The sequence below is a fragment of the Zingiber officinale genome, chromosome 4B (assembly GCF_018446385.1).
Source record: "Zingiber officinale cultivar Zhangliang chromosome 4B, Zo_v1.1, whole genome shotgun sequence".
NCBI classification, from domain to species: domain Eukaryota; kingdom Viridiplantae; phylum Streptophyta; class Magnoliopsida; order Zingiberales; family Zingiberaceae; genus Zingiber; species Zingiber officinale.
In genome coordinates, this window is record NC_055993.1 from 134,589,921 (window position 1) to 134,734,099 (window position 144,179).

At 37.8% G+C, this 144,179-nt stretch overlaps 5 protein-coding genes across 9 annotated transcripts; 2 read left to right on the forward strand and 3 right to left on the reverse strand.

Moving 5' to 3' along the window:
- The first annotated feature begins 40,606 nt into the window (after positions 1–40,606).
- LOC121976879 (sodium/calcium exchanger NCL1-like) lies at positions 40,607–46,592 on the forward strand. 4 transcript variants are annotated; one of them, XM_042529274.1, is made up of 8 exons: positions 40,607–41,193; positions 43,615–43,803; positions 44,502–44,683; positions 44,998–45,143; positions 45,214–45,481; positions 45,566–45,640; positions 45,714–45,868; positions 46,127–46,265. In XM_042529274.1, exons 1-8 carry the CDS (start codon positions 40,755–40,757, stop codon positions 46,155–46,157), a joined length of 1,485 nt encoding a protein of 494 aa, XP_042385208.1. In that variant the 5' UTR covers positions 40,607–40,754; the 3' UTR covers positions 46,158–46,265. The 4 variants fall into 4 exon arrangements, with proteins under 4 accessions (XP_042385208.1, XP_042385209.1, XP_042385207.1 ...); XM_042529275.1 differs by having other exon boundaries at positions 40,609–41,193; positions 46,224–46,592; XM_042529273.1 differs by having other exon boundaries at positions 40,609–41,193; positions 45,566–45,868.
- Positions 46,593–51,371: 4,779 nt separating this feature from the next.
- Positions 51,372–53,962, forward strand: LOC121976881. Its single transcript, XM_042529276.1, has one exon. It carries the CDS (start codon positions 51,444–51,446, stop codon positions 53,637–53,639), a length of 2,196 nt encoding a protein of 731 aa, XP_042385210.1. The 5' UTR covers positions 51,372–51,443; the 3' UTR covers positions 53,640–53,962.
- A 229-nt stretch (positions 53,963–54,191) lies between these two features.
- On the reverse strand, positions 54,192–96,625 carry LOC121976882 (probable pre-mRNA-splicing factor ATP-dependent RNA helicase DEAH9). Of its 2 annotated transcripts, none has more exons than XM_042529278.1 (23): positions 96,494–96,625; positions 96,254–96,398; positions 95,255–95,329; positions 94,056–94,145; positions 93,872–93,951; positions 93,572–93,641; positions 93,401–93,486; positions 77,310–77,379; positions 77,084–77,179; positions 76,645–76,750; positions 72,674–72,720; positions 72,484–72,567; positions 72,365–72,418; positions 66,660–66,760; positions 65,058–65,148; positions 64,341–64,505; positions 64,172–64,261; positions 64,032–64,103; positions 60,730–60,828; positions 60,518–60,601; positions 56,760–56,813; positions 56,289–56,368; positions 54,192–54,735 (listed from the first exon to the last, which is right to left on the reverse strand). In XM_042529278.1, exons 1-23 carry the CDS (start codon positions 96,601–96,603, stop codon positions 54,588–54,590), a joined length of 2,097 nt encoding a protein of 698 aa, XP_042385212.1. In that variant the 5' UTR covers positions 96,604–96,625; the 3' UTR covers positions 54,192–54,587. The 2 variants fall into 2 exon arrangements, with proteins under 2 accessions (XP_042385212.1, XP_042385211.1); XM_042529277.1 differs by having other exon boundaries at positions 60,518–60,604.
- A 1,182-nt stretch (positions 96,626–97,807) lies between these two features.
- Positions 97,808–111,040, reverse strand: LOC121976883 (dihydrofolate synthetase-like). Its single transcript, XM_042529280.1, has 10 exons — positions 110,667–111,040; positions 110,385–110,482; positions 110,069–110,219; positions 109,455–109,517; positions 109,163–109,324; positions 105,032–105,223; positions 104,817–104,916; positions 100,137–100,268; positions 99,928–100,059; positions 97,808–98,286 (listed from the first exon to the last, which is right to left on the reverse strand). The coding sequence occupies exons 1-10, from the start codon at positions 110,997–110,999 to the stop codon at positions 97,949–97,951; spliced, it is 1,701 nt and encodes a 566-aa protein (XP_042385214.1). The 5' UTR covers positions 111,000–111,040; the 3' UTR covers positions 97,808–97,948.
- Positions 111,041–115,120: 4,080 nt separating this feature from the next.
- LOC121978003 (aluminum-activated malate transporter 9-like) lies at positions 115,121–117,517 on the reverse strand. The gene is made up of 7 exons (XM_042530397.1): positions 117,464–117,517; positions 117,066–117,385; positions 116,844–116,984; positions 116,484–116,753; positions 116,271–116,410; positions 116,035–116,181; positions 115,121–115,785 (listed from the first exon to the last, which is right to left on the reverse strand). Exons 2-7 carry the CDS (start codon positions 117,376–117,378, stop codon positions 115,162–115,164), a joined length of 1,635 nt encoding a protein of 544 aa, XP_042386331.1. The 5' UTR covers positions 117,379–117,385; positions 117,464–117,517; the 3' UTR covers positions 115,121–115,161.
- Positions 117,518–144,179: the final 26,662 nt, after the last annotated feature.

Below are 144,179 nucleotides of genomic sequence, written 5' to 3' on the forward strand. Positions count from 1 at the left end.
CCCGAGACACATCAATGATCCCTATGATCGATCGAGTGAGGAAGCCGCTTAGCTGATACTCTTCCGCTCGGTCGGCCTCGGCTATTCTTCCTTGTGGTGATTGAGTATAGTAGCTTGTCTCCCTCCGCTTGGACAAGCATTTCGGCAACTTTAGTTTTCTGCCGATCCGCACTCAGTGTCTGACGATCTTGCCCTATTACGCCAAGTTGGACGGGAGTCGGCTCGGACAAGTCTCTTGCCGATCAGACACTGCCCACATCGATCTGCCATTGTAGTCGACTTCTGCTCGACTAACATAGGTGAGCCCTTTGACATCCTGGCATTGACCACCTTGGTGTTGCCCACCTTGACTCTAACCTCCACATCGGCTCCTCTCTCCGTCCTTTGACTGGCACTTAGTGGGCCCCCTTTATCACCACATCATATGTCTTCCTCTCAAGTCTAGTCAAAGGAGGCTACCAGTCCGATTGACTAGACGAGTAGTGCCTCATGTGACCTCCGCCGATCGGACACTCATTATACTATGCATATCGGTCGACACATATCCCCTAATCTCCGTTTGGATGTAATGAATATGTAGAAGTGTATCACTAACTCGAAGGTCTAATTAGTCGACTGACCACCATTCTTTATTCTCGAGTCCCTGATCGGATCACCTAATCGTTGTCGTTCTATTTCTTTTACTGACTTGGATGTGTAGCTACCGTGACGATTATCCCTTATAAGACTGAAGGTGGATCTACCGCTCGGTTGTCTGATGGTAAGACATTTGTGCCGATCAGGACGATTGATGACAATACTTAGGAAAATTTTTCCCTTTCTCCACGCTTTCTTGGATGCACGCCCTTTTATAGTGGCTGACGTCGTCTAAATTTCTGGAAGACTATGCAAATCCTCGATCATTATGGCTAAGCATGCGGCCATGCCTTTTAATTAAGTCTCATTAATGCTTTGTTATAACTGACTGCCACGTGTTTCTATCGCCGCACGCTCGACGTGACAGGAGGATATGCACTATGATGTGACAGACACCTTTTCAAATTCTACGGCCAGACCTTCTTCTAATTTTTCGCAACTCTTGATCGGACGGCTTGGGACGATCAGCCATGAGGTTTATAAACCTTATTTCTCTTCGTGGTCGTCTTCATTCCTCGCATTTTCGTCTTCGAGCACGCTCTATGGCGTTTCTCCTTCTCATCTTTGCCAGTGATCTTTCTCAGTAAGGTTCTTCTTTCTTCCCTTCGTTGTTGCGTCGTCTCGATTTCTTTATTTTCGATGGCTAGTTCTTCACAACCTCCTGTGCCCGTCCTTGGACTCTGGTATACTTCCACCGAGTCCACGTTTAACGGGGAGGATATAGAACAACTTAAATCTACATACCATTTTCCATTTAATTATCAAATTGCCATTCCTTCTGCTTATGATCGGTCACACAAACTGCCTTCGACTTTTTAACCTTCTTTAAGGACCAGTTTTGTGCATGCCTTTATTTTTTTGTTCATCCCTTCATTTTCGTCATATGTAAATATTTTCACATCTCCCCACATCAATTAGTGTCGAACTCCTTTAGGTTGCTATGCGAGGTAGTAGTATTATTCCTTCTGCATGACATCCCTTTGACGCCTCAGGTCTTCCATTACATTTATTATCCTAAGTTAGCCGAGCCCAACACCTTTTTATTCCAAGCCCGCGTGGGCTCAGTCTTCTTTGACAAATGCTGACCTCCAATACACATTGGAGGGAATACTATTTCTTTGTTAGTTTTCTTGAGCAGTCCGACTTCTCGATCGGTTGGTAGATGGAAGTGATACAACCTCTGTCGCTCGGGAGGTAACGAAGCCGATCAGACTATCTCCAAGCGGCGTCTAGTTTGACCAGTCAGAAGTATCACATCCACCGACTGCTCTTGGAGGGTGTCCTGTATGTATTCAACCTGATCTCGATCCAAACGCAGCTTCCGACCATCCTAGGTATGCTCTTTCTTCTATTCATTTTTGAATCTAACTGATTTTTCTTCCTTTTTTACATCCCACATCATGCTGAGGGTGCGTCTAGCCGACAAAAGCAGGCTCACAGACGCAGAGATCAATGCAACAACCGTGGCTGAGTTGGAGAGCTGCGGCCTATCTCCGATCACCCACTCTGAGAATCCGCTCGGCGAAGCTGGAGGGGCAGACGCGCTGGCCAGTGAGGGTGGAGGGAGTCAGATAGGGGCTAGCGGAATTGCGACTGCTACAACAGACCTTCCTCCTGAACGACCTTAAACACTGTCGATCGTGGTGGCCTCAGAGTCTGCTACCTCCAGTGAGCCTCTAATACAACTCAAGAGGCACCACGAGGAAGCTTCCTCCCGCTCCACCACTTCCACTCTACAAGCCCCCACCCACCCTGGTTCTCGACCATCATCCGAGCAGGGTGAGACATCGACACCCACTCTTTCGGAGCAGGGAGCCGCAACACTCCATACTTCACTATCCTCCGACTGGACACCTTCGCTATTCGGACTGCCATCGGGGACTATCTGTGCGTTGCCGATCGCCTTCATGCCACTACAATCCTTGCCGACCACACAAGTATCCATCATCCGCCCATCCCCGACGCCTAAGTCTACGGGGAGAGTGACTTTTGAGCCTTCCGGTTTGAACGACCAAAGGCAAATAATGGCCATCTGAGCCTTTTGGCTGGCAAAAGTAGGCTTGCGGATGCAGAAATCAACGCCGAGGGAGTGTCTGAGTTGAAGAGTAACGAACTATAGCCAGTCACCCACTCTGACGACCCGCTCGGTGGGGCGCAAGAGACACATGCGTCGACCAGCGAGGGTGGAGGGAGTTAGATAGCAGCTAGTGGAGTTGCGGTTGCTACAGGTAACCTTCCTCCCGAATAGCCTTCAATGCTGCCGATCATTATGGTTTCAGAGTCGGCCACCTCCGGTCTGACACAACGCAAGGGACACCGCACGAAAGCTTCCTACCGCTCTGCCACTTCTTCCGTACAAACCCCTGCAAGTACCGCTTCTTGCTCATCATCTGAACGGGGTGAGACATCGACACCTGTTCTTCCTGAGCAGGGAGCCGCAGCGTTCCATACGCCTCTATCTTCTGACCGGATGCCTTCGCTATCCAGGCTGCCATCGAGGACTATATGTGCATTGCCGATCGCCTTGATGCCACCACAATCCTCGTCGGCTGCACAAGTATCTATCATCCAGTCGCCCCTGATGTCCAAGTCTAATGGGAGAGCGACTTTTGAGCCTTCCGGTCCGAGCGGCCAGAGGCAAACAACAACCATCATCCATTTGCCCACTGATGAATGGCGCAACCCAGACAACACATCATCCCGTACCCCTGAGCACCAAATTCATATTCAAGGGCCACTAGCACAAGTATGAGCCGATGGTTGGGCCCGCGTGGCAGCCATCTCACCGAGAGAGCATACCCAGATGACCACTGGGGTACGTATGTTTCTTTTATATTTACTTGCTTGCATCCGTTCGACACTTACAATCTTATTGTTACCGTAGTATTAGGCCAAGAATTTGGCCATATGCCAAATGCTAGCCTTTCTCGAGTATGATGTCCAACAGCTACGCGCTTCGAGCGGCCATTCAGAGGCCACTCAAGCATGCATGGAGTGTTGGTCCCTTTGGAGGCCGGCAAGAGGGGAGAGGTGAATTGCCCTACAAAAATAAATCTAACCTTTCTCGGATATATCGACTAATTAACAAACACTTGTAATAAAAAAGAGACGAGACTAATTAAAAGAGATTAGACACAGAGGGTTTACTTGACTTGCAATCAGAGGATTGTTAATCCAAGGAAAAGAAGGCGCAGTATCTGATGATCTCCTCTGGGCGGAGTAGCCTCTTACAGCGTTGAGAGCACAGACAGAAAAGTAAAGTATTAAGAAACTGATTACAAGTGAGTTGAATCATCTGTGCAAATCAGTACTATATTTATAGCACTGATCGGGCCGCCCTGAAGGGTCCGGGCGCCCTGGGGGGATAAAATTTTATCCCCCAAAGTTCAAATCGAGTCAAAACTCGATCTGGTCAAAATCCACTTCCGGGCGCCCGGACCACTTAAGTCAACCCAGTTGACTTTTTATGGTCCGGTTCCACTGCTCCGGTTTAGCTCGTCTCGGTCCGGGTCTTCTGTTCCGGCTCCGCTAGCTTGGGTTATCTCGGCCATCCGAAATAGGGCTCACCCGAACCCAAGTTCCGACCTTCTCCTCGAGCAGTCTTCCTTCTCGGTTTCTCGTCCCTCGAACGCCGCACACGTTCTTCTCGTCAACCGGTGTACTCTTTCGCGGTCACCTCGTCCCTCGGACGCACCGAGCCCGTCGGTTCTCTCCCCGTGCTGTCCTTCTCGTTAGCCGCGTTGTCCGCTCGACTTCCTGTGTTCCTAAGCTCCTGCATACTTAGACACAAGGGTTAGACAAAATATGACCTAACTTAACTTGTTTGATCACATCAAAACACCTTGGGGTTCCAACATGGAGTAGCTGATTATTGAGGCGACCCAATTAAAGGCCAATCTGAATAAGAGCCCGAGCTGTTACAAGTGGAGAAGGCTAAGAGTGTTGAGCAAGCTTCGCAACTAGCGAGGCTCAATAAGCAGGCCAGCTTATTTGAAGCCAAGATCAATTCCGTCAATGCCCTGAAGCTTTGAGCCATTGAGGACCTCGATATCAAGAATAAGGATGCCCGGTGTTGGAACCCCAAGGTGATTTTGATGTGATCAACTAAGTTAGGTTAGGTCCTGTTGTGTTTAACCCTATGTCTAAGTGTGCAAGAGCTTAGGAGCACAGGAAGTCAAGCAAAAGATGTGGCTAACGAGAAGGAGGGTACGAGAGAGAACCGACGAGCTCGGTGCATCTGAGGGACGAGGTGCTGCAGAAGAGTACACCGACGGATGAGAAGGGAGCGTGCGGTGTTTCTGAGGGACGAGAAGCTAAGAGCGGAAGATTGCTCGATGAGCAAAAGACGCAGCTAGCAAGAAGGTCAGCACGGGAGAAAGCCGACGGACTCGGTGCGACCGAGGGACGAAAATATGTTGAAGAGTACGCTGGCAGACGAGAAGGAAGTACGCGGCGATTCCGAAGGACGAGATGTCAGAGTGGAAGCTTGCTCGAGGAGAAGGCCGGAAGTTGGGTTCGGGTGAGCCCTATTCCAGATGGCCGAAATCACCCAAGCAAGCGGAACCAAAGTGGAGCCGGAGCAGAAGACCCGGACTAGAAAAAGTCAACATGGTTGACTTTCCTAGTCTGAGCACTCTGAATGGACTTTTATCCGGATCGCGTTTGACTGCGATCTATTACGAAGGGGATAAAGTTTTATCCCCTTCCAGGTGCCTGGAACCCTTCAAAGCGCCCCGACCAAGGCTATAAATATAACCTTGGTCCAAGAAGCTAAAAAGAACAAACAATTACTGAAACAACACTTGTGCGCTTTCCTTTCTAGTTTAGCTTCATCTTTCTGTGCGTAAATTAATGTAAAGAGGTTTTTCCGCCTGAAGGAGAATTTAGTGTGTTTCACTTCCTTGGATTAACAACCTCCCTAGTTGTAATCAAGTAAATTCTGGAGCCTCTTTCTGTTGGAACCCCAAGGTGTTTTGATGTGATCAAACAAGCTAAGTTAGGTCTTGCGTTTGTTTAACCCTTGTGTCTAAGTGTGCAGGAGCTTAGGAACACAGGAAGTCGAGCGGAAGACGCGGCTAGCGAGAAGGACGGCACGGGAGAGAGTCAACGGGCTCGGTGCGTCTAAGGGACGAGGTGTCCGCGGAAGAGTACACCGGTGGACGAGAAGAGCGTGCACGGCGCTCGAGGGACGAGAAACCGGGAAGGAAGGCTGCTCGAGGAGAAGGCCGGAACATGGGTTCGGGTGAGCCCTATTCCGGAAGGCCGAGATCACCCAAGCTAGCGGAGCCGGAGCGAACAGACCCGGACCGAGACTGGGACTTAACGGAGAAGTGATCCCGGACAAAAAGTCAACCGCAGTTGACTTTTTGCTCCGGGGCGCCCGGAGCATGATTTTGACTAGAATCATGATTTTCGTAATCTGACCGTTGGGGGATAAAGTTTATCCCCCCGGGGGCGCTCGGAACCACTTTCAGGCGCCCGGACCAGTACTATAAATAAAGTACTGATCCGTTCATTAAAAGCAACTACTGGTAATTCAGTGCCTTCATTTGTGTTATTTCCTTCTGTGCTTTCAACGCTGTAAGAGGCTATTCCGCCCAGAGGAGAATCAATTAGTGCGCCTTCTTTGCCTTGGATTAGCAATCCTCTGATTGCAAACCAAGTAATTCCTCTGTGTCTATTTTCTGTTTTAATTAGTCTCTGCCTTTTTAATTACAAGTTCTTTAAGTTAGTTGAATATCCGAGAAGGGTTTTTTTTTTGTTTTATTTTGTAGGGCAATTCACCCCTCCCCTCTTGCCGGCCTCTAAAGGGACCAACAAGTGGTATCAGAGCAAGGCGCTTCAGGAGGACTAACCGCCGATCGAAGCAACAAAGATGGCCGGACCAAGCATTGTTCCACCAAAATTCGAGGGAAACTTGGCAGACTGGAAGCGTCGTATGGAGGTATTCCTAAAAATAGATTTTAAAATTCGGTTTATCATGAAATATGGTTTTGTAGCTCCAATAGATAAAGATGGAAAAGAAAAAGAAGAGAGCGATTGGACAAAGAAGGAGCAGAATGAGTCAGTAGCAAACAGTCGTGCGGAACATCACCTGCTGAGCGTGTTACCGCCTCAAGAGGTCAACCGCATCGGAAACTATTCATCTGCTAAAGAACTTTGGGAGAAGTTCTTGGAACTCCACGAAGGCACGTCCGAAGCAAAGCTCGCTAGAAGGGACATCCTCCGCAACAAACTGATGAACATCCGTCTGGAGAAAGGTGAGAAAGTAGCTGGTTTACACGCAAAGGTAAAAGAACTAGTTACTGGTCTCGAGAACCTCGGTGAAACGGTAACAAACCGGGACACTATACGCTACGCGCTCAACGCGTTTCCAAGAACTCCGGAATGGACATCAATCGTCGACGCCTACTACATCTCAAAAGACCTGGAGGTAAGCACTTTAGAAGAGTTGTTTTCTACTCTTGAATTGCATGAAACCAGGTATGCAGGAACGACAAAGGATACAACTCAGACTATGGCGTTGAACGCAATCCAGAAGGATGAACTCGAGTCAGACTCCGAAGACGATCAAGAAGCATACATGGTAAGAAATTTTAAAAAGTTTTTTAGATCTAATAAATTTAAAATGCAGAATAAAAGGAATCAAAAAGGTGGAAGAAAGGTGCGGTGCTACCAGTGTCAGAAGGAGGGACACCTAAGAGAAGACTGCCCAGAACTCAAAAAGGCCAAAAGGAAGTCTCCCAAGAAACACAACCTAAAAGCAACTTGGGACGACACTTCTTCATCCGAATCAGAAGCTCAAGAATATGTTGGGATAGCACTAATGGCAAGCTACGATAGACAAAGTATATCAGAACCTAGCATCGATGAAGGGGGAGCGACCTCGGATGAAAGCAGTGAAGCAGGGGGAGATTCAGGCTTCAAGTCCGACATGGTAAGTGAGGTATGCCTCTTAACCCCTGATCAGCTTTACTCTGGTATCAAAACGATGACTAAATCCATGTATAAATTAGAAAATAAAAATGACAAATTAGAAAATGAAATTTTAGAAACGAAGAGAATTTTGGCAAAATCATGTCTTATAGAGGATTTTGAAAAATTGAAAACTGAAAATGAAAAACTAAAAGAAGAAATAGAAAGATTGAAAAATCTAATGGTTCAAATATTCCTACTTTTAGAAATTTAAATTGATATTATAGATTTCATCAAAGTCAAATTAGAAATATATCAAAAATCTATATACCTAGGAAATACTTGGTTAATCCTGTAGGTAGGAACCTTTACTGGATTCCAAAAACCTGTTTAACTTAAAATTAAAGTCAGACTTAGCATTTTCAGCAAGGAAATTAAACAACTAATTTCTTTATGAGACATTGTCTAAGGAAGTGGTTGTTGCTCCAATAACCAAGAAGGCCTAGTGCCTCGCCACGACATGGAAGCCAACTATCGAAATAAAAAGTTTAATTGACTAACTGAAAAAACATTAATTTAAATTACTTAATGCTTTAAAAGAGTTATTCGATTTGTGTTAGAAAATATTTAAAAACTTTCTAACTTAACTTAGAAATTTTTTATTATCTTAGAAATTTTCATGAAAATTGACTTAGAATTTTTTTTTAAAGTTAACTTAGATTTTTTTTTAAAATTACCTTATCATTTTAAAAAAAAAAATTGACTTAGAATTGTTTCTTATGAATATTCACTTAGAATTTTTTTAAAAAATTTGAAATTTTTTTTTTTGGGAATGCTGAGATAAGTTTTAAACTTAAATTTTTTTAATACTTATGACTGTTCTTATCTGAAAAATATTTTTGTTTGAATTTACCTTAGACTTGTTTATAACCCCAATTTTTATGTGATCAAAGGGGGAGAAGTATGTTAAGTCTAGGGGGAGGTACTATAATTTTTCAATTGAAAAATATTTGGGCTTATTTTAATATAAATTGTTTTTATTGCATATGGTTACCCTAACTTAACTTGGGTTACTCACATCAAAAAGGGGGAGATTGTTGGAACCCCAAGGTGTTTTGATGTGATCAAACAAGCTAAGTTAGGTCCTGCGTTTGTTTAACCCTTGTGTCTAAGTGTGCAGGAGCTTAGGAACACAGGAAGTCGAGCGGAAGACGCGGCTAGCGAGAAGGACGACACAGGAGAGAGCCGACGGGCTCGGTGCGTCTGAGGGACGAGGTGTCCGCGGAAGAGTACACCGGTGGATGAGAAGAGCGTGCGCAGCGCTCGAGGGACGAGAAACCGGGAAGGAAGGCTGCTCGAGGAGAAGGCCGGAAGGCCGAGATCACCCAAGCTAGCGGAGCCGGAGCGAACAGACCCGGACCGAGACTGGGACTTGACGGAGAAGTGATCCCGGACAAAAAGTCAACCGCAGTTGACTTTTTGCTCCGGGGCGCCCGGAATGCTTCCGGGCGCCCGGAGCTGTCCGGGGCGCCCGGAATGAATCTGACCGTTGGGGGATAAAGTTTATCCCCCCGGGGCGCCCGGAACCACTTTCAGGCGCCCGGACCAGTACTATAAATAAAGTACTGATCCGTACATTAAAAGCAACTACTGGTAATTCAGTGCTTTCATTTGTGTTATTTCCTTCTATGCTTTCAACGCTGTAAGAGGCTACTCCGCCCAGAGGAGAATCAATTAGTGCGCCTTCTTTGCCTTGGATTAGCAATCCTCTGATTGCAAACAAAGTAATTCCTCTGTGTCTATTTTCTGTTTTAATTAGTCTCTGCCTTTTTAATTACAAGTTCTTTTAAGTTAGTTGAATATCCGAGAAGGATTTTTTTTTGGTTTTATTTTGTAGGGCAATTCACCCCTCCCCTCTTGCCGGCCTCCAAAGGGACCAACACTTTCTTTTTAGTTCATTTATTTGTTCTATGTTTATGTAAGTGTTTAATTAAGTTATAAGTCTAAGAAGGGTTCATTTGTTTTGATTTTGTGCAGGGCTATTCAACCCCCCTCTAGTCGGCCAACGGTCCTAACACCCGGGTATTGGCTCAAAATATTAAGGATGCTGAGGCTGTGCTAAGTGCCGAGCCAGAGAGTCGATCGGCAGAGCAAGCTGTGGCGAAGGTCCATCTCGCCGCCAAGGATACTGACTTGGAATCGTTGAAGGCCGAACTGGAGGTGTCCTGATCGGCCCTCCAAATTTACCAAGACGCCAAGCCTGGTTGGTTTGAAGTCCTCAAGCGGGATTATCTTTGCTCAAACACCTTTAATGACCGGTTCACAGACCGAGCGCTCCACCTCTTCAATTTCAGAATTGATGGGACTCTTGACCAGCTGAAGGACGGTGACTATCTTCCGTCCGCACTGACCAACAAGGTAATTAACCAGGAGAAGTTGACCGAGTCGCTGCCAGAAGACGTGCTGGATTACTTAGAGTGACCCCCATCTCTGCTCCGCAAGCCTCCTTTTGTAATGTCTCCATGATGTGGTGTAAAAAACTTCTAAGTGTCAATGCATGATCGCCCGTTCGCCGTATCTTTCTTTTATTAATTTTTACTAGCATTCCTTCATGCCTCGCCGTTCAGTTCTGATGAGGTTTTGTACCACTGAGCGTTTCTTGAAATTTTTCTAGTATAACTCACTGCTTTCCCAATCATTAATATAACTAGTCTCAGAGACGTCCGAATGCTTATTCAAGCAATAGCCGAATGACTATATCATAGTGATGCGTCTCTGCTTTGGTCACTACTTGACCTTTTAACTTAATTTAGGGCTTTATGTAAGTCACTCGGCCTCATTCATCGCTGACTCGATTTTAGAGCCGTCGCTCGACTATTATTCATCATAGACTCGAGTTTATAGCCGTCATTCGGCTATTATTCATTGTAGACTCGAGTTTATAGCCGTCGCTCGACTGTTAAAGGTGTAGACAAGGGTTTATAGTCGTCACTCGACTGTTGATGCAGACTATGATTTATAGTTACTGCTCGACTGTTGACGTAGATTAGAGTTTATAGTCGCCGCTCAACTATTGAAGTAGACAAGAGTTTATAGTCGCCGCTTGACTGTTGACATAGACTAAGGTTTATAATCGCCGCTCGACTGTTGATGAAGACAAGGGTTTATAGTCGCCGCTCGATTGTTGACGAAGACAAGGGTTTATAGTTGTCGCTCGACTGTTGACGAAGACAAGGGTTTATAGTTGTCGCTTGACTGTTGACGAAGACAAGGGTTTATAATCGTCGCTCAACTATTGACGTAGACTAGGGTTTATAGTTGCCGCTTGACTGTTGATGAAGACAGGGGTTTATAGTCGCCGCTCGACTGTTGACGAAGACAAGGGTTTATAGTCGCCGCTTGACTGTTGACAAAAACACAGATTTATAGTCCCCGCTCGACTTTTAACTTGATCGATCGACGTAAGAGTCTTGGACACTTGTGAATTTTATTCATAGTTCACCTGTATTTACAAGACACACATTGATATAATTTTATCTGGAGTTAACCACACAACTCTTTCCCAACCCTATAGGGTTGGACATGATTCGTACTCCAAGGTTATTCGAGCCTTCTCCCATCCTTGTCTTGCAGGTAGTAGGCTCCCGAGTGGAGCTTCTGAACGACTTTGAAAAGTCCTCCCCAAGGAGCCTCTAACTTGGTGACGTTGTTGATCGTCTTTATTCGTTTCCACACCAGGTCGCTGACCTAGAATGACTTTGAGATCACCCGACGGTTGTAGTTTTGCTTCATTCGTTGCCTGTATGTCATCATCCGGACGACTGCCTTATCCCACGCTTTGTCCACCAAGTCAAGCTACATGAGTCTCCGCTCGGTGTTTCCCTCGTCATAAAGCTGCACTCGATCGGACTCTACTCCGACCTCCATTGGAACTACCGCTTCTCCATACACCAGATGAAATGGTGTGATGCCGATCGGAGTAGTGCTTAGGCAGAGGGTCGTCCAAGATTCCATGAGAGAACTGTTGATTAATTCGCTCGGGTGAATATAATCATCATTCCTTGGTGCTTTTCCTTTACGCGTGTCCTGAACGGATGCGTCATCCGAGGAGGATCCTTGTTCCTTATCTACTCAGCCTAGCTTCTCTGATGGAGTATGGAACAATGCTCGATGGAAGGGGATCGGTGCATTGGGTGCGTCTCCGTATGTACCGATCGACTTCTTACTCTATCCCCGAACAAGTACATGATCCACTAGATCTCTATATCTGGCTTGATGACCTGCTATTGAGGTCGTGGGCTCTTGAACCTAGCGATCAACCATCGCTAGTTGCTGTTGTTGCTCCACTATTTTTGCCGCTCGGGCTTGTATCAACATATCTAGCTCCTCCTTTGTTAAAGTAACTGTGGCGGGTCGTCCAACGTCCTTCATCTTCATGTTTCGGATTCAAGCTATGTTCTCACAGACATCGCCAATATGATCCTGTCTGAAAATTGTGGAGATGGCAAGCTAGGGATGTGACTACCGTGTTAACTGGATGTAGACTCTGCTGAGCTTTGCAATACAAGAAACGTCAATGTCGAGCCAGGTAAGGAGTCATCGGCGTTAGCCCTTCGACGCTCAAGTCAGTCACCGGAAAGAGGAAAAAGGTGGAGCAACAGTAGATACAGACATGAATAGTGAATAATGCGTACTTTCGTCGACGTGTGGACACCCATTATATAGTGTCCTGGTGTGCGACGTGCACACTTCTCTCGAGACATGGGCACGTTCTCCAACTGGTCGTGAGCACATTCTCCAATTTGTCAGGAAAGTCCCTCTGATACCATACCTTAACATGACATACATATTCCTGACAAAACAGTAGAAGTTTTCATCGTATGATCCGCCAGTTATACTCTGTGTCAACGACACTATCTCCCAAAAGTATATCCTGAGACACGTTAATGATCCCTCTAATCGACCGAGTGAGGAAACCGCTCAGCTAATACTCTTCCGCTCGGTTGGCCTCAGTTGTTCTTTCTTGTGGTGATTGGGTATAGTAGCTTGTCTCCCTATGCTTGGACAAGCGTTTCAGTGACTTTAGTTTTCTGTCGATCCGCATTGAGTGTCTAGCGATCTTGCCCTATTACGCCAAGTTGGACGGGATTCGACTCGGACAAGTCTTTTGCCGATCGGACACTACCCACACCGATCGGCCATTGTAGTCAACCTCCGTTCGGGCAATATAGGTGAGCCCTTTGATATATTGGCATTGATCATCTTGGCGTTGCCCATCTTGACTCTGACTTCCACGTTGATTGCTCTTTTCATCCTTTAACCCGTACTTAGTGGGCCCCTTTTTATCACCATATTAGTCTTGATTCAAGATTATTGTTATTAAAATAATATTTGTAAAATATAAACTTATAAAAATATATATATAAAGAATAGTTTGTACTTACTTAAGCTGACGTTGCATCCTTTATGACTTTATAAGTGTATCCTAAATCGTCGTCATTAAAAATTATTTAAAATAAAATAAAAATCTCTTCTCCTCTCTCACAACTATTAAACTGGGAATTACGTTTACTTCTTCCATCTAGATTTTAATAGTACAAACAAACTATTACATATTTGAGAAATTATTTTTTTACACTCTTATTTTTTCCTTTAACTATTAAGAATAATAATATATTAATTATTAAATAATTAATTAACATATAAAAATATCAATATGTCTTGGATGTTGACAGAGTCACCGAACTTCAAGGAAGAATAGGGAGGAGAAGGTTGAATCAGTTGGAGCCCCTTAAAACCTGAGAGGAAAAATAAGAGTTAAAATTGCGGTCAAAGGTGCTCGACTCAGCCACTTCGACGCTCAACGAGGGAGAGGGAGAAAGAGAAGATGAATAGAAAGGAGAAGAAGCAACGATTATGTGTGCATGTTTTTGCATAACTAGACCGTAGGAGCGGACTCCCTTTTATAATCCAGCTGAAGAAGGAACAGTGCCACTTTCCTCATTAATTGGACATAATAAGGAAAATGTCATGTCATATTATTATCGTATCATTCAGTCATGTCTCTCACGTTTTGTATTTATGGAAGATCTTACGGGGTCATGTTACGACGACCATACTACCTAATGTGTTCTAACAACCCACGTGTTATATTCTCGCATGATGCGTCATCCTATGTGCTAAGTTTGTTCACATAATACTGAGATAGTTGAGTTAAATGACATAACCTGTTAGGTAAAGGAATGTCGAATTGAGAGGGCAGAGAGGATCAAGGCATCGATGAAACTGAGCGAATAGAGGCTAGACATCTGGCCGGCGAGGCCAAGTGGATAGAGACAAGCCAAGTGTTGTTGGCCTGGCGAATTAGGGGAGCTGAGCTAGTAGGGCAGTGGAGATGAGCCAAATGGTGTTGGCCTAGCAGATTAAGGGAGCAAAGTTGAGAAAGACAATGGAGGTGAGCTAAATGATGTTGGCCTTGCAGATCGAGGGAGTTGAGCCTAGCTGGGACAGTGGAGATGAGTCGAATGGCATTGGCCTTGCAGGTAGAGGGAGCTGAGCCGAACAAGGTAGTGGAGATAAGTCAAATGACCATAGCCTGACAGATCGAGGGAGCTGAATTGAGCAGGGCAGTGGAGATAAGTTAAATGGAGTTGGCCTGGTAGATCGGGGGAGTTGAGCTGAGTAGGGTAGTGAAAACGAGCCAAATGGTGTTGGCCTGGCAGATCTGTTGGAGAAGGAAGGTGAGAAGGTGCTTCTTCCCCTTCCTCTTCCAATCCAATCACCTTCCTCCATAAATGAAGGAAGGGGAAGAGACCTTCTACACCTATATATAAGGTCGTCCAAGCAACCTAAAGGGAGATGAACACAAGAGAGAAAGGAAGAGGGGACTTGCTATGTGCGAGTTTTTGGGCAAAGTCAAAGAGAATGGATTTGTCCCATATGAAAGGTCTCTGTGCAAGGTTCATCCATATGCACAAGATTGAAAGAGGCATGAAGAACATTCAAGATTGGTTTGTCCAATCTCGCAAGAGGGATTTGGTTTGTGAACCATGAAGAGATTTTTGATTCTGTGATCGTTCTTCCGTCAGCAAGTCTTACCGGCACCAATTGCAGATCTGCAAAAGATCAATGTAAGTGTTTACAATTTTCGTGTTTACTGTTTTTCATGCTTAGAACTGTCAACAATGGTATCAGAGCAATGCCTAAATATGAAATAATCTCTTCGTCGAAATTAAAATCTCTCTGTCGCCGTCGCTAGGCAAGATCACGACTGGGTTACGATCTGTCGTAATTGTCGAGCCCCGAGAAGTTGCTGACTCTCGGCATCCGTGGCTGGAGAGTACCGGCGACTACGTCGGGAGGTTGACAATCGAATGTAACGACAACCGCGTTCGTTGCGGCAGAAGAAGAGAGTGTCGCGATCGCGATAGAGAAGAGAAGAAGCTGTGCAATCGATTAAACTAACGAAACACAGTGAATCTGTGTAACCGATTGGAGTAATCGATTCAAATAGTTTTTTTAATCGATTGAGATAATCGATTAAATGAAGATGAACAATATTAATTACTGTTCATCCGTCAACACTATTTGAAAATGATTGTTTTAATCGATTAAAATTTCATGCATGAACAATATATTATGCTAATCATGCGTGAACCGATTGCTCACTATTTAATCAATTGAAATTGATTAATCAAAGTTTGATTAATTGAAAATTGAACTATACCAGCTTGATCCTAGATCTGGTTCAAATCATTGGTTGGTTTAACCAGACCAGTTTAATTCAATAATACCTAGATCGAGCTCAAATCATTCGTTGGTTTAACCAGTTTGATTTATTATTAAATTAATTGGGATGATTTTGATTACATAAGTTGGTTTAACCAAAATGATTAAATTTATTCTAATAGGTCAGACTTAATCCAATAAGCATTGGATTGATCAAATGGATTTGAGTTTGATCAACAAGTCTGAAATTGACTTAAATGAGCTTAGATTAAAAGAACATAGGTAAGAAATTCCAGTCCAGTTAGATTAGTTCTAATGTGGACATTGGACAGAGCTCAGGATCTGGATTCTCAATCAACCGATCAAATGGATCAGTCGATTTAGACTCATGTAAATCAAGAAGATTTGTTGTTCTTGATTAATAATGTTGGTTCCATATCTATATAAATTAAATAAAGCCGGTTTTATACTGGTTAGTTGGTTTTGTACTAACTTATTTAATTTCAATTTAAAGTGGGCACGGATGATTACCAATCCTGGAAACTCGAATAAGAAGAGTTTCCAATCCTGGATAATTACAGGATCTGGGCGTTGATTCGTTCACTGCCGAAGAATCCTAAGGTGGTAGCACACCAGATATGGAGGCTCTCCGAAGGGAGAACCTTATATACACAGTGGTGTGTGGAGCTACTTCACCATGAGTTCCTAGAGGAGGATCCTGAAGAATCTAAAGAGGATTCTGAAGAAATTTCAATGATAGATCAAATTGAAAATCTTGAAATTGTTCTATCTGAGATTGCCTCAAATGAGTCCAGATTGAAGGGCATTATGTTGCCCACTGCACTAGTATTTGTCCTAGCGGGAGTGGTGTCAGCCTATCTCGTTTATAAGAGTTCTGTTATTGTTAGTGTCATTATGTATGAACAGTATTAGTCCATTTAGTTCATGTCCATTTGTTATATGTTAACATATATGGCATGTTTATATGAATGATATGTTCATTCATATGCTAATTATTTTATGATATATGAAAAATGATTAGTTCATTTTATTAAATGATTAGTTCATTTAATTAAAGAAATCATGATAGAACGATGATTAGTTCATATGTTGGGATGTATGTAATAGTATTGATCAATGTTGATTTGATTGAACCATACAAATGATCAGTGGAAACGTAGTTATCACTTGATTTTGTAAACCAATTCAAATTTATATTGAGTCAATCATAAATTGCATGCATGTGAATTGCATTGAATACTAAATAATATGTTTATTTATGTTAGATCATGACAAATAAGAACTGTTAGAGTGTATACTAAAAGCCTAGCTTTTGGTATAAACATTAATCTAGAAATAAGAATCGCATTGGTCAAATGTCTACATTTATGATAAATGTAGTTGCTCAATTAATTTATATTATAGATAACATGGTGTGTGGTGTCACATACAGAAGATCATGTTATCAATTCCTTATAAATTATAAACAGTAGCTCACGACCAAGATGGAAAGGAACAAACCATTGGAAGGTCGTAATGTAATTAGGTATTAGTTTATCTTAACTATATGATTACACTAGTACACTTAGAGTGTATTGAGTAGGACCATTTGAGGTCGTTCCTTTTATACTGACTTTATAAAAGAATAAAGACCTCGGTTATTATGGAAGTGTGTGCTCTTAATCCTAATATAATAACAAGCACATATATTTGATATTTATTTCTTTAATTTATCAATGGGTGAGATTTAGTTCGATAAATCAATAAACCCGATAAGTTGGGAAATGGTATCACTTATAGTGTGTGTTGTTGATTATAGAAGGAAACTGTGTCCTAGAGATACTAGGTTGATAATGTCCTCAAGAGGAGCTCATAAGAATTGTCATGTTAAACCCTGCAGGTGGACTTAGTCCGACATGATAATAAGGTTGAGTGGTACTACTCTTAGACTTAGATATTAATTAAATGAGTTGTCAGTAACTCACTTAATTAGTGGACATTCGATATCTTAAACACAGGGAGACTAACACGCTCATAATAAGAAGGAGCCCAAAATGTAATTTGGGATTGGTGCGGTAGTTCAATAATAGTTCTTTAGTGGAATGAATTATTATTGATGAAATTAAGTTGTGTGTTCGGGGCGAACACGGGATGCTTAATTTCATCGGGAGACCAAAATCAATTCCTCCTCTCGGTCCCTATCGTAGCCTCTAGTATATAGAGATTTATACCCACCGCATACCCACCTTCTTACCAATTCAATGGGGCAGGCCAAGCTAGCTTGGAACCCAAGCTAGGGCCGCCAAGACCAAGTGGATGAGTCAAGTGGTGGTCGCCAAAGCTTGGGTCCCAAGCTTAGGTGGCCGGCCACTAGAATATTAAAAGGATTTTATTAAAATTATTTCTTATGTGGATATCATGATTTTAAAGAGAGTTTAAAAATTAAAAATTTCCTTTTATAGTTTTCTACAAAGATTAAGAGAAGAGATTAATCTCTTTCCTTATTTGTAGTTTAAAAGGATGGTTTTAATTTTTGGTAAAACTTTCCTTATTTGTAAATCATCTACATGTTTAAAGAGAGTTTAAAATTTGAAATCTTTCCTTATTTGTTGATTAAAGGAGGATTTTAAATTTTAAGAAAACTTTCCTTTTTAACCATGTTCATGATTTAAAGAAAAGTTTAAAATTAATAATTCTCTTTTATTAGTTTCTACAAAAGATTGAGAAAAGATTTGATATCTTTCCTTATTTGTAGATTAAAAGAGATTTTAATTTTTAGAGATAACTTTCTTTTTATCCACATGTTTAAAAGAAAGATTTTAATTTATTAAATTTCCTTTTTATAAACCAATCATGAAGGGATTAAATTATTGGAAAAATTTTATAAATTTCTGGAGACAAATTAGGAAGTTTTAATTAATTAAAACTCTCCTTGTTTGTAGCTTTGGTGTGGCCGGCCATGTAAATTGAGAAAAGGAAAATTGCTTTTAATTAAATAAATTTTTCCTTTTCATGACAAAAGAATTAAGGAAGTTTTTAATTAAATTTCCTTATTTGCCAAGACCAAGGATTATAAAAGAGGGGGTAGAGAAGGCTTCATGGTGAACAACCTCTATTATTTCTCTCCCTCTTTTCCTTAGTGTTGTGGCCGGTCAACCCCTCTTCCTCTCTTCCTCTTGGTGGTGGCCGAACCTTCTCTATTTGCTTGGAGCTCTTGTGGTGGCCGGATACTACTTGGAGAAGAAGAAGAAGAAGAAGGAGAGAAAGCTTGTATCCCTTGGAGCTTGGTTGGTGGAAAAAGATCTTCATCTTTTGGAAGCTTTGTGCTTGGCCGAAACTTGAAGAAAGGAGAAGAAGGTGCTTTGGTGGATTCTCATCTCGGAAGATCGTTGCCCACACAACGTCCGAGGTTGGAAGAGGAATACGGTAGAAGATCAAGAGGTCTTTCTAAAAGGTATAACTAGTATTTTTTCTTTCCGCATCATACTAGTTATTTTTGGAAATAATACCAAATACAAGAGGCTTACGATTCTAGTATTTCGAATATATTTTTCGAAGTTGTGTTCTTTTGTTTTATTTTTCCTTGTGATTTGATTGTTCTTTTCGGTTAACCTAAAGTTATTTTAGGAAATTAAATATTAGATTTCTATAAAAGGTTTTGTCTAGTCGGTGGTGGTTGCTCCCATATCCAAGAAGGCCATGTGCCTCGCCACGTCAGTACTGGGAACCAATTATGGAAATTAATATTTAATGGAATTAATAACTTAAGGTGATTTGGGTCGAACGTGTTAAGTTCCGCAGGAGATCTAAGTCAAAACCTAAAAGAACAAATAGATTAAGTTTTGGATCAAACGTGTTAAGTTCCGCAGGCGATCCAAAATTTAATTTAAAAGAACACATGGTAGCTAGGAAAAGGTTCAGACCTTTGTACAAAATTTTTGTACAGTGGAACCTCTAGGCTTTCCGAGTAGCAACCAACAAGAACATCATAGCCAAACTCAATAATAGAGAGAAATTATATGACTACAAAATCTGGCAACTCAAGATACAATATGTTCTTGAGGAAAAAGAAGTTCTTGAGACTATAAAATAAGTTATGGAAGACTTGTAGATCCCACTACACAGAACAGACGAGATCTCAATGCCTATAGGGCATGGAAAAGAAATGACTCCATTGCTAAGAGAATATTGATTAATCCAATGATGGATGACCTAGTATTTGAGTATGAGCCATTACCATTGGCTCATGCTGTCTGGGTAGCCCTTAGAGAAAAGTACAGTGGAGGAAGTCTGAGCAAGCTTCTATAGCTAACGATTAAGTTTGACAGCTACATTAAGCGTCCGAATCTTTCAATGGTTCAACACCTTAGGGAGATGTCGAACATGATTTAGAAGATTAAAACTACTGGTCATGAGTTGACCGATGAACAACAGGGTCAAGCAGTTATTCATTTCCTTCCAGATTCTTGAGAGACCATGAAGCAGATCCTAACTCACAGTGAGAGTATTAAGACTTTCATTGACATCTCACATCATGTAGAATTGGAGGCAGAGAGAGTTGAATCCGCAAGGATTTTTGGACTAGCCTATGTGGCTATTGGTTCTGTTGGATCATCAGGATCCAAGAAAAAGAAATGGTTCAAGAAGGGAAAGGGAAAGAAGAAAGAAGTTACTGCTGTGGGACAAAACCCAATCAAGAAGAAAGGAAAGAAGACCAGATTGAAACTGTTGGAGTGTATACTAAAAGCCTAAGCTTTTGTAAACATTTATTTCGAATAAAGAATCACATTTGGTCAAATTATCTACATTTGTTGTAGTTGTTCAATTAATTTATATTGTAGATAACATAGTATGTGGTGTCACATACAGAAGATGATGTTATCAATACCTTATAAATTATAAACAGTAGCTCATGACCAAAATGGAAAGGAACAAACCATTGGAAGGTCATAGTGTAATTAGGAATTAGTTTATCTTGACTATATAATTACACTAGTACACTTAAAGTGTATTGAGTAGGACCATTTGAGGTCGTTTCTTTTATACTGACTTTATAAAGGAACAAATACCTCAGTTATTATGGAAGTGTGTGCTCTTAATCCTAATATAATAACAAGCACATATATTTGATATTTATTTCTTTAATTTATCAATGGGTGAGATTTAGTTCGATGAATCAATAAGCTCGATAAGTTGAGAAATGATATCACTTATAGTGTGTGTTGTTGATTATAGAAGCAAACTGTGTCCTAGTAATCTAGGTTGATAATGTCCCCAAGATGAGCTCATAAAGATTATCATGTTAAATCCTGCAGGTGGACTTAGTCCGACATGACGATAAGGTTGAGTGGTACTATTCTTGGATTAAGATATTAATTAAATGAGTTGTCAGTAACTCACTTAATTAGTGGACATTCGACATCTTAAATATAGGGAGACTAACACACTCATAATAAGAAGGAGCCCAAAAATGTAATTTGGGATTGGTGTGGTAGTTCAATAATAGTTCTCTAGTGGAATGAATTATTATTGATAAAATTAAGTTGTGTGTTCGGGGCGAACACGGGATGCTTAATTTTATCGGGAGACCAAAACCAATTCCTCCTCTCGGTCCCTATCGTAGCCTCTTATTTATAGAGTACTATACCCACCTATACCCACCTTCTATACCCACCTAAAGGGGGCCGGCCAAGCTAGCTTGGGAACCAAGCTAGGGCCGGCCTAGGTATAAATTTGGGTGGCCGTCCCTAGCTTGAACCCAAGTTAGAGGGGTCGACCAAATTAAATTAAAAAAGAATTTTAATTTTAATTTTTATTATGTGGAAGATATAATTTATTAAAGAGAATTAAAATTAAATTATCTCTCTTGTAAAAGATCTACAAAAGATTAAAGAAAGAGATTAAATCTCTTTCCTTATTTGTAGATGGGTGAGATATTTTATTTTCTCTTTAAAAATTATTCACATATTGTAAAATTAAAATTATGAAAATTTCTTTTTATCAACCATGAAGAGATTTTGAAGAGAAATTTTAATTTTTAAAATTTTCGGAAATAAATTAGGAAGTTTTAATTGTTGATTGAAACTTGTCTAATTTGATTTCATGATGTGGCCGGCCATTAGAATTTAATTGGGAAAATTTTATTTTATTTTTCTCAATTAAATCATGTCAAGGAAATTAAGGAAATTTTATTGTAATTAAATTTCCTAATTTGCTTAGGCCAAGGAATATAAAAGAAGGGGTGAGGGTGTCTTCATGAGACACAACATCTATTGTTTCTCTCCCTCTTTTGTTCCTTGGTGTGGCCGGCCATCATCATCATCCTCTCCCTCTCTTCCTCTTGTGGTGGCCGAACCTCTCTCTCCCCTTGGAGCTCTTGCGGTGGCCGGATACTACTTGGAGAAGAAGGAGAAGAAGAAGAAGAAGGAGAGAAAGCTTGCATCTCTTGGAGCTTGGTTGGTGTTTTGTTCTTCATACTTGGTAAAGCTTCTTTGTGGCCGAACCTAGCTAGGAGGAGAAGAAGGTGGTTGGTGGTTTCTCATCTCGGAAGATCGTTGCCCACACAACGTCCGAGGTTAGAAGAGGAATACGGTAGAAGATCAAGAGATTTTTCTAAAAGGTATAACTAGTAATTTTTCTTTCCGCATCATACTAGTTATTTTTGGAAATAATATCAAATACAAGAGGCTTACGATTCTAGTATTTCGAATATGATTTTCGATGTTGTGTTCTTTTGTTTTATTTTTTCTTGTGATTTGATTGTTCTTTTCGGTTAACCTAAAGTTATTTTAGGAAATTAAATATTAACTTTCTATAAAAGGTTTTGTCTAGTCGGTGGTGGTTGCTCCCATATCCAAGAAGGCCATGTGTCTTGCCACGTCAGTACTGGGAACCAATTATGGAAATTAATATTTAATGGAATTAATAACTTAAGGTGACTTGGGTCGAACGTGTTAAGTTCCGCAGGAGATCCAAGTCAAAACCTAAAAGAACAAATAGATTAAGTTTTGGATCAAACGTGTTAAGTTCCGCAGGCGATCCAAAATTTAATTTAAAAGAACACATGGTAGCTAAGAAAAGGTTCAGATCTTTGTACAAAATTTTTATACAGTGGAACCTCTAGGTTTTCCGAGTAGCAACCAACAGAAACAATGCAAGTGTGTCTTCTTTTCTTGAGCATTTTGTTGCTAGTCCAGTTTTGTTAGCTAATTCTTATCCTTTGTGAATTATAGATTCAGAAGCAACCAACCATGTATCTCAGGAGTGAGTTACATTTGTGGAGTACCGTTGGATACCAGCTGGCAACAAATGGATATATGTAGGAAATAATGCAAGAATTGAAGTCAAATAAATTGACACTTGCAAACTCAACCTACGTGGTGGGCGTACCCTGTTTCTACATGATGTCCTGTATGCTCCTGAGATTCGATGGAATCTGGTTTCCGTCATTTATCTTCTTGATTTAGGTTATTGTGTAAATTTTTATAGTCGTTGTGTGGAACTTTGAATTAACTCTGTGTTAATTGAGCATGGTTATGTAACAAATGGTTTTATAGTTCTTGATGTAGAACCAAATGATAATGATGGTTGTTTTTCAAACATTGCTCTTGCTAGTAATGCTGATGTTAATGATGAAATTTGGCATGATAGATTAGGACATATAGGACAAGAACGAATGAATAGATTAGCTAAGGAGGGCCTTTTAGGCACTCATGCTAAGATTAACTTGTCTATATGTGGGCATTGTCTTACTGGAAAGACGACTAGGAAACCATTTGATAAGACTATTAGGGTTGAATCATCATTGCAATTAATTCATTTGGATATTTGTGGTATAATGAATATGAAAGCTAGAAATGAGAGTTCTTATTTCATTACATTTATTGATGACTTCACACGTTTTGGTCATTTGTATTTGATTTCTCATAAATCTGAAGCATTAGATTGCTTTATTCGTTAATTAAACGAACTTGAGAATCAATTGGAAAGTAAGGTTAAAACTTTACACATTGACCGTGGAGGTGAATATTTATCTGATCAGTTTAAGACAATATGTAGTAAGAAAGGGATTATTGTTAGGACCTTCGGACGCGGCTAGAGAGGGGGGGTGTGAATAGCCGACCCCAAATTCATGTTTCTTCCTACAATTTTAGTTAGCGCAGCGGAAATAAAAGATAGAAACGAAACGGGAGAATATCAAACCTCAAACGCGACGATATAACGAGGTTCGGAGATGATACTCCTACTCCTCGGCGTGTCCGTAAGGTGGACGAATCCTATCAATCCGTCGGTGGATGAGACCCCGAAAAATCGGCTAATAAAAACTCCTTCTAGGTGGAGAAACCTCGCCACAATCTCTCTTGCAACAGCAAGATCGGAGTACAAAGATAAAGCAAGAAGCCAAGAACAATATGAATGTAAAAACACTAGTTTGCTTGCCTTCTCGTCGACTGGTGATGAAGCAACCACTTCACGGATGCCAACAACAGCAGCAACTGATCAGTTGGAGTCCAACCGAGGGAAGCTCACACGAAGCTTCAGCAGTGGAGAGCTCAACAAAGCTCAGATCGCAGGAGCAAAAAGAAGTCTACTTCTAGAGGCCCTCCACCTCTTGATTTATATGAACCTGCGAAGAAGAAGACACAGAAATCTAGCCGTTGTGACTCAACGGCTGAACTGACGATCGGCTCCACCACGATCGATCCGGACGGATCTGATCGGTCGTGGGACCGATCAGGTCACCTGGATCGGTCCCAGACCGATCCCAACTCTCACGGAGAGTTGGTTGCGATCCCTGATCGATCTGTGGACCGATCAGCCCTACCGATCGGTCCCCGGACCGATCCCAACTCTCACGAAAGTTAGTTGCGAGCCACGATCGGTGCGTGGGACCGATCGATCCATATGGATCGGCCCGGATCGATCCTCCTATTCATTCTCCCAATCTGTTTGGTTACTGATCGGTCAGGAGTAGATCACCCACGTCAAGTATCATGATGCATCCTTGGATCGGTCATCGATGACCTATGGAATTCAGGTTGATGATCCAATTTCCCACCTTAAACCCTAAAGCCTTCACGATCTAGAGCACGAGCTCGAGCCCTCTCCGACTTCCACGTCCGGTCCGGAGAACACCGAGCCCCCTCTGGCCTAGTCCGGAGAACGAGTGCCGAGCCCTCTCCGACTTCGTCGGTCCGGAGAGCGAGCTCTGAGCCCTCTCGGCCTGGTCCGGAGAACGAGTGCCGAGCCTTCTCGACTTCCACGTCCGGGTCAAAGAGCGAGCTACCGAGCCCTCTCGACCTAGTGCGGAGCGAGCTCCGAGCCCTCTCGGCCTGAGTCAGGAGGCAGCTACGAGCCCTCTCCGACTCCATCCAGTCCAGAGAACGAGCTACCGAGCCCTCTCTGACCTCCCATGCCAAGCTTCCATACTTGGACTTTTCCCGTGCCAAGCTCCCTGCTTGGACTTTTCCCGTGCCAAGCTCCCTGCTTGGACTTTTCCGTGCCAAGTCTCCATACTTGGACTTTTCCCGAATCAGGTCAACTCAAGTCGGGTCAACCAGGTCAACCTTGACCAAAGGTTGCACCCACAATCCCCCAAGTTCCTATTCTTGTCAAACATCAAAATATAACTTCTCTATTCTTGTCAAACATCAAAATATACCTCGAGTCAGGTCAACTCGAGTCGGGTCACCCAGGTCAACCTTGACCTAAGGTTGCACCAACAATCTCCCCCTTTTTGATGTTTGACAAAAACCATAATCAAGTTAGGTTAACCCGATAACCTAACTTAGGTTTTCCAATAGTTCTCCAATGTTCTTCCTTGAACATTCTCCCCAAACTCCAATGTTCTTCCTTGAACATTCTCTAGACATTCTCCCCCTTTTTGACACACATTAAAAAGAGTGAATCAAGGTCAAGAGTTTCTTCCTAATGAAAGTCCCATACCTTTCATTGAAACCCTTAATTTCCCCCTTGATACTAAAATCAACAATCAACTTAGTGATAATCACTTATCAAAAAAAACTTGACGAGCAAAAATTCCCCCTAAAAGTCAACTCCCCCTTGACCATTAGGTAAAACTCCCCCTAAAGTTCAACTCCTCCTTGACCATTGCACCAACAATGTCTTGGAGAGTTTCAACCCTTTAGAAATCTAAAGCACCAACTTCCATTTTGGCACGCTCTGATCGGTCACCAGACCGATCAGGACTCCATTGGATTGGTCACCAGACTGATCCACACTGTCCTGGATCGGTCTAGTGACCGATCCAGACTTCCCTGGACCAATCAGAATCTTCTCTGATCGGTCCACAATTCTCTGATAAGAATTTCTGATTTTTCTCCCGAAATTCAGAAACCCCAAAAAAAATTACAGAAAATTCCAAAAATTATAAAATTTTGAGGATACATTCCTCATAACATATATTATTATGGAAAAATAGTTTTCTATGAAAATAACTCCCATTTTTTTAATCTTGATATAAAGTTTGAAAGACTTTGAAATAGGTCAAGGTTAATCCATCTTTGTATCAACTTGCTCAATGATGAATGCTATCACTAGAAAAGCTTCATCAAGGTTTTTCAAATCAATTTTGAAATGATCTTAAACCATTCAATTTAGGACCACAATCTTAGGGCTAAATGTACATGTCTTGCACACAAGTTTTGCCTATGATCCTCAAATTCGAATTAGGCTCATCTAGGTACAAGAACTATGCACCTTGATCCTAACTCATAATCCTAATATCTCACATACATCTAAGGTGTATCAAACACATCCAAGTCAATTTTGATGTGAGATATGGGTTTAGGTCATCTTAAGCTAAGTTCTCATGCATTTTCTAAACAACAATTTGATCTCCATATCAAATTGTGTTTATATCCTTAAATCAAATTAATTGATCATAAATGCAAGAGATGATGACATGACATGAAATAATATCATAAGTGGAAACATGTGCCAATGTCATGATGCCATGTCATCAAGTATGAAACTTAAATAAGGTATGACATATAACTAACCTAAGCATTATCATGGCATTTCAAATGATAATAAAATAAATATGATGTTATGACATGGCATATGACAAACAATGTATGGCAAATAACATATAAAGGTATAGAAAATACCTAATTCTAGCCTTAGTTGCCATTTTTGATAATTTTGATCATTTTACCATAAATTCAATATTCCTAAGTGTAATAGACCTAAAATCATATACTAAAGATTTTTAGATCACTATGTGCCAATTAGATTGATCCTAGAAAACTCCTCAAATGTGGTTGACACATCCTAATCACCTTAGGAATAATTTTTAATTTCATTTTCAAGGCTTGAACACACCTTGAAAATTCCTAAAATGCCACCTTTTGTCATGAGTAGGTTAACTACCTATCCAATTAAGGTTGACACACTCTAAACCATCTAGCGTGAAGGAATCATGCTCCTAGGAACCCAATACCTATTTGAGCTCATTGGGTTCACTAAATATTCACTAGGGATGACTTCCCTAGCAACCCTCCTAATGACCCTCCTAGGCTTTAAAGCCTTGATCATTTGGGACTCATCAAGATCAACTCTAGGGGTGACTCCCCTTGTGACCTTGGTGATGGTCTTCTTAGCCCTAGGTCTTGTTCCATAATCGAATGGAACATTATGATAAGCGGGCTTGACAACTTGAGACTTAGGTTTGTGACCCGAACCTCTCATGTCCTTGGGCTTTGATTTTTTACCCTTAGACCCTAGAGTTGACTTCTCCAAATTCTTAAGAGCCTTTTCTAAAGTGTCAAGTCTTGACCTCAAGACTTGATTTTCCTTCTTTAATACCTCAAGCTTTAATTTTCCATTTTTCTTTGAGGTATTCCTAGGCATATGTCTAGTTGTTTTGGAATTTCTATCTAGGTTTTCCTTAACCTTAGATGAGTTAACTCTAGGGTTGGCATTTCTAGCATTGTCCTTATCTAGGCTAACATGTTTGGCACCTAAGCACATGCATCGGTTTCTATGGTTATCATGCTTATCATTATTGACAATTGCAATAAAACTACTAGCATGTGTCTTATTAGAATTGCAAGAATGTGCCTTAAAGGATACCTTAGGGTTTGCCTTAGCTCCCCCCATAGATGTGCTTGGTCTCTTGTCCTTGTGAGGTTGCCTCCCCCTTGGACATTGACTCCTATAATGTCCCCTTTGCTTGCATTGGAAGCACACCACGTGCTCCTTGCCCTTGCGTATCGGGACTCCGGCTTCCTTGACTTTTGGTGCCGGTGGAGTCTTCCTAATCCTCTTTGGACATTTACTTTTGTAATGCCCATATTCCCTACACTCAAAGCACATTATATGTAATTTACTTGAAATTAAATTGCTTGAGTTACCTAGGGTTGAGGATGGATATAAGCTCTCTCCTTCATCCCTTCCGGAGGTAGAGGCTTCTTCTTCTTGCTCCAGTCTTGAAGAAGAACTCTCCTCCTCTTCTTCCTTAGATGTTGAGTAGCCCTCAACTTCTAATTCCATACCTCCATGATGTGAGCTACTTGGCTCACTTGACTCCTCTTCATGACTTAAATTGGAGCTCTCCTCATGGAACTTAGCCAAGTTGTTCCACAACTCCTTGGCATTGTTGTATCCACCTATCTTACACAAGATATCATTAGGTAATGAAAATTCAAAGATTTTTGTTACCTCGTCGTTGATTATGGATTGGTGGATTTGTTCCTTCGTCCACTTCTTCTTCTCGAGACGTTCTCCTTCTTTATCCACCGGAGGAATAAAACCTACTTGTACACAATTCTAATTTACTAGGTTAGTCATAAGAAAATACTTCATTCTTACCTTCCAATACGCGAAGTCGTCGCGATTATAGAAGGGTGGAATCGTGACGTCTTCTCCAAGTTGATCCATTCTCTAGCTCGTGCTCCCCCGGGTGTTAATCCGACGAAGAGCAACCTGGCTCTGATACCACTTGTTAGGACCTTCGAACGCGGCTAGAGAGGGGGGTGTGAATAGCCGACCCCAAATTCACGTTTCTTCCTACAATTTTAGTTAGCGCAGCGGAAATAAAAGAGAAACGAAACGGGAGAATATCAAACCTCAAACGCGACGATATAACGAGGTTCGGAGATGATACTCCTACTCCTCGGCATGTCCGTAAGGTGGACGAATCCTATCAATCCGTCGGTGGATGAGACCCCGAAAAACCGGCTAATAAAAACTCCTTCTGGGTGGAGAAACCTGCCACAATCTCTCTTGCAACAGCAAGATCGGAGTACAAAGATAAAGCAAGAAGCCAAGAACAATATGAATGTAAAAACACTAGTTTGCTTGCCTTTTCGTTGACTGGTGATGAAGCAACCACTTCACGGATGCCAACAACAGCAGCAACTGATCAGTTGGAGTCCAGCCGAGGGAAGCTCACACGAAGCTTCAGCAGTGGAGAGCTCAACAAAGCTCAGATCGCAGGAGCAAGAAGAAGTCTACTTCTAGAGGCCCTCCACCTCTTGATTTATATGAACCTGCGAAAAAGAAGACACAGAAATCTAGCCGTTGTGACTCAACGGCTAGACCTGGACCGATCAGGCTCCACCCTGATCGATCCAGGACGGATCTGATCGGTCAGGGGACCGATCAGGCCCTAGGCTGATCGGTCCCCAGACCGATCCCAACTCTCACAGAGAGTTGGTTGCAGAACCCTGATCGGCCTGTGGACTGATCAGGCCCTAGGCTGATCGGTCCCCAGACCGATCCCAACTCTCACAGAAAGTTGGTTGCAGAGCCCTGATCGATCCACAGACCGATCCCTCCTATTCCTTCTCCCAATCTGTTTGGTTACTGATCGGTCACCAGACCGATCAGATGACCCACAGTGAGAATCAGTGCATCACTGGATCGGTCAGCAGACCGATCCAGATACCCATAGTATCACTGGATCGGTCAGCAGACCGATCCAATTTCCCAGCCTTAAACCCTAAAGCCTTCCTGATCTAGAGAACGAGCTACCGAGCCCTCTCCGACTTCCACGTCCGGTCCAGAGAACGAGCTACCGAGCCCTCTCTGACCTAGTCCGGAGAACGAGCTGCCGAGCCCTCTCCGACTTCGTCCGGTCCAGAGAACGAGCTACCGAGCCCTCTCTGACCTAGTCCGGAGAACGAGCTGCCGAGCCCTCTCCGACTTCCACGTCCGGGTCAGAGAACGAGCTACCGAGCCCTCTCTGACCTAGTCTGGAGAACGAGCTATCGAGTCCTCTCCGACTCCATCCAGTCCAGAGAACGAGCTACCGAGCCCTCTCTGACCTAGTCCGGAGAACGAGCTACCGAGCCCTCTCCGACTCATCCAGTCCAGAGAACGAACTACCGAGCCCTCTCCGACCTCCCATGCTAAGCTTCCATACCTGGACTTTTCCCCGTGCCCAGCTCCCTGCTTGGACTTTTCCCGTGCCAAGCTCCCTGCTTGGACTTTTCCGTGCCAAGTCTCCATACTTGGACTTTTCCCGAATCAGGTCAACTCAAGTCGGGTCAACCAGGTCAACCTTGACCAAAGGTTGCACCCACAATCCCCCAAGTTCCTATTCTTGTCAAACATCAAAATATAACTTCTCCATTCTTGTCAAACATCAAAATATACCTCGAGTCAGGTCAACTCGAGTCGGGTCACCCATGTCAACCTTGACCTAAGGTTGCACCAACAATTATTAGATAGCTAACTATCCCTAGAACTCCACAGCAAAATGAGGTTGCTGAAAGAAGAAATATGACTCTTCTTGAAATGGTTAGGTCTATGATGGCATAGGCTAATTTGTCAATCTCTTATTGGGGAGATGCATTTTTAGTTGCAGCCCATATACTTAACAAAGTACCTTCAAAGTCAGTTCCATCTATCCCACATGAACGTTGGACAGGCAGAAAGTCAGATTTGAGTAATCTGAGACCTTGGGGTCAGCTGCCTACGTTCATGATAAGATTCACGAACATAAAAAATTAAGACCTAGAGGTAAGAAGTGTATCTTTATAAAGTATTATGAGACTTCTAAGGGTTATGTTTTTATTGGTGAGCGACAAAATGGAACTATCTCTGAAATAGAGTCAAGAGATGCTACTTTTCTTAAAACTGAGTTTCCAACACGAGGTAAAGTTCATAAGATAATTCCTCTATATGAGATAGAGGAGGAGGATAATGTTCCTTTATCAACAAATCAGGAGATGTCTGAATCTAGTCAACCTAGTGTTAGGGTCGAAATGTAGCTAGAAGGGGAGGGGGTGAATAGCTCGTCGCGCGCTTGTAGCTTGCTTCTTGGTGATGATATGTAGCGGAATGTACAAGAAATAAAAATATAACGCTAACACAAGAATTTACTTGGTATCCACCTCAAAATGAGGTGACTAAATCAAGGATCCACACACACAAGCACACTCTACTAATGAAAAACCCTCCTTTACGGTAACTACCGAAGGCGGAGAAGTCTTATACAAACTCTCAATACAAGAAGAAAGAAAGGGAATCAAATACAAGTAAAACTTACAAGGTTTACAACAGGAAACCCTAACCCTAGCTTCTCCTTCTTGTTTGGATCGCCTCTTGATGCTTGGGAATGCAACTGCACTTCACTCCAAGACCCTTCAAGAACTGGCGTGTGACACTAGGCTCGGTGGAGAAGATCGCTGTGTATTCGTTGAAGAATCGCATGAAGAAGAAAGCCGTAGAAGATGTTTGAAGAAAATGCTCGCAACGGCTTTATCCAGCACCAACGGTTGGATCCCAATCGATTGGATTGCTCTCAATCGATTGGGGAGGCTTTGGATCGATCGGCTGATCGATCCAGAGCGCCTCTGTGCTATGTAGAAATCACCTGGATCGATTGTCTGATCGATCCAAGACCTATCGCGTAAAGTCCCAGCTCCCAATCGATTACCCGATCCATTGGAAGCTCCCAATCAATCGGTCGATCGATTGGGAGGCTTCCTGTGCGATCGACGATTCTTCCCAATCGATCCACTGATCGATTGGGGAAGCTTTTTGCCCCGAGACTCACCCAATCGATTAACCGATCGATTGAGCATGAGCCAATCGATTGGTTGATCGATTCAACCCACATTTACTTGCCAAAAACAAGTCCAAAGTCCCCTAAAACCAACGTCCGGTCAACCACTTTGACCCACTTGGACTTTTCTTCTTGTGCCAAGTATCCGGTCAAATCTTTGACCTACTTGGACTTCTCAATACCAAGTATCCGTTCAACCTTGACCCACCTGAATTTCCACGTGTCTGGCTTCACTCACCAAGACTTCCCTTCTGCCTAGCTTCACTCACTAGGACTTCCCATCTGCCTGGCTTCACTCACCAGGACTTTCACCTAGCTTCACTCACTAGGGTTTCCCATCTGCCTGACTTCACTCACCAGGACTTTCACCTAACTTCACTCACTAGGATTTTCATACTGCCTAGCTTCACTCACCAGGACTTTTCAGTCAAATATCCAGTCAGTCTTGACCTACATGACTCCTCTTCACATCTAACTGGCCAACTTTGACCAACGGAGAATTGTACCATCAATCTTCCCAAATGAACGATTACACCTGCAATCTCCATATATTATCAAACATCGAAACTCAAACATCAAAACTCAAGTTTGAGCCAACCTAAACCTTGCCATGATTGTTTGCCCATTATATGTCATAACATCATGATTATTGTTGCACTCATGCCTTATTATGAAAACATAAAAATACCATGTCATGACATACATACATCATGTAGTTATAGGAATCCTTCTTTTGAAAACTATTTCATTTTGAGGTATGCCATAACATTATCATGCATTATTTTTAATTCCTTAAAATTAAGGACAAATGACATTTATCAACAAGTACCAACAAGTGGTACCAACAAGTGGTAACAATTGGTACAAGTGTATCAACAAGTGACATCCTAGGTGGATGTCCAATATCTACAAAATGTCTAGATAAATATGCATGATCCCTAGATTAGAGCAAAACCAAACTTTACATCTCACAAAGACCTATAAGATGACTTGTATGTGTTTTTGTGCACTTTAGATACAAGTGAGATGTTAGGATGATGAACAAAACTCAATATGTTGATTTAGTGCATTCTTTTGAGTTTTGAGTTCATCAAAACACATAGTTATGTGTTTTCCCATCATTGGGAAAGCTAATGTACAAGTCATGTGCATTAAGCCCAAGGAACCTGATGGGATATTGGTTTTGAAAAGGTTTTTAAAATGATTTTGGGAAACCTTGGTGAAGGCTATCTTTTGATAGTAATCACCATTGAATAGTTGAGCATAAACTTGAAGAAAACACTAAAGTTTTTACAAGTTTTCAAGTTTGTGTCAATCTTTGAAAATATGATGTATTTTCTTAGAAAACTATTTTTCCATGATAATATATACCCTAAATAATGTCTACACAAACTTTCACGATTTTTTGAATTTTGTAGAATTTTCTAGGGGTTTCTGAAATTGGCTGAAATTGAATTTCAGCAATTTCAGGCCTTCAATCGATCAGTGGATCGATTGGAGTGCCTCAATCGATCAATGGATCGATTGAGAAGGCATTTCTCACGAGCAGAAGCTCACTGGATCGATCAGCTGATCGATCCAAGAAGACTGAATCGATCAATGGATCGATTCAGCAGGGTTCAATCGATTGGAACCCAACTCCAATCGATCGAAGATGCTGATTTTGGCTGGGAAAGCTTATTTTCAGCATTTTGAACCTATTTTAGTCTAGGTAACCATTCCTAACCCCTCAAAATACATGTGTATACATAAAAAGGGTGTTTTCATGTTGAAAACAAGGATGTATTGGTTAAGGAAGACTAAATTGAAGTTTAGGTCGATGTTTGTTTCAATATTGAATTTTTGAACCTCAAAACTTCTAAATTTGGATTTCCTAAAGGTTTAGGGATTCCAAGTCATTGTTGGTGCAATGACAGAAGTTACCACCATGTCTTTAGGGGGAGGGACTCTTTAAAGACATGAAAACTATTTTTTCATGAACCTTGGAAGGTGGTTAACCTTCTTTTCAGAACATGCTCAAAGTTGAGCGTTTGAACTTTAATGGGGAGTGGATATCCTCATTGTTCAAGTGGTTTAAGGTAAAAAAGCTCACGGATGGGCGTTTGACTACATTAATGGGAGAATGTAGGGTTAAGGATAATGAAGGGTATGAGACTTTCATTATCGTGTTGATCACAACGAGTGAAGTTGTGAACAACGATGAGCAACTCTTCAGGGGGAGAGTCTCAAAGGGGGAGAGTTTTCAACAAGTGAATTTGTTGATGTGTGCCCAAGGATGGAGCATGTTGTTGATGTGTGCCAGTAGGGGGAGAATAAAGGGTTTAAGTTAGGACTTCATTATCTAGAGGGAGTTTGCCCTCTTAGGAGGAGAATGAAGGGTTTAACTTATGTCTTCATTACCTAGTGGCATGAAGGAGGTTGAGGCTATGGGATTAGCCTAACTTAAATGTGGTATTGTCAAACATCAAAAAGGGGGAGATTGTTGGTGCAATATCCCTCAGGTCAAGGCTGACCTGGTTGACCAAGCTTGAGTCTTGGTTTGGGTTTCGATATTTGACAGTGCAGTTGTTCATTTGGGGAGATTGTTTGGTGCAATTCCCATCTGATCAGGGTCTGATCAGGTTGGTTGAAGAAGAGTTAAGTAGGTCAAGGTTGACCGGATACTTGACTGGGAAGTCCTAACTGGGATGTTAGGCAGTAAGGAAATCCTGGTGAGTGAAGCCAGGTGAAAGACCTGGTGAGTGAAGCCAGGCAGAGGAAAGTCTTAGTGAGTAAAGCTAGGCAGTTGGAAGTCCTGGTGAGTGAAGCCAGGCAGATGAGAAAATCCTGGTGAGTGAAGCCAGGTGAAAGTCCTAGTGAGTGAAGCTAGGCAGTTGGAAGTCCTGGTGAGTGAAGCCAAGCAGATGAGAAAATCCTGGTGAGTGAAGCTAGGTGAAAGTCCTAGTGAGTGAAGCTAGGCAGTTGTAAGTCCTGGTGAGTGAAGCCAGGCACGGGGAAAATCCAGATGGATCAAGAATGATCGGACATCTGGTGTTGGGAAGTCCAAGTAGGTCAAAGGATTAACTGGATGCTTGGCATTGGGAAATCCAGATGGGTCAAGGTTGACCAGACATCTGGTGAAAGTCCAAGTAGGTCAAAGGGATTGACCAGATACTTGGCAAGAGGAGAAAAGTCCAAGTGGGTCAAAGGGATTAACCAGACACTTGGTGAGAGAGTCCTAGCTGGTCAAGGGTGACCGGATGCTAGGTGTTATGTACCAACAAGTCATGGTAGACTGGATGTTGGTTTAGGGGGCTTTGGACTTGCTTTTGGGCAAAAACCAAGATCTGGATTAATCAGCCGATTGATCCAGCAGATTTGGATCGATCAGCCGATCGATTGGATCATGCCCAATCGATCAGTTGATCGATTGGGTGAGTCCCCACGAACAGAACCCCTTTGGATCGATCCAAAGGGGTTCTGTTCGTGGGGACTCACCCAATCGATCAACTGATCGATTGGGCATGATCCAATCGATCAGAACTCTTAGAAGCTCTTCCGATCTTCACCAGCGACTCCACAGAGCTCTCCACGCCAGTTCTTGAAGGATCTTGGAGTTTCTTCCAAGTCAAGAGGCGGCTCTATTGCAAGAAGAAGAAATCTAGGGTTAGGGTTTTTACTGCATTTCTTATAAGCTTTTGCTTATTCTTTACTACCCTTTCGTTCTTCTTGTATTGAGAGTCTTGTAGGGCTTCTCCGCCTTCGGTAGTTACCGAAAAAGAGTGTTTACATAGTGGAGGGTGTGTAAGTATGTGGATCCTTGGACTAGTCACCTCTTGTGAGGTGGATACCAAGTAAATCTACCTTGTTAGCGTTGTATACATTTGTTTCTTGTATTTCCGCTGCACATCATCGCAAGAGGCAAGCAACGACGAGCACGGGATAGCGCCGAGCTATTCCCCCCCCCCCCCCCCCCCCTCCTCTAGCTACTTTTCGGTCCCAACACCTATGACTATGGATGATTCGGTCTATGGAACATAACAAAAAGCGACTGATTGAAATGAATAGATTCAAGCTAAAAAGGAAGATTAAATAAATTTACATCTTTTGATATTATTCACTGGTCGACCCATTTTTGTTATGTATAGAAATGAATGTGAATATTCAATATGGAACATGCTCTTGACATAATGTTCATTGTAAGAGATTAGAGATGTTCATATTGATGTAAATGAAGATTATTTAATCTGGGTAAAAAGTAAGACATGGAAATCTCCAAGATAATGGTTGTGTGCCACTGGGAGATTGGATGTTTTCTGAATAACGGATATGTTCCTCCAAAAGAGAGACTATGTGACATTACGAGAGTGTCTCTAATTCATTTGGAAGAGCGGCTAAGTAAAGTATAACAACTTTGTTAGCAGTGATCGCTCAGAGAGCAGCTATGTAAGGTGTAACAATCTTCTTAGCAATAAATGCTCAGTGTGTTTGCTATCGCACGAACCATTTTCCCTAAAGTATGAATTGGTCTTTGTGACTAATTAGTATTTTGCTCTAGCCTTCATATAGTTTATGTGACTTATTTGATCTTTGTGACCAATTAATGTTTGGCTCTGGTCCTGTGACATGATCATTTTGTAGTCTATGTGACTGACATGATCTATGTGCCAGATAACCTTTATGGATTGACTTAAACGAGTGAGATATGTTAGAGAAGGAAGGTGAGAAGGTGTCTCTTCCCCTTCCTCTTCCAATCTAATCACCTTCCTCTATAAATGAAGGGGAAGAGACCTTCTACACCTATATATAAGGTCGCCCAAGCAACCTAAAGGGAGATGAACACAAGAGAGAAAGGAAGAGGGGACTTGCTATGTGCGAGTTTTTGGACAAAGTCAAAGAGAATGGGTTCGTCCCATATGAAAAGTCTTTGTACAAGGTTCATCCATATGCACAAGATTGAAAGAGGCATGAAGAGCATTCAAGATTGGTTTGTCCAATCTCACAAGAGGGATTTGGTTTGTGAACCATGAAGAGTTTTCCGATTTTATGATCGTTCTTCCGTTAATAAATTTTACCTACGTCAATTATAGATCTACATAAGATCGCTATAAGTATTTATAATTTTCATATTTATTATTTTTCATACTTAAAATTATCAACAAAATTGAGAGAACTGAGCTCGAAGAGTTAGGTAGACGACACTAAAGAAATCGAGAGTTGAGCTCAAGAAGTCGGGTGTCACACTTTGAGTACTTCAACTCTATTTGACCTTTGACTAGCAGGCATGGACGTCGCCACATGTAGACCTCTGCTACCATCCACATCATGCACCTTACTCTTGTGCGGTTGTCCTTTTCATCTTTGTTCGTAGCGCACATGTGCCAACCTTCACCCTTGTCCTGAGTGGTCATATTTTATCATATTAGCGTTGTCTCGTCCTTACGCCCATGGTTTGTGCCAACGAGCTCCAGCCTAACCGACCAACGTGTAAATCTACCCAAGTCAAGACATAAGTGATGAAGTCGATTGGTAGTGAGCATTAAGCACAATAATTGATTGAGGTGGGGAAGAGTTGATGCCAAAGAGGACAAGGAGGTGGTGAAGGCGAGAAAAATAATTTGAAAAATATGAAACACGAGATTGAAGGTTACGTTAATAGGATATAATCCATCTTGTAATATAATTAATTAAGATTATATTATAAAATTGGTTATAATATAATTAAGATTACATTATAAAATTAATTATTTTATTTGGTATAATTTTAAAGCTATAGTATAATATAATCTGATTATAAAAGGTAATGAAAATTTATAATCTGATTTATAAAGTAAACATCATATAATCCGATTACATTACGAAATCATTGTTTAACTAAAATTTAAATGTCAAATATATTCCTAATTCATTTTCGGCATCAACCGATCATCGACGGTCCCTTCCGTCGTCTGTCGTCGATCGTCGATCAGTTGCCGCCGCCGATCGCCTACCGGCCGCCCAGACCACCTCCAGGCACCACCGTCAGCCACGACCGCCGACCCCCGACCAACCGCCTCCGGTAGAGGTCACAGGATATTTTTGTCATTTTATAATAATACGAATTACATTCCTTATAAAAAATATTGGACACCAAACAAAAGTATGTAATCACCCTTATAATCAAAGATTACATATATTACATTACCAAATGTAGTAATATAATCAAGATTATATTATATTACATTACAAGCTTGATTACATTACTCCCAACCAAACGTAACCTAAATGTATTATTGTTAAATTGCTTAGAAGAGTTGAAGGTGTAGAAACTAATAGATAGAGCAAAAGAAATAGGATAGAGAATAAATCTTTTGATCATGATATAACTAAAGTCAATAGACTTCTTTATACAAGTTATTCAAACAATAATGAAAAGATTAAATATGACATACAATCGTAATAATTATAAATATAATAATATAATATATTTGGAAATATTATTTATGTTATTTGTTTCATGTTGGTTTTGATTGTGATGTTAAATATAATAAATCTCAATTGATTAAAATCAATTAGAGATTATTTTTTATTATTGTCATTACCCTCGACAAACTCAACGGGAGTGCATGAACGTTGAGTTTGAGTGCTAACTTGGTAGAACATTGTCTAGATAATGGCTTGGTAAATATATCAACAATTTGATCTTCTGTAGAGATGTAAGAAATTGAAAGTTGTCTAGTCACCACACGCTCGCGAACAAAATAAAAATCAATCTATACATACTTGGTATGAGCATGAAAAACAGGATTTGTCACAAGATAAGTTACACCAATATTATCACATCAGATTTTGGGCGTAGCAGTCGGGGAAAAGTGTAATTCCGAAAGAAGCGATTGTAGCCAAATAATTTCTGATGTCGCGTTAGCTGTAGCTTTATATTCAGCTTCAGTGCTTTAGTGAGAGACTGTAGGTTGCTTCTTTGAAAGTCAAGAAATAAGATTTTGCTCAAGAAAGATGGCATATCCACTAGTAGAACATTTATCTTTAGGAGATCCAGCCTAATCTACATCACTGTAGGCAATCAGCTCTCGTGAGAATTGATGATATAAAAGAAGTCCATGTAGAATAGTGTCTTTGAGATATCAAAGAATTCGCTTAACATTTTTCCAATGGTGTTCAGTAGGAGCATGCATAAATTGATAGACACGATTAACAGCGAAAGTAATATCAGGTCGTGTAATGGTGACATATTTTAGGGCACCAACAATACTTCGGTAGATTTGGGAGTCAGCCATTGAAGAGGAGAATGAAGGTACAGTGAAACTACCTTCAATGATTGGCGTGGATATAGAACGTGAACCATCCATCTTAGCTCGTTGTAGAAGTCCAACAATATATTTGTTCTGAGAGAGAATACAACCTTCAGAATGTGAAAGAAACTCTATACCAAGGAAAAAAACGAGCGTTCTCAAGATCCCGAATAAGAAATTCTTGATGAAGAAGATAGAGTAAAGTAGTAATACCGTTTTGATCACTACCGATTATTAAGATATCATCCATATAAATCAGAATAAATATTAATTAAAAAATCCTCAGTACATTTGTAGAATAGGGAAGAATAAGTTTTTGAGCCAGAAAATCTCTAAGTATGAAGCCAGGTAGATAGACGATGAAACCATACACGAGGTGCTTGCCGAAGATCATATATAGATTTCTGAAGTTGACACATGTGTTGGAAGTTGTGGATGGATGAACCTAGGTGGTTGCTTTATAAAAACAGTTTCTTCAAGGTGTCCATGAAGGAAAGTATTGGAAACATCTAATTGTCGTATTGACCAATTGGAGCTAACAATTATAGATAGTAGCAATCTGATAGTTGTAATTTTGACGACTAGAACATGTAGAAACTAATAGATAGAGAGAGAAAAAAATAAAATAGAGAATAAATCTTTTGATCATGATATTATTAAAGCCAATATGTTTATTTATACAAGTTGTCCAAATAATAATAGAAAGATTAAATATGGCATACCATCATAATAATTATAAATATAGTAATATAATATATTTGGAAATATTATTTTTGTTATTTGTTTCATGTTAATCTTGATTGTGATGTCATAAATCTCAATTGATTGAAATCAATTAAAGATGATTTTCTATTATTGTCATTAAAAGGTTGTTATACGGATAAAATACTTAAAAGAATAAATTTAAAAAATCAGAATCTTCTAATCAATGGGGGTGGCCCCACACGGCCGATCCTACGATCATTTATGAAGAGGTAAATTGGAAAGTTATAGTTGATCAATGCAGAGGACTTTTTTTTCTCGGTTTTGCCAAGATTTGAACTCTTACCCTATAGTAGTAACTCTTTCCCATACTAACCAACTCAATCCTGCTCCGGGGTCAGAATCTTCTAATCGAGAATATTTTAGAGGTGATCTTTAAATGTAAATAACTAAAAGGTCTTTGAATTACTATAGATTATAGCCGTCCATTTAGATTGGATCCATCAAATTGGTCCGCTCCGTCAAATAATTTATATGAGTTGGATTAAAATTTTATCAACTCATTTAAAAATGACTCGAGGCGGGCTAGCCCGCGACCCACTTGTGTCGGTCACAAGTTGAGAAAATGTTGAAACAACCGCTCATACACATTGAATAGTGGTTGAGATCCTTGGTGCTTCTCTCCCGTTCATCAAAACTAAAAGTACACTTGTTGCTCTTTTAGTGTGCATTGATATAATTTGGGTTATTAGATTGATTTATAAGCATTTTTATGATAAACTTCTATTTTTCTAAATAATATGTGTCAAATTCATTTTGCTATATGAACATTTTCTCTTAATTGGATGACGGACTAATTAATCCAAACAACCACAAATTAATTTTATTTTATTCTTTGATAGACCTATGGGTTGATTCGTTTAATCCACAACACGACGAATCAGCGTGCTCAAATGAGGACAAATCTCCTGGTTAAAAAAAAAATAGATCAAGGGATGAATCATTTGTAATTGTGATCGAATCGTGATCACGATCCGACTATAATTAATTACAATTCTTTCTTAGATTTACTAGCTCCATATTAAAATTTAGATGGAAATGGAGGATCGAAAGCCACCTAAAAATTATCCTCCTGTCAAACTATCTAACTACTTGTCCACTGTCAGCAGCCTTATAACGGCCTCCAATCACATGTCATAATCCAAAATATAATATGAAAGGAAGGTGAATCAAAAAAAAAAAAATTACAATCATGATCTAACTGTATTTATAAATGGTCCATTTCTTATTTCATTGTTTTCAGAATCACAGGATCAGCCCTCCGCTCAAATGGCCGGCCCGCCCGCCCAGACACGGGTCGGCACGTCACGGTCTCGTTTGACAGCTCTATAAAAGACCCGAAGTACAGCGCGGCAAAGCTCTCTGCCCCCCATCGCTTGCTCCTTCTTCGACTACCTCGCCTTAGCACTTCAATGGCACCGAGCCTCGCGTTGATGCTGCCTCGGCTCCTCCTCCCCTTCCTATTCCTCGCCCTCTTCCCTCTCATCTCAATTGGCCGCCCCATCTCGACGCCGGCTGACGAGGCGCTCGCCGATCTGCTGCTCTCGGACGGAATCACTCCCGGCTCGACCTCAGATTCCCAAACCCTACTCCTACCCTTCCTCCGCCGTCTGACCATCTCCCAGATTTTCGACGCGGATCAGTGCGAGCAGACGTATGGATTCCTCCCCTGCACCACTACGGTGGTCGGGAACATGTTCCTCATCGTCGTGTACGGGTTCCTGATGTACAAGGCCGCGACGTACCTCTCCTCCGGGAGCGAGCTCCTCCTCAAAATCATGGGGCCGGGTATTGTTGGTGGACTCTTCCTCCCGATTCTTGGGGCTCTCCCTGACGCAATGCTAATTTTGGGTATGTCTATCTCTTCAACTAGTATAAATTTTACTTTTATTATCTCGAACTCGCTGATCTCCCTGACGAAAAGGGAATTGAACTTTCCTTCTACAGTGTAAGGATTGGTTGATCGCGACCTGACCTAATGCAATTTGTGTTAGTTTATTTTTTAGAGTTTGCAAAATTTGTGCCTTCTTTTCGTAGTCCGTCGACAAATTCGGAGGGAATTTCGGCTTTTTTTTTGTGGTTTTTCAGAAATTGAAATCCAGACGCCGATCTTGGTTTTACTCTTTGGATTTATCGAGAAGATCAGTTTTAGCAAGTTTTTTTTTTTGTTTTTGATATGGAAGGATTGAAAGATGATGGATATTGTTTTCTTTCACAGCTGACATAATGTTGGCGTGCTTTCACGCGAAGCTTGCGCGTGTCTTGATCTCATTTTAGTGTATTTAATGCCGCGGTGCCATCAACTTGCTCTGAATTTTACTTCTGTACGCTCCCGAGCAAATAGCTTACAATTTTGCAGATATCATAGCAAATATCTTATTCAACTGAAAGTATCTCCGTAAGTAACAAGCCGCTTAGGCCGTCAAACGTTGATTCTCAATCTTAACCCTTGAAAACTTCCAACTTTTTGTGTTGTTTTGTTTTATTGCAGTAGTATGAAAGATAGGTACGCATGTGCTTAGGGCCACCTCTTTGCTGATACTCCAAACACACTTTTTATTTTTTTTTTCAGTATTAAGGATTTTGGATATTTTTATAAAATATGAATCACTTAGGTAGTCGTGTACGTTACTTGTGCCTGTTGGGCCACAAATTAATAAAAATAATAATACAAAAGTTAGAAAATATTAAAAATTCAATAAAATAGAAAAAAAATCCAAAATCAGAAACTATAAAAAAAAAAACCAAAATAGAAAGAAAAAAAAAACTTTCTGTGTGCAAGGCTTGCCATTATGGAGATTGAAATGATTAAGCGTGCATATAGTTTATGGATCGAGTTTGAAGCCATGAGGATCTTCAAACTCCTTGATGGTGAACTTAGGAATTTGAATAGAGCTATTGGGGCTTCATTTGAAAATTTATTTAGTGGATCTTTTGGTAACAACATCGAAGACATTTTTAATTTTCCTCTAAATACCAGTGAAAAAAGGAACACCAAGGAACTTCAAATCCAAAAGGCAAGCTTTCATCCTTAAATGTATAGGTTCCGTGCATAACACTCTTCTCATTTAGGGTTATATATCTTTTATCTTTAGAGTGAGTTTAAGGTTTTTGAGAGTTTGTTTGCTTTTAAAGGGTTACCTTAGTAGGTTTAGTGGTGTTGTTGGGTAGACATTATCTATCTAAAGACTTTTTTTTAAAAAAAAAAAATCTAGGGGAGAGTTTAGGTCACAGGTTTGCTTAATAAGAGTGTCTAGTTGAGGATTACAAAGAGCTCCGTTAGATTGACCTAGGATGCTTGCTTGATCAATTTAGGTGTCTCAATAGAGTCTTTAGGGATTCATTTAGAGATTTATTTGGTGTATCTTTCGGATCCAATGCTTTAAATTCTTCATCATACATAAATGCCAAAAGGGATCAGGTTAGCATGGGAAACAATAATAGTAATGGGGTGAGCTGACGATGTCACTTGTGTTGCATGTACAATCAAGCTTGGTAAAGAAGAATAAGGGGGTGTGATTTTCCTGTTGGTTTAAGTGGTTGATTTGATCACGTGGTGGATGGCTTGAGGAAGAAAACAATGACACAACGAAGACACAAGGACACAGGTGACACGCCTAGGGATCTAGCCGAGGCATCAGGTGTCAAAGGAAGCTTGATAGGATGGAGAACAAAGGGGTAATTAGTACCGAGATTGAATCACTGAACTTTGGCATCAATTTACACAACACCAAAATTTAACTGTGAACCAAAAGTCCAAAACCATCAGAAATTTACACAAAATTGATAAAGCGAAGAACACAGAGAAATCACCTCATAGAGATTGAAAAGTGGAATATATCATCAAAAGTTGAATATTACTTGTACACAAAACTACTTTATAGACTTGATTCTAAAAATATAGAAAATAAATAGTGTAAAGCAAGACATAATTATCCCATGGTTTAAACTCCTACCAAAGAAAGATACTAAATGCCACCAAACTTAAAGATATGCTTGCAAAAGAAAAATAAAATCCAAATTAAATGATACCCAAAATGAATAATTGCCAAAGGTTTAATTAAAAAATTAAAATTCATTTGATTCCTTTCCCTCTTTGCATTACCAATTGTGTTTAATTGATTTTGCATCTATGTGGTAAGCAAGTCAATTTTTCCTTAGGAAATTATGTAATTCAATTTACAAAATCAAAAAAAATCAATGATGTTTTTTTTAGCATCTCTTAGTTATCTTGATGTCCATTCTAACCATAAATTTAATAATTTGCTGTAGTATCTGGGATTTCTGGGAGTAAAGAAACTGCTCAAAATCAAGTGTCGATTGGAATGGGTTTACTTGCTGGATCAACAGTGATGTTGCTTACTACTCTATGGGGTTCTTGTATTATTGTGGGAAAATCTGACCTTTCGGATAATTCAACCTCAATTGATCCACAAGATACACAAATCTTCAGTCTGTTTGGTGAGCATCATCTTATCTTTTTTGGACTACCACATAAAGCTTTTATTGGCTCTAGTAAAGCTTAACTGTTAATATTTTACTTAGATCCTTCTCTTTATATGATTACAAAATGCAACCTATTTAATTAGTTCATCCTTTCACTTGTGAATTCTACAGAGTTTAATTTTCATCACTTCTTCCTCGGTGAAATTTGGCCAAAATTTTCATATGAAGATTTGCTGCTTTAATTACTCTTGTAGGACTATGAAGCTTAATCACCTTGCCTTTTTCTTTCCATGACAGTTGCAATTTTTTAGATGGAAAATTCTGCTTCTAGTTGATATGTTACATCTAATGCGTGAGTGAATACACTTTATTGTTTTATTGAATCAAATTATTTGTGGTTCAATCTATCTGTTATGACCAATATTCCTGTTGGACCTTTCTCTTTGTGAGAATCTCCGTGTCCTTTGTAGCAAAACAGACATTATAAGAACCTGATTTAGACATCCTTTTTCTTGTTAAAGAATACTGTTATCTTGTCCTATTTCCCTTCAGTAAGATATTGTAAATAAATTTTCTACTATAGAACTGTACTAATCTAATGTTGAATTTATGTTAAAAAAATGAGTTATATTCATACATGATTTACTTTTGACAATCAGTTAACTACCAAGTCCACTCTTCCTGAAGAATGATTGTCCTTCTCCTATTTGAAGGTTCTGGTGTTTCAACTGATGTTGAAACAAGCTATGCAGCGAGAATTATGGTGATATCCATCATCCCATTTGTGATAGTGCAACTGCCACAAGTTTTCAATTTTCCCTCTGGACAACGTCTAGCAGTTTTGCTCTCTCTTATCGTTGCAGTTGCACTCTTGGTTTCTTATTGTGTTTATCAGGTAAATATTTGATATGAACTAATATTTAAGATACAACTGATTTTGTTTGACCTTACCTGATTAAGTGTCCATGATATCCTTTTACCTACCATCGGAATGAAAGACACAAAGTACAAAATCATTTCCATTTTTGTTCCATGTTGTTCCTATATCTCAAACATAGAAAATAATAATTCCTTTCTGATATACTTATTTCCAATAAATAATCAAATTAGGCCTAGAGTTAGTTACAATAGTCGATTTTTCCATAGTGATTTCAGCTACCATATGATGAAAAAGAATCTTAACTTTGATTTTTTTGTATTATGGGTCAGGTATTTCAACCTTGGATTCAGAGGCGAAGATTAGCTTATGTGAAGCACAAACATGTAATATCAGGAATTCTCAAACATGCTCAGATGCAAGCCCTTGGACGACTCGTGGATAATGAGGGAACACCCAATGTAGATGTCCTTAAAAGGTAGGCATTTTTATTTTTCTTGATTAATTGTAAGATGTTTACTTGTTTTAGCTAATATGTTTGTTCACAGATTGTTCCGTTCACTAGATATGGATTCAGATAGATCACTATCACGTGCCGAGTTGAGAGCTCTGATCATAGGTCTCCAAGTTGATGAAATAGATTTGGATATGGACGATACTGTTGATAAAATCATGGATGAGTTTGATACATCACGAAATTCAACAATCGAAGAACATGAGTTTATTGCGGGAATATCAAATTGGCTTACCGAGGCCAAACGTGATGTTGGAAATGCTTCATCTTACTCAAAAAATTTCATGGATGATTTTCACACGGTAAACTTGTGTTTTATATCCACCTGAAGTTATAATGAGACTATGCAAACTGGCAGGCCAAATATGACCCTATAATTTGTGCAGAAAGCAAGGGGGGAACATGACAGGCTGATCTATCAAAATGATGAAGTTGTAGAAAGGATTGATAATCCTGGTCAGGTAGTTTCCAATGCTATTTTACTTTTGCTACTTGGAACCGTCCTTGCTGCTATTTTTGCTGACCCGCTCGTAGATGCTGTTGACAACTTTTCTCTTGCTACAAGCATACCTTCATTCTTCATATCATTCATTGCAATGCCTTTGGCTACCAATGCCAGTGAGGCTGTCTCATCAATTATCTTTGCCAGCCGAAAAAAACAAAGAACTTCGTCACTCACTTTCTCAGAGGTTTGTTTTTACGAATCAAATTATGTGATTTATTCTTCGTTTGTTTTCCCCATAAGTAGGATCTTATCATTGGTAGAGTCTGGCTCTAGGTTTATTTTTGTGCATCTAGTTTTGCAACCGCTGGGCATTGCCTTATCATTACATGCCTCAATGCTAAGTGTCAGAGACTAAAAATCATAGGATAATGAATCCAGTTATCAAGTTTCTATGCGTTTGAAGCCATGATTGCATGGTACATTTTTATATTATCTATTTCAGCTCAATTTGGGACACTGAAGAGACAAAATAAAGAAAAGGTCGGTCAATCTGGATACTCAATTATGAGCAGTTTATAACCCAAAATGTGCTCGTGCAGATCTATGGAGGGGTAACCATGAACAACACCCTTTGCTTGGCTGTCTTCTTGGCTCTGGTTTACTTGAGACACCTGACATGGGACTTCTCAGCTGAAGTTTTGATCATTTTGATCGTCTGCGTGGTGATGGGCCTCTTCACTAGTTTCCGGACGACTTTCCCTCTGTGGACTTGCTTTCTTGCCTTCTTGTTCTACCCCTTGTCGCTCATACTTGTCTATGTGCTCGACTTTGTCTTTGGGTGGTCATAGAGTGAGAAATTGCTGCAAGAATTAAGCTACTCTTCTGGATGATGCAGCGTATGAGATTCTCCTACCCTGTTGTTCATGGTGTATAGACAAATCTAAATCGATTCATTTCCAAAGCTTTCAGAATTGTGGGATCGTATAATTTGTATGCTTTGATTTGAAGGATATGCCGTCAATTGCAAGTTTGTAACTCATTTCTTCCTAATAAAGTGGTGGTTATGACAAATCAGTTGGTTACCTGCCACACTGGATCAAATAACACATCAGGTACATTCTCCTTCCCTTCAACTTTTCCTCAGTTCTCTCTTTTTAAGCCATGGTTTTGATGGAATTGAACGGCAAAGAATGTTCACTGTGGTTAATTTACTTAACATTCATGTCCCAAATCGTCGTCAAAGTTATATTCCTGGGCGACTTCCTCTTCGGTCGCATGCTCGGTTCTATCATATGATTATTCTTAAGACAAGATTTCATGGTTATTTTGTTTTACCATTGTATTCTTTATGATTGTGTGGGATCAGAGAAAATTCAAGTAATGGCTGGACTTTCAGCATGCTGCTTGCTTTTCACACATTAAAATTATGACATTTTCTTAATTAATCTAATTATTGACAATAATTAGATTGTCAATAATTAAGTAAATTATTGACAACAGGATCGGGTCATCGCCCTATCATGACTTTGTATACTTAGGCCGATGCCCTTTGCAACAACAGGGTTCCATCAAGCTATGATCTATACCTGTGTGGTCATTGTGGTTTCGGGATGACGAGGGATCATAGTCGAGTGGGTTATTTCTATCCAACCTATGACAGTCCTTAACACAAGTGAAGTGACGTCGGGCTAATGTCTACACAACACTAGGAATACGGACCAACGGTTGTCGCCCCTGTGCAATGGATGACGCCTCACTCATGCAATCATCCACGCAGTCTACCTATATGTAGACCTTCTTTCTCTGTGGCTATAAAAGGTATGATTTTATTCTCTCACGTTCTATCTTTTTTCAAACTCTTTCATTCTCTAGTGTAGTTATACAAGCTTCTCACTTTTATCCATCGCTAATTTGACCGTCAGAGGAGTCATGCTGACAACGTCGGCCTTCGACTGACGTGCTTAAATTCACAGAACTCCGACAGTAAAGACATCGAAGGACCCACGCCATAGCAACTCGAGAGGAAGAGGAAAAGCTGAAGCCCGAGCGGATGAAAATGAGACTATCACATACATTGATAGTTAATAATTAATTAACATTATTATTAAGATATGAAATTATTTAATGCTAAGAAAAATAACTGGAATTGTAGAAATTAAAAATTATGATAATTATATTACTTATGTTGGTTTACTTTAAAATTCCACCAAAGGCTAAATGACTCAACTAGATCAAAATTTGTTGTACTCGGTTCAACTAGGACTCAACCAATAAGTTTGATTTGAGCCTAGTTCGAGCTCAAAGCGTACCGTATCAATTTAGTCTGGTTTAGCACTAAATATATAATTAGCCTGGACAAATTTAATCCTAATAAACCTTTAGGGCTTTAATAATAACATTGGTAAAAAAACTGGACAAAGATTGAGCGGTATTCCTTTTTTTATTTATTATCAAAAGAGCTCGGGATATGTCATCAGGACCGATATGACCCTCAATGGTTAGATCCATAAATTTGACATATATATATATATATCTTAAAACAAAAAAAAAGGAAGGAATGCAAACCGTTTATTCCTTATACAATTTTTTTTATAATTTATTTATAGAAATCAAAAGACTTTGAAGAATGAAGTCTGAATTTTGAATGATCCGGTGGTAAGGACGGGATACTCATGTCAGTGGTGGTCAATGACACGTGGAGGTCAAAGGTCAATAGGGGCGGCCCCAAGGTCCTACCGAGCAGACAGAACATCTGATCGGTCGGCCGGATGTCCTCCAGGCCAATCGGAATATAGCTCGACCACATGTCGAGCTTCTGACGCTTAAGGTAAAGGAGCTTATGGGCCGAGCGGACAGGCCGCTAGGTTGAAGCACAGATCACTGAGGTGCGATCCCATCCGAGTACAGGACCGAGGATCTTCCCGCTCGATCCAATACATACACGTACCCGAGTACTAGAAGCGTCGAGCGACAAGACCGCCTGGCCCTGGAATAGACAAGAGACGCAAAAGGACGAAAGGGACAGCTGGTAAACATCATCCTCGAGACACCTGCCGCTGACAAGCAGCATGGTCGACGGCCGGACCGGACAGAGTATCGTACGATGAAAGTTTTCACCGTCACGTCAGGGATATGCTCAGACGATTGCGGAAGGATGTCAGACATGCTTTTCTGACACACTCATTTGGAGGTATGTTTGGGGAAGTATGCACGTATCGAGAAGCGTGCCCACGCCTCCCCGGGGTGCTATATAAGGACCCCAAACTTCGACGGAGGTATGCAGAATTCTCATCACCGTAGCCACAGTTACTCTGCCTCCTTTCTTTTTCGTTGCCTGACTTGAACGTCGGAGGGTCGTCGCCGGGAACCCCTTCCCGGCTCAGCTTCTTTGCAGGTTTGCCAGAGATCCATATCATCAGTCGGAGACAGCGAAGAGTACCACACCCACAGTATCGGTCGACTCAGCACTCGGACAGGATCATTGAACATCAATTTTCTCACTTTTTCTTCATTGAATCTGTTCTAATTAAAGCTTATTCTTCAAAAATTTAATTTTATCAATATTATTATTTATCAAATATATTTTATATAGAGTTTATAATATTTTAAATAAAATATATTGATTTTAAGTTTTATATTAAACTCTATTTAAATTGTATGTTAGTAAAAATAATTTTATAGGTCCCTTTTTCTCTTTTTTATCAAGAGTCCTCAAAAACTAAGAGTCGGCCCATTTTTATTTCTTAACATTGATATAGTAATTATTAGTTCAAAACTGCTACCTAATTATAATAGTTATCATTCCACAACTTTTATAAAATTATAGCAATTGTTATAACATTAATAGTATTAATCATAAATAAAAAATTTATATTATAACAGTTATTAATAGTAATTGTTATAAGATGATGTTAACATGGGTTGACTAATGCTCTCATGCTCTCAATATTATAAAAGTTATGAACTACAGTTATTGTTAGTGTCAGAATCGAATACATCAGATTTGAAGTGCATATATTATATATTTTTTAAAAAATATATTTATATTATAATAATTATGAACTATAATTCCTATGATATAATTTATTCACGTCTCCTCAGAATAGTATCATAAGTATTCATCCGGTGATGATCTGGGAGGGTCCACCGTCGAGGAGGTTCAACGTTTGGCTTGGCGTCAAAGTCGAAAGGCGGTCAGCTAAGAGACTAGTCGAGTCAAAGTTCCCATAGGCCGAGCGGCAGGAAGAGTTTGTGGCAGTGAGGCCGAGCCCACAACCCGATCAACCTAAAGAGTTCAAAGAAATCGGGCTGAATCTAAGACGGACCGAGGAAAGAGATACTCAAGCCGATCGGAATAGATATACCCGTAGAAAACCAAAGAGTTGGCCGGCCGGATAGACCAATGGAAGGGTCATCAAATTAGCGACCGACATTTAAGAAGGGAAATATGTCTTAACATCCTTTTGGGAGTCAATGCCGCCGGCTGACGGCGCGAATGGACAGGAAATGGTACGGAAGAAGATTGCGCCGCCTTGACAGAAATGCGTCCGCCCCGTTATGGTAAGGTGTCAGGGACCCTTTCTCGATATTAGCTATTGAGGAAAGCTTGGGAAATCGCGTCCGCCCGGGAAGTGTGTAGGCAACCCGTCGAAGCTCTATATAAGAAGAGAAGTGGCCACCCGTGGAGGTACGCGCAGATACGTCTTTGAGCATCACCATTCACTTCTTCATTTCCTTCATTTTTCTTCCTACGGTTGTGTGACTTGAGCGTCGGAGGGTCGTCACCGGGAACCCCTTCCCAGCTTGGTACTAACGACTTGTGATTGCAAGAGCGAGGCGTTTCCACCGCACACGGAGATCCACATCAGCGTTATTTTCCGACAATCGTCCACTCAGCTTCAGGGCAGGATCAAGTATTATTATCATGTGAGAAATTTTGAAGTTGAAACTCAACGTATTTCTTTATATCGCCATATGTATTAATGACTAGTAATTATCTATGATTTTTCATCTCTTTATTATATATTTTTATTATTCCAATAAAATTACACGCTTTAGAAATTTTTTTCCAAAAAAAAAGTGATTATTATCTATAAAATATGAGTAAAGGGAGTAACACATTACACATTTAAATTAGTTGAATGTTTTATTCTTAATTATATAGAGTTACGTTATTGCCTCATTTAAAATGAAAATTAAATGTTACTGGTGGAAGTGGAACTAGCACATTATAAGCTGTTATTTCTTATATTATATTAAAAAAAAATGATTACTGATTTATCCTATTATAATAAGTCTATCCCCTTAGTCAGGACCTTGTTTATTCTTTATATAATCTTAAATAGTTAAATTTTTTTCCTGAAATTATAGTGTATAAAACATCCAAATTGTAGGTTATTTCTTTAATTTGCCCTCCTCTTCTAAATTTATAGCTTTCAGCCTTTCACGATAGCTTTATCAATATTACCCACCAAATAAAAAACTTGCTCGAGACGGTTTAATTCTCCGAAACTTTTTTCTCCTAAGAGTCAGTACACAAAGAATTTTTAAGGTCATTTTTTTAATTTACCCTCCTCTTCTAAAAAAGTGGACCATATCCGCAATTTACGGACTAAGAATCCGTCCTCATTTAAATAGTTCGCTTTTGCTTAATAACAAAAAATGTTTGTCGAAATTTGTTTATGTTTTTTTTTATATTATAAAAAAATATTTTAAAATAATTTTTATTTATGACACAATAATACTTTTGGTGAAGCGACGGAGACGCAGAAGACAAACCCTGGCAGCTCCTACTGCCTGCCTCATCTCCTCCTTCAACGATGGCGGACGCCGAGCCTCAACTGCCCAACCTCATCCACCTCCCCGATCTCCCTCTCGACCTTCCCGATTCGTCCCAGCAAGACCTACCCGATCCGCCTCCACCGCCAAACTCCGAGGCGGCGACGGAACCGGCGCGCGATCCTCAAGCCACCTCAGAAGAAGATGCCACCATTCCCCGAACCCCCGACGTCGTCGTCCCCGATCCCCAGGCGGAGGCAGCAGCACCGGCACCGGCACCCTCCCTACGCTCGCCCAAGCTCCGCCGAAAGACCTCTTTCAAGCGCAAAAAGCCTCTTTCCTTCAAGCAGCGAGCCGCGGCCAAGAAGAAGCTCGCGCTTCTGACCGACGCCTTCCGCCCCGTCCCTTTCTCCCCTGGACAAGCTCTGGCCAACCTCAATCTCGCCGCCCACGAGGCTCTCTTCCACGCCCTCGGCCTTTGGGACTTCGCTCATCTCCCGTTCGATCAGAACGTCCGTTCCGACCTGCTCATACCCCTCATCGCCAACTACCACCCCGCCAAGCGCTGCAGCTTCGTCTGCGACCTACGCGTCTCAGTTAGCCGTCCGGATCTGGCGCGTGCCCTGATGCTCCCCGTCAAGAAGGACAAATCTGGCCTCCCTGAGCCTGGCGCTGCGGGCAACAACCAGGACTTGTTCTCCATGGAGGAGTCGATTTCCGCCATTATGGACTTCATGTCGGCCTTCCTCCTTTTCCAATTCCAGGATGATGCGTGCATACTGCCCACTGAGGTCGTGACAGCGCACCGGATGGTGAAGGAAGGACTGCCGCACAAGGTCGATTGGGCTGGGTTGTTGTGGATGTTGGTGGAGAAGGAGTTGCTGGAGGCCCCCAACTCAGGGTTTTGCCACTACGCCTCGCATCTCCAGTGCTTGATAAAATACCAGCAACCCAGATTGCTCGTAGAATCTGAATCCAAGCTCGAGCCTGTTCCTGAAGTTGAGGTTGAAGTTGAAAACTCCGCGGATGAAGGAATGGAAGAAGAAGATGATAATGATGATGATGCTGAAGATGTCACTGAGGATGCTGCTGCAAGGGTTAGAAGCTCAGATCATTTTGGGGCTGTCGGTGAAGAAAAGTGTGGACCTGGGTTATCTCTAGGACTGGGTGGGGATTCCTCCACCGTGGAGGGGTTTGAAGAGTTCAAGGAAGGAAAGGAGCAACAGATAGAGGGGGAAAATCATGGCGGAACAGAGCATTGCTTGAGGCTTTGCAATTCAGCCAGCGCAGGAAGTATGGAGTTCGAAAATTTATGTAATGGAGATGAGGAAGGAAGGAGAGAAGAGGGGGCTGGTGAAGATTTCTCAGCAAAATATGATTACCTGGATAGGTTGGGTTCTTTTGATAGGCTAACATCAACAGATCTCCTTCAAGTTGTTGATCCCGTTGGTGAATTCTTGACAATGAGGAGCGATGGGCATAAGAACATGCCTCTAAACCACGATAACGATAGGCCTTACTTTTCTGTTGATAATGGCAAAAGAAAAATTAGTGAGATAGATGACGACGAGGAAGATGAGGAGGAAGACACTCAGACATTCACGCAGAGTAATCAGCAAAAAAGGGCGAGGAGCGGCATAATGTGGGAGAGCCCCCCATCAGAAGTTGATTCTGTACTGGAGCAAATCCAATTGTATGCGGGAAAAGCTAGACTTCTTGCTGCAGAAAAAGAGCAAGCATCCATCAATGCCCATTTACAGTTGCAGTATTTGAATGAGATGCTTCAGCAGAAGGATAGGGTTATCCAATCCTTGGAGAAAACAAGGGTGGAAGAGCAACAAAAGTGGCATATGGAGGCTTGCCGTTACGAGCACGAGCTCAATTTGTTAGGTAACTTAGTGATCGGTTACAAGAGGGCATTGAATGAAACACGCAGAGCCTTTGTGGAATATAGAAAGAAGTACCCTCAGGGCGATGAGCCTCTCTACAAGGATGTTGCTGCATCCGGTGGTTTGGTTCTGAGCACCAATGAGTTGGAGAGGGAACGTTTGGGGAGGGAAAATGAACTTCGGTGTGTCGCGGCAAACTTAGTTGATAGTTTTGAGAAGGAATGGATGCTTAAGCTCGAACATTCTGCCTCATCACTTTCCATTCTGTTCGGGAGGATGATGGAACTTGAAGGAAAGATCAAGCTGTTGAAGGAAAGGTTCGCGAAACCTGTGACATCAGATGCTTAAGTACTCGGAGAAGCACAACCCTTGATGACCCTTCCATCAAACTGCCTCAATTTAGTGGTGTTATTACTATGAATATTGCTTTAGTAGTTCTGTAGCCATTTTGACTGTTGATTGTGTGATTCTAAATTAATCTGATGATTATATGTGCGAACCAAGCGACAGCTTCTTTGTACATGTATTTATGAACTTCTGCTGTACTAGTTAATCCAACTTTTGCCTAGGTCTAAAAAATCCATGTAGTATCAGGATAAACACGATTTTTGTGTATCAACGTCTGTTGCTTTACTTGAGCATTTTAGCATGCCTGTTAATGTGACAAGCTAGATGTCTTTCTGTTACCATACAGATGTTTAATCATTTAATCTGCAATATATAAAGGGTTTATGCTATTATTATTATTATTATTATTATTATTATTAAGAATAATACAACAAAGCAGTATCCCACATACTGATGTGGGTGACTCTTCTGTGAGTACTTTTAGGTAGCTAAGATAATCCATGTGTTGCTCGGCTTCATCATGTTTCTTCAACATTCTCAAATTTAAAAATATTTTACAAAATAGGAGACAATAAATTTAAGATTTCAAATGTATTACAAGAAAATTCACGGTGACAACTAGTTATATTCAAATGTGAAAAAAGGCATCTAAATAAAAAAAACCGTCAAATATACATGCAAAATATACTTGTATGTATAAAAGTTATCAATATGTATCTTCTCTCTCTCTTCTTTCTTTTCATTCTGTGGGGAGATGACTTCGCTTTCTCATGGTACACAATTTTAGCTAAGCCTTCATTTCCTTGATAGAGTGGTATCATTGAAACTACAGTTGGAACTTTAAACAACTAATGCCCCAAAGATTTCTGATTGGTTTCATCGCATGTCTCTCATGTCTGTTTGTTGCATCTCGGCTTCACAAGATCCAAAAAGCTTATCGTCTTACTATCAGTAAAGGGCAAGGTTTGGTGAACGCGTCTGGTAGAAATGTGGTGCAGCTTCAATAAGCCAGGATGGATCAATTGCAATAACATTGCGCATATAATGCTTGTCGGTTGACACAAGGGAATGATAGACCACCCACTTAGGGTTAACCCTGTAAATGAAAAACATCAAGATAAAAATGTTTGGTATCTTGAAGAAAAGGGGCAAGTGAAAAAAGAAAAAAAAGAACAATATAGAACACTGAAAGCATATTTATTCTTTGCCATAAAAATTTGAAATATTAAAGGTTGAAAGAAGAAACATTCCAAAAAATTATGGTGTTTGCAAAGATAGCACACGGTTCATAATGGGGTGGACAAAATTAAACTGATATTCGACCAACAAGTATGTTTTCTTAACAGTTTCTGTACCTAGAATGAGAATTAAACAGCTGCATTGCAGTCGAGCTTCTCAATAAAAATATAACACGCATAATCTAGGATTAACTTGATAATCACAAGAGAATGTCCACCATACATGGCAAGTATCATTTCATCCCAGAATTTTGAACTATAGGAGTGATCAGTAAATATGCATTTCAACTTTCCAGAACCAAAAAAAAAAACAATCATATAAAACTGGACATTACCAGCGAGAAGAACAGACTTAACTACTGTATTATTAATAAATTAATATCAATTACAATAATACATAAGTTATGTTTATTTTCTAAACAAACTATAAGTTATCCTATAGAGGAGAGAAACACTATTTCCTTATTTCTTGAGAACAAAATATCAAAAATACTGATATCTAAAATCTCAACATTTGAGAAAACATTTCTCTAAGAAAAAAGCTAATTTGGAATATTTTCTATGCAGCATTAGTCATAGAAGCATTGTTTAAAAAAATAATCTATGTGCATAACTGCATATACATTCACATTGCATTGCTTCACTGCATTGTATATGTCTGCAAATACATATGTAATCATTCACATATTTGATTAATCATAAAATTAGCTCACCTAATTATTTGATTAGAGATTTCAAGAAAATATGAAAGAAAGAGATACCTGGATTGAAATGAATATGATATGTAGAAATATAAATGACCTAGAATTAATAAAATGAGTCACTTAAATTTGGTTTGGCATACATCTAAGTACTTAATTTGTGAAGCTAATGAGGAACCTTAATGAAGGACTCAAAACTACTCTATACATTGTAATAGAAAATACAAACAAAAGAATCACAACTTGGTTCAGACAATAGAAATTTGGCTGCTAGGAGGAATTCAAAGAGATTAAATTTACTTGAAGAAAGATTAAACAATTTGCATATTAAATCTTCTAACATCTTCATAGGTACTATATATTTTGCTGGTTTATAATCTCAGAACTTAGACTTTGTATACATTTTTTTATTCTTTGAAATGAGCCAATAAACACATAAATAGGGGAAATGAACCCAGTAACTGTGGCAAAATAGCCAGCCTCTACCACCTTGGAGGTGGTGGGCATTTACATTTTGTTATTTTCTAGGAGGTAGATCTATGCTATTTTTACAAAAAAAATTTACTTTTAGTATGTTAAATAATTTTTAAATAATTTCTGCATAAAGATCTGCATAATTTTCATACAACATAAGTAGTATGCTGTAGTCACATATAGCTGCAGAAAACATATGCAAAATTTAGCAGTTTAAGATAATTTGACCCACTAACCTGAACAGTACAGAGGAAGGATGAATGTATACTTCTTGAGAACTTCTAATTGTCTTGTACAATCCATTGTGGCTGTATTCCTACAAGAGAAAATCAAGTTACTGAAATATGATGTTGCAAACAAGTGCTCGATGATGAAGGAAAACTCTTGGTGGTTAGGAACATGGGACAAACTTCCAAAATGTAAACTTAAAACTATTAATGGGATAAAGAAACAAAGAAGAAAATAAAGGAATAAAATACATAAGATAATGGGACACACCTTGCAGTAAACATAGTGTTAATATAGAATCTATAATTCATATCAGGCCAGTTAGAAATACTTTTAACAGTGGAACCCTTCACACAAGGTCCTAGCAGCAGAAAAACAAAATATAGCTTTTTCTTACGTATAATTAATGTATTGTTTGGTGTCCAATTTCTTATCTTGGTGTCTCATATAACTAATGTAGATGTAGCTTGTAGGCATACCTCCATGTAGCATGAATTTGCAAAGAACCCGGCAATTATGGCTTTTCTTAGAATCTGCAGTTAAAAGAAGTTGATTTAATCATCATATTGCAAATACATTTCACTATCTTAATTTTGAGGTTACAGTTTATCACTAGAATTATGAAGCCCAAAAAACACATGGAACATGGAAACGGTGTTACTGAGTTAATGTGGGTATCAATTAACCCTGATGCATTTATATGTAAGTAGAAGAATCCACATGGAACAAGGAAACAGTGTTACTGAGTTAAGGTGGATATCAGTTAACCCTAATACATTTATATCTAAGTAGAAGAATCCACATGGAACAAGGAAACGGTGTAATGTGGGTATCAGTTAACCCTAATACATTTATATCTATGTAGAAGAATCCAAAAGGAAAATCCCTTTTGAAGTTAAAAGATTGTCCATAGAGTAATATTGGTTGAATATCAAAGCATAACTATAAGTATTTAATCAATTACAATGTGGCTATTGTATAGAGTGACTCAACTTTCAAAAAATTTGTTGGATTCTGATTTTATCATATTTAAAATTTCACATTTTAAATCAAATTTTTCCAAATTTTTAGACAATAAAGCAACTTGAAACGAACCAACAAATTAGATTTTAGGGGTTGAATTGAAGTTGGGTTGGGTTTAGATGCAACCCATTGCAGACATGATGATTAGGGCCATTTGGGTCCCATCCAGGTTTGGGATAATTTGTTTTAATCACTTTGGATTGGATTAGTGGAGTTTTCATGGAGTGGACTTATTCTCTCTCCACACACTTTTTCTCAACAAATCGCTTCTCTCCCTTTGTGTGTGGCACCACTACCATGCCTTGTGTGTCCTTCGACAACCCTTTCTTTATTTCTCTCTCACTCTCTTGCTATTCCCCTCTCTCCCTTACCACTACTTACATGAGCTGCCACTGCTCGGTGCCAAGAAGGATTGACGCAGATGTTGGCCATCTCTCCCTTCTTTTCCTTCTCCCTTGTTCTCTCTCCTTCCCCCTTTCTGCATCGATGCTCCACTCACTGGTTGCCACTTGGGCACCCTGGCGTTGACACTGTTGTTTGGAGCTAGGCAAGCCACTATCCTCTCTACTTACTCTCTCTCCCTTTCCTATTCCCTGTGTCACACCACCCTTATGCTCTCTTGAAGTCATGCGTGTTCTAGCATCATCACCCAACAATAATGTGCACCCCAACATTGTAAATTTACTCCTGCACACTCTGATTTCAGCGAATTTGGTGAGGATTTTGCGAGTAATTTCTTTTGTTAGTCTCAGAATGATTACCTATTTTGGACTAATACTTAGGTACTATTTAGATTGGGTCAAGTGTTTCATATTATTGAAGCATCTATTTTGTTTCTTCGATCTAGGAGAATTGCAAGGTAAGAGCTTAGTGTTATATCTCTGTTATGAGATTTTTTTTTAATGCTTATGCTAGTATACTTTATTTTGGTATTTTTTTTTTTAAATTTTAGGAAGGGAGATTAAGGAATGTTCGTTAGTAATGAAGGTTGAGTTCTTAAATTTAGATTGAACTAGGATAATTAGACTAGGACTGGATCATTAACCTTGTAATTCCTAGATGTTGTGTTATAATCTTGTTTAGTTTATTTTGAGCCTTTCTAAGTTGTTCATATCCTAGTAATAATAGATACTGGTCCAGAGGAGCACATAGACTTTATAGGGTATCAGATCTTTACTTGATATATATTTAAGGTGGGTAAATTTACCCTTGGATTCACTTATATATTCTTTATGCATGAAAACAACTATGTAGTTGTGGGTAAATTTACCCTTGAATTCACTTAACAAGATGAGTTCTAAAAGAAACTAAACGATTGGAAGATAAATAAATGATTATTTTCTTTCTATATAGATGTGGGTGATCATGTTAGGGATTATCATGAGAAGAGATTGTTTTGAAAAAGATAAAATTAATATTCTGATTGCTCTTCAGTTGAAAAAGAATGATGATGTTGATAAAAGGTGAATGTGAAAGTAGAATGATACTACTTTAATATGAACTTTGATTGTTGTTATTCCTTTCGACTTTAAGTTAAAATATCAAATTCAAGCACATCCTTTATGTTTACCCATTTTGAAATTTATGCTTACTTTGTGAATTTCTGAGACCTCCAGGTGCATGTGTTATTTATGCAGTCATCCTACTAGTCATGTTTCTTTTAGAAGTATGCATTTTAGTTAGATTTGATATTGAATTTTGTAATGACACCATTGTAGATCATGTGCAGTGAGTAAAGATTGCTTCTAAGCGTGCCTACTCAGGCAAGGCATGATAAAATTTGTCTCCTCAAGAAGTGGCTTCTTATTTTGATCCATTTACCGGTCTCATCCACGAGCCCAATCTCATGTATATAATAGGAGCAATTCCCTCAATGTTCTAGATGGTCTCAGTGCCAGTTTTCTAGATAAAAGGAAATATAAAGCTCAAACAGTAGTTGAGAAACAGAAAATACCATTGTTTAAATTTTTGGAGTCCAGAATGAAAATAGTAATGGCACTAGTGGTGAAGCACTGGTGAGACTGGAGATGATGTTGAGGATGCATTGGGTGCAGGTGAAATATATTTTTTGTTATATTCAGCTTCTTTTGTTCCAAAATTTTGTTATATCTTTTGCCTATGTATCGGGCTCTCATAGGCATTAGACTTTAGATTTATACTATTTGGAGCTAAATAAGCCAATATAAAGTATTATTGGATTTAAACATTTAAATTTGTCTTGCACTCTCTGACACGTGAAACCACCATCATAGCCAGAGCCTAAAACTCAGACATGGAGCAGTACCCTAAATCTTACATAAAACTATACAGTCCAGACTTAGGCTGTATCTAACTATATGTATATATCATATTATTCCCATCTTGGTAAGGTGGCCAAGTGATTAGGTTGTATTTTTGCTACATTGGAGGTTAGCAGTTAAAATTTCACCCATGGCCTTGGTGTTTTCCATTATTTACATAATTAATTTAAGAGGTCAAAGGGCAACAGTTCATTGGCTATGAGCGACCTGACATGGCCAATGAGAGCCATTAATGAGAATATGGACCTCAATTGGGTATTTTCAATACCTATCTTAATGGAGCATTAATGAAAACTAGGGCTCATTCTAAGGAACGAACTGAATACAAGTCAGGATTTAATGCCTTCATCTAGAATTTTCAGGCCTTGGCATTTTTATTTTTTCACAAACATTTGTTAAACAGAGCAACAACATAAACTAGGAATGAAAAATAAAGAAATAAGCAACCTGATGCCTAGGTGCCAATCATCATTCATGGCCAATCCAAGAGTTGTTTTGGCCAGTCATTGTCGCTAACAAATCAAAGTGATTCAGGTCAGTATGATTCTACATCAGTCTGTATGTTATCAATGTTATATAATTTATATTACGAAACAACTGGTCAAAGCCAGTATAGTCAATGTTTTCAAATTGGAAATGGTAATGCATTTTTGAAAGAAAAAAAAATCAAGTATGGATGTGCCCAACCTACATGGCAAGCCTAATGCAGCACATGCAGAGCCATCGACATGACTCAATACCTTAAACCCAACCCAACCCCAAGGGTTGGAGTAGGCAACCATGCTCTTAGGGGGTGCTAGCGCTGCCCATTTGATAACTCTATCTATGCTTTACCAATTCAAAATAAAAGCTGAACCAAAAACATAAAGTGTGAACCACAAAAATTGGACAAAGTGAACAGAGAAGTGAAATGCCTGTGTATCTTGCTCGCATGATTTGAGCGCTAAACCAAATCGTCTCAACAAGCGGCAGAGTTGTTCCTTGACATCCACAACCTTCTTCTAGAAATTTTTTGCAGTAAACCAATCAAATTATATAAATTACCAAAATGCAATCCAAAAAACTACCAATAAAGAGTGTTGATGAAGAGAGAAACACCAGACTCGTATAAATTTAGGAGACTCACCATAGCGTGGTAGTTAACATAGTTTTTGTAACACCACTGTGATGATTTTCCTGAGTTAATGAATCCTTTATAGACATTAAGAAATGTAATATGATCTCCCTGTAAAAAGGAATGAACTATCTTAAACAGGAATTAGAGTGACATAACAGAGAAACTGTATATTCAACAACAGAATATTCCAATCCAATTTAAGAAAACATTCTATGAGGCATATAATGGGCATTAAACAATACAAAGTATCAACAATGTGAGAGTTCGATTTAGTCTCTTTTTTCATTAACAGTGTTCTAAAAAGTAGCCACCTAAACCACCTAGGTGGCCCACCTAAGCGATTTGGACAGGGACCGCTTTGCTTATCCAACATGCAGCCCCCTCGGCTGGATCGTCCAAAAAGCAGCCTAGGCATCTGAAAAGGAAGCCCAAGTCATCCGACTCAGCGGACATAACAATGCGACAGTGCAATCTAAGAGGACAATTAGGCAGGTTCAATTTAAAGAGAAATACGATCCATTTGAAAAAGAAAATTAATTCACTTGAATGAATACAAATCAAAACCCTGAATCCCAACTGACACCTCAACTTGTATGCAGCTCTTCTTCCCCCATTCGGCGCTCCTCTCACAATGAACTGCAGTATGATGGTCCAAATAAATTCCAGCCACCTTTCCTCTTCCTTCTCCTTTGATAGGTGTCTTCTCCATCTTCTCTTCTATAGTTCTACCAATTTGTCATTCATTACTTTAGTACCAATTTCCTTAGTGAGTGATGCGGTGAATAGGGAAGGGCCTTCCAGTGGAGCCCAGAGGGTAAACAAGCCAGTATAGGTGTCGGTCAAGGTCCAAGATGGGTCAAAATGCCGAGTAGCTGGCCTAGTGGGGCCTCCTTCTCCTGATCGGGTAACCGACCAGACAGGCTCTCTAAGGGCCCAACTCTGTCAGACCCATCTTCTCCCGATCAGTTCTGCCAATCGGAAAGGGTCCCACTCCCGGCTCCACCAGACCCGTCTTCTCCCGATCGGTGGAACCAATCGGATAGGCTCTCTAGAGGCCCCACTCCCAGTTCTGTTGGACCCGTACAGGACTCTGCTCCCCATTCTCTCTCGATCGACTCTTTGCCAATCGGACTCGCGATAATATCTCACACTAGCTTGCGGGGTCGTCCTTGGAACTTTACGCCCTCCTCGGGGAATATCGTTGCAACCCATTTAGGCCTCATAAAAGAGTAGATTCTCTGCAGGGGCCCATCTTCTAGTTAACAGCCCAATAGGCCTCCCGGTCGGTGAGCCCATCTCACCATTAATACAGCATGTGGACTTCTTAGAAAGGAAGAGAATCGTATCCGTGTACAGATATGCAGCATACCCTCTCCATACTTGCGATGACTACCGAATACAATGTAAGCATGGTGATGGGGCAAGTTGTCTGACAGCAAGATAATGCATCGTTAAATGCGGAGATTGTGAGGGGCATTATAAAAGGGGACCTCCGCTGGTGCAAGTACGCGTGCACATCCACATATTTGCTCTTATTTTCTTCCATTTTTGTGTCACCATTGTTTTCTGACTTGATCGTCGGAGTAGCTGCATCAGGGAACCCCTGGCATGCTTACTAACGATTTCATTCCTCCCTTTGCTACTGTCCACAAGCAATTCCCAAAGTTCTTCCGTTAGGTCAACTTTCACGTCACATCACTCGCAGTCCCGCTCTCCACCGCTTCGAGACAGAATCAGCGAGAATCACTTGTTTGCTTGTCAACTTATTTTGATTGATTAATGTAATTGTTAGAGATACATGTTAGCCATTTTGAATATTAGTATCAATTTATTTTTTATAAGTACTTATTGACTGTCTCTGTCATAATATCCCACATACTGTGTAGGTACTATGTAATGCCTAAAACTGCTTTTGAGAACTTTAGTCATCAACAAAAAACACGCCGCTACAAGTTGCTATACACATTTTTCTGCATTGTGTAAAAGATCATTAAAACATGTACCAAACCAGGCTTCTATTTGTAGTCCAGTGAGCATAGCATATATCTCTGATAAAAAAAACTAGTATTTAACAATTTGACTGATCTCATCATCTTATTACGGTGAAATATCAGAGTTTGTCCCATCAGTTATTTTACAATGAAGTTCATGAAGATACAATGAGATAGTTACAATGATCTCATCATCTAATTGTCTTAAAATAAAAAAGATTTCTCATTTTACACTCTAAATTAATATTACATAATAAGAGACAAGTAAAATCAGTAGCATTCTTGCATCTTCAAGAAATCATTTCCCTTAATACCTGGCAGATGAAAGTATATGGATGGTAACTTTGGCATCAAACCATCCATATGACAACCAAGACCAGAAAACTTATATGATTGGAATTTGGATAAAATTTAATTGTACATAAAACATAATTCATAAATGAGCTAACATAGACTGCAGTAGCGAGTCAATCTCATGATCATTTTTTTGGCCCTTTTGAAAATTATTTTAATCAATGTTTTAAAGAAAATTTCTCAAATGGTACGCTTAAAGTTGAAAAATTCCCAATCTTGACCAATCAAATCAATAATAAAGAAAATCCAACAGAAACAATTTTTTATCTGAATAACTATTTTAAGCCACGATTTTTTCTGAGGCATTTTACTTTGCTTCCAATGTTTTCTAATTTTTCAGCACACAATTTAATATTATATCTTCTCCCAAACTTTTGAAAGATGATAGCATCTTATCTCAAGACGAGGTAATAGTCGATGAATCAATCTGGACAAGGGTTGCCAATGATTTTTTTTCCCGCGCAATCATCATGTATGTTGTTCACTAGTTGAATTTGATTGTCAATAGGCATATAATATTTTTGCTTCTTCAAGAGTCAAATGATGAATTAATTTAAGGTTCCCACCTATATGTATGCTCCTGAAACTCAAACAACAAAACACCGTAACAGATTGCCTACTAGTTTACAAATTTTACTAAATATGTCCATTTTTAAATTAATTCCCTCATCTATTATGTGATTCTGAACCTCAATTATACTATGCAGGGTGCGGAAGCCACTGTGAACCTGTTACTGAGAACAAAACACGTTCAATAATAAGAGTTGAATACTAATTAACAAGAACAGAACATCATGGGGGGTCCCAGCAAAGAGACATCTTAAATTTCTAAAATAGGTGACATCATGAAAATGATGGAAAGTGACAAGAAAATGGCAATATTAATAGAGAAAAAGATTTAAAACAAAAGGAATTAACATATCAACTTTAATCTTATTAACCATACTAGAATTAAACAATAGGAACCTCTGCAGCAGCAAAACGTAGCTTCACTTCGTCAGATGCTTTCTGCGCTCCCCTCCCAGAAACCCAAATGGACTGCAAATACAATAGATATTAAGTGGTTTAAGAGACATTAATTTAATTGTAAAGCAGCAAATATTCACCTGAACAGAAAGAGAAGCAGCTATAGTTGTCATCTCCTCAGAACAACCCAAGTCACATGCTGATAATACCATTTTGGATACCATAGGATCCTGTAATTTGAGGTATGAATATCAAGGATAGGATATATACATTAGCAGAATCATTCATGTTAATGGGATATGAGAATACCATTGGAACCTCAGCTATCTGATAACCAATTGGTGATGTGAGTTTGACATCATCATCAACAATACTGAGAGAGTATAAAACTTCAAGAGCCCGCACCATGGCCTCTGGTGGTGGAGAAGCTAGCCAATCAAAGCCCAATATATTATCTATGCCCAATGCCTTTAACTGCAAGTTGGAAGAGAATAGCTTATTTTAAAATATGAGATTATAGACAAACATTATATTAAATTGCTAATCAAACCAAGCAGATGAGATAACAAAAATGGATGCTCATGTATTATTCTTAGCTTCTTACATTATAATGGGAGGTAAATTAAACATGATAGTCAAACCAACTACTAGCCATTTGTGACTATTTCATACATTTTTCACATTAAATACAATCCTATACTCTTCAAGTAATGGAATTAGGATTACTATCTTCATTAATTACCATTGTAGACCATTTTGAATTTCAAGATTTTGAAAAGATGTCTTTACAAAATCTTTGAAAATATTGACTAAGGGAAATGGATAGTTACAAAGTTAGAAGCTTCCACAATATTGAATCAAAGACTAAAATAGAGATCAGAAGAAGAGCTGTCACTGAGTACAAGGTTATTATTTCTACAAGTGATTAACCTAATGGAATGGAAATATGAAAAACTACTATCACACAAGAAGAAGATTCACCATGGTTTAGATTTTTTTTAAGAAACGCGTGAATAACTTAAATACCTGTATCACACAAGAGACTAGGTTTGACCTTTGCATTTCTGGAATTCCATCCGCAGCCATTTCCTTCAAAAAGTAATCTTCTGTATATAGCCTGTTAGAAATGACAAAAATAAATAAATAAAACCAGCAGCACTGTAAACATGGGGTGATTAAATCAGCATAGTGCAACAGAATATATTTGTTGTGAGTAGGTTAAATCTACCAGAACTTTTCTTAGCAGAACTTGAACAGTGCAAGTTATTTTTCTAGACAAAAGAATGCTAGAATTGTAAGTCACTGCTTCATCAGAAACACTAATGCAGATAGGATAAAAGGTAGTGACCTATGCTAAGGTGTTTGATCAATGAGGTCGGCATGAGCAGGTGGGTGAGGTGGAATAGGAATATTATTTCCTTTGCTCAAGCACGCTAGGTAAAGCTGTAACAAACCAGCAACCAACTCCCTTTATGCCAGCTGAAGAACATCAGCCAATGTTACTTCAGATAAAGAAAAAAGAAAGAAAGAACAAAATTGAGTTCTGAAACAAGAGCTTGAAGATGAGTTATGAAGTTGGTTTGGACTGGTGATCTTCGACTAATAAAAGAACCTCCATCACCTTGAGTTACAATAGGCGGAAAGCAAAGGGACACAGAAGACCTATAGAATATTACCAAGTTAGAAGATTGACACTGACACTACGTTAGGTGGGATTATTCTACATACAACCTTTGTAGCCCCTCTCTGCTTATACATAGGTATTACTAAGGAATCTGAACTATGGAATATTGTAAATACAACCCTACACCTTATATATTTACATATAAGCCTCAAATAAGCCCATAACAAAACCAATGATGCTATAGATTCGCACAATTTGCACCCTGAAACTTCTACCACTTAAAGAAAAGGTTAATACTCCTCAATAGATACATTAACAGTGAATCAAGATTTATGTATCATAAGAATACAACATGACGAATTTCCTGGGATGAAATTCTATTTAAGGAAATGATCATATGTAATGATCAGCAGCAAACAAAATAAGATGGAGAAAACAGATTCTGGAAGATTAAGAAACCTAGTTCCTTGAATCCTGCCGGAAAAGATTCCACAATAAATCTGATAAACAGCAAACACTACTGAAAGAAGATAGCAGAAGATAAATTTGGAAATTCAGAAATAAATCCAATATCTGGAAACATACAAAAGAGATCAGACTTGAAAGAACAGCAGATCCAACAGAGAAAACTAAAAAATCCAGCTTCTTTGCAAGGTAGATCGTGAATCTGTGAGGAACGCACCAGACATTGAATAGGTGGCTGAAAATTGTGAATCACTAGCAGAAATTGTTAGAAGTTGTACATTGAACACAAATTGAGCACGTGAAATCTACAGGTTAAATGCAAAACTGAGAAGAAATCTGTGGCTGCAAATTGAAAGAAATCTGCAACCAAGATTTGAAATGATGCAAATAAGCAAATAAGGCATATTATAGAAACTCCATCTAAATGCATCAACTTCTATGATAAATTATACAAATATAGAATATATTGTTTAGTTGTTTAGATTTTTAATTGAATTAAGATTCAGGATGGTAAAAAAATTGGAGTGCTTGTGTTTTACCTAAAGCATTTTCCAGGTCGTACTCTTCCAGCTCGACCTGCTCTCTGCCGTGCAGAAGCTTTAGATATTGGTGCCACCACCAAGCTCTCAATGTCAGAAACCTAATAAGAAGCATGTCAGAACAAATCTCAAATAATGAAGTTTATTTTCTCAATGAAGCCAAATAAGTACCAATCAATTCTTAGACTTGGAAATGTGCATTTCTCAAACAAAAAAAAAAAAAAAAAACACTGCCCAATTGAATACATTTGGAAAATGAATTGATAAAATAATGGAACATTATAAACCAATCATTAGAACAAATATGAGGTGATAATTAGCACAGATCAAGCATTGGAAATCTTGCATAGATTTAGAAAGTTGTGAACTCGGTGATGGAGGTGGAAAAGCAAATAGAATATATTATACTGTTTCAACTGCTGCAATACATTGACATCATTGGCAATACATGAATGATATCAACAATAACAAAATGCTTTGATGGCACGAGTGTATACCATTGTATCAAACATAATTAATTATGTTTATACTTTCATGAGGTAACATGGTACAGGCATACAAAAATCTGGTCCAACAATATATTTAGGAATACATCGCCAATTACTATCAGATGTGAATCCAAATTGCCACATCCTCCATATTTAAAGTAGCTATATTCCTTATCCTTAATTGACTCAAAATAAGCACATGTGGTTTTACTAGAAAATGTATCTCAAATTCTCAATTGACATTATTGCTCAGCTCTTTCTCCAGTAACAAACCCTATATCCTTTTTCAAACATACTGAGATATTATTAATATTATTAACTTTGCAGAAACAAAGAAAGATGCAATTTGGTGCGTGCCTATGGTATATCTAAATTTGCTTGTTTTTTCCACCCAAATTAAGATTTGGAATGGAGTATCACCTAATGCCTTTATTTCTTGGATTATTATAAAAATATTGCCTTGATACGAAGGCCTGTTTTAATATGAACACAATACCAATTCGCATCAATTGTTGTACACTATACAACTTATTCCTAATTTCAACTTTTGTGGGGCCTCCTATTGAGTCAAAGTGAATAGTTGGAGAGACTACGACTACATAGTCCGTTGTTGTTGCAACCATGGTATAAAATACTAAGTTGTGCACAAAATTTGCGATTCCGCCTGCCGACTGACACAGCATGAGTTTGCAACCGCAAGGCCATTGTGACCTTGCGAGGTCATGGAATTTTTTTCCTTCTTTTTTTTTTCATTTCTATTTTTATTTTTTAATACAGTTAATTTTAATTCCTTTCCCTCTCTTAAGTTTTTTTCCTTCCATCTGTTAATTCTTTTTCCTCCATCATCGTTAATTTTTTTCCCTCCTCCATCTGTCTATGAGGGTAAACAGAGAGAACAAACCTTTTACGGATGGTTAAATTTTTTTCCTCCATCCACCCACAAGATAAACAGTGGAAAATAAATCTCTTAAAGGATATTAATTTTTTTTTCCCTCATTCATCTATCCACAAGGTAAAGAGAGAGAAAAAAAACATTTTAAGATGGAGCAACCAGATTGTCAGGAAATTTTTTAAAAATAAATATAATATAATTTCTAATCTTATAAAATATATTACTGCGATTGAAATTATTGTATATATAAATTTGATTTAATTTTAAACTGATCAAAATAAATTCAAATTAAATTCAGTCTCAACCTACTTGATCCTACATGTCTACTTGGTGGATTTCAGTTAACCCTAATTCGACTATTACTCAATAAGCATCAGACAATTTACAAGATAATATCAAAACTTGAATTCAATATTTAATATCTAAAATATAACTCAATAGCAAGCATCTATAACAATCAAATATTAATGAAAAATAATAATTAATATATTTAGATTTAAAAAGTACTAAAAATGTATCGACATTTCACAATACGGTATTGAAATCGTATAAAACTAAACTTCTTCACAGCTCAAAATTTTAAACTTTAGTTACAACTATTATCAATTCTAATACTACTAAGCCTACTATTGTTGTTGCAATTGAAACTGTAGGCCGAGAGTCATTTTACACCCTCTAACGGCAATCACCCATTTTGTGTCTTGGTTACTTATAATAAAGTAAATGCAATGGATTCACCATGGGTAGGTCTTGAGTGGAGGGTGCAATTGAATGACCACGGGCAAAGGCAATGGCAATGGATTTACCATGGAAGAACATAATTTGACGCCTTCATCCTTAAGTTACTTTGCACACAATCTAGGAAATCGCCAGCAAGAAAAGAAGAGACAAGGTGCGTGATGTCGCATGTTATCCAGACAAGATAACCAAGGGGTTTGGCAACTAAGAGGTTGGGAAAGATCTACATGAAAGTAGATCAAACAACTAAACAACTAGTGAAGACTTGCACAATCACATAGCATGCATCATCAAGAAATGAAGGTCTCAAAAAGCAGAGGCATTGTTGCTGGGTATGGCTCAAACTAAACACGAATTGATCTTAAGAAAACTTTAGAAGTCAAATCTCGATAAACTTGATCTCCAAAGATGGCTTCTCGGAGTTGTGGGGATCACACTTGCAGTCGAATGACCATGCAGTTATGTGTTAAGTTCTTCAGCGGCTGTATCGAGAAAAACTAAAGGCAACCCACAAGTGGCAATGTGAAGTCACAACTATGGCAAATCTAAGGCAAATCATTAAGAGTTTAAGGAGGATAAATTTAATGTAGTAGAGAAAAACATATGGATGGGGAGTAAGGGAGAGATGAAGCATTGGTCGACCAAAAACTATAGCAAAGTTGATGAATTTTAGTAAAGCTGATGTGGAGTAATATCATGATTGGAAATCGCATACCGTGTTGAGCAAAATGGTTGAAATGTATCAACCGATAAACTACTAAAATAGGATATTACTTGGCACAAGAAATGTCTCATGTGACATTGTGTCAATCATATCGATGAGTATATTTTCATGTAAACAATCGACACCCATTGGCATACTAAAAATACAGATTTAAAGGAATTGAAATAATATTGTTAATTTTTTATAGTTTGTCTCCATAAAAGATAATGTCAAAAAGTATCATTTTAAGATAGAAAACAAAGTTTAAATTTAAGAATACAACTATCTAATCTTTTTCTTTGTTTCCTTCCTCCTTCCACCGCTAATTTTCTACCGGCACCACAGATCAGAATGTTGACATAATACTAAAATACTATCATTCCAACCAAAGATTGAAACTTTGGTAGGGTTAAGATTTTGAACTTTAGACTTTGAACATGCAAAGTTGTTGGACGTGCAAAGAGGAATTATAATAAAAAGATGAATTAGTGTAAAGGGGACGACAAAGAATCAAAAGCCAAATTAATAACTCAACCTTGATATCAAATGAAACATGAAATCGTTCTGATACCAAATTGATGAAGTACCAACTCAAAACAAACCCATACTGAGAATTGATATCAAATTGACAATATGTAGGGGCAATTATCACACACACAAATGAGAGGATCTCATATAGAGATTAAACAAAGAGAATTTTATTACTTTAATAAGAAAATAGATTAAAAACTACACCTATTTTATAGATTGACGAAATAAACAAATATAAATTAAACTTCAATCAAAACTACTTAAACCCTAGAATAAACAAGTACCAACTTTACACTCTTCGTTAAAAAACTTATTCTCCTAAAAAGGAGATGTTACCAAAATAAGCTCTTATAAAATTTAAAACTCCTTACAACTATATTCTTATTCTTATAGTAAACCATGCCACGATTACAAGAAGGGGTCCCTCATGCCATTCATCAACCTAGGCCATGACCTCTATCAATAAGAACAACTCATACACCCAACATTCCCTATTTAGTATAAGGAAAAAGGGAGTTTCCATGCTGAAACAAAGAGAAAAAAACAAAAGAATGATCATTATGACCCTAAAATAGCCAACTCCTTGTTCTACGGCGTATTGTTGCAAAACCAAAAAAAAAAAAAATCTCTGTCCTCAACATTGAAAACATGTTCTAACACCAGTCAAATTGTCAAAACTCAACTGCCAAACATTAGTTCATGTGGTGAAGGAAAAGGTAATACAAAACACAACTAACATGAGCATGCAAAATATAGTATAACAAGATCGAAGCATAATAAATAAATAACTAGATTGTAATTTATAGAACAAAAATTGTTTAAAAGTACAAGCTGAAATTTAAAGACATCAACTAATGTCATGGTGAAATAACTATTTGTCAAAAGAATGAAACAGGGCATGTCATGTTGACCATTTCAATTCATATGAATAAAAGACTATGTTGCATGGATACAGGTACGGGTATCATATCGGACACGACACAGATACGGCGATACGGAAAATTTTAAAAATATAAGACATGATACGGCTAGGATACGGCCATTATTAAAAAAATATAAAAATATTATATATATATATAGTATTAAAAATTAAAAATCCTAGAATAGAAAACCATATAACATCAATCATAATATTCATTACAAACAAAAAGTAAACATGACAAAATATAAAATACCAAATCCATCTTAAACAAGTTAAAAAAATCAAACATCCAGCAACTGGTGATATCAAATCATATTTCAGAAATTCTGAGCAGTGATATCAAAAGAAAAAACAAAACAGTAAACTTGCCAAAAACTGGAGAGTGGAGGGCAGAGGTGGGAAAGGGAAGCAGCAGGTCCAGCGGCACAAAGGGAAGCAACAGCAGGCAGCAAGTCCGGCGGCGCAAACAGCAGCAAGAAACAGCAGGTTCGCCGGAGGTGGGAGGCAGGCCGGCGTCCAGTGGGCGACGGTAGTTTGTCCTTTGTCGACGGCAGAAACAAAAAGAGGCTGCCCTTTTGTTTGTTCGGCAGAAGAAGGAGAAGGTGTTTGTTCGGCAAAAGGAGAATGGGAAAGACTCGGGAGAAGAAAGAAAGGATTTAGGATTTTTTAGGCTAAATTTATTTTTATTTATTAATTAGTTCTCAGAAATTTAATGTTTTTTAATTTAACCTTGAATTTTTTATTTTTTTTACAACTGAGCCCAAAAGTATCCGAAAACGTGTCTCATCCGTGTCCTTGCCGTATCCGACTAGTCAATCTTTTAACAAGTTAATGACACGGTTTTTGTCGTATCTGACACGCGTATTTGTGTGCCATGTCTGTGTCGTGTCCGTGTCCAACACTTCAAAAAAAAAAAAATTTGGAGTGTCCATGCTACATAGATAAAAGACAATAATATGAACAGTTTTATGAATGTGAGATAACATCCTATATATTATTTTTATGAGTCAGCATTAATGTACTCCATTACCAATACTCTTTTATTAAATAAGATACTTTTGTGCTTTTATAGTTTAGGATGTAAAAATTATTCCATATAAGGCAAGGAATTTCTAAAAATCAATTTTACTCTCTTTTATATGACCTCATGGTTCATTACAAAGATTAAAGATACTAATCACAATTTGACAACAATGCTTGAGATAGCTCAAGTTCATCCAATGAATAAGAGAAACGCGTAAGAAAATCAAATTCACATGAGAAATGTAAATTTGCAAATGTGGATGTTAGAGTGGCCTAATTACTTATTTAAGTTATATTCTACCAATTGCAATTGTTCCTTATTCCCATATATTCACCCTTCTACCAATTGCAATTGTTTCTACTCACAGTTTCATCAAAAATCATGCATAAGAAATTAAAAATATCTACCGGATTGTAAAATCGTTGCTTAGAGAATCCACTATCCACAACGTATACAACACCCTGCATGAACAAGCGAAGAAAGTCAAGCCAACATTCTATGAAATAAAAGAAGAATATGATGGTACCTCTAGAGTCAATGAAGTCTCTGCAATATTAGTTGATATAACAACTTTCCTTTTCCCCCTCGGAGTAGGAGCAAAAACAAGGTCCTAAATGCAAGATTAATGTCATATTGATGATCTCCAGGGTTAGAAGTGCTTATTCATATAAGCTGGTTTTCTGAATAATTTATAATAGTTGATATCCAATAATTACCTGGTCAACACGTGAAAGCCCCGAAAATAGTGGCAAAATCAACAACCCTAGGCACGGCTAAACTTGAATTAATAAAGTAGGTAAATACACTTAAAAATTTCCAAACAAAAAAGAGGCAAGCATTGCATTATTAACTGCAAGCACAAAAGTATCCCACTATTTTTCTTGGGAAACATCATTTACATAGAGGATAACAAGAAGTAAACATTGCTGTTAGTACTTAAATAGCAAAGTTTCCTTGATCATTGGATACATTAGTGGAACAGATAACATCAACTAGTCAACTATTGCTCTCATCAATAGCAAATCAAGTAATTGGTTTAAATCTAGAAGAGGTTGCAAGTCAAGGAAACCTGCTCTCCCCTTTTCTCTTCAGCTGACAAGTCATACAAATCTTTGATGCTTGTCCGAAAAACTAATGTTGCCAAGGGATTAGCCACGACATGGGTGACAAAAGGATCAAATGGTTTCAGCATTCTGTAATTTGTTGATGATACCATGCTTGTTGCATCACTAAGGAGAAAGAACTACAACACATGAAAATAATTCTGCTTGTCTTCATTTCTTTTAGTCAACCAAGCATCAACTTTAATAAACCTTCATTGACTTGTTTATGAAGGAACATAAATGGTGCAAAAGAGGAATCAATGTTATTTCTTTGAATTCTAACTTCGAGTTGTTTAGTAATTATTCTAATTTAGTTTGTTATTTTTCAGCTTGATAAATAAACATTATTAGCATCGAATCCATAACAAACAAGTGTCAGTCTTATGTATTTTTCAGCTTGATAAATAAAAATTGTTTATTAATGTTTGTGTGCGGTTCTTTTTCTCTAATATGAACATTTATTCCTTTGCTTTCCATTTCATCCTAATTTCTGAACGATCTAAGAGTTAAAATTGGTATTGTAGCAATGGATATCAGAGCATTCTTGCCCTACATCAATTGGTATCAGAGTGGATTCCTATAGTGCTTGATGCTTGGCCTTCCTTTATATTGCTTCACCATCCATCCACCACCTCTTTTGCACCGTGTTATACATCATATCAGGTCGCAGCAATCACCACTGAAGTGGTAGAACCTGGGAAAGAGTCGCTGCTGACTCCACCTCATCATTTCCAGCCCTCTTTTCTACAATCCATCACTGCCTTCTTCTGCTTCATCAAGCTCCCATTGTTGTTCTGCTAGGATAGACGCTTCTTGACAACTTGCTTCCTCACGACCTCCACCTGGATTTGCTTGCTACAAGAACACCACGCAAATCCTATATATCAAAGCCTCTGCTGTCTTCTTCCGCTTCCATGTGCCACCACCAGAAAAACTAAGCACCAGCAGTCTGAACACCCTGCCTATGGGGATAACACAGACCATTCTGCCAAAGCTCCTGGAAGGGCATCAGATTTATTGCAAGACATAATCTTCTTATTACAACTTCAACATCAAACTAATATAAATGAAATTTCTTTTCTAAAAATTACTTTTGTTTAATTTGTTAGAGTGTTTAAATTGTATTTAATTAATTTTTCTCATTTATAGCATATCATTTTATATCGAAAAATACAAGATAAGCTTAATGATTTCTTATTTAGTTTGATTGTCATCAATAACCTATGCATAAACTTAAGATAATTTAGTTTGATCATAGTTGTCAAAAGCGCGAGGTGCAAAAAAGCACTCAAGGGTCTTGGGGCATAAAGTTTTGAGCGCAAAGCGAAGCGCACGCTTTATGGAAAAAAGCGTAATAAACAAAAGGACTATTATATCTATGAAAATGTCTTTGAAAATCCAAATGATCATAAACAAAATATTCTTTAATGAAGCGGTAGATTAATCAAAAGTCTTTGAAAATGCTATAATTCATATAAATATATAAAATTGTTAAAATATAAATTAGATTTATATAAATTAATAAAAAAATTTATAATTTTTTTATTTTAAATATATTTTATTTGGATAATTTAATTAGGATGTATGAGAGCCTATTCGAACTATTTCATTTAAGTTGGTAGTTGATTAAATTAATCAAATGCATATAACTAAGTTGACTTAGATTGTCCACACTAACCGCGGAACCGCGGGCATTGCGACGCCTCCGATAGCTCCATACGCGTCCCATGACGCTTCCGACGGCGTTGGACGCATCCCGCGACGCTTCCGCTTTTGCGTGAAGCACGCGCTTCAAAGACCTTGTGGGCTTCCAAGGTTTCTGTAGTGCAAGGCTTGCACCTCACTTTGCTTCATGCTTAAGCGAGCGAAGCACTTGCTTTTAACAACTATGAGTTTGATTGTCAAAAAATACAAGATAACATATGCATAATTTTGTTTACTTGCACCTTAATTTTCATTATCATCCATCATGATTTTGTCAGTAACCTTAATTTGTCGAATTATGGTATTTTTCTAATCATCACTATTTGTCAATAAATGTAGATTGGTTGACGAGAGAAATGACCCAACTTCCACCAAATCCATGATAGATGAGAGACAAACCCAATTATCCTTCGAAAGTCCTGACAATTACAACTGATCATCAAAATAATCATCTACACTTGTAACTCCATGAATTACATGCATACTCATACAAAGTCAAATTATCCCATGTTCAGATATGAGCCAATTTATTTCCATGAGATCAGCATAAGCCTAAATAGGACATTCTTATGTTTGATAGACAATTAGATTTATAGATTAATTAGTTAACATTGAAAAATATTTTTAATCGATTAAATGAGATTAAATGAGCATAATTTTCCAATAATAAATTTGCTGCTCTATTAGCAAAGTGTCTGATACCACCATTATATGACGCACGCAAGACTCGTCATTTATTGACATAAAATGAAAGCAATGATGGAAAAATATATAATCTTCCTTCACTGGATTCAGAAAAATCTTCTATCTTAACCTTAGAAAATCTTGCGAAGATATGACTTTAAAGTAGCCCTAATGACTTAACCATAGAAAACTCCCTAGTAACTTAGACCTTAAAAAGATCCTCTAATAGCATATTAGAAGGTCCCTTTGATAAGACCATTAAATCCCTTAATGATGCAACATTAGTACAATAATCTATAGACTTAAGCCTTTTAGAGAATCATCAACATGTCCTGAATTTGAATTTAAGCTGACAAATTCTAAGTGTTCATATTTTCTAAAGAAGCCAAAAAGGAAATTGAATAACACGAACACCATAATCTAAAATACAAGACAAATTTTAAAATTTGGTAAATCAATTAAAATTCTCATTAGCATATGTACTTTTCTAGTTATGCATGACTCAAAAGCTCATGTACTTTTCTATATTTACTATTTGCCACTATACTGACAGTTCTCATTTTGAATTTATAAATTTAAATTGTCTCATTTCATATACTTTTAGAGCATTCATGTCTAATTTATTAAACTATATTGAGAGCAAACGTTGATTATGATACTAGTTTATTTACCTATCCTCGCATGTCAACTGTCATATATTTCGGCAGATTGTTTAGAAACGCATAATAAAGATTATCATGCTTCATACCTAGTTGGCCTATGTAATTTCCTAAAGGGAATGTGTCTCTTCTATTCTCGAGACAGTATTCTGCCTGGATTGCTGCGGAAGTACATAATGGAATAATGCTTCTCTCTTAGAAGAATGCTTTGAAAGTTTGAATTATGCCTTTATTGAGATAGATTTCTATTCTGAGTCAAAACCTTTCTAGAACTCTATGTATTCATGTATTTAAGCTTTATATGAATACATCATGGTGGGTTGAATAACATACAGCATTTCAAAAAATGATCAGTATAATACCAAAACAAATTAGGATGTAACATTGCTCACAACAACATTGTTGAATAAGCATTTTTGATTAAATAAATTGTTGTTTTTTTTCATTAACAATCTTCCAGATATTGCCTAAAGCTCTCTGATTGTCTTCTATATGGTAAAATGAAAAATATGATTACAAAAAAGATAGGAAACTCACCTGATGAGCGTTTTTTATCATCATGGGTAGCATCAGTCAATAACTTTACAGCGGCATCAATGTCATCTTGACCTGTAAGGAAAACCAGAATATCTCCAGGCGACTCCTGCACCAGGTATAAGAGAAAATCACATGGTAAGCTCAAATGGTTACAAAAGAGGGTACATTATTTATCAAAGACTACTGTTCCATGCAAATATCCTGGAATGGCATCTCAGGAGATTGAAGACTAATACATGACCCATTTTAATGTAGTAGGCTGCAATAGCGGTTGCATGAACGCGATAGTAATTGCATGAACACTAAGGGAACAACAGCAGTTGCATGAATAGTATGGACTGCACCTAACTAAGGCTTCAAAAGCTGAATTAAGGAACTACATACTGAGAGCATTCTTTTTCAATTAAGAAACTGCAACTTTTACCAGGAATAAATCTACCTTTTCATTGATTAACAAGACAGTATCAACAGTAGTTTGCAAATAGTCAGACACCGGCTCTTCAACATAATAAATGTCCACTGTATACCCTTTACCCTGCCACAATTAGTATTAGACAGACAAGGATTCAACTCATCAGCACAAAATATCGCTTTTTAACAGGTCTAGCAGTAATAAAAAAAATGTATTCAAGGTAACTGAAATCAGTAGTATTATCAGCACCTACCTCAACAGAAACAATGGCAGGAAGCTGATTAGGGACACTATCCATGGCAAAATGCTCAAGAACCTTCTTTCTAAAATAAACAATTGATAATCAAAAAGTTGTAGCACTTAACTATTCTGTGAGTGAAATGAAGCCATGCTAGATAAAACTCAAACAACAAGAGAATATAAATTAATTGTAAAGCTCAAGGTTCAAAGTATTCTTTCCATGTTGGATATCAATCCCCATCCAGAACAGTACAACCATTTTAGTACCATGCGATGTCAACACTTGACACACTTCAGCAGACATCAACGCATCTGATATGAATTCAAATGATTTTTACTTTGATCTCCTTTTATATTGACAAGCAAGTTGCTTAAGAAGAAACAAGATAGGGTAAGAAAATGATAAAGTAGAGGCCTGTAGCATGAAGCTGACCTATAACAATGCTAAGAATAGTAGGCATGGTACGTGTGGGATGTCGGGCTGCAAATTAAAAGAATTAGGGTTAATTTTTATCAAATAAACCCATACTTGGAAGAATAATTCTTAATCCCAAACCCATATAGATCACACAAAAAGACCACCAGCGTTGACTTTTAAAAGTCACGCTTACTAGGGGGACCTACCACCTAAGTGAAGTGGCCCCTAGCTAAAAGCACCTATGCAGATGCCTAGAGCACTTTTTTAAACCTATGAGATCTCCTCCAAAAGACTATAATTGAGGTGATTTTGTACTTTCGCATAAATGAGAAGATGTAACATCATTTATAAGAGAATCTATACCACAAGCTTCTAATATCACCCCTATAGCACTAGTAAAATATCAACACACTAAACATTTGCAAATACTTGTACCCTAAAAGGGCAGACATCAGGTGAAGAGGGAGTCATATCACTGCTAAGAATAGTAGTCTTGGTAAGTGGGATGTCGGGCTGCAAATTAAAAGAATTAGGGTTAATTTTTTACTTTTAAAAGTCACACTTAGTAGGGGGGGTGTACCACCTAAGTGAAGTGGCCCCTAGCTAAAAGCACCTGTGCAGATGCCTAGAGCACTTTTTTAAACCTATGAGATCTCCTCCAAAAGACAATAATACAGGTGGTTTTACGGCAGCAATTTGTTTGTCGGATAAAACCTATAATCCCTTCATAAAAATCTACATTTTTGAAGGTGAAGAAACCTGGTAGATTACTTCTCTATAGATGATGCACAAAGAGTATGAGAGAGAAGTTTACCAAAGTGGGTAGGAGAGGGTTTCTAACACTCTTTAATTGCGTTTATTTTAGTTAGATGCAGCATCAAAGTAGTAGTAATGTTTGTGCAGAGATGCGAGAATATGAGACCATTGATGATATACAGGCCTAACAGGGTTGTCCAACGAGCACTTTTGAAATTACTTTAATCAAATTAAATCATCTTCAATCTAGTAAAAAAAAAAAGGGACAGCCCGGTGCACGAAGCTCCCGTCATGAAGGGCCCCGGGGAAGAATCCATTGTACGCAGCCTTATCCTGCTTTTTTGCAAGAGGTTGTTTCCAAGATTCGAACCCGTGACCTTTTGGTCACATGGCAACAACTTTACCGTTGCGCCAAGGCTCCCCTTCATCTTCAATCTAGTAGAATTCAAATAAAATGGTCATCGATATAATATCTAGTCAACTCAAGGTGTCACCCGTCTACTTAAATCCGATTGAGTCTACTCAATCAAATTAAGTCAACTCAAATCAAATTAAGTCAACTCAGTTCCAATTGAATTGATTCATATCCAATTGAATCCATTAGGTCCCTTTTCAATCGACTCAAGCTCAATAGAAAGCATTTTATTTCCAAGCAAGGAGTCTTTAGTTGACTCAGCAATCAACCCAACTCATTTATCAACTAGAAGCACTTCCAATGGACTAACCTATACGAAGATCCTGACATTACTCGCTAATGCCTCCATAAGTCTCCATAAAACTTCATGATCCGAACTTAGTCACTGACTACAACTAGAAATTCTTGTTCCTAGGTTGAAGGCTCTCTAAAAAACCATATTGATTTCAACCAAAATACGTGAGCCTAGAGATTATAAGTCACGCAATCTCTCATAGCTCACTATCTTCGAGTCTTTACAGATTTACCCAAGTGTCATGCTCTCAGGACCTCCACTTATGCCGAAAGGTCGCACCTTCACAACTCCCTCTACTTGCCCAAAAGGCTTGCTTCCATGACTTCCAATGCTTAAAGATCCATCCTCAAGAACTTCTTTCACTTGTTAAAAGTCACACTTGCAAAACTTCACCATTCACCTAAAGGCTTCAATGTGCATTGAAAGATACCCAAGATTAGTAGTTGATCAAATGTCTCATTACCATCCTTCTCATATATTAACTCAATTCTGTGTGCAACTACCAAGCCCCTGAAACATCAATGTGTTAGATAATTATTATCTCTATATATTAGTTATCATATTATTTGTATATATTAGTTAATATATCTTATCAATTAGCTTAATTATAGTTTCTTAAGATAGATTCCTAGTTTGTATATTGATATGGGTTATGATAAGTGGATCCTTTGCAGGAGAAAGAAAGGGGGCAACAAGGACAAGGAAGGATGAAAAGGACGAGAGGAGGGGCCGCCTGGAAAAGGTCTGACCAAGTAAGGGGTCGCTATACGTATGATAGACAGAAATCGGTCGAACGTAATAGACTGACCGAGCATATAAGATCGACAGGCAAAGACCAACCAAGGGAGGACCGAGCAAAAAGGCTTGTATGCGCCCAACTGATTAACTTCGACCGGTAAGGCATGACCGGCCAAGTTCCATAGACCGGTCGAACATAGTGGATCTGCGGAGCATATGAGACCGGCAAACGGAGCCCGTTCAAATATATAAGACCGACCGAGTATATATGGTCGATCGGGTAAAAAAGATCGACTCAGTATAAAGAAAATTTAACCTTAGGCGGTCCGAGGCATGGTAGGGTCATTTGAGCATATAAGTTTGGTAAGCAAAGACCGATCAAACACAAGTGCTCGGTCGGGCATAAATAACCGACCGAGCATGGAGAGTCGGCCGAACGTAGAAGTTCTTAACCTTGCGCACAACAGACAGAGATCGGACGAACGTAATAGACCGACCAAACATATGAGTTCGATAGGCAAAGATAGGCCAAGTGTAAGAGACCGATCGAACGTAGAGGCACTTAGCATTAAGTTATCCTGAAGGCCTATACATGCCCGACTGGTTAATCTCGGTCGATAATCTAGGACCGGTCGTGCTCAATAGACCGGCCGAGCACAGAGGCATTTAGTAGCATACAATCGACTAAAGGAAGGGCCATCGGGCAATAATGCTTTTATACGCCCGACTGGCTAATCTCTAGCCGATAAGATGTGACCGGCCTGGCTCAACAGACCGGTCGAGTATGAAATGTAGATCGAGCATAAAAGTCTTTAACCTTGTACGGTTTTTGGTATATTTATAATAGTAAAGTCTTGGTCGGGTACAAATAACCAATCGAGTAGAGAATACCGACCGAGACTAGTACAAACAGAAAATATTCCTCACATATACATGATGGGCTTATGTAACTAACCAAGTGTATGTAATAGGTGAACCATAACAATCTGTGATCATATGACAACTTAATTAATTGGGCGGCAAATAACTTCTAGAAGTCTCCACAAGTATGCTAAACGACAAAGAAGGTACATCTGGGATAAGAAAAAGATTCCTTAAACTATTATTGTAGTTCTGGCTTGCGTCATCTCTTAACAAACTTTAACAAACCGGGGTCCACCTCATGACTGTGGAGGTTAGATGAGGTGGAATAAAAAAGGGAATCCTCTTCACTGACAAGGTACGCAAACATACGTTTTGCATCATAATCAAACCCTAATTTTCATCTTCTTCCACACTACTTCTTCTTCTCGTCGGAGACTAACTTGAGCGTCGGAGGGCCTAGCCAGGATTGCCACCCCGGTCTTAGGTCACTAAGACTTTGTTGGTTGGTCTCATTGTGCACAAGAAAAGGAGATCATCTATTGGGTTGCTGAGTCCCCCCAGATTCATGGAGGCACCTCGCCGAAGTTCATTCTTGTGAGGTATTCTTCATAGACCCGCTTTGGTTTTCTCGGGTCTATCATTTCTCCTTTAGGCTCTCGTGAGGTTCGTTGTGGTTTTCTCGGATCCTCTCTTGTTCGTCGACAACAGGGTCATTATTCGCCATCACTCATCATCGCCCAGCTTCATCCCGCAAGCTCTCAGACAGGATCATACATAAATATGCATCTCTATTTAATAAAGATTATCAATTCTTTTTATCTCATATAACATAGTATCAAAGCAACTTCGAAATTAGGGATTTGAAATTAGGGTTCTATCTCCACCTCTTTAACCTCTCACGTACTTTCATCTCTACGGCACATCACTACCTCACCATCGCCCATGCGCCTCCACCAGTCGACCACAATCTCCTTGCCGACACTCTTTCCTTCCCTTCTCTGTCCGCGCATGAAGTCGGCTACTACTCGCCACCGTAGGTCGCTGCTACGCCTCACCATCCCCAGCGTAGAACGTAGTTTCTCCTATGTTGACCCACTGCTACACCGGTTGCTGATTCTCCTTCCACGACATCGCCGTCTCATATTCCAGCCACCATATCAGCCTTATCCCCGGCGACCACGGTCGCTGCTCTCCCAATATACATCATCAAAAGCATCACTGACGTCGCCCAATCTTGGTCGCCACCGACCCTTGGCACCAACCTGAACCTATCACTCTGCTTTCCTTAACGCGGGCAACACCGAAGCACGCGTGGGTTGGTCTATACTTGTTGGTTTGGATCTTCCTTAAGATTCTTTTCTTATTTGACTTCCTTTGGGATAAAGTCTTATGGCTGAAATAAGTCTTCCATTGTGACGGATGTGGTGCCTATGATGTCTAAAATCATGGACTATAAGCTAAATGGTTCAAACTATTTAGATTGGAGTAAAATTATTCATCTTTATCTATGAAATATTGACAAAGATGGTCATTTGACTAATGACCCTCCTCAAGATGATTCGAAGCATACATGGCTTAGAGAAGATGCTTGCTTGTTCCTTCAGATTCAGAATTGTATTAATAGTGAGGTAATTAGTTTAATCTGAATTTGTTAAAAAACTAATGGATTACTTAGAATTTATGTACTTTGGAAAAGGGAATTTCTCCGACATGTATAAGGTTTGCAGAGCATTTTACCATGTTGAAATACAAAATCTGCCTCTAATCAATTATTTTATGGCATTCAAGAAGATATATGAAGAGCTTAATATGTTGTTGCCCTTTAGCCCTGATGTGAAGGTTCAACAATGTCAACGAGAGCAAATGACTATCATGAGCTTCCTCGCTGACCGATCAACTTTAAGTCTGCTAAGTTACAAGTTCTCTCTGGTTCTGAGGTCTCCTCTTTACAAGATGTATTAAGTCATGTTCTCCCAAAAAATACTACACTCATTCTGCTTAGTGGTGCTTTAGTGAACGCAATACTAATTATGTGCCTAGAAGATCAACTAGTCACGGTGGAAACAAAGGAGGTGGCTCACATGACTTTGAAACTCGAACGCCGAAGGTATTATGTGCAACTAATGTTATGAGGCAAGTCGTACGAAGTTTGAGTCTAGAAAGCTTCAGTATAAAAATTAGCAAAAACACTTGGCCATATTGTATCCACCAATAATGTCTTTAATAAATCAATCCTTATCTCTATAAATGAATTTGCCAAGTTCTCAAAATATCAAAAATCACTCAAGTCTTCATCTCCCTTTGTCACTGCTATTGCTGATTTAGGTAAACAAAATGTATGTCTTCTTTTCTCATATTCCAAATGGGTCATTGATTCTGGTGTCATGGATCATATGATAGGTAATTCTAGTCTCTTTTCTACTTTTCAATCCAAAGCTAACACTCCTACCCTACTTTAGCTGATGGGTCTCTATCTTGTGTTCGTGGGTCTGGCATTGTCAATCCACCCCTTTGTTTCCTCTATCCTCTGTCTTACATTTACCTAATTTAACTTTTAATTTGCTCGCAGTCAATCAACTAACTTGTAATCTTAACTATTGCATCTCATTTTTTAAGGATCATTTGACGAAGAAGATTATTGGTAAAAGACTGGAGGCTTCTACATTCTTGACACACCGCTCCCAAATTTTTTTGCTTGTTCGAGTGTCACCTCTCCTTTCGAGACTCATTGTAGGTTGGGACATCCATCTCTCCCTTGCTAAAAAAACTTTGTCCACAATATGATAAGGTGTCTTCATTAGATTGTGAGTCGTGTCAGTTTGCAAAACATCACCGACTAGAGTAAATAAACGTGTTGTATTCCTTTTGAATTAATTCATTCTCATATTTAGGGTCTGTGTCCTATTTTGTCTAAACCTATTTTAGGTATTTTGTTACTTTTATAGATGATTATTCTCATATAACTTGATTGTATTTAATGAAAAGTCATTCTGAGTTATTTTCCCTATTCTGTGCCTTTTATGCTAAGATTAAAACTAAGTTCAATGTGTTTATTTGTACTTTGCGAAGTGATAATGTGAGAAATATACGTTCAGTTTATTCCAATCTTATATAGGTCAGAATGACATGCTTCATGAAACCTCTTATGTTGGAGCGCGGATCCTCTGGACCACACCTTTTGGTCCAGAGGATGAACCAAATCATTCATAAGTGGGGTTTCATGGACCCCACCTGTTATATAGGTGGGATCCATAGAACCCCACCTATGAGCGACCCCTGGTCTAGGAGAGGGCCAATGGTCGCGATCCATAGGATCCTGCCTGCTTGTGTTGATGCTCCATCCCAAAATGGTATTGCTGAATGTAAAAAACAGTCATCTTCTTGAAATTGTACGGGCCTTTTTATTTCAAATGAATGTTCCTATAATTTTTTGGGCTCATGCAATTTCTACAGCATGTTTTTCCATTAATAGCATGTCATCCTCTATTCTTCATGGTGAGATCCCTTACAAAATCCTTTTTCCAAATAAGTAGTCATTTCCTGTTAACCTAGGATATTTGGTAACACTTGTTTTATTCAAGATGTTCGTCCACATGTCACTAAATTAGATCCCAAGTCTTTGAAGTATATTTTCCTTTGTTATTTTCATCTTAAGAAAGATTATAGGAGTTATTGTCCTAATATTAACAAATATCTTGTCTCAATTAATGTTACATTCAGGGAAGACACGCCTTATTTTTCATCCTCACCTATTTCAACTCGTCAAAGGGAAGATGATGATTTGTTGATGTATTCTATCATATCCTCCTTATCAGTCCCAGAACTAGCTCGTGTCAAGCCTCCTATCAACCTCTTGATTTATGTTCTACACATACTACTTCGTTATCCAGTCTCGAACGATGATCTTCCTATTACGTTACGCAAAGGTATATCCTGTTAGAGTGTATACTGAAAGCCTAAGCTTTTGTAAACATTTATTTTGAATAAAGAATCACATTTGGTCATATTATCTACATTTGTTTGTAGTTGTTCAATTAATTTATATTGTAGATAACATAGTATGTGGTGTCACATACAAAAGATAATGTTATCAGTACCTTATAAATTATAAACAGTAGCTCACGACCAAAATGGAAAGGAACAAACCATTGGAAGGTCGTAGTGTAATTAGGTATTAGTTTATCTTAACTATATAATTACACTAGTACACTTAGAGTGTATTGAGTAGGACCATCAGAGGTCGTTTTCTTTTATACTGACTTTATAAAGGAACAAAGACCTCAGTTATTATGGAAGTGTGTGCTCTTAATCCTAATATAATAACAAGCACGTATATTTGATATTTATTTCTTTAATTTATCAATGGGTGAGATTTAGTTTGATAAATCAATAAGCCCGATAAGTTGGGAAATGATATCACTTATAGTGTGTGTTGTTAATTATAGAAGGAAACTGTGTCCTAGTGATCTAGGTTGATAATGTCCCCAAGATGAGCTCATAAGGATTGTCATGTTAAACCCTGCAGGTGGACTTAGTCCGACATGACGATAAGGTTGAGTGGTACTATTCTTGGACTAAGATATTAATTAAATGAGTTGTCAGTAACTCACTTAATTAGTGGACATTCGACATCTTAAACACAGGGAGACTAACACACTCATAATAAGAAGGAGCCCAAAAATATAATTTGGGATTGGTGCAGTAGTTCAATAATAGTTCTCTAGTGGAATGAATTATTATTGATAAAATTAAGTTGTGTGTTCGGGGCGAACACGGGATGCTTAATTTTATCGGGAGACCAAAACCAATTCCTCCTTGTTGGAGCAGCGGAGACTGGCAAGAGGGGGGTGAATTGCCTGCCAATAAAAACTAAACCCTCCTCAAAGCTTTCAACTTAAATAATAAAGCAACAGTTATGAAATTCAACAGAACTAAAATAAACAGAAATAGATGACTCAGCTATTTACTTGGTTACAACCAAGAAGGTTGTTAATCCAAGGCAGTAAAAGAGTGCACTAAAAGAAATCTCCTTCTCCGAAGGCGGAGTAGCCTTTTACACTTGAAGAGCACAGAACTGTTGCTTAGGAAATGAGAGTACAGGAGTTGTATTTCGAAATCGTTTGTATTCGTTGTGCTTTACAGCTTCTCGAGACCCTCTTTATATAGGGGTTCTAGAGCTTATCGGATGACCTGATCTTCGGGATCAGGTTTTGACTCGAGAGGGATCGGTCGACCGATCCCCAGGTTCGGTCGACCGAACCTGCTGTACCTGCCTAGTCTTCTGTCCAGGTGCGGTCTCCGTGGATCGAGCTTAGGTTCGGTCGACCGATCCTTTTGTTCGGTCGACCGATCGGCCAACGGTCTCCAGCTGAGTTGGCCCGATCAAACTGCTCGACTTGGTCTCTGGATAAACTAGGGTTCAGTCGACCGATCAGTAGGTTCGGTCGACCGATTAGCTCCACCAACGGTCAGCTTCTGACGTGGCATTCGACGTGTCTGCTGCGGTTGGCTTTGGTTAATGAAGGGTTCGGTCGACCGATCAATAGGTTCAGTCGACCGAACCATTGACAAGTCAACTCCAGTTGACTTGCTCCGGTTCGGCCCCTTGGGTGATTGCGGCCCACCGGAATAGGGCTCACCCGAACCCAATTCCCGGCCTTTTCCTCGAGCAGGCTTTCGTCCGGCTTCTCGTCCCTCGAACGCCGCGCACGTTCTTCTCGCTCAACCGAAGTACTCTTCCGCAGCTTTCTCGTCCTTCGGACGCACCGAGCCCGTCGGCTCCCTTCCCGTGCCGTCCTTCTCGCTAGTTGCGTCTTCCGCTCGACTTCCTGTGCTCCTAAGTTCCTGCACACTCAGACACAGGGTCAGACAAAACGCAGGACCTAACTAACTTGGTTGATCACATCAAAACTACCACGGGGTCTAACACTCCTCTCGGTCCCTATCGTAGCCTCTTATTTATAAAGTACTATACCCACCTATACCCACCTTCATACCCATGGTGTAGGGGCCGGTCAAGTTAGCTTGTGGATCAAGCTAGGACCGGCCAAGCCTTGTTCCATGGGTGGCCGGCCCTAGCTTGAACCCAAGCTAAGGTGGTCGGCCTTATTAAATTAAAAAAGAATTTTAAATTTAAATTTTTCTTATGTGAAAAATATAATTTATTGGAGAGATTAAAAATTAAAATATCTCTTTTATAAGGTTCTACAAAAGATTAAAGAAAGAGATTAAATCTCTTTCCTTATTTGTAGATTGGAAAGATATTTTATTTTTCTTCTTTGTAAATTATTCACATGTTGAAAAATTAAAATTATAGAAATTTCTTTTTATTAACCATGAAGGGATTTTAAAGGGAAATTTTATTTTTTAAAATTTCCAAAGACAAATAAGGAATTTTTAATTGTTGATTGAAAATTACCTTGTTTGCTCTCCATGAGGTGGCCGGCCATGATATAATTAATTAGGAAATTTTATTTAATTTTTCTTAATTAATTCATGTCAAAGAAAGTTAAGGAAATTTTATTGTAATTAAATTTCCTTATTTGCCAAAGCTAAGGATTATAAAAGAGGGGATTTTGGGAGCCTTCAAGGTGAACAACCTCTATTATTTTCTCCCTCTTTTCTTCCTTGGTGTGGCCGGCCACTTCCCTTTCTCTTCTCTCCATCCTTTGTGGCCGAAACTTTCTTCCCTCTTGGAGATCAAGTGGTGGCCGGATTCTAGCTTGGAGAAGAAGGAGGGAAAGCTTTCATCCCTTGGAGCTTGGTTGGTGGTTTCTCTTCATCCTTGGAGGTGCACTTGATTTGGCCGAACCTTACAAGGAGGAGAAGAAGGTGCTTTGGTGGTTTCTCATCTCAGAAGATCGTTGCCCACACAACGTCCGAGGTTAGAAGAGGAATACGGTAGAAGACCTAGAGGTTTTTGCTTGCAAAAGAAAAGGTATACTAGTATTTAATTTCCGCATCATACTAGTTTTATCTTCATGTAAAAATACCAAATACAAGAGGCATGCGATTCTAGTATTTCGAATTTGTTTTCGATGTTGTGTTCTTTGTTTTCTTATCCTTGTGATTTGATTGTTTTTTTGTTGACCTAAAGTTATTTAAGGAAATTAAATATTAGCTTTCCTCAAAAGGCTTTGCCTAGGCGGTGGTGGTTGTTCCCATATCCAAGAAGGCAATGTGCCTCGCCATGCAGTACTGGAAGCCAATTCTGGAAATTAATATTTAATGGAATTAATAACCTAGGTGATTTGGATCGAACGTGTTAAGTTCCGCAGGAGATCCAAGTCTAAACCTAAAAGAACAAGTAAATTAAACTTTGGATCAAACGTGTTAAGTTCCGCAGGCGATCCAAGTTTAATTTAAAAGAACACATGGTAGCTAGGAAAGGTTCAGACCTTTGTACAAAATTTTTGTACAGTGGAATCATTAGGTTTTCCGAGTAGCAACCAACATATCCTACTTCTTTTGTTTCTTATAATGGCTTGTCATCTTCATCTTGTTCTTTTATTGCTTCACTTGACTCTATCTCTATTCCTAAAACTGTCCATGAGGACATATCTCATCCTGATTGGAAAGATACAATGATAGAGGAGATGAATGTTTTAGATGGCAATGGCACTTGGGACTTGGTTGATCTACTTTTAAGGAAATGGGTTATTGCATGCAAATGAAAGCCAATTCGAATGGATCAATTACCCGATTAAAAATCCATCTTGTTGCTAAAGGCTATTCTCAAACCTATGGTGTAGATTATTCTGACACCTTTTCTCATATTGCAAAGTTGACATGTATTCGATTGTTTATTTCAATGGCGGCTACTCATCATTTGACCTTTACGTCAACTTGATATCAAGAATGTTTTTCTTCATGGTGATCTTAAGGAGGAGGTGTATATGGAGCAACCACCTGATTTTGTTGCTAGGGGGAGTTAAGGCGAGTTGTCATCTTCGAAAACCTTTGTATGGTTTGAAACAGAGTCCTCGTGCTTGGTTTAGAAATTTTAGTCAGGTTGTTGAAAAATTTTGTACCATGAAAAGCAAGTCTGACCATTCTGTGTTCTAGAGCTGGTATCATTATGTTAGATGTGTATGGATGATATGGTTATAATCGGAAGTGATACTACGGGAATCTCATCTCTTAAATCTTTCATTCATACTCACTTTCACACAAAAGACTTGGATGTTGAAGTTACAAGGAGTAAAAAAGGCATATTTATATCTCAAAATATGTCCTCAACCTGATAGGAAAATTTGGGGCAAAGCCTTGTAGTGCTCTAATAACTCAAAATATGCACCTCAAGAGAGAACTATTTGAATATCATGAGAGATATCAAAGATTGTTGGAAAGTTGAATTATCTTCCCATGATTCGTCCTGATATTGCATATTCAGTTAATGTTGTCAGTCAATTTATGTCATCCTCAACAGTTGATCATTGGGCAACGTTAGAATAATTTTATGTTACTTAAAGGAAGCACTCAAACGAGGTATCGTATATGCAAATCATGTGTACACTCAATATTGAATGTTTTTCAGAGGCAAATTGGGCAGGTTCCAAAATGAATAGAAGATCTACTTCAAATCACCCAACTGGGTATCGTATATGCAAATCATGGGCACATTCATATTGAATATTTTTCAGAGATAGATTGGGCAAGTTCCAAAATGGATTGAAGATCTACTTCAAATTATTGTATCTTTGTTAAAGGAAATTTAGTCTAAAGAGTAAGAAGCAAAACGATGTGTCACAATCCAGTGTAGAGTCACAATATAGGGATATAACACAGTCTGTGTGTGAGATAATGTAGATATATCAACACTTGGTCAGACTTAAAATTTTAGTACCAGCAAAACTGCGGTGTCATAACCAAGTTATTCTTCATATTGCATTGAATTTTGTATTTCATGAGCGAACTAAGCATATTGAAATTGATTGTCATTTTGTTCGTGAGAAAATTCAACAAAGTTTGATTTGGATATGTGAAGATGGGAGAACTAGGGGAAATCTTCACAAAAGTTTTAAATGGGGTTTAGATTAATTATCTTTGTAACAAGTTGAGTATGATTAATATCTATGCTCCAACTTGAGGGGAAATGTTATCTATATATATTAATTACCATATTATATGTATATATTAGTTAATATATCTGTCAATTAGCCTAATTATAAATTTTTAAGATAGATTCGTAGTTTGTATATAAATATGCATCACTCTTTATCAATTCTTTTTATCTCAAATAACAATAATCAACCAACATAACTTAAACCCTTAACTGCATATCAATACATCAAAGTCAAACCTCACCACTTTGGGCCGATTGCACCAACAAAACACCTACCGGTACCTTAAAGAAATACAAGCGTATAGATGGGAAATAGGTTCTAAGCCTCTAGATGGTTCTCGTACAATAGTGATCGCTTGAGCATTAGTAGTAGCATGTTCAAATCTCGACCTTTAACTTATAGATCCATAGCGTGGTTGCCTTTATTGCAGTAAGTAGAGACAAATTAGCCTAATTAGATTGGCCTATCTGATTCCAACCAATTTCTCAAACAAATTTTTGAGAATATTCCAAATCTTGAAAAATCAAATTCAAGTTAATGAGATTTTGGTGTAAATCATCAAAATTGTTTAAAAAGTAGAAGTTGACCAAATCGAGAAAAAGCTCAATATGCAACTAATCTCACTTGATTTTGCTAACCCCACTTAAAATCATTCCAAAACACGAGCACATGGGATCAAGAGGTCATAAGGGATGTGATAATGGTAGAAAAGGGTTTTCAGCTATTGATGGGAAGGGAAGGGCCTGTTTTTAGATATGAAGAGAAGCATGTGGCATGTGGCATGTGGCATGTGGCATGTGGCATGTGGCATGTGGCATGTGGCATGTGGCATGTGCAAGAGGCGTGCACCATGCAGCAGGCTGCAATAAGTACAGGTGTGCTGAGGGAGTGGCAGTCTGCAAGGAGAGTTTTGAGTAGGTACCATGAGAAAGTGTTAAGTCTATTGATACATGTTACATTGGCTAATTGATAGCAGAGGGAAAAAGAAGAAGAGGAAGGTAAGAAGGAAGATAAATATCTAGGGAGTGGATAAAATTATAAGAAGCATTCTATGTCAAAGTTCTGGTCCCCAATTGAAAAGGTATTGTTTCAGTATCGTGTTGTACTAATGCTCAATACAATGTCACACTTTAGCATGCATTGAATCATGTCGAGATAAATTTAGATGAATTTTATTAATTTAGTATAATATCACTTAATATACTTATTTATAAAAATAAAGTTATAAGAATTAGATAATCAATTAACTTTTATTGTACTATATCCTACTAATACCCAACACATTTTGGCAAATGCTAAAACATGTCAAGATGTATTTAAATAAATTTTTATTCATTATATCAATTAATAATTGATTAAGAATGATGTTACTCATTTTTACTATAATGTGTGTTAAGATCAATTTATATCAATTTACTACCATAATCTTAATTTTTTTTACATGAAAAATAAAATTATAAAAGAAAATAATCAATTGAATTAAAATTTTGATAAAACAAATTATAAAAAGTAACAATCATTAAATAAATTTTAGCGCATATCATAGCATAATAAGGCATGTTGAATGCTGGAGCAACATAATACTCATGGACATAATTAGTACAATTAGCATAGGTGGTACACAACAATTACTTGAGTCAGTCAGTATCAGGTTTTAAGATAATTTACTAAACCCTATGGTATGAAATATTAAATCATGTTTTGATAGTGACCCGTCTACCAATACAAACAACCATGCCTTCTAAAGTTTATTAGTGGTTTGTATCATGTTATAAAATAAACCAGCTTTATCTAAGTTAATCACCATCCCATCGATATTGGTTTAAAGAGGGGAAAGATGCAACTAAGGATTAAGATCTAATTATAAAAGTAGCACCAATAGAATTATATATATAAGCAATGGTAGAGTCAGCCTGGGTGATCTACCCGAGTTGTGGGCCACGAACACAGACACTATCACCCTGAGCTGCCTTCCTCTTTCTCTCACGGTTTTCCTTTCTCCCGCCATAAATCTGAGCTTGTCTCCTTCTCGACGCAGGCCCCTGAGCTAAAGCCCAGGTAGGCGTTAACGTGGATGTGCCCTTGTGTATAAGGATATGATTTCAAAATTATCATTATGTCACCACCCCTTTGTGTGGACTGAAGAAGAGTATCTTGTTGATACGTGTCTTGCTTCTAGCATAGGAAAGTAGTGAGAATATGATTAACCCTTCTCTCTCCTTGTTGTCATCCCTATCTCCAACTCACGAGGATATTAAATTTCAAATATTAGGTTTCTTTTCTTTATCAGCCAAGGGAATCTAGTACTAGGTGACGTTATGATCTAGTAATCTCCCAAGAGGCATTTATATTGGAAGATATAACACCATGGATAGGAGATTATAATCGATCTGTCACCGTCATTTTCCTGTGAAGGTAAGAAGACGGGTTATGCATCCTTTTGCCTAATACTCCAAGTCCTCATTCCTCTTTAGATCTTGTGACCAGCAAACAAGTTGCTTTGTATTTGAATCTTATATTGGTGTCCCAGCATGCCAATAGAAAGGCTCTCCAAGGTTCAAAAATTTTTGTTTCAATACTAGTATTGTTATTAGCCACGAAGATATTCTATCAGCATCAAATGCGCCACAACTCGGCAAGATTCAGCTCATGCAATCTAGTTTTGGGGTTAAATAAGTAGATTTAGGATTAAATTTAGACCTAATTGACTTCAACCTAGGCCTAATTACATCTCCAATGAATGGAATTAGAACTAAGTGGTTTATAAGCTCAATTATGGTTCAATTTAGGTAGTACTAGAGTCTAAATCAAATTAAACTGATTTATTATATGGGTATACAAGCTAACCAGATTATTACTGTAGATATATATTATATAATAAACCTATTAATTAATACAAATTAAAAATAGGGATTCTCAAACTCCTTGTTTAGTTGCATGATGATCATCGATTTTTGACCTTCAATACTAATCATCTCTATATGATCTTCAAAAACCAATTGAACTAAACCGCTTGCCACACGAGAAATCTCACAAAGTATTTTGTGTGCATCTCAGCTCTAGCTCTTTGTCACAAACCTTTATCTGAAGCCCTATTGTTCACCTTTGTCTTTTCTTTGCCCATCCTTTGGCCCAACATGTAATTGATTTCACTTGACATCGGCCAAGATAAACACTTGTACCACCAGTACTGTTTGTATGAATAGTGCATCCAAAACAAGCAATATTCTTAATGTTGACCTAGTTTCACTTATGTACATGACCGAAATAATATCTTTCGCTATTGACAGCTGATGAGAACGAGATAAAAAAAAAACCATGACACTGCTTAGCTTGTCAATTTGTTTGACGACTCAACATGGGAGCTTCAAAGATAATGTTTGAGAACTCCAACGAGGTCCTTGCTGAAGAAACAATGCATGAACTTAGGCAAGCTAAAAATGTTATTTCACATGTATTCATACCAATATGTAATTTAACTATTGCCATAGTAAGAGACGATATTGCAAAACACAAGTCAAATAAGATGAACTAAACTAGAAAATGGGTTGACCTATTTTGGAAAAAGTTGGACATGGACTTCGCTTCAATTGTTGCAGATGATATGATTAGGCGCAATTCAGGTCGCCGTCGTTGGATCTGGCAATAATGAGATGGTTATCTTTATTGCACAATCAGAAAGCAACATGAAATTGGATGATAACATGTGTTCACTGAGAGCTACCTTTTTCAAGAGGCCTAATAACATATCAGTTGATATAGATCTCTCATGAGCTTCATCTACCATGATGACACTAAACAAAGGAAAAGTGACAAATAAATGGAAATTGAAAGTAGCTATTAATGTCATTATCATCAAACAATGAGATGGGTAGGAAAATAGCTAAATTAATATAGGTATAAACACTTCATGTTGGAGTAAACGGGCATGTATGGCTGAACTAGAAGAAGATTCCTAAGGAGCCACACCTATAGTTTCGTGAGAATCCCTGAAACAGCAAGAAAGTTAAACCCAAGGGCATACCTATACTTAGTTAATAGTGGATCATCCATCATTTCTCTAATCAGTACCCCATCAGTGAGAAACTTTATCATAGTCACACCCTATTCATAATGAAAACTTATTAAATTATTTAGTTGAGAAAGAGAATAGATGCAAGCACCATTGGTCAAATATGCCATCCACAAAAAAATCTAACTGGTCTTACAGGATTTGTCTGGTCTTCAAACCGAATGGTATATCCAACCTCTTCTCCAATTTTGACACCCATCTCTTCAGCAACTCGTGATGCAACTGACTATTCAGAAAATGGTATGCATATAATTAAATAAAATACCATAGAGCAAGCCAATTCAGATGGTTACATTTTTTTACTTCTTTTTAACACTTTGGTATTAGGAATGAATTTAACTTGAATAATTGTGAGTAGCAATGTTTGATGATATATAGGTAATTAAACATTATCTACAACATTTGAAGCTGTAACCTAAAGCTATACAGTTTGAGTCAAGGAAAAACAGATGTGGCTAAAGCAGATTGCATTATATGTTGCAGACATGTAATTACCTATTGTAACATGTAAGTAAGAACATTCATGTAGACTGTAGAAGAGACAAGGAAGAGTAATGCACAGAATGATAGAACATAAGAACATTGACAACCAAGAAAGACTTGACACAATAGAGAGCTTGAGTTCTGAGGCTGTAAACCAGTTGGTTGTTGAAAATTAGACCAAGTAGTTGTTGCCTTAATTCACTGTATAATCTATGGTCAAAAATTCCCCTTGTCTTTCAAGGCTATATTTGAAAACAAGTTTGCAAAAAATATAAATCATAATAAGAACATACATGAAAATATATTTTATAATGATAGGGCATGCAATATTTATGAGCATACAAGAACAAATTGTGAGTGAGAATTAATTAGAAACAGTTGAATGAATCATATTCATCCATTAAAGACTATATTCATAGTAACAAGCAAATCTTTTAAATCATTTTAAGTATGTCGTGTACAATCGTTTTGGTCTCTCTATACAGTCTACCTTTACACTTCAAATCTAAATGATTCAAGTTGTCTATCTGCAGACTCTATCAAACATGTTCATGCAATGTTAACCTATGTTCTCACATTATACCATTTAGAACCTACTACACTCACTGTTCTCAGACTATCAAAGCACAATATTGAACTATTGATGAGCATGAAATATATAACTCGCATTTTTGCTACAATGTTGTGCATGACTACAAAGCAATTATCATGCAATGTGGTGTGCATATAAGAAAATTTGAAAACACAAAAATAGCTGCAACCAACTCAACACCTTGAAGGTTATTAAATAGAGGCTAGATAATTGGAAGTATTAATTTACAAGTTAATAAGAACTACAAAATAAAAAATCACCTGCACAGCCAATCGTCTAGGTTGAGTGCAAGCAATTACTCGACCACCTTCAGCCCAGCCTGCCTCTTTAAGATACTGAAGAAATGAACAAAATACAAGAAATTAAAATATATCAGCAAAACCGGAAAAGGAAATGCTGGGACAGGGAGACTAAGATACTGAGACTATAATATTTAGAAGTCATCTACTAGAAATGCATGCCTGATCACAATCACAAGAATCTAACTATTGTAAGCTATTAATTTTGTAGACATGGATGACTGTTAAATTCTGAGCTAGAATTCAAAAAAAAAAAAGGAAAACAAAATAAAGACAGCTCTAGTTATCAATTAGAATTAGTTATGCAAGTTGATATTTTATCTTGGGACTTCAGACCATTCACCAAGAATAATTTCACTACTAAAAGACCCAAGAAAAAGTGAATATCATCTAAGGTATGTTTTTTCTAGTGCAAAAAATGACTCCCCTTTCATATCAAGTAGAAATAAGGCCAAAGTAGATTGGAAAAGGTAACGTAATTATATTAAACAAACCCAGAATACATTATCTCTACCCTTAATGGAAGGACAAATCTTTGTCATCGGATGTTAGTTAATACAGCATAAATTCTATCTACCAAGATGGATTGCAAAAGATAGGATATTGTTAAAAGTTTATATGCTAGCAGCTGAAAAAAAGCCATCTTTTACGGCTGGCACCAGTGGCAGATTAAAATGCAAAGAGCTGAAGTACGGAAGCTTTTAGAGATTAGCAGATTCTTAATCTCAAAAAGGATTGGATTACATAAAGATTAACTCTTTTCTCTGGGTCAACTTCTAAAAGAAGGAAAAAGATATGACGAGTCACAAGAAGACGAAGAAAAGGGAATCAAAAATGAGATTTGAAGAGACATTGGCAATTTGGTTTTCTTTTCTTTTATTTTTCTTTTGAACTATCACTCGTCAAAGCCTGATCCACGAATGTGTAATATTGAAAAAGAAAAAAAGTTCAAATTAAAACCTGGGGAATCTGAGTAGTCTTCCCGCTCCCGGTCTCGCCGACGATGATGGTGGTGGCGTGATTCTCCACCAAGTAAAGAATGGCATCGCGGTACTTGAACACGGGCAGTCTCTGCCGCTGCCGTTCCAAGCTCGAATACCCGAACCTATGCGATCCAAAAACCCCGCACAGCATTAGGGTTTATACAAAGAGCTCACCGAGAGGCAGGGGGAATGGAAGGGAGAAGGAAGAGGAGAGTACCCGGACGACGAGGAGGGAGCCGGAGAAGAGAGGAAGAGAACACCGCCCTCTTCGTCGTCGATGAGGCTTGCTCGGGGCCGCGCCGAACCGGGTCGCCAGAACTGAGCCATTTGCAGCCCCGAGTGCACGAGGAATAACGGCGGGCGAACTCATATTTATAGGCCGATGATAAATAACAAGAAGGAAAAGAGAAAAAAAATGCTCCTTATTATTATTTTTGTTTTTTTTATATCAAAATAATTTTCTATCCTATTATTTATCCAAAAAATACTCCTTATTTTTGTTTTTTTTATTGTCATAAAAAATATATAAACTAATATTGAATGCATATCTAAAATACAAAAAAATATTACATAATTCCTTACGAACTTGATTGACAAAAACCCATCTGATATATAAAAATATTTTTTTATAATTATTACACTGTAAAAATGCAAATAATATTTTAGAATGGATTGTTAAAGGTGTTTAATGCATTAAATATTTTAGTCCATTTTTTATTCAGATATATTTAAATAGAATTTTTTTTATAGTTCTTTTATTTCCTGGTAGAGTCATCTAAATACACTTGATCTCTAAATTTTGTAATTTTAAACTTTTTCTAAAATTTTATGTGTATTTCTAAATAATAAAAACTACGTTTTTTTCATATTTTACATATCAACAAACTTTATCACTACTATTTTATTATATTACAAATTCTATAATTTTTATAATCTCATTTAATTTATGAAGAGAATATAAAATATTCATTCTTATTTATTTGATCATCAATCTTAATCTTATATTATTATGATCATATATATTTTTATCAATTTACTATGTACTAATATTTTATTGTATAAAATCGTATCGAATCAATAGTCAATTTGTATTATACTTGATTTTAGAGAGAGGGTGTGGGCATGGTTAGCCGTAACATAAAATTAGATTTTTTTTTTTTTTTGTTTGTTTGCAAATGAAATGTCAATTCAAGCTTATCAAACCTAGTGAGGTACTCATGTTTATAGTTGAACAAAAGAGGTTAAGGATCGAAAAAGTATGCAAAACAATGTTGATATAAGAAGATGAACTAACATTCAATAAAAGGGATGTTCTCATGGATTTTTTTTACATCGAAGTTATTAATAATTATTTTAGTACATGAAACTTTCTACATCAAACAAACCAATCTATTACTTTTTCACATGAGATGTACACTTTACCACAAGAGCTAAAGGTATGGTACTAGTTTAAGCATGAATTGATATTGGTAGAAATTTAAGATCTTGGAAGAACAAGAACAAAAGTCCTGTGCAAGAAGCCATCAGAATCTTAAACAGAGCATATGAAGATATGAAGTCCAAATACACTAAATAGATTTAATTTTATTCAGACAAAAGTTGTAATGCCAAACTTAGTAGAGCATGTTTAAAGCAACAAAAATAATTTAAGAACCGCTTTAAGTCTTGAGAACTACTTTTTAATAGCAGCTAACAAGGAGGCAACCAGATGTAATGACCCGGTCACTACAATAAGACCAGGATGATCTTTTGATCTTGATTTGAGCAACTGATCTGCATGCTTAATTGAATCGATTGTCGATGTACTTTTGCAGGTACCCAACATCATTTTCTTGCAATTTGGCTCCTTTTCGCTCTTATCATCGTCAATAATACCTATGTCCACAAAGTCCATCCCCAAATCCTTTGAAGTCTTGACCCAAGCATCTTTCAAAACTGAAGCCGAAACCATGCGGGATTTTCCCCCAGCTATCTTCACCTCAGTCAACACAACCAGCTCAGGTCTTCCAGCTGCAATGTCCAGAGGAATGGCAAAGTGTCAGAAGAAACAGGAGAGGAGCCCGTACCAAACTTGAACTATAAAAACACTCCATGGTTTAGAGTAAAAAATATAATTTTATTATTGCTTATGATCTGTTTTTATTGTTTGTTAATTTCACATGAATAAATATGACATTATTTGTATACTTATTATCAATAATTAGAATCATTGTTGTAATCTCATATATAAAATAATTTTATTATACTTTAATCTTTTTTTTCCTTCTATTTCAAATTCACTGATGCTTCTAATCCAATACCAATCAATACTTAGATTTTTTTTACTATATGATTTGAATTCTGATACTGATTTTGACGACTATGATATTAAGATCCTACTGCTTTTACATGCTTAAAGATTAGGCAACACCAGTGCTATGCTTAAGTAAATTAGACACAGGTTTCCCAGTGCTTTGTTATCATCCAAGTTGGAACATAAAAAGATGAAAAAATAAAAAAGAGCTTAAGCACACAATACTCTATAACTAAATTTTCTACCTATTCCCTATAACATAATTAAAAAGAGTCAGGTAAAATTAACAATATGGTATTGTATAGAGTTAAATAAAACAGAACAATTCCAAGCAACCATTTCCAAAAATAATTGGCGCTCAGGATTTGTTGTGTGCCATTTGATGTCTTTTATTACATTTGAAATAAATCTGCCAATAGTGAAGCCTATGAAGGGCCAAAGTAGTGAGAAGATATGTACTCGACATTAATAGGCAAGCAACGGCACCTCTGAATTTTTGATGTAGACTTGTTAATGAGGAATATTTTACTTAATAAAAATATTTACTTTAAACAGATTTATGGTTACACCTCTACTTTAAACAGGCTTATGATTTAAAAATCTAAACAATAGTGGTGATATATCCTTACAGTTCAATGGGGAGAAACAGAGCACATATATCCATTGCAAAATAGTTGAGACTCACACAACTGGAGGTTAAAAGCATGGTTAAAAATCTCATACGTATCAAGCTACACAATAGAAAATGTATGGTTTTGGTAAATTATTGAAATCTATTGTTGATTGACATGAGTAAAAATCTCTCATGTGTTGTCCATGCCAATCATGTCAATAAGTATCATACCATGTCAACACAAAACAGGCTTGGGATGAATGCATGTGTCAAAATGAATTCAAGTAATGCCTTATTTTTTCTAAAATTCTAACTCAATTTATTATCTAATTCTGACAGTAAACAAGCTAAATGCATTAAGATTATAAAAGAAAATCTTATATGAATGCATCATAACTCATATTGAAGAAAACAACAAGTAAAAGAGCATTTTTAATGCAAGCATCTAATTAATATAGTTTTAATTAAAGTCAAAAATCCAAGTGAAATTGATTAAATGAGTAAAACTCATTTAAATTAATCTCAATATGTTTTAAGACATAGCAAAGTTTGTCAAATATTGGTACACAATATTTTATATTATTGCTTTAAAATTTTAATTCAAATGACCTTTTAATTGGCGTTGACATCAATATGCTTTAAAATTAATCTCAATATGTTGACCTTTTAATTAACTACTGCAATCAATCTATCCTAGAAGAAAGTATCGAAGAGCCTTTACATTTGAGAAGAGCATTAACTTTACCTGAGAGAAGTTGTTTAGCAAATGATAAGTGGTCTTTGTCACTGGCCATTGCCACCAAAAATGCCAATGTTCCATGTGGATGTGCCATCTTTATCACCTCCACTAAACCTTTAGCAGAAGCTTCAGTATGCGCTAAAATATATGTTCAATGTGTCAGTGTCTATCAATTACTAAGGAAAAGAAAATAAATCATCAAAATATTCTCCTACCTCCATCAATTAGTATGTTGACGTCGGACAATCCAATTGACAAAATTTCCCTTTGTGTAAGAAATTGGCTTCTCCCATTCAATCTAGTTTTCTCCGAACCAGCTCGAATGGACTTATCAGAGATCACCCATCCTTACGTTTTCAAGATTATAAGCTCAGTGACTAATACACAATCGGAAATGATAAGACCAAAAACAAAAAATAACAGCATTGTCCTTATGACAATATTAACTTGTTCAAGGGGAATGATTACATCAGCCTTAATGCCAATAACAGAGCAATTATATAGATGAACATCAGTATGATAAAGATATATGAATTCTGATATTAATATCATAAGCTGGGTAAATACTTTGCCAAAAGATAAATAGGATTTAGGTAATAGACAACTAAAAATCAATACAAAATTCAAATTCCAATTTCCAATAGTAATGAATATTTGCATCTAAGAGAATGGCTCCATATATATAGAACATCAATTCGTCAACAAAATTCACAAAGACTAATCACCCACTTTCAGCAGTTGACTCCAAATATTTCTTCCTCTTACGTAGTTGCAAGTTGTAATTTGTTAATTGGTAGAACTCTATTTTGCATTTATCCACTTTGATGAATCAATCTTAAATTTTCACCAAGTAAATTTGATGTGTGCTTTTTTAACCATGATGATGGCTAAAACTACAAGTTTCAAAGATCTTTAACAATGAGGTATTGGCTACCACCACTTGCCGGGAAAGTCAAGGTAAACACTGATGCCGATCTTAGACCCCAATTTGGTCCAAAAGAAATTGGAGGCACCATAAGGAATGTTACAGGTAACTGTGTCGCGGGATTCATGGCTTCAACGAGACCAACATTTAAGCTTGATGTGTAACTGGCATGAATCCACAAAGTATCAGGCTTGTCATGAGATGCAGACCTCAGGAAGGTATGGGTAGAAACAGACTCAAAATTACTGGTGGCGATAATAGGACATGTGTAGGAAAGGCTGATACTAAATTGATGCCATATAAAAATAGACCCATCAAATCACATAAAAAAATTGGAATGGAATATTTAAAGAGGATCAATATCTCCCATATAGAGAAAATAGCTCCTACTAAGGAAAAGTCTCATTTAGTTAATTGAAAATAGAATTCTCATTAACCAAAAGCTATAGATTCAATATCAACCAAATTAGAAAAGAAACCCCCCTAATTAGGAAACACAATAATTCCGTACCTGAGTACAAGGGTGAAAAGTTATGAAATATTTACCATTTCAAAGAAAAATAAGCACCGCTAATTCAGACAAACACAGGAGTAGTGGATTTGTAAATGAAAGCTCTTGCTAAGAGTATTGAGCAAATAGTAGTTACCTACAGTAATTAGGTACAGTACAAAAAAGGGTAGTGGGTGGTGATAGCTCAGACATTAGCACAAGAGGAACAGAAAAGTAATAAGAAACATCCTGAAGAAAGGTAACAATCAAATCAAAACAATAACGGGAGACGGGAAGTAGAAGTGATATTCCTTCTTAATTTAAGAATATCCAGCCAAGAAAGACACCAAACAGAGTTAGAACTTAGCTAATCACGACACGGCCTAGTCACAAAGCATGAAGAAAAGACAACCAAAAACTCATGTAGTACAAGGAAAAGAACCACAATAGGGCACATGCAGAAGAGGAAAATCTAACAATCAGAGTGGATGTGGAATCAGATTCATGAGAAAGCAAGTGGTAATAACAACATCAACCCAAAGATGCCTAGGATCGTGTATAAAAACATCCTAGATTCGTAGGACAAGCAACATTAAAGAAATGATGGTTTCTGCATTCAGCAACCTCAGTTTGTTACTTTGTTGGGATATAGGAGCACAAGAATCTAAGGAATACCCACGGCAATGTCGAAAGGTAGTAAAAGTAGACTATGCATTATAAGACATATAGCATTAAGCCATTAACAGAATGTAAAATTTTGATCTCAATATATATTGTGTAAGTTATTCAAGAGAAAACTTTGAACACATTAAGGACATCAATTCAACTTTTAGGGAGATGAAATCAAATCATACAAGAATAATCATCAAGCAATGTAATAAATTGCCTAAAACCGCATGTCACATAAACTGGAGAAAATGAAAGAGCAGGAAGACTGTTTATTTTTACACAAAAATAGAGATACTATGATGTGTGCTTAACTCACAAGCCTCGTAACGAAAACCAGTGGAATACACTCTAAAGATGTACAAAATTACACAGGCTTAAGGGTCAAGTGACCCAAGAGACAATGCCACTAATAAGGTATAATAGATTCAGCAAAAATAGGTCTGTGAGTAGATCACCAAAAAACAAAGCACCGAGTAGGCATAAAGTATATCACACATAGTAGATATCACCATTGTTGTCTTTGTGCACAAATTTTGATATATTGAGTAGTGGAAAATGCCACAGAAAATCTGACATTTGTTATGTGTACCAATAGAAAGCAAACTAACAATAAACTGGATACATAAAAAAAAAATTATCAGCAATTGAAAAAGATGAATCCATAAAATTATATCACAGTTAGGGTGCGTTTGGTTGGGGGTTATTCTGGATAACCTTGGTTATCCATCCAAGGTTATCAACAAAAACCCTATTTGGTTTAGGTAATTGATGATACTCGAGTAATGTTCCATGCCCGACACGTCAACAAAAGGGGCATGCAACCAGGAATCGGAAAACCTTGGAAAACTGAGGTTTTTCTTGATTTCGGGGTTAACAAATTTTTTTTACCCAAAATATCCTCGGATAAGAGAAAAATGTGACAAAAAAGAAAAACATAAAGAAAAAATAAAAAATTGTAAAAAAACTTAAAAATAGAAAAACATTAAAAAATAGAAAAAAAACATTAAAAAATGAGAAAAAATAAAAAAACATAAAAATAAATAAAAAACGTAAAAAAAAAAAAAATTAAAAGTAAAAAATAATTAAAAAATGTTAAAAACATAAAAAATAGAAAAAATGTAAAAAAAACATTAAAAAAAAAACATAAAAAAGTTTTAAAAATTTTAAAATTTTAAAAATAAAAAAAATGTAAAAAAACATAAAAAATTAAAAAAAACGTAAAAAAATAAAAAAACATCAAAAAACAAACAAAATATAAAAAATAAAAAATATATATATAAATAAATAAAACGTGAAAAAGAAAAGGTAAAAAACGTAGAGTTAAGTATAGTTGGTTTTGTAACTAAGGGTAATATAGTAAAATATTAAACTAGGTTATTCATTAAAACCTTCAAACAAACAAGTTTTTGTTGCATTACCTAGATTGAACCAAACAACATTTGGTTATGTTTTATTCCCCATAACCTTGGTTATGTGATTACCTGATAATCACATAACCAAGGTTATATATGATAACTTGAACCAAACGCACCCTTAGGGTTATGGAAGCCATCAGCAATGGAAACAGAAGGCATACGTAAAGGCCTGGTAGACAAGAAAATAGAAGTGAATTAAAAATTTTGGATATTAGGAGTGCTATAACTTTATATAGAATTCAGTGGATGAAAGGTCTGTGAAACCAACACAATAAATGGTGATTCGTGTTGCAGGCAATTTTTGCATTTTCTTTTAAGCTGTGAGAATGTTCTTGAAAGGGCTAACCAACTTGTCAAACAGAGAAATTGCTTTTCTCATAACTTATAAACTCTAAAAATTTCATGTTCATGGACAAAGCATTCTTAAGAGAATAAAAAATTTCCCTAATGAGATTCCATGTGATTAATAAGCTAAGTACATCAATGCAGTTGAAGCACTTGATAAGAAACATTATTATTTAGAGGGAAGTCTTGGAGGAGTCTTCAAGATAATGGTATTTCCCTAGTGCCAAAGAACAAAGTTGGAACTGTTGATGAACTGTTGTTCAACTTTAAGATTGTGGTTTACAGTTTCAAATCGAAAGGATAAAAGATAGATTCAATCAAAAAAAGATCAACTCACAGGCAAAGAAAGAAAGAGAGACTAGGTTAGGAGAGCAAGGATGAGGGTTTTGAACTTAAGGCATCCCTAAGTCTAGGTATAAGAGAATGAAACCTCTAGGAGGTACAATGGTGAGAGAAGTGGGCAAAAGAAGATAGAAAGGAAGGGGCTAGTGAGGCAGTCATTTAGGTACTGTACCAAATATACTGTAGCTGCAGCACCACCATGGTACCAAGGGGCGACATAGCAGCAGCGATCCTGCCAGTAATGTGAGAATCACTCTAATATAAGTTGAAAAGATAAAATAAAGCATTCAATCAAAGTTTGGTGCCATGGTGCCAGACTATATGACAAATAAAGAGCTGAAAGGTCATTTGAGTAATTCCAAAAGACAGATAATTTACACGAATTAATATAGACAGAAAAATATATATTGGGAGTGGGAGGATTTTTTTTCCCCAACGTATGCCCTCTTTCAAATAAAGGAATCCTTAATTGTCATAGGCTCACACAGAAACTTCCTAGTATTAGAATAACTTAAGATATCAAATCAAGGAATTGTTCTAGCTCCGAGGAAGACTCCATGAAAATATAAGGTTGTATGTTATTTCTCTCAGTTAAATATTCATATAAGAAAAAAAATAAAGTAATTAACAAAATGAAAAAAAAAAATGGCAGTTAAAAACAACCACTGTACTGTTTGGAAAAGAAAACCATGAACCTAAAAAACGATACCTTGATCACGAAGGCTTAAAGCTGTACACACGGCTGAGATAGCATTCTGAAGTTGATGAATACCAAGCAAGTGGAGTTTTACATTAGACAATGTGATGGACTGCACAGTAAATAAAAAACTTTCAGCTATTTTATAATGGATTATCAATTACAATTCGGAATGTTTTTCTAAAAAAAAACAAGTACACAAAACCAAAGAACCTATTGATTCATACTGATTGTAAGTTATGCATTTGGATTTGTATGTCACAAGTCTGATAAGGGATTTCATCCTTTCCCATTGTCAAGCACTTCGATGTTTTCTGTATGCCAGGATCACATGTTGATATGACCTTGGATTTCATTAAGGATGCCTTATGACGAATAATCTCTTCAATATGTGATTCAAAGGGCCCACCAATTACAACCTGAGATATCCACAGATATTTTACAACAAACAGCATAATTCAAATGAGTAATTGAACTTATAGAGAATACATAAGAAAAATTAAAAGTTTCAATTTTGATTATTATCTTTATAAATTAACAGAAAATTAGCAAAATGCATGATTGGTCAATCTTTGGAGACATCTGGAACAAGATAATCTACATTTAAATGACATTTCTGATTACATTTTGAAAGACTTCTGTAAAAATAGGAATGATTTTAACAGGAAAATAATGTCAACCAGATTTATTTGATTAATGAATTAGAATTAAAAAAGGTGACAGCAACATGGGTAGTGTTTTAGAATGAATAGAATAATTTTATCTATTTTAGAGAAGGAAAAAAGGTGTATGACAGTTGATAGGTTAACCAAATTCAAGCGAAAAATACAAATATGGCTCACTCAAATCTTTCTTTATAGCTCTACTATAGAATTTGGTGATGGAAATATTGCATTGTTTAATCAATGAGTAAACTACTAACGGTGCATATAGACTCGTGACAAAAACCAGAATTTAAATGTAACTACAAAATTGTGATTAAATCCACTAAACCAATAATCAAATTAATCTAATACCCTCTAACACTCCAATTCAAGCTGAAGCATTAATGTTTACATAAACTAGCAAACCTTTCAAAAGCAAAACATAACCTAGATACAGTGTAACACGGACACTCCAAAAAATATTTTTTTGGAGGTGTCGGACACGGACACGACACGGACACGGACACGACATGCAAATACGCCTGTCGGACACGGCAAAAATCGTGTCGTTGACTTTTTACAAGTTTGACCAGTCAGACACGGCTAGGACACGGATGAGACACGTTTCCGGACACGTTTGGACACAAATGCAAAAAAAAATAAAAATTTTGAGGGTAAAATTGAAAAATAATAAAATTACGAGGACTACTTATTCAAATGGAAAAAAGCCCTAACTTACTCTCCCCACTCCTGATTCTTTTTTTCCATTGCGACAGAACTGTTTCACACAACCATCTCCTGCGCTTTTGCCGCCAACGCTCTCCTCTGTCCGCCAGCGTCTTCGTCGTCTGCCACTGCTCGCAGAAGTCTACCACAGCGCCACTGCTCGCAGAACCCAGCAGCAAATCACCGCTGCTCGCAGAAGCCCGGCGTCGCTTGCTCAACAGCAACCCTTGCAGAAGCCAGCAACAGCCCGGCGCTGCTCGCAGAAGCCTGCCGCTGCTCGCAACAGCCCGCCGTCGATCGCAACGGATATTATGGTTGATCTAATATGAACATAGTTTTCTATTCTAGGATTTTTAATTTTGAATACAATATATATATATATATATAATATTTTTTATTTTTTAATAATCGTCGTATCCTAGCCGTATCGTGTCTTATATTTTTAAAATTTTTCGTATCGCCGTATCCGTGTCGTATCCAATACGATACCCGTATCCGTATCCGTGCAAGATAGCCTAGATATGACAATAATAAAATGAGAAACAAACTACTAGCAAAACAATGGAAACTATTGACGGAGCACACAAGAAGCAGGGCCACGAGTAGAGGCTAATAGTGGCAGTTCTCATGTCTATTTGACACGTCATCATTTGTAGGCTGTCCGATCAAGTCATGAGACTAGTGGTGGTGGTGATCATCTCTGCATGAGACAAGATTATTGGCAAGTTGTCAATTTACAAGCAAAGGCTAGTACTAGCAATGCTCACGCCTTCTAATGCTCTTTGATCTTGAAGGACGGATGAAGAAAAGAATGAATTGCACAAGAGTCAAGACACATTCCTTTGTTTACTTGCATAAAATTAAAGAAGGATTCCAAATCCATTTGAGGATCAACTTTAATCTATTTTTCACCTCCCAAAATTGGCGGAAAGAACTTTCCTAATTTCCTCTTGTGACAAATTCAATGACCCAATAGTTCTCGTGCCAAATCCAGCGACTAACTGCTCGGAGCAACAGCCCAGTGAGTTTGCCTCCATCAAACCAATAGCTTGGCGAGCTCGTGGCTTAGCCATCATGAGTTTCTCCTCCTTTTCCCCTCTTCTCCAATTTCTTTCCTCTTCCCCTCTTTCTCTTATTCTTTGCTTTCCTTTTCTATTGCTTTTTCACCCTTAACCTTTTCCCTCCTCTATCCGCCCTCTAGAGTAAAAAGAGCCTAAAAGTCCTTGTAACTAGCAATGGCTAGTACTCGCTTTCCTCAAATGTCTTGGCAACTAGTAGAAGAAAGCATCAAAGCATCAGGCTGGCAAGGCTAGTTGGTAAGGTCTCTTAGACATATATGGCAAGCAAGTGGAGCCTATCCTCTAGGAGAAACATGAGGATATTGCTGATAAGTGCAAGTTCTTATGCTAGAATAAGAAGAATTAGGCAGTTGTTGATGTCATGCCCTGCACAAGCTAAACCCACCAAGAGGTAAGCTTCACTAATTGTGCATGCAATGCAAACAAATTGTAAGACAATAACTATTCAAATTAAATGTATACCTTCATGTTCTCTTTCCATGTTTCTTCCTCTCATATTATTTGTACCTATATTCAGTGGCAATTTTCAAATTGTTGCAAATAACTAGAATTATAATGGACTTCTTCACTAGCTTTGCCAGGATATTGTTGTGGTATATCCATCATTTCTATATATCAATCATGGATTCTCAATCCTTAACATTGTGCAACCTTCCCAGTACATTAACCTCTAATCCAAAGGCATCTTAATTTTTATTTTATTTTTCTAATTCTGAAATCTACTTTCCCGTTTCTGTGCAACCTGTAATTGGATCGTATAATTCATGTATGCGCTGCAAGATAATACTAATTCTCTCAGCTTGATCTAGCATATTAGTCCATGAACTGAAACCTTCAGATTTAGCTCTGTCCAAAGTCTTCGCAATGGTTCCGTCAAACAGATCAAGTGTCCTGTTTTCTCTTTTAAAAAAAAAATGACCCTTCATGTTTTGCACAAAGAATAAATGATCCAAAATGAGTACTCTACAACCATCTAATCATTATATCCCAAATCCAATCAAATCTAAACCCAAACCCAATAAGGACTTAATCATTTCCTCTGTTTACCTATCGTATAAGAGACATTAAAGAATTCATTCGTGATATTTTTTTTGACATTTTTCATCCCTGAATTTCAAGTAGAACGAACTTTCCTTCCTTGTCGTCAAGCCTGTGAATGCTCGAATCTCTCCCACGGCGCTGCATCGTCGCGAGGTAGCTTGCGGCCACGAGAGAGGCAACTCACGGTCGCGAGGCGACTGTGAACTCGCAGAAGTCCACTGCCTTTTTTCCCTTTCCCTCTCCTTTTCTTCTTCTTGCCCTTCTTTTCCTTTCCTTTTCACTTTGGATTCCTTCTTTCTTAAATCGACACCTCGAAGTAAACAAAGCATAAGAACAACCAAGAAGCTCATGTAGAGATGCCTGTAAGGAATAAGGATGCAGGTGTGCAAAAACAAAGGTAACTAGACCATGCACAACAAGATAAATTTGATGTAGTGTTGGCTCAATAGTGAGCATGTGTTATAGAGAGAAGAGGCTAGCAAATGGGGCTACACAAGGCAAAGAAAGATATAGGAGTGAAAGGATCAAAAGATGAGGGGGGACCTATGGGAATACCTCTTTAAGAAAGATGAGGCTAGCAACCAAGAAGGCTATGATACCACTACTGAATTTGGGAAAAGGAAAATGTAGACACATGTTATAAAATTACCAATGTGAAATCAAACCCATTAGACCAATAACCCTACAAATCTCATACCTCTAGCATCTATCAAAAAGCTACAAGATAAAAATTAACTAAAAACAAGGCACATTTAGGTTGAATTATATTCACACTAGAGGTTAAAGTTTGTGAAGTGATATAGAACCACACATAGAAACTATTTAAAAACTTGGATTTCTATGTAAAGAATAAAGAAAATTACACAACTGGACACCCACTCTTGATGATTCCTGACTTGGCCAATGCTATGCTTTGTAATGATCCACCTAATGCAGCCAAGTGTTCCTCGCCTATGGATGTTATGACTGCAGTAGCTAGTTCAGTACTGCATACAACATTTGTAGCGTCTCTAGCTCCCCCAAGGCCTGCCTGTCCATAGATAAGGACAATACGATCATACTAGTGTACTGAAACAAAAATAAAATACGAAATGTAAGAATATATGTTAATCATAAGGTACAAAATGTTAGTCGAAAAGGTGTCAAAGGCAAAAAATTACTTCGATGACAGCAATGTCAACCCTTTCTTTGGCAAACAGAAGAAACGTTAGAGCAGTGAAGACCTACATAGACAATATAAATGACTGTCAAATGTCTTGAGCAGTAAAAAGTAGCATCTCCTAGTAAGAAAATACTAGCACTGCTAAAAATACTTAGAAGGAAAAAAAATAAAATATCCATAACACTATAAAACTGAAAAAGAAACAGATATATGTCTACATAATCAATCAGGATAGCTGATGACCAGGCAACCTTTTCTAATACCAACAAATTATGTTTCCTGCGAGCATAAACATGCAAATCAAGTTATTGATTAAGAGCCAATAGCTTCATTGCTATGCGGCTCACACCAACATCCATACATGGGCTAAACCAATAAGTTCAACGTAGGTTCAATGTTGGAATCGAAATTAGAGTTCTACCGCAAACCATTTAATTATAAATAGCCACACAAATCATTTTAATATAAACTTGGGAAACAAATTTGGTTCAATCTGTATATTGTGATGTAACAGGACAGGTGTTAGAGCTTTCCTATTAAGCTATTCACAGAAATACAGAATTGATAAGATATTACCCAAAATTCTTGCTCTAAGTTTTGATGAACAAATACCTCAAAGTGGCTCAAAGCCTCATTTTCCTTTATTATTGATTGATCAAGGATTCCCTTTGCCTCTTGGAAAAGCTCCTGCAGTAATATTGCTGAAACAGGGTTCCCACATTTTCCAACAGATATGCGTTCCCGAACACTCAAAAGATGAGGACTGCATGCAAGGAAACATAGCATTGTCGGATATAAAGCAATCAACTGACATGTTTAGGTGCCTCGTAGTAGTTAGTCATATTTTCATTCCATTTTTAGATGGTTGACCTGACATTTTCAGTCATAAATGGACTTACAGTGCAGCAATTAACCAAACATTAAGTACCTAGTGTAGCAGCCAACTGAGTAACCTTCTTCCCGTAAAATATTGGATATAAAAGCTGCAGTGGATCCTTTTCCTTTGGTGCCAGCAATATGAACAACCTAAAAATGCCATCATGGTGAGACTAAGGTAGTATTCTGAGCTTAATTACAGATTTATCAAGCAAGAGGGGAGGCAAAAAAACACAGTTATAAAAACCAGTGGAACCTTGATCAGTGGTCATTGTCCTGAACTAGAACGAAGAAATGTAGAAAAGTATCGGTTTCAAGACGAGGCATCGCGCACCTTGAATTGTTTGTGAGGATCGCCGAGCCGTCCGAGCAGCCGCCTCATCCTCCCGAGATCGAACCCTTCATCGGTGTCCGTTCCTGCCCCTTGTGGAACACCGACCATCTCGTAGTTCTTCAGCCTCTCCATGTAATCGAGGAACTCGCGGAGGTCCGCGGCCTCCGATACGGCCTCCAACGACGCAGGCCGCCGTGACTCGCAGGTCTTCGACGACGACATCATCATCATCGGATAACGAAAGCGAACGGGTGCAGCAGCAAAGCGCCGCAGCATCTTCGGATTCGGCGTGCTAAGGGCGACGATCGGAAGGCGAGGCAGCGGCGAGGACATGGACCAGGACTCGATCGAGGCGTCGTCGATCTGGAAATGACGATTAGATCCGTATCGTTTTCAACCATTGGATTGTGCATCGGAAACAAAAGGACGGTGGATCTTGCGATAAATTATTTTTACTTTCAGCGGCAATGATGAATGATGATCCCTAGTGTCTAAAAAGTCCCTTTTGCCCCCTACATGATGTAAGGCGCCAGTTTCTTAATAATCAAATTTGGTGGACCTAAGAATATTAAATTGTTAAGCCACCGTTATAAATGTTTGATAGGAAATTTTTATGGTTGTCAATTGAAAAGAAAAAAACGTTTTGTGCAGTTTTTCAAATATTTAAATATCGAGTTTAAAGTTTAATAGATAAAATTCTTTTAATTGATTTTTAATTGATGATTAATCTAAAAATATTGAGGGGGCGTTTGGTATGAGCACGGGAATGGGAATGGGAATGGGTATGAGCATGGATATCACTCTTAAAAACAATGTTTGGTTAGTTACATACTTTCTATCTGAATAAATCAATATTTCCTTTTTTACCCTTAAAGGAAAATAAGACAAAAAAATTAGATGTGAGAGAAAGATGAATGTGAGAGGAAAATATGATGAAAGAGAATGATGAGAGAGAAAGTATGATGAGAGAGAAAGTGTGATGAGGAATAATGAAGAGAGAGAAAGTGTGATGAGAAAGAATGAAGAGAGAGAAAGTGTAATAGAAGAGAGCATGATGAGAGAAGATGAGAGATAAAATATGATGGGAAAGGATGAAGAGATAGAAAATGTAATGAGAACAAATGAGGGGAGAGAGAGTGTGATGAGAGAGATTGAGGATAGAGAGTGTATGCTGAGAGAGAAAGTGTGATGAGAAAAAAAGAGAACAGTGAGTGTGATGGGAGAGATTGAGAAGAGAGAAAGTATGATGGGAGAGAAAGTGTGTTGAGGAAAAAAAAGGAGGGAGTGTGACAAGAGAGATTGATGAGAGAGAAAGTGTGATGAGAGCGAAAGTATGATGAAAACAAAAAGAAAAAAAGTGTGATGGGAGAGATTGAGGAGAGAGAAAGTATGATGAAAAAAGAAAGAGAATGTGATGAAAGAGATTGAGGAGAGAGAAAGTATGATGAGAGAGCAAATGTAATGAAAAAAAATGAGGAAAGAGAGTGTGGTAGGAGAGAGAAAGTGTGTGATAATATTAGAGATAAAATATGATGAGAGAGAAGTGATATGAAGAAAAAATAAATAACTAAATTTTGATATTTGATATTAAGGGAGAAAATTTTAGTTTTAAGTCAAGGATATTTTTGGAATAAGAGAATATTTTGATTGATGAAAATAGGGTAATGACTCATTGAAGGGGAGGTACATGGGAATGAGCTATTACCCAATTTCAAGGATTCATTCCCTTATTTGTATTCCTATTCCTATTCCTATAATCCAAACATTAACAATGGTAATTGGTAATCAATGATTCTCATTCCCATTCTCCACTCCTATTCCCCTAAACCAAACGCATTGATAGATGATATGAAGGCTTCTTAATTTATTCTTGTGGCGATGAATAATTTCTTAAATACCGGCTCATTTTGAGAGGCGATACTCGTTCATCTTGAGGAGAGCATATTTCTTGATTTTTTTTAATTAAAAAATGAATCCCTCATAATTATGATTCATCATCCCCTTTAAATTATAGTTTGATTCGGGGAGAAGATGATCGGGACATTTATCCACCACCAATGACCTCCGAACGGTCCTCTTCAAATCAAACTTAATCTAGAGAGGATAATAAACTTAAGAAAAAATTATAATTAATTATGATTGAATTATGATGTAATCGTAATTATGAATAATATATCCTCTTATCTTTAAAAAATAATAATAAAGGATCATGACATCTGCTCTTCATCTTGAGTGGCCAATCTAATGCAACTTAAAAAAATTGTTTTTGTAATAAAAACAACAAATAAAAATAAAACAACACTCAATTAAATTTTTATAGTAGATTATTTTTTATATGTTTTACTATTTTAATTACAATTATTTATTGAAAATAATAACAGCTATTTAATCAGCAGCTAAATAGTTTACTATATTACTATTGTAATTATTAAATAATATTATAAAATATTTTTCACTAAACTTAAATAATTTTAATTAAATTGATATATAATTTTTTATAATTTTTTTTATTAAGTTAAAATAATATGAATAATTTATTTTAACAATAATAATAGCTAAATAAAAATATATATAATAAAATATTAGTCATCGTGCACACACATTGCATGTATAATATAATGTATCAATATACGTAAATTAGTACCTCAAACCTATAAATTGGATTTGGTAAAAATACGTCAAGCCCATGTAATAGTGCAACGTAAGGATGACGCTCGATAACCCAAACAACAAGTTATTGGTGCAATGTACCTCCAGAGTTTCGATATTTGACAATATATCAAAATCTGATCAATTTGACCAAGGTTGAACTAAACAAAATTTAGAGTTTGAAAGAGAAAAGTCTAGTCGGGACCAGATAACTAACAAGGAAAGTCCTAACTGAATGTTAAGTCGATAAGAAATATTGGAGAAATGAACTCTAAGCAAGAAAAATCCCTAGGTGGAGATAACCCTTGTAGTAAAAATTCTAGTGAGTGAAGTCGGACTATAGTGAGTAAACTTAGGTGATGGAAGTCCTGATGAGTGAAGTTAAGCAACAGAAAATCCTATGGGAGGTAAACCTAAGTAGTGAAGTCTTAGAAGAGTGAACTCTAAGCGAGAGAAAACACTTTGGGGTAACCCTGGGTAGCGGTAAAGTTTAAGATGCAGTCTAAGCATAAAACCTAGTAGGTTGAGTAGACTTACAGTAGTATGTTTTGATTTTAAATAATTAACCCTTAGGTGGTAAACTTATAGGAGAGACCTCTAAATAAAAGATAAACCTAGTAGCTAGAGTAGACTTACAAGATTAAAACTTAGGTTGCTTGTTTGTTGTAGTACACTTGTCTTATGGGAATTTGGAGCTTAAAGTAAGACTAGGGGAGCAAATAGACGCAAACGGAAGGCAACTGAATACATGGGCGGGACTAGTCATGTCTAGGCGCCTTGGATTGGTCCAGACACCTAGATGTGTGACGAATTTGGATCAAATGAAGCTGAGATCAAGCGCCTCGGGCTAGTCTAAGCGCCCAAGGTTAGTTTGGGCTCTCAGAAACACTTTATAAAAAGAACTTCGATCAAAGCTTCAAATGCATCTATTCTTTACACTGGTACCATCTCTGTGCCTAGAAATCTACGTTGCAAAGCTCTGCTACTAGGAAAGCTCCAAGAGGAGTGTGTTGTGCTCAAGACTTTCGGATCAACCGTTATCTTTGTTTGATTTGTTTTATATCGGTTGAGTCTTTATATTATTTGTGATTGTAATACAAATTGTAAGTGGTTTATCCGTTTCGAGTAAATTTTCAAAAAGGAGAAAAATTAGCGGATGAATGCCTCCTATGATTAGGTCTTTGACATACTGACTTTAAGGGATGGGAACCAAGTAAACCGTCAGTGTTCTTTTTTATGTCTTTATTATTAAATTTCCGCTACTCCTAACAAACTTTAATAGAACAAATGAAAGAACAAGCGTGAAAAGATAGATTGATATTCACCTCCTTTATCGACGCTTCCAATCCTACATAAGTTATTGTAATGGATTCTCTCATAAAAAATTAATTTAATATCATACTTAATTTTAGTCAAAAAGTCGAAAAAAACATACTTTCAAATGTCGTCAACCCAAGGTATTTATAGAATATTTTCTGCTTATAATTTGTCAATCATAAGAAGTGAGACCAAAGAGAATAGTGTATATTTTTATATATAAAATAATTAAAAATATTAATAAGTAAAAAAATTATTTTTTATATTTTTAATAAAATAAAATAGTAATATAGTAAAATTATTTTAATTTTTTAAAAAATATATTGTTTTAAGAAATTGACAATTAAAGACACCTTTATTTATTTCCCATCCACTAGTACAGTGGACCCAACGAGGAGAATGGATTAGTTAAATATCGCTTTTTCCTTTGTCTTTTTGTTTATCTATTCTTATTAATTACTTAATTGTGTTACATGTATTCAAAGATCTTTAAGATTAATTAATTCCCGTTCCAGATTTAGATTTAGAATTAGCACGCAATCTCTTGCCTGAAGTTGGCCAGCTTAGCAAGCTCATCCACGGCCTCCACCAAGTGATCGAGCCGAGCTACGAACTCGATGAGAAGGGAAGCGAAGGTGGCCAAGGACAGCGCGGCGGTGCTCTCCTGTGCGCGCATCCTCGGGATCGCCTCCTCGCCGACGTCCTTCTCCAATTCGTCGTCCACCTCCCTCGACGGCCACGAGTGGAGCCGCCGCTGCTGCCTCTTCATCATCTCATGGTACGACGACTCGCCTTGCACCGCCGGCGGCACAAGGTTGCTGCTATTCCTGCCGAAGGAGACGTTAGCGGACAGCTTGGCGGCCATCGGGAAGCTGTTTTTGCCACCCTTGTCGTCGTCGCCATTGTCGACGGTGCTGGGACGCTTGGCGGAGGCACCGGCGACCTCACGGCGGCACAAGGTGAAGAGGTAGGAGTGCATGTCTACGGAGCGCTGGAGGCGTTCGGCCGAGCTGTGGACGCGCTTGAGCAGGCCCGTCCGGAAGCCGTGCCTCATGTGGCCGATTCCCTCTGCCAAGCTGCGGAGCAGCTCCGCCGCCTGCTCGGCGGCATCGAGAATCTCTGCGCGGAATGTGCTCCTCAGATTGAACGGCGCCTGAAAGAGAAACCAAGAGAATGCATGCACGTCTGGTAAATTTACAGTCTCATATTTAAGGTTTCATGGAATCGGATTCAGATGCTACATTCGAGAGTACAAATTAAGCATACGATGCTATTCTTAGCCTTGCAGTGCAGAGTATTTGTGCTAGCTAGATACCATCAATATTCTTCGCAGATTTAATTCTTTTTACCAGAAAGAATATACGTCCAAATAACTATATATATCTAATACGTATATATACACCTGTATCTCGGAGTGGAGGCAGCCATGCAGTGCCATGACGTCGTAAGCACAGTGGCGAAGCACGGCTCCGACCTTCACGTATTCTCCCCACGGGTAGAACATCCGCATGAACCTCCCATGCGGAGGCTCCCATTTTGCCGAATTCGCCTGCACATAATAGATAATACTTAGATATTATACGTATACTGATCAACAGATGAGGATATTACGATCGATCTTGACGATAGAATACGTACCAATGAGTCAAGCTTGGCAGAAGAGTTTAATGTGGCTCGACACTTGCGATACGCTGGTTCATCTTGGAAGTCGTCCATCACTGTCTTTGAGAACTCCGGGTGGTTCGTCCCATCATCGCTTAGGTATTTCTTCACACACTCTGGCGATCGAGATAAATTTGTATATGTTGGCCATGGTGTTTATAGATATATATATAGTCATATTTTACGTACCTTCGAGGGAGTCGGCGACGGAGTCGAAATGGTCGACGAGCTCTTTGTGGAGCTGCTCGCCGGCCCAAATGGGGAAGATGAGGACGTTGACGAGGACGGCGACGATGGCGCCGATGGCGATGGAGTAAAGCCGGTCCATCGCCGTCCTTATCGGGTTTCCTATCCGATAACCCGAGACGATGATCAGGCAGTAGGTGAAGAGGATGACCCTGAAGCCATACTCGTACGGCGTCAGTGACGGCCACAACTTCATGAACGACGCTATGGACCCTACACGGCCAATTCATGCATGCATGCATGCATCAACGTACGTACGGCATGCACTTCAATCTTTAATTAGCTAAATTAAATAATTTGTACCGATGAGGAAGATGCTGAGGCCAATGACATAAGGCTCGGCAATGTGGCCACTGGACATGGCTACTTGGATCACCACGATGGCAAAGATTCCTGCAAGCAAACTCCCCAACGCTCGGTTGAACCCTCGATTAAAAGTTGCACCTAATTAAAAGTATTCAATTTAATTTCTCTCTCTCTCTATATATATATCTATAGACACATGCTCTTTGTTTAATTAATTACCGACTGTGTACTCGAACATGATGGCGACGGTGAGGATAGACCAGATGATGTTGGTGCCAAAGACTTGATAAGGAGCACGGATGAGGATGAGAAGGGAAACGAGGAGGCAAGCCAAGCCCACTTTGAGGGAAAATGTCACCCTATTCTTGTCCTCTTTAGCAAACTGCCACACTTCCAGCATCATCTTCCTCATCGGAATAGGTACGGCCACCGCCTTGTCATCGACATCAGTAGATAATTTCTTCGCAGTTCCTGCTCGTGCAGCCAAGCAAATGTCGATCCGGACGTCGTCGCTTCCTTTCTTCCCATTCATTTTGATTCTGCATGCATGCAAATTTAAACAAAGCGTCGGAGGGCATCGAGAAAGTAAGATGGAACAGCATGAATTGGTTTCTTACATGAAGAATATATATCGATCGAGTTTATATATATCTTCGATCGATGAATTGGAAATTCGTGGAGGGAGAGTGATTGAAACTGGAGATCGATCGAGTATTTAAAGGGATGGGAGGTGAGAGCTTGGTGGGGCAAGTGGATGGAACAGTGGGTTGGTGGCTAAGTTATTTTAAGCTAATTAATTTGGAGAATAATACCTGTTAATAATAGAAAGAAAGATGCATAGAAAACATGAATGGAAAATAATTATATTAGGTGTAAATTCATGGATGCTGGAGAACAAAATAATGCGTCGAAGATAGAGAATTAGAATCATTAATGTGTGGTTTGCCATTAGCAAACACTAGCTACTTTGGTTCAATTTATTTCCATTGCCAATATAATTTTCAAAAAAACATACTACAAGGATTTTCAAAAAAAATTCAAGAGGCCATCACTTTTAAAATTAATCGTTCAAATAGGCAGATACCTAAATAAAAAAAATTAATTGTGCCTCCAATGTGGAGTGACTCACGCATGGAATAAAAACACGTTTAGAAATGTTAGGTGAGTAGCCTTTTACAAAACTAGAATATAATATTTTAATTTGGAATTTTGTTTTAGAGCCTTATGTATATGGTAAATTGCTTTTCTTTTGAGAGATATATTTAGATTAAGAAAAGGTGATTTGGGGTCGCAATCACAATAGGAATTTAATTATGATTATACTGTTATGACATCAATTAATAGATTTCTAAGAGTGATTTGATTGCTAAAAGTCATACTAAAAATATTAGTTGACTATCAAAATCAATAAATTAAATTCAATGTAGGAAAAAGTTTATTATAATCACCACAAACATCTATCATAGTCCATCATTAGATTATATGAAGATATAAAGATAAATCATGACATAATTACACTAAAAGTAATTTTTCTTATAGTGATCTTGCGCAACCACATTTTTTGATGTTTAGATAAAGGATTTAAATTAATTAGGTCATGTCTTAGTGTTTGATTTTCATGTTTAAGTGTACAAGGGTCCTAGGTATGCACATAGAGAGCATATGATGACTTGAGGTTTGTAAAAGACCAAAGAAGGATTATATAAGACACCTAAGGATGCAGGACTAGCAACATCAAAGAGAAATCTGGTTAGAAAAGCATAATACTTAAGTACATCAAGAAGGATAACACGGAAATGAGCCAGAGAGCTTGGTGTAGCCTAAGAATGAAAAGCTTGGAAGAGGATTGGTGGAGATACTACATAAGCAAAACAAGAAAGATAGCACGGGAAGAAAACTAGAGAGCTTAGTGCATTCGAAATATAAGAAACTTAACGGAAAAATATCTTGTATTGGAAGATAGTTGTTGATATGCTAAGCGTTGAGTGAAAATATTCTCAACCATGGGTTGATCTCAATTTAAGTGGACTATATCATTAGATGAGTTAAAATCAACTTACTAGTCGACCAAGGGCAATGACCATAAAACTTACCTTGAGTTTGTTTGTATTTGAGTAGTCGATCGATTTCCTATGAAATTGATTGATATGCTAATTGACTTGGTGCAACCAATTAAGAAATATTTTGTTTTATAATTTTTTTTGACCCAATCAACTAATTAGTTGTGATCAATCAACTGATGTAGGTGGTATACGAGGAATCAAGAAAATCAATTGTAAGTTGTTAGATTTGATCATGGCTAAGTAGATCGATGGCTGATTGTTAGTCGACTGATGAATCTTAGATGGAGAAGTTGTTGAAAGAATCAATTGCAAACCACAAAATCGGTAGCATCAGTTGACTAATGGTGATTTATCAATGGATTGATATGTGTCATGTCAACAAGATCATGTCAAAATGTTATTGTGTCGAGGAAGCTGTAAAAGAGGGTTTAAAGGTGAGTTAGTACTCCGATAATAGATTGCTATAAGTGAGAGATTGAATTTCTATAGGTGAACAATTCTCTGAAAAATAAAATCCCTTCCACCTTAAAGAGACATTGCTCGTTCATCGTAATTTATCTCTCTTCCAAATGCCTTGGGCAATGTGGAGGAATGTTTGGGGTGAACGCATTACCTTTTGTCATGATTTAAAAGAGGCCTAAAAGATGGCAAAGACAACAATAATAGATTGTTTGCAATTATTTCTTTTGTTATTTTATTGAGTTACATTGTGAAATCCTAGAATTCAATTGTAAGCTCCACAACTATCCTTAATGATCTTAAAAGAGGTTTCTCCACTCGAGTCATTTCAATGAAGAGAAGAAAGATAGAGGATTCAGAGAGTGATTCACCAAAGAATCATATATTGTGGATTAGAAGATTACGAGTTGTCAAGCCATGTAAAATCATTTGTGTCATTTTATTTCTATTATATATTTTCATTGCTAATTGACTTTGTGACATTGCTAGTTGCAATTTGTAGGTTTGTTATTTACCCCTCCCCTTTTATCACCATGACCTATATATTTTATAAAATTGCCCCATGGCTATAGTTGAATTGATACTCAGGTGGTATATTTGTATCACAAGAGCAAAGTTCTAATCCCTGGGATTCATTCCTTTAAGGAATAAGTTCCTCACACTTAGGAGACCGTTTAGTACCATGATTTACGTCCCTTCTACAAGGCCTTGGGATAAACAATGGAGGGGAGCCTAGGGTGAGTGCTATCCCCCTTTTACATCACATATATTATATAAAAATAATTAATCATTTTGTTATTTACTTTACAAATAGTATTATTTTTTCCTAAGAATATTTAAGTTGTCAATGACATAAAATGTTAAATGTGTTAAAACCTTAATTTGTATTTTTTTTTTTGCCCTTCGATTACAAGTGATTTTGACAATATTTACTTCAAGACAACAAGAATTTAGTTTGCTCTCTTTATCGTATTTAATTTGATTTAACATAAGGTTTATAGTACTAAATTCTTAATCTTAATAATCCTAAAAATAAACCTAGAAAACAATAAGAACACCCTTTACTCATCTAGATTTTAATAGTTATCATTCAATCATTATCTACAATATCACATATAATTAAGTAATAAAATTTAACTGCTCCATATTATAAATGTTAACTGAAATATTTCAATTAGTAAACCATTCTATGAGCAATGATAAAATATTAAATTTAAAATTTAAGATAAATTGCTAAAATTATTAGCTCAATCAATGAGAAAGGAAATGGAAGAAATGTTATGAGTTTTCGCATACGCTAGTTGGGGAGGAGGAACTACAATGATGGAGTTGATTATGGGAGAAGAGCAGGGGGTACTCTGGTGGTTAATAAAGAGAGGGTAAGGGACTATGCTAGGGTTTTTAGTGGTTGGAGACGCAAGAGGAGGATGAAGGGAGGGGCCAAAAGAAAAAAAGATAAATTGTTTTAGCAAAAGATGATTTCATTCATCCCAAGCACATCTCATAATCTGCCGCCATATTATAAGAGATACGTGGAGCATAAAGAAGAGGAGCAATGTGGGAGGAAAAGAAGAGGAAGGTGTAGGATTGAATTCGATGCTAGAGGGGGCCAACGAATATTGTTACAAATTTAATGAATAGATAATAACTAAATTAATTGAACTAACAGAGTAGTACAGTGGAAATAAAGACTACTTAGATTGATTTAATTAAATAAGATAAAGCAATATAAGCATCGAAAATATTTAACTAACAATCAAGTAGACACGTAAGCGGTTGATCAACCAGATCAGAAATATAGAAACTAGACAAATGCAACAGTTATAAAAATATGATTCTTATTTCTAATTTTTTTTCTTTCTAGAAAGCCTTTAGGGGTAGAAAAACCTTATTAAAAAATAATCTAAAAAGTAAAATACAAACACAAAAATATGTCAAACTCAAAAATAGAATGAAAATGCTATTCATGTGTTGGCGATAAAAAATGAAGCGTAAGTTGCAACGTGTCACAGTACAAAAGGTAAAAGAGCACTTAGAGCACGAGAACAATAGTGAATTCTATATAGATGAGTAATTTTTAAACTCTGTCTCGAAGCTCTATTGATAGCTCTTCTCCAGTCGCCTAGAGTTTCCCGATCACCTGGAACCTCCCAGTCACTAGAGAGGTGCTGATGTGGCTACAACTTTTATCCGTTAGATAATGTTAACAAAGCTCTCTAGTCGCCTTGAGAGGGGTCAACCCTAATCTTGACCCAACTGGTGTTGATTGTTGATAACATCATCTCTCGATTACTTGGAAGTTACTTTGGTTGCCCGTATCCTCCGGTGGCCTAGACCCGATACGATCACTTGGGCTTCCTTCAGTAGCTTCGGACTCCCTCAGGTTGCCTGGAACCATCGAACATTGCTTTCCTATAGTTGTTATAAACAATGAGTTTAATACAAATGTAAAGTTACTCACACTTACTTTAATTTGGGTTTAGATATTCAGCTTCCAGCTAACTCATCTAGGCTGAGTTGCCAAGTTATATCTCCTAGCTTATTCTACTTGGATTTTATTTGCCAATCTTTTAGCTCCCGGTTGATTTTATTTGGACTTGTCTATCAAGTTTTTAGCTTTCAGCTGACTCCACTTGGACTTGATTCATCTAGCTCCCAGTTAGGACTTTGTATGCTAAGCTTTCAGCTTCCAGTTGACTTCACTTGGACTTGATTCACCTGACTTCTGCTAAGACTTTTTTATTTAGTTCTAACCAAGACTTAGCTCATGCATGATACTCAATTAGATTTTCAGTAGTCTAGTTCCACTAGCACTTAGTCATTATTTGACACGGAATAAGACTTCACCATTTGTCAAGTAACTTGTACTTATACATTTGACACAAATTATTAGATCAGAACTCACCTAACTTTAACCTTAATTATACATCAAAACTCTGGATTAAAAATTGTGATGATAAATCACAATACTGAGCGGCCTCCTAGGTGGAATGAACTTATTCTCTAAGGGAATTAACCCAGGAGATTCAAAACAAAACTTGCTCCTGTATGACTAGCTGAATATCAACTCAGCCATATATAATTAAAAGGGAGGAGGAGCAGCAGCGGGATAGAGGGAGGTAGAGATGGAGTGTTGGTGACAAGACTAGAAGTCCAGTTGAGACGAGTGCTTAAGCATCTAGTTAACCGAAGATTCCAACCAATTGGAATCTGAACAACAATATATTGTTCTCAAACCCCTCGTGTTCAATTGATTTTGGGTCAATTAAACACTTTAATCAATTAAGACTCACCGTCAACCAATTGCGTCTACTTAAATATCCTAACTTCACTCGTCTTACGACCTCGTAAGCCTACGTAAAGTTGCACGATCAAGTTTAACTATCAACCACAACAATGATTCCCTTGGTCTGAGGCTTCTGATAAGCCACTAGGTAGCCTAGGCTCATATTTAATCATACACATCGTTCCTAATAGGGATCCCTAAAAGTGTGAATCTCAGTATCATAGTCACTCATAATGTCTCACATATCACATACTTTCCAAGAGGAATGATGACATTGTCAAAACTCAAAATCAAGATTACATTTCATTTGTAATCTATCGTGGTTCTCTTGCAAGTAGGTCTTCAATAACCTTAATGGCCCTTTATGTTACTCTCAAGTTCACTGGGGCAAAGCTTTGAGTTTCTAGATGCATCAAGCCCTCCAATCTTGCTTTAACATGTCATATAAACCTCATTGTCCTAAAGAACACTTTACAAGGAATTTCCAAACCCTTAAATGCTTCACACCCTCATTCATTGATCACCTACAAGCTCACCTCATTATAGGTCATCAAACAATCAAACCAACAAATTGCATTATGCTCCTTGTCTTAGAGTCCACCTTGCTAGTAATTTTGAGTCTCTTAGATGCCTCATACCATCCTTCATGAATCACCTCTGAGTTGATTTACCTCCCTCGTGATGGCCTTGGGTCGGGTGCGGCGGGGGCGCTGGGGGCGAGCGATTTCGCCTTTTGCCACATGAATCACCTCTGAGTTCAACTCATCAAATCTTTGAGCCATCAAGCACAAACCTCCAACTTGACCGTGTTAGGTCATCCATCAACAAAATTTAACTATGTTAAGTCACAAGCTTGATGAGCTCCATGTGCCCTCCGTTAAGTCCCTAAGCATATGATTTCATATTAAACTTTTTGTCAAACACATCAAAACAACCTAGTTAAATCCAAACACTTAGATGCATCATTGCACTAAAAATTTCTTCCTTTGCGATATTTGCCAATGCAATTTTAAGTTAGGGTAAAAACTAAACAAAGAAATTGATAAACAATCTAAAACTCATGGCTCCCTCTCCATTCGGGATTTCATCTTCAAGTAAGTTATCGTTGAGGTGACCATTTTTCTTTCCAATTAGGGAAAAGAGATTTACTAATTTAAATTGGTATGCTTCTACCCTTTGACACCCATTGAAAATAAATTTCTTCTCAATAGGTAGATAATAATAAACTAAATTGGTTATAACACCTATGATTTGATTTCAAGTTACGACACATTACAGTATATTTTCCTTTAGTGGAATGAAAAGCCTAGGACATTGACGGTTGAGATTATAAAAAAAAAGATGATTGAACATATATAAACTAAGCACACAATTATGCATTTCAAGCTTTGTGTTTGATTCCGCTATGCATTTCTTATATATTTTGCTGCTAACATCGCAAGTAAAATTGGTATTCACCCCTCCCTTCCCCTCCGCTCCCCCCTTCTACCTTCCGACTATCTCACCATCTGGTCCCAACAAGAACCACCATCATATAAGCACTACACAAATGCACATGCTGTCATAGAGCATCGTCGCATGTAACCCACTCCCCATGAGCATAATATCAAATTTGCACAAGTTCTAAGCTTTGATACATTTTGTGTATCTAAGAATTTTTTTTGATATATCAAAAATTTATGAGATTTGAAGACCAAAGTATGCAAATATATATTTGTATCTAACTTTACATAAGTTCTAACATCAGATATTTCATAAAAAAAATATATTCTAAAGAATGCAATTACAAGAAACCTTAGCTGGGGAAGGCATATTAGTACTACCTTTGTTTCTAAAGCAGAAAGTTCCATTGAGAATTTCCAGGATAGGCATATGCTCAAAAAAGAATGGCAATAAATTGCCTTCAATATATCAATTTGCTAAACCAATTTAAAATGCACATGAGGAAAATATCATGAGAAGCTTTATAAGCATCTCTTGCATTATCTGCAAATTGCAAGAGAATATTGTTGATATATGCATGTGTAAGCTTGATTCATTAACTAGCATGTCTTAATCCTTTATCCACTGACAATTAAATCTGAATTTCTAAATCTTATTATTGCATGGCAGCATATAGATTCATATTATTATGATATACGCAGTCTGTTTGTTGATGAACCTTGATTAATCTTAAGGACACTAATCACTAGTTGGGTTTAAGCAATTTGGCCACATGGTTTTGGCCAATCAAGTTTCATGACAAGTGATGAACATAAGAATCATAGCACCACTCCTTCACAGAAGCATGAATAAGGCATGACAGTGAAAGGAAAGAACCCAAAGAAATGCTTCTGCATACGCCAGATATCTATTAATACAAAAGAATGATCTAGGATATTACACTTGTTTGCAGTTTCTTCAGTTTTATTTATATGCAACCTCTTATGCAGTGATGATGCTCTTTATTTATACAAGGAATATATATATATATATATATTCCCATGACAGTGATTAAGAGAAGTCAGCATGGAGATCTCTACAGATTGACTAATTACAGCATCCTAAAGCAACACAAAGAAATGGAATATAAGCAGTAAATTTAAAAAACGTCAGTGCACCTTTGATACCTTACGGAGACATACCACAAGATCATAAATATAATATTCTTTTATACTAATTTATTTTCTTGATATTATTGTAACAAAATATATATTTGGACACCGTATATGAGACACAGTTTAAAGGAACATAAAATAATTATTGTATAAAATTATACAAGGCTTTGTTATACAAACTGATAGAGAGGGAATAAGGTCATCTTCTCCGATATCAGATGTGATTTAGGATGTATAGAAGAATACTTGGGTTACAAAAAAATAGCAAAATTCATCGGCTGATCCAAACAATAGAAATTCTAAGGCCTCTGGCCCCCTCACTAGATCCACAGAACATATGGCTGGATCATAATCTATTGTAGAGCATACAATAAACTTGGTAAGTCAATTATAAAGTTAAATTACAATTTTATTATTATTAATGAGCTTATGTTATTTTATAAATTTTTTATGTATGTAGGTTGATGCCTTACAGAGACATCCCACTAGCTGGGGGGTATTTGTTGGTAATGATGCACAACATTTAATCTAGAATTTTGATCTATAACTAATGTTAAAGTTTGATTAGTTGTGATCTAATAGTTATGCCAAGTATGCAAGTGCAAATTACTTGATGCATGCTAAAGTCCTAGTTAGGTACCAAGCAGTGACTAACGTTGGTGCTGGAAGCATTAGCTAATTAAACTTGTATTTTAATATTTAACAAAGATTTAAAGTTAAGTTGTGTTATGATCTAACAAGTCTAACTGAGTGTGTAGGAAAGTCCAAAGTGATCCTAGGCAAGATGAAAGTTTTAGTTGTGGCTAAACAAAGAAGTCATAATAGACACTAGGTAGGTGTAAAGTTCTAGTTGCGACTAGACAACAAAGTCCTAATCCGTAGAATTAGGCAAAGTCTTGGCAGGTCAAGGACGTTGGACAAAATCCTAAGGTCGAGGACACTAGGTGAAAGTCATGGAGGTTGCGGACACTAGACAAAACACTGGACTGGTCGGGATTCGAACGTCTAGCGGAAAGTCTTGAGGTCTTAGATGCTGATCAAAAGTCCAAACGGTCTGGAGAACCAATTTGGAAAAAGGTAATCTCTCTTGAGAGGAGTAGGTGAGAATGTATTCCCTGTAAAGGTAACAGTAGGTGTCAACCTAACCTAGGATTTTAGTAAAACACAAAGTTAGGACCGGACAGTTTGGAGACTGTCAAAATACTATGTTTTCCTTATTATTCTAACTTTATGTTGCAGGAAGACTAACATTTTCAAGTTAGGATTTTGCCTTGTTCGGTTGACTGAATGTCCAGATCAGTCGACCGAACCTTAGAAAATCATATTAGAATTTCAGCTTATGGTGAAGATTCAACCAAGGGATCGATTGATTGAACATGGAGGTTTGGTCAACCGAACGATGGATAAATAGCAGGTTGGTTAGACCAAATAAGCCAGGGAGGATTAGAGGATTGGTCGACCGAACGATGGGATCAATCGATCGAATGAAGACTTTATCCGAAGCGACAGCATCTGGATGGGAAGCTGGGCTGATTCAGAAGGATCAGTCGACCGATCATGGAGGATTGGTCTACCGATAAAAGTTGAGTCAAATAGTGATCCCGAGATCAGTGGATCGAATCAGGTTCAACTTGGCTATAAAAAGAGGGTTCTGTTGGTTCCTTTGGAGGCCGACAAGAGGGGAGGGGTGAATTGTCCTGAAAAAATAAATCTACCCTTTCTCGGACTATCAACTAAATAAAAAATACTTGTAATTAAAAAGACAGATACTAATTAAAAGAAAACAGACATAAAGGAGTTACTTGGTTTGCAATCAGAAGATTGCTAATCCAAGAAGAAAGTAGCGCACTATCTGAAGATCTCCTTCGGGCAGAGTAGCCTCTTACAGCGTTAACAGCACAGAAGAAAAGTATAGCACAAATAAATGGATTACAAGTGAATTCAATTGACTGTTGAAATCAGTGTTATATTTATAGCACTGTTCGGAGCGTCTGGAAGGGTTCCGAGCGCCTGAGGGGGGGATAGAATTCTATCCCCAACGCGTCTGTTAGTGTCCACATCATCGTTGATAGAATTAAGGTTTCGAGCGTCCGAAAGGGTTCCGGGCACCCGGACCACATAAGTCAACAAAGTTGACTTTTTGCGGTCCGATTCCTCTGCTCTGGTTCAGCTCGTCTCGGTCCGGGTCTTCCGCTCCGACTTCGTTAGCTTGGGTGATCTCGGCCATCCGGAATAGGGCTCACCCAAACCCAAGTTCCGGCCTTTTCCTTGAGCAGCCTTCCTCCCCGATTTCTCGTTCCTCGAACGTCGCACACATTCTTTTCGTCCACCAGTGAACTCTTCCGCGGCACCTCGTCCCTCGGACGCATCGAGCCCGTCGACTCTCTCCCCGTGCCGTCTGTCTCGCTAGTCGTGTCTTCCGCTCGACTTCTTATGTTCCTAAGCTCCTGCACACTTAGACACAAGGGTTAAACCAAACCGGATCTAACTTAACTTGTTTGATCACATCAAAACACCTTGGGGTTCTAACAATCTCTCCCTTTTTGATGTGAGTAACCCAAGTTAAGCTAGGGTAAAACAAACATAATGTAAAGACAAATAATTTTGAAAATAAGCGCAAATAAGATTTTTCAATGATAAAATTTTGATTATACCTCCCCCAAGACTTAACATTCTTCTCCCCCTTTGATCACATTAAAAATGGGGTTTCTTAACAAGTCTAAGGTTAAAAAAATTTAAGTAAGAAAATTTTTAAGCAGAAAAAAAAATTATAATTAAGAAAATTTCTAAGTAAGAATAATTTAATTTTCTAAAAAAAAATTTAAGTTAAAAATTTTTCTAGCAGAAAAAAAATTTCTAAATGAGAACAATTTAATTTTCTAAGTTAAAAAAAAATTTCTACATTTTTGCAAACATAAATATTTTTAAGAATTTTCTAAAACAAATTGAATAACCCTTAAAAGCATTAAGTAATTTCAATTCAATGTTTTTTTTCAATTAGTCAATTAAACTTTTTATTTCAATATTTGGCTTCCAAACAGTGGTGAGACACTAGACCTTCTTGGTTATTAGAGCAACAACCACTTTCTAGACAAAGTCTCATAAAGAATTTAAAAGTTTAATTTTCTCGCTGAAAGTGCTAGGTCTTAATTTTATATTTAAATTAAACAAGTTTTTGGAACCCAATAGAGGTTCCTTCCTACATGGTTAATCAGATATTTTCTAGGTATATAAGCTTTTGATATTTTTTTGATTTGACTTTTGTAAAACCTATAGTACCAGTTTAATCCTCTATAATTTCTAAAAGTAGAAATATTTGAACAAGTAGAATTTTTCAAGTTTTCTATTTCTTCTTTTAATTTATCATTTTCAAGTCTTACTTTATCAAGATCTTCTAACAGACATGATTTTGCTAAAATTCTTTTTATGTCTAAGTTTTTATTTTTTAATTTATTATTTTTACTTTTTAATTTGTACATGGATTTTGCCATTGACTTAATACCATAATAAAGCTGATCAGGAGGTAAGAGACATACCTCACTTACCATATCAGACTTGAAGCCTGACTCTCCCTCTGCTTCACTGCTTTCATCTGAAGTCGCTCCCCCTTCATCGATGCTGGCTTCTGATGTACTTTGCCCTTCATAGCTCACCATCAGTGCTAGTCCGACATATTCTTGTATTTCAAACTCAGATGATGAACTGTCGTCTCAAGTTACTTTTAGGTTCTTGTGCTTCTTGGGTATCTTGACTTTATCCTTCTTGAGTTCTGGTAACAATGAACCCTTCTTATATTTTTTTGATTTTTCTTATTTTGCATTTCTTTAAATTTTTTGGATCTAAAAAACTTTTTGAAATTTCTTACCATATAAGCTTCTTGTTCTTCTTCTGAATCTGACTCGTGTTCATCCTTCTTGGTTGCATTTAGGGTCATAATCTGGCTTGAGTCATTTGATTTCCCTGCATATCTGGTTTCATGTAATTCAAAAGTATAAAATAATTCCTCTAAGTACTTACCTCCAGGTCCTTTGAGATGCAGTAGGCATCGATGATTGAGGTCTATTCTGGAGTTCTGGGAAAGGCGTTGAGTGCGTAGCGTATCGTGTCTCGGTTGGTTACCGTTTCACCGAGGTTCTTGAGTCCGGTAATTAGTTCTTTTACCTTAACGTGTAGATCGGCTACCTTCTCACCTTTTTCCAAACGGATATTTGTCCGCTTGTTCCGAAGTATATCTCTTCTAGTGAGCTTGGCTTCGGACGTGCCTTCATGAAGTTCTAGAAATTTTTCCCAGAGTTCTTTGGCCGACGAGTAGCTTCCGAGGCAGTTGACTTATTGAGGCGGCAACACGCTCAGCAAGAGATACTCCGCTCGGTTATTCGCAACGGAATTATTTTGCTCCTTCTTTATCCAAAGACTCTCTTCTTTTTCTTCTCCATTTTGATTCGTAGGAGCTACAAACCATATTTTATTATTAAATGAAGTTCAAAATCGGTTTTCAGAAATACCTCCATACGACGTTTCCAGTATGCGAAGTTTCCCTCGAATTTCGGTGGAATTTGGTCGGGCCATTGGTTGCTTTGCTTCGGTCGGTGGTTAGTCCTTCTGAAGCGCACTCGCTCTGATACCACTTGTTGATCCCTTTGGAGGGCGGCAAGAGGGTAGGGGTGAATTGCCTTGAAAAAATAAATCTACCTTTTCTCGGACTATCAACTAAATAAAGAATATTTGTAATTAAAAAGACAGAGACTAATTAAAAGAAAGCAAACACAAGGGAGTTACTTGATTTGCAATCAGAAGATTGCTAATCCAAGGAGAAAGTAGTGCACTATTTAAAGATTTCCTTCGGACAGAGTGGCCTCTTACAACATTAATGTTACGCTTCCGTAAGTGCACGGATACGTCGTCAGTAATAAAAGATTATCGATCCCACGAGAACTGGTTATAAACACTAGCGATTGTTCACGTAGAATTAGCTAAACTATCGATGGTTGTAAGTTAACTATTTCCTAAGAGGAAAGGGAATGGGGAAGTAGACGTGAGAACTAGCAAATGAGAGAAAGGTTAACTTGCCTTGGGAAGAGTTCTGGGAGTTCAGTTTCGTTGTGGTGGAACCTGATGTATCATGTTCTATCTTTTCCTCATTGTCAATCAACATGCATTCGCCAGATGTTAAAGCTGTTATCCTTAAGCACTAAACAAAGAAGATCCCTGTGAAATCCTGTTACGGTTAACCCCTGTCACTAGGGCACCTCGGTAGTTCACAAGAATACAAATCTAATCAGTATCATTAAGGATAGAGATAGGGATTTGGTTCGGTCTCTTACTTCCTTGTGGATAAGTTGTCTCTCCTTTCAAGGGAGGATCCTAGATGTCCGTGAACGGGTTACCCCTGTCACTAGGGCCCCTCGGGTATACGATCTAAGATCCTCTCTTTACGAAATTAACAATTCATACACAATCGACCAATATGACGAGATAATCTCAGTGAGTCTCATGCATATCAAATAGAAACAAAGCATGTGAAATCATCCAATGAGTAAAGGCATAAACATGAGTCTTACATCAAACTCTATCCAAAACTACTCCCTGATCCTAGAACAAGGGATCTACTTCATAGACGTCGGAGAAAAACCCAAAGACATAATAAAAGTAAGCATACAACCCTTGAACGAGAAGAGAGAAAGAGAAAAGATGCTTATCCAATAACGTCAAATGATCTTCGGGTCCATTCCTTTGCTTCTGGAGTTGATGTGATGATGACGGTGATCTCGGAAGTTCGGGATAACGTGAAACGACACCAAGATAAATCCTTTCTGACGGCTCGCCTCCTCCCCCCCGAGAAGAAGAGCTAAAAGCCTTTATATAGGCTAGGGCACGGGCGTCGCATGACCCGTGCCACGGCCGTGCAAAATCCGCACGGCCAAGCTCTTCTTGTCTTCGGGTAAAGTGGCACGGCCGTGCCACGTCTACATGGCCGTGTCTTACTTGGGCTCGGGTTGCACTGCACGGCCGTGTGAGGTTCACACGGCCGTGTGGTTCTTGGCTGCTGGTAGTGAGGCACGGTCATGTAGGGTTGCACTGCCATGTAGGGTTGCAAGGTCGTGCTCTGCTCTCTATATGGAATCGTCACACGGCCGTGCAGGGGTGCACGACCGTGCTCTGCTTTGCTCGGGTGCATTGACAATCGTCGTTTTCGCTCCAAAAGTTATCCCTGTCAATACAAAACCAAACAAAGAGCATATATTCGATAAAAGAGTAATAAATACTGAATAAACGATAAGAGAGATGATCGTGCAAATAATATATACAAATAAAGTAAGTGAAAGTGCGTTAAAGCATGCATAAACGATCATAATATCTACGCACATTATACCTCCCAGACTTGAACCTTTGCTTGTCCTCAAGCAAAACGCTGCAATCTATGTTCATGAGTTCCTATAGTATATCATAATCCCTAGTGTACTCGCCTAACTCTATCAACTAGTTTCATTGGTAAGTATGATTATGGAGTAACCTAAGTATGACCTAAGCATAAGTTATTTGTGCTCGGTGCAATAAGTAACTCAATCTCTTCAAGTTTCAATTTTTTGTCCTAGTTAAGTCGTCATACAATTGAATTTCTAATGTTTCCAGTGATAGACACTTACCTGCCACACACTTGGTTCGTTTTCCTTAAATCACACAAGGTCTCAAAGGATACTACTCGGAATTAAGAGAAACATAACATTTATTTCCCAATAACCTAACTCGGTCTCAAATGGGTAAATTGTTAGTTTCCACTCACGACAACTATTTTTTTATCCCTTATTCAGCTATTTTTTTCTTCTTATTATTTTTTTTGGTGCTATAGAGATGTAACACTAATCCAAATGAGCTTCCATGATCTGAGGTCATCCAGTAACCAAAATGTAACTAAGGAATCCCTATGGTAACAAAAGTACTAAGCAGATTGGATGAATCATAACTATTTCAAAATATTTTTACTATTCAAGCTTAAGTACTTAAGTGAAGTGAAAGTAAGATCCTTAAGGTTAGGCCAAGACTTATACTAAACTCTGTAAAATGCTTAGCTTATTTTAGGCTACTAAAGATAGAGAAAGGAGGTACACCAAACATACTAACACTATTTCTACAACACATGAACTAAGAAAATACACATGCTAGTCATTTTACTATTGGACAAGTCAGCAAAAGAAGTAGAGAGTTTGATGTTCTCAAATATGCCTCAAAACTATAAGTGGGAAAAGAAAGTGCAAATGAGATGCAAGTAGAAATAAAAAACTAAAAGAAATAAAAATGAAATGCAAGTAGATAAAGCAAACTAAATAAATTTGCAGAAAGAAATAAAGAAAAGAAAAGGACTCGACACGACTCAAGTTGTGTAAACACAACACCCCCCAGACTTAGAATTTTCATCGTCCCGATGAAATCAAAATGGCCGATGAGGCTGAAGGTCGAGGAGGTCGGGAAGCTCGGGATAAGACTCAACTACCCATCTCAAGTCCCTTACTTGTTTATGATACGAGAACAACTTGTCAATACTACTCTGAAAGTTCCTCATATACCACCTAAAATCCTCGTTCCAAGCCATTCTCTTCCTATGAGCATCCATGAATTCAAGCATTCGGGTGCATAAATCTCTTTCACTCCTAAAACAATCCTGCAAGTGCTTAAATTGCTCCTCCTTCATGCAAAAATTTCTAGTAAACAATCTATTGGTTTGTTCCAAGTTATGATGAAGAGAGTTGATAATAGGACGAAATTCTTGGAAATCGAATCACAAAATATCTCGACTAACCGAAGGTATATTTCTAGGAAGGGAGGTTGGAGGTGGGTTAATCTGTTGCTTTGCTAAAGTCAAATGTCAATTCTCCTTAACATGGATCGTGGTTAAAGCCGGGTTGGACAATCTATGAGGAAAACTATCCTTAATCACAAGACTATACTCATATTCCTCTTGGCGAATCAAATGAGTGGTTAAATAAAAATTTAAATCCATTCGATAAACATCTTCAATCATTTCAAGACCACTCAGATCATAACCTTGTACTTCCACAATATGAGTAAGGAATCCTTCTTAAATACTGAGGGCAAAGGAAGAAGCCTTCTCTAATATTATCAAGTGTCTTAAAAAGAAATATCTAGAATTAATAGACACATTTTCTATCGTTGCCCATAAACAATACAAGTCTGAAAGTCTTACAATTCCTTCTTTACCGCCCCTTTCAAATATCGTGTTCCTCATCATCATATGGATATATTGAAAAATTGGGTTAATAATACTAGTACCATTAGAAACATGTGGATTAAAGCAAGATCGCCCACCAATTTGCACCCATAAATTTGAATTTTCAAAAGCAGGTAGGATTATGTAATCTCCATCCTTAGGCAAATCATAGCATACATTAAAATCCTCAAGACTCTATTCATAGTCATCATTAAATAAATGAAATTTTAATTTTCCTCCTCCTTGAACATTATCAACAGTGATGGAGCTTAAAATTTTCAAAACGATACGAGGATAAGTTGGGTTCTTCGTGGTCATTACGTTAGTCCAACCTATTCTATCAAGCAACCAATCAATATTATTCCTAAACCTCCAGCACTTCCAAGGTTTCTTGGTCCATAAACCTAGTGCTCAAAATAGAACGTTTGGATAAAGAGTGATAACGATGCAATTGTTCATCACTAGAGAAAGTAATGCCACAGTTGTTAGATATACCTTTGAGGCATGGATTCCCTTTGTTTGAGACAACCAACAACTCTTTTCCTTTCCTTTGACAAGAGCTCTCTTCGATGATATTCGACATCACGGATGACAGGAGAGGTAGATTTGAATGAGATGAATGTGTGAGATGGGTGGTAGCACTTTTGGAAACTTGTGGGAGGAAGGAAAGAGAAAGGGGTATGAGGAAGGAGATGATAGCGGCGGCACGACCGTGTAAGCCTTTGCTCACCCGTGCCCTAATAGGAGTGGAATTGGGCCGGACCGTGTAAGAATCTGCACGCCCTCCTCTTGATAGCTTGGCACGACCGTGTCAATTGACACGGCCGGTACTTTCCTCCTCTCGGCCGCGATCGCACGACCATGCCAAATTTGCACGGCCTGTGCCCTCTTCCCCTCTGGTGACTTCACACGGCCGTGCCATTCAACACGACCGTATATTGTTCTTTCTCTGCACAAGCCACACGGTTGTGCAGGGTTGCATGGCTAGTGTCATTTCTTCCTCTGTTAGCTTCACACGGTCGTGTGGGGTCACACGACCGACTCTCTTACGCGCGTAGTCCTCTGACGCCTCCACACCCATGAAACGATCACGGCCAGCTTGTGGAGGTTATGCACATCCTGAGAACAAAGATCCGACAATAAAAAAAAACTTCATTGAACTAAATAGAACGACAAATTGATAACAAATTAAAATGAAAACCCTTAGATTGCCTCCCAAGAAGCGCTTGTTTTTGGTCTTTAGCTCGTGCCTTGAACGTCGTATACATTTTCTCGTCCACCAGTGTACTCTTCCGCAGCACCTCGTCCCTCGAACGCATCGAACCCGTTGGTTCTCTCCCAGTGTCGTCCTTCTCGCTAGCCGCGTCTTCCGCTCGACTTCTTGTGTTCCTAAGCTCCTGCACACTTAGACACAAGGGTTAAACCAAACAGGACCTAACTTAACTTGTTTGATTACATCAAAACACTTTGGGGTTCCAACAGGTTCAACCAACAGTGAAAAACATTAATTTGGACAACTTCCTTTTTTGCGCGTTGCTCCAGAAGTGACTGTACAACACCGAAACACTGCACCAACAGTGATGACACACAAAGCTCCGATTTCATAGTCACCAGTAACTTTAATTTTAATTCTTGTAATCTCTAATAGTTCTTATACTTTAATTCTTGTAACTTCATTCGAACTACTAGTGGATTGCTTATCGAAAGCACTCAACAAGTGTGGACTTTGGTGTACGAGTCATCATAAGCTCCAAACTAAGTAAAAGCAAACAGTGTTAGAGATTGTTTATTTTCCTTTACTATTATTACATTAAGTTATTCTAATCGAGTGATTTATGAAAAACATGAAAAAGTCATAAGTACTATTTACCCCCTCTAGCGTTTTCGATCATACAACTAAGTCATAGTGGAACTGAACATCTAAATTCCTGATTGGGAGTTAAGCATGAGCTAAGTCTTGGTTGGAGGCCAAGCAAGAAATTCCTAGTTGGAGGCTTGTTGAATCAAATTTAAATAGTTAACGCTTGGCAAACAAAGTCCTAGCTGAGTGTTAGGTAAATCAAGTCCAAGTGGTTAAGATTTGGTAAACAAAGTCCTAATTAAGTGCTAAGTGAATTAAGTCTTGGAGGAGTCAGCTGAAAGCTGAAGGCTTGACAAACAAGTATAAGTGGAAGTAGCTGAGAACTATGACTTGACACCTCAATCTAGACGTGTCAGTTGAAGGCTGAATGTTTAGACTCAATGTAAGTGAGAGTAATTTTAAATTTTATATTTTACTCATTATGTGTAACCACTATAGGAAAGTATATTTGACAATTCAAGGCAATTGGATAGAGTCTGGTGGTGACTGACTGATGATAACGCTTAACGAAAGGATTTTTAATGGTCCAGGCGATTATATCAGGGTTAAAGCGACGGGAGGATATGGGTGACCAACCTAGCTTTCCGGTGACCGGGAGATGACGTTATCAACAATCTGAGCGAGTTAGGTCAAGATCATATTTGATCCCTCTCCTAGCAATCGGAGGGTTTACGTGCGATCGAAGAGTCTCATTAATGTCATCGAATGGATAACAGTTGCAACCACGTCAGTACTTCTCGAGGGGACCAGGAAATCTCCATGCAACTGAATGGGTACAAAAAAAGAGCTTCAAGACAGAGCTTGTAAATAATTTAATTATTCATTCACACATTCTCTTGTGCTCTCTTGCCTTTTGTATTGCAACACGCTGCGATTTGCATTTCAATTTTAATCGGCAAAAACTAGAGTACAATTTTATTTCTATTGTGTTGCCTCATTTTGTTATTGTGTTTAATTATTTAGATTCTTTTTCTGTAAGGCTTCTTCTCCACTTAGGAGAAATTTATAAATAAGAATCATATTATTATTATGATTATTATTATTGTTGTTGCATGTGATTGATCAACTACTTGTATGCTTAAATTGTTAACTGAATCTATTACATTTTTATATTGTTTTGTCTTATTTGATTGAATAAGTTTAAGTAATCTTTATTTATGTTGTGCTACTCTGATTAATTCAACTGTTTTTACTATTTGCTCATTTAAAAATTCTTAATTCTATTCACCCTCCCTCGAGTGTCGAGTTTGATCCTACAATTTAGTATAAGAGCATGTTGAGCTGATAGTACGCTAAGAAATCCTGGTTAGGTATATGTCTAGGCTGGATAAGAAGTACCCTACTTGGTGTATCTAGTTAAGTGAAGCTAGAATAAGCTAACTAACCTCACTCTAAGTGAGTTAGACTAAGGCATTATATTAAAGTTGATTTAACGCCAGATTCTTAAGCTAGCTTTGTCTAAAGAAGTGGTTATAGTTCCGATTCTCAAAAAGACTCTGTATCTCATCACGACCTAGAAGCTAACTTTGGAAACTTTTACTCAATTAGCCCAAATTAAAACATGAATCTAATATAGGGTGAACTTTGTGCTTTGAGTCAGGAACAAACAATTAAATTGATTAACAATCTGAGCCTAGTTTGCATTCAAATCCAATCCCTAATTAGAACCATATCAAATCCAAACCAAATCCAATATCCTGTTCTAGACCTTAATATAACTTGAACAATTTTTTTCTTGAAAAATGTATTTGCAGGAAGAATTCAACATAATTCCCCTGCCACTCTTCAATAGCAACAATTTTGCCTATTGAAAAAATAGGATGGAATAGTATCTTATGAATGAAATAGAAACTATCTGGTAGTGACGTAAGGCTATATGAACTACCTACAGATAACAATGGGCAACATGTTTTTTATTGCAGCTAGAAAAGTGAAAATAAAAGAGAAGCTTAAGCCAATGTTAGAGTCATAACTACATTGCAATGTGGCTAACATAGGAACGATTGACTAAAGTCGGCCAATTCAATAGCTCTAAACAACTCTGAGAAAAACTAATTGAACTGCATGAAGGTTTGGCTAACTCATGAACTGCTAAAAAGGACGTACTATTAAGTCAACTTCAAAATATTCAAATGAAAGAAGGTGAAACGGTAAGTCAATTACACAACTTCTTTAAAGAAATAATGAACGACATCCACATAATCAGTGAACAAGTCGACAATCGTGACTTGATCATGTACGTACTACACACTTAAGGTATTTCCAAGGACCACTTTGTGAGCATCAATGGTTGATGCATACAAAGTATCTAAGGATTTGTCTACTATTAAATTAGATGAATTCTTTTGTGATTTTAAACTTTATGAATAGACTACTCTTGATCAAAAGAAAAATGGTATAACTTTGATTACAAATAAATTCAAACTAAGATCCAAACCAAAAGAAAATATCAAGTCAGAATTTGAGTTTGAATCAACATCTAACAAATATGATATCTCTTTAGAAGTCGTACACCTGGTTAAAAGGATAATCTAACAAAAGAAGTTCACCCAAAGACTTGTGAAAAAAGAAATTTTCCAAGAAGGATAGGGTGAATGTTCGATGCTTTAAATACAAGAAAAAGTACACTTCATAATCGACTGCCCTTTACTAGAAGAAAAGGAGGAAGAATATGAAAATAAGAAAAAGAAAGCACTAATGCAATTAGGATGAATCATCATCAGAATCTGAATCAGACTCAAACTAAGTCAACATACTGGCACTAACGACAATCTAAGAAGATTCATGTTCAGAGTCTGAGCCAGAATACAACTTAGCATCAGACTCAAATTATAACAGTGACTCAAATAAGTCAGCTAATGAGGTAACAAATCCTTTAACTGAGAAGTTATATGCTACTATTGATTATTTGACAAGACTCTAGCTAAATACAAGTATAGAGTTAAGATTATTCTTAAGAAGGTCAAAAACCTTAAGGAAAGGGCTAACTTAGACTCACTAACTTAGGTTAATCAAGTTGGAATCTCAACTCAGGTGTCAAAGCTTCAAGAAGAGAACTCTAATTTGAAAAACCAAGTTAATGAGTTAAAGTCTACATTGAGTAAGTTCACATCCAGATCTAAATATTTGAATATGATGTTTGGGACCAGACGGACTACATGCAACAGAACTGGACTCGGGTTTAGCTTGAATTAAAATCATATCTCTTACATTACCTTAGTCAAATGGCATGCTAAGGTTAAGTTGGCTTGAATTCCTAAATCATGCTTAGTTAATAAAGTTGAAAATAATAATTACTATTGGGTACCCAAACAACATATACACGTGATTAATGCTAATGATTCCTATGTTAATCCAATTGCCAATTTGAAATATGTTAGAGCTTCAACTTAGGGAGAGATCTCTCTTAAAATTTCTAGACTAGGATCATTTCAAACCATATTTACATATTTATTATTTTCAAACATAATTTATAAATTATAATATTTTATCTTCATAAATATCTTATTTTATTACAATTCATAAAAGGACTTAGCCTAGGTTCTACCATAAACAACATGAACCTATAGATTTAGGCAACTAGTATCTCACAAACACATTAGAAAATAACTTGCTTGTGTTTGAAAAATATATAAAGACATAAGATACTTAAGGTTACAACCTTTGATTCAGATACTTATATCAGTGCATTAATATGAATTAGGGGCTAACAACTTTTAAATTGATTAAGTTAGATAATTTCTACATGTTAACAGTTTAGTTTTATTTTCTATAAAATTGAGTTGGAGATTCTTACTTAACCTAAACGTATCTGTATATTGGTGATTGCATCTATATTGTTAATTATGATCCATAAAATTATTAAAAAATTTAGCACATGGTCGACTGAGACCCTATATGGTCAACCATATTACCCTTTAATAGACAAACACGTACAACCACCAAATTTTCATCCTAGAATTATTTTCCATATTCTCAATCTCGATTTCAAACACACTTTGAACCCAATTTCAATTTGTGGCTCATGTTCAAGACCCTTTTGTTGGTCCCTTGCGGCCGGTAAGAGAAGGTTGAATTGCCCTACACAAAAAAATAAAATACCTTTCTCTACTCGATCGAGCTTTAAAATAATTACACACTTAAAGAAATATTACAAAATAAAAGAGAAGTGCGAGATAATTAATTGACTTGGTTGGCAATCAGAGGATTGCTACTTCAAGGCAAATGAGCTCACTATGAAGATCTCATTCTCGAATGAAACGTCAAAGGCTGAAAGCCTCATACATTAAAATTAAGCTCGTAAATGAAAAACAGAAAGAGAATTAAAGTACAGAGTATATTGTTCGAAAAGGAGAAGACCAGGGTTCTATTTATAGTCCACTAGTCGAAAATGACCATTTCCTAACGTGGCATGGTCCAAGCGCTCTGGCCCTCTTTAGGTGCCCCCAGTGTGGCACTCTTATCATCTCACAAACGACTATACGATGAAGCTGGGATAAAACTTTATCCCGGTCCAGGTGCCTGGACCTGCTCTAGGCGCCCGGACCCTTGCTGATGTTGCTCCACAATGTCGTGGAGTCGAGGCACTCTAGCTGGATCAAGTTGGTTTGAGCACCCTGAGTAGCTCCGAGCGCTCGGACTTCGAGCTCCCAGAATAGCTCCGGGTGCCCGGACCAGGATTAACTCCATATTGACTTTTTGTTTCGGTATTCTGCTCCAGCTCTACTCACTTGGGTGATTTTGGCCATCTAGAAAGGGCTCAGACAAACTCATTTTTCAACATTCTTGAGCAATCTTCCGCTCTGGCTTATCGTCCCTTGGAAACGCCACGCACTTCCTTTTCATTCGCCAGTGTACTCTTTCGCAGCACCTCGTCCCTCGGACGCATCGAGCCCGTCGACTCTCTCTCGTGCCATCCTTCTCGCTAGCTGCGTTTTTCACTCGTCTTCCTGTGCTCCTAAGTTCTTGCACATTTAGACATAAGACATCAATAAATAACATGATCTAACTTGACTTAGTTGATTACAACAAAACTATCACGAGGTACTTACACCTTTTTCTTCAAATCATCATGTCTAGGTAATTATTTTCTTGACACCATATTTCCTCTTTTTAGTTGGCTAATGTCTTTTCTTATTAAACCTAAACGTAGATTGACTAAACTTTCAACTCATCCTTCCATTGATTCTAGATTTCCTTCTGAGGACCTTAGGCTTCAATCAACATAACACTTATATTCTTATGCCTCCTAAATACCCGAATATAGACAAAGGGTCAGTACTTGAAGAATTGGATTTGATATTATTAGAGTTATAAGGTTGCAAACAAAGTTTCATATAAAAAATATATGGCAAAGATCATGAGCTTATAAGGGAAACATATCTCTATTGGAATAAGACCTTTTGGGTAAAGTCCGAAAATAAAATCAATAGGGCTTAGGCCAAAAGTGGACAATATTATACTATTATAGAAATATCTAAATTTCTTAGGTTATAACAATTGGTATTAGAGTCAGACTGCCAAAAGGCCTAACCATCAACTATGCACAAGAGTTATGGTCTAATCGAGGTATGTGAGTAGAATATTGACCTTGAACAAAGGAAATAATGGCTCCTATGCCTGGATCAAGAGGACCAGACACCAGGCAGGAAGTTCTGTTGGACAGCAAACAGAGAAACCCTAGTTGTGGCTAGGCAAGGAAGATCTAGTAGGTTAGTTGGACTAAGTGGCAAAGAAGTCCTAACAAATCAGGTGGACCGAGGGGCAAGAAGACCTAGTAAGTCAGTTGGACCAAAGTTGTAAGGTTGCAAATAAAGTCTCGCACTGAAAATACATGAAAAAGATCATGAGCTTATTAGGAAAAGATATTTTCATTGACATTAGAACTTTTGGGTAAAGCTTAAAAATAAAATTATGAGAACTTAGACTCAAAGTGAACAATATCATACTATTACAAAAATATTTAAATTTCTTCAGTCCTAACAGATACTATATTCTCTTATTAAGGTATATTTAAATTCATATATGAGTAGCATTATTTCAAAAGAGAAAAAGTAGTATAGTTTGAATCATGTGTATACTTCTTTTAATAACATATCATATTATACTTACTGCAGGATGAAATGATGGATGTATTAGTTTTTGAGATTTGAGTTGGAATGTAATGAATTTAAATTATATTATTTTTGAATCATGTATGATATTTTGAATCATGTAGTTTAAATGTTGCTTTGTTGTTAGTGTGGTTTGTAATGGGATTTGATAGTGTATCGACAATTTTGCTTTGTTGAATATGGTTTACTTTTTTGTTAAACATGAATGTTGTATCGTTGAATGTGAATGTTGTTGATATTGAATGTATCATTGGTGAATGTGATTATTGTTGTTATTGTTGTTGTTATTGAATGTTGTTTGATGTAGTCAGAATCTCCACTCTTTGCTACCTCAGACCTCCTCTTATGTCGCAACACTCCAATAAAGGTTCACACTAGTAGAGCCTTCCTTCTTTAATCCCTGCATTGTTCTTCTACCAACTCTTAGATGCTCTGCTACCTTCATTTGCGAACAAGTATGTTTCCAATCCACAAGCTTGAGCAACAAATTCAACTCCGATGAGCGGTGGCGAACACCGCCAAATTTGCCCCTCCGATACCTAAGTTAGCAACAGGTTGAGTAGCAAAAGTGCCTCCCTGAAGGAGAGGGCTTGAACGTATACATGAAAGGCTCCTTTGGAAAAAGTTCTGAAACTCACCCGTTTTGAGAAGAAAGAGAGAGGTACTAGACGAGGTAGAAGGAGATTTTTGTGAAGCTAATCCCTTATGTAAATCGTTAGTTGCTCTTTATAGAAAAGAAAGTCTACACCAATCTCCTGTACACCCTTTACCTTTGTCCTTTCACCTTTCTATAGCATGGGTCAGAGGCCATCTTGGCGTCAAGGGGTCATACCCTAGTGTCAAAAACACGCCTTGACATACCCCAAGGTGCCCTGTTGCTAATAATGAGGGACCAACGCTCAAGCATCACCTAGAGGCATGTCTCTTCCGACCTTCCCTAGTTTGCCCTTTGGTTCAATTGGCTGTTGTTTCTTTGAGGAATGTCAAAAGGCACAACGCGATCAAAGTGACTAAGTTGCATAGGGAAAATACCCTTTTGGATTGTTTTGGTAGTTCGCCCAACGGAGTCTCCTAATGGGCCACCGGTTAGCATGGCAGCATTGGAGGTGATAGAAGAGGGCAATTGGAGGGGCGAAGCCTAGGGTAGACACCCGTATGAGGGATATCCTCGCTGACCTGGGAACCATGCTATGGATGCCCTCTAGCGGAGACATGCCTATGCCATCGGTAAAACATGGAGGGTAGAGCTAAGAGGGGTCTTAGCCATGATAGAGATGTACCCAATGGTACCCCTCCCCCAATTTCTTACTTTTAGAATTTGTGGGGACTTGGTCATGACGGGGTTATTCCCGATCTATTACTCCCAGAGTCTGTGAAGACCTTGTAATGGGGATGTACTCGAGGGGTTGTTTCCAATCTATTATTTTTGTAGTGCGTGGGGGGCTCAATCGTAACGGAGATGTACCCAATAAAATTGTTCCAATCTATTATTCTTGGAGTGTGTGAGGGCTCAATCTTCGAGTCCGTGGAGACTTCGACTATGCAACTATCCTCAGACTAGTGATTGGAGTCCTAAGGACTCCTTGAGGCACGGATCGTGAGGTATATCATTGTTGTTGTTGAATGTGAATGTGAATGTGAATGTGAATGTATTAGTTGTTGAATATAAATGTATTGTTGAATGTAAATAGAGTGAAATCTCTCAAATAGGGGAGGTTTAGTCAAAATTTTATCAGAAATTAGCAATGGAATTTAATTCGGTCGCTAAATTATAATAAATTAGTGATAAAATATTTATTTCCATTGCTAATCTTAGCGACAAACTTTTATTTCCATCGCTAATATTAGCGGCGGAGTTAAACTTTAGTCACTGTATCTTAGCGATAGAAATTAAATTCCATCGCTAAATGACGTCGGCGACCAAAATAATTAAAACTAAAATTTTTCGTCGCTAATCGGTGTTCTCCTTGTAGCGAAACAACTTCTACAATTGGTAAGAAACAAAGAAATTGCAAATATTGCTAGAAGGAAGAAGAAGTTTTAATTTCAGGTTGCAAGTTGAAATCAAGTTGCTAATAAGTGAGAGAAAGATTTAAGGAATATAAGGTTTCTAAGTAGGTTTTGTCAAGCCTGATTAAATTCACTGCGTTGCCTAAAGTGATCATCAACTCTTTTTTTCCATCCCAACATTAGTTGCTTGGCAACTTATCACCAATTGACTGATGTACTCGAATGTTCACTCGATTAATCACCTAAATATAACTTGTTATTCGTTACCTCCTTGGATTTAATCAATTGATTAGTTGGCTAACAGAGCAATTGGTTGGATTGCACACTATTGATCAAATCCCAAACTTTGAATCTTTGTGGGTTTGGATTTTCATGTTCCACTAATTGATAGATATTCTATCAGTTGGTTAGGAGCTTAACTATGAGTCTGTCTATAATGAGTTCTATCCTCACTCTATGCATATATATCACTAAATACACAACACACATAGTTTACGCCAAAGTCTTACCATTTGCAGCTCAGCTTTGCTCCTTGACCATCTTGCATCATGTGACTGCAACCCTCAATGCGCACAAGCCCTTGAATTATGACATCAGATAAGATAGCGATTATCCTATAGACAGACGAGAAGAAAAAATTGAGGAGAAGACAAGAAGAAAATTCGAAGAAAATAGAATGAAAACTCGCTATATGCTAAAAGAAAATTTTGTTAATAA

What these genes read in the sequence shown, in the direction of transcription:
- LOC121976882 (XM_042529277.1), bottom strand. Translation starts at nt 96,603, where the DNA reads ATGGCTCAGTTCTGGCGACCCGGTTCGGCGCGGCCCCGAGCAAGCCTC. An exon ending in CTGCCATTGTTTCTGTTGAG is followed by an intron (nt 77,180 to 77,309) that starts GTAGGTGCTGAT and finishes TAATTGTGGCAG; the next exon opens with GGTAAAGGGTATACAGTGGA. An exon ending in TACGTTTTGCTGCTGCAGAG is followed by an intron (nt 60,829 to 64,031) that starts GTTCCTATTGTT and finishes TCCTTTTTACAG; the next exon opens with GGAGATCATATTACATTTCT.
- LOC121976879 (XM_042529272.1), top strand. Translation starts at nt 40,755, where the DNA reads ATGGCACCGAGCCTCGCGTTGATGCTGCCTCGGCTCCTCCTCCCCTTC. An exon ending in ACAAATCTTCAGTCTGTTTG is followed by an intron (nt 43,804 to 44,501) that starts GTGAGCATCATC and finishes TCCTATTTGAAG; the next exon opens with GTTCTGGTGTTTCAACTGAT. An exon ending in CGTCACTCACTTTCTCAGAG is followed by an intron (nt 45,869 to 46,223) that starts GTTTGTTTTTAC and finishes GTGCTCGTGCAG; the next exon opens with ATCTATGGAGGGGTAACCAT.
- LOC121976883 (XM_042529280.1), bottom strand. Translation starts at nt 110,999, where the DNA reads ATGTCCTCGCCGCTGCCTCGCCTTCCGATCGTCGCCCTTAGCACGCCG. An exon ending in AGGCTTTGAGCCACTTTGAG is followed by an intron (nt 109,518 to 110,068) that starts GTATTTGTTCAT and finishes TTGTCTATGTAG; the next exon opens with GTCTTCACTGCTCTAACGTT. An exon ending in CAACATACTAATTGATGGAG is followed by an intron (nt 100,060 to 100,136) that starts GTAGGAGAATAT and finishes CATATATTTTAG; the next exon opens with CGCATACTGAAGCTTCTGCT.
- LOC121976881 (XM_042529276.1), top strand. Translation starts at nt 51,444, where the DNA reads ATGGCGGACGCCGAGCCTCAACTGCCCAACCTCATCCACCTCCCCGAT.
- LOC121978003 (XM_042530397.1), bottom strand. Translation starts at nt 117,378, where the DNA reads ATGAATGGGAAGAAAGGAAGCGACGACGTCCGGATCGACATTTGCTTG. An exon ending in CCTCAGCATCTTCCTCATCG is followed by an intron (nt 116,754 to 116,843) that starts GTACAAATTATT and finishes TTGGCCGTGTAG; the next exon opens with GGTCCATAGCGTCGTTCATG. An exon ending in CTGCCAAGCTTGACTCATTG is followed by an intron (nt 116,182 to 116,270) that starts GTACGTATTCTA and finishes TATTATGTGCAG; the next exon opens with GCGAATTCGGCAAAATGGGA.